A 144179-nucleotide genomic window follows, 5' to 3' on the forward strand; every position below is an offset into this window, starting at 1 on the left:
GGCAGAAATCAGGGTGTGTCACCACAGCCAAGGAATGCTGAGGGCCTCCGAGGCTGCCAGAGTCAAGGAAGGTGTGGAGGGGGTGTGACCCTGTGACACTTTTAGTTTGGACATCTAGAACTGAAGTAGAAGAAATTTCTCATTTTGTTTGTTTTGCCACCAAGTCTGAGATCTTTCGTTATGGCAGCCGCGGGGTGACATCCCGGGCTAAAGCCCCAGCTGAGTTTAAGATCCAGAGCAGGGGTGGGGGGGGGTTGATTTTGTGCACTCTGCGCCAAGCAAGAGACCCCTGGAGAGGTGGCCACCCATAGCGGGCTGACTGGATCCACCTGCGCTCCTAATTTAATCTGGGTTCAGAGCCTCTTTCGATGGTCTAATTTTACCGTAAGATGACTAAGAATCTTAGATAATAATGAAATATTGCCTTCTACTTTCTGGAACAAGGAAGAATTAAAAAAAAAAATCTCTAGCTGGTCTTTGAACTTGACACAAACAGGGCAACGGGGGGGGGTGGGGGTACACAGCTCTAAGATAGCGTGCAGGTGAGGTTTGAGAATATCTTGCAAGCTCATATTCCCCACTCTCTCCACAGCTCTGCAGTGGCTGCTGCGCAGAGGGCTTTAATTTTGTGTTTGTTTTTTTGGTGGTACTAGGGGTGGAACCCAGGGGTATTCTACCTCCGAGAGTGGAAGACACCGCAGGCGGGGGACCCAGAGACAGCAAGCGGGGCCCACTCCTGAAGTCCTGACTGTGTTGGGAAGGGGAAAGGCAGGCTGGTGGCAAGAACCTGAGGTGTACTTTGAGAGTCCGGAGGTGTGTGGGGGAATAGTCTAGGAGCAAGGATCCTCAGGACTGGGAGACAGAACACCCAAGGCCATTTATGCAGAGGCGGGGGGGTGGGGAGGGTCCACCTCCTCATTCTAGAATGGATAGGTAGACGTAGCCAGCTATTTTGCTTCCATTTCACAGATATTCTCAGTTACTTGCTGATAGTGACCCGGATGTCTTCCCAGCACACATCCATCTGTTAGGATCAGGCTGTCTTGGCAAATACGATGGCCAGTTAGGCACCACCAAATCATGTATGAGGAACCAGCGGAACGTTTAAATGCCGTCTACATTCCTTTCTAAGAACAAAAACCTATGGTTCATTGAGGCTCTGGTTGCATGTATCAGGCACTCCAGCCAGCTAAACAAGGAAGGGAAATTTATCAGATTATCCTGGTGTCCCGGGGGACCCAGGGGTCCAGGTGCAGCCATGGAGGGCTCAGGACAAGGGGGTTGTCAGCAGCCTGCAGCTGTGCCCTCAGCTTGCGCAGGCATCTGTGCTCTGCAGACTGGCGTCTCCATTGACGCAGCACCCTGAGAACAGCCCCACACAGGCGTGACTTTCTATCTTTTTTGTTCAAGGGAGCAGCCAGACTGAATGTATTAGGATTGTTTTTTCTTCTACAGGGATCAAAAAAAGCAGCTCGAAGGGATTAAGTTAATTAGGGAATTTAACAGCTCACATAACGGAAGACTCTAGGACAGCTGGATGGAGTTGGCCAAAGGGCACTGGCAGAGGCAGCTCTCCCCCACCAGACCTCCTGGGCTCATTCTCTGCTGATCCTGTCCTCTTGAGACCCCCTGACCATCAGGATCCCAGGCTTCTATCCTTCCCCAACAGCCTGGTTCTCTGAGTGTCTCAATAAATCTCAGAATGGGCTCTGGCCAAACCTAGTTTTGGTCACGTGTTCACTTCTGAACTACCTGGGCTGAGCTCAGCCCACCCCAAATACATAGCAGAAGCCGCAAATGTTATATAAAACTTACTGGTTGTTGGAAACAGCTCTAAGTAGATAAATTAACTCAGTTAAAACTCAAGTTATGCCGGGCGTGGTGGCGCACGCTTGTAATCCCCACGCTTGGGAGGCTGAGACAGGAGGATCGCGTAGGTTGGAAGCCAGCCTCAGCTACTTAGTGAGGCTCTCAGCAACTTAGACCCTGTTTCCAAAATTAAAAAAAAAAAAAAAAATATATATATATATATATATATATATATATATATATATATATATATATGAAGCCGGGCGTGGTGGTGCACGCTTGTAATCCCCGTGCTTGGGAGACAGAGACAGGAGGATCTCGCAGGTTCGAAGCCAGCCGTGCGCACTGGCTTAGGAGACCCTGTAAAAACAGGTCTGGGAGTGAGGTAGAAGGGCTTCCAGGAACCCCAGTACCACCAAAAAATAAAAAAATAAAAATAAAATAAAATAAAACTCAAGTTATAGCCAGGCATGGTGGCACATACCTGTAATCCCAGTACATGGGAGGCTGGGACAGGAGGATTGCAGATTTGAGGACAACTTTAGAAAGTAGCTAGACCCTGTTTCAAAAATAAAAATAAAATAGGGATGGGGTGTGCTCAGAGGTAAAATGCCCTTGGGATCAATCCTCGGTAACACACACACACACACACACACACACACACACACACACACACAAATAGATAAAGCCCCTGGGTATGGTGGTGCACACTTGTAATCCCAGCATTTGGGAGGCTGAGACAGGAGGATCGCTGTTTGAGCCCAGCCCCAGCTACTTAGTGAGGCCCTTTGCAACTCAATGAGACCCTGTTTCTAAATAAAGAATAAAAATAGGGCTGGGGGAGTAGCTCGGAGATAGAATGCCCCTGGGTTCCATCCCTAGTATCGCAAAAATAAAAAAAATAAAACTCAGATTATTATCTGGTTTACTCATTTAATCATGGTCCCATTCCTTGTGTGTGTGTGTGTGTGTGTGTGTGTGTGTGTGTGTGTGTGTGGTGGTGCTGGGGATTGAATGCAGAGGTGCACTACCACTGAGCTACACTCACCCACAGCCCATTTTGGCTTTATTTTTTATTTTTTTAATTTTTTTGTGGTACTGGGGGTGGAACCCAGGGGCTTTTCTACCTCTGGGTTATCCTCCCAGACCTATTTTACACTTTATTTGGAAACAGGGTCTCACTAAGTTGCTGAGAGCCTCACTAAGTAGCTGAGGCTGGCTTTGAACCTGTGCGATCCTCCTGTCTCAGCCTCCCAAGCGCTGGGATTACAAGCGTGCGCCACCACGCCCGGCTCCCATTTGGGTTTTTTATTTTTTAGGTCTTGGGGGATTGGACACAGGGTGCTCTATCTCTAGTCTACATCCCTAAACCTTTTTCATTTTTTTTTAAATTTATTTTGAAACAGGGTATTGCTGAATTGTTGAGGCTGGCTTTGAACCTGCCATCTTTCTGTCCCAGCCTCCCAAATACTGGGATTATAGCTGTGCACTACCACACTGGGGTTATTTTTTATTATTATTATTTTGAAACAGATTCTTCCTTAAATTGCCAGGGCTGGCCTTGGATTTAACATCCTCCCATTTCAGCCTCCCAAATACTGGGATTACAGCCATGCGTCGCCATGGCTGGCTTCATGTCATCTTTATTTTCTAGATGGGGAAGTTGAGACACAAGCCCTCACAGCTAGCAGTCACCAGGTGGCACTAGTTTGACATCACAATGGTGTAAAAATGATATGGACTCAGTGGAAACTGCACTTTGGATTTTGAGCTTGGGTCTTTTCTGGGGCCAATGATGATCCACGCTGGGTGGCTCTCTTTCTGATGCTAAGCAGGGAAGGCTGCCAGCTGCAGCTTTCTCAGCCCTGTGACCACCAGGGGACACTGACGCCTGCAGAATCCTGTGTTGCTAAGCTGCAGTACATTGCCCATCTATGGTGGATTTATCAGAATGTAGCCACTTAGTCAAGGAGCCTTTGGCCAGCGCAGCACTTATAAAGTAGCAAATGCCACTTCCAATGGGCAAGAGCGTCACATGGGAAGGGCTGACCTCCTCGAGGCAGGGAGACATCCTGCCCTCTGAGAGGGACACCAGACACAGGCCAGTAAGAGGTTATTTTAAATAATAGTCGATCACGCACCCATGCTTTTCAAGGATTAAAATTTTATCTTTAAGTATTCACAGGGAGCCACTGGCTGTTTTGGTTTATTTTGATAAAAACCGGGCTCTGTTTAACGTCTACTCTACTTATACAGCTTGCACATGTGCCTGATTTTTTTTTTTTCTTTCTTCCTGAGCCACTTGGCACCAGTTCCAACACAAGGAGGGGAAATGTCTTTCTTTTCTATTTATTACTTTTGAAAAAAGTGAACAACATATTTCTAGATAAACTGTAAGTGAATACCTGAGGCAAATGTCTTGTGTTGGCCTAGTACTGGGGATGATGGGAAGGTGTTTGAAAGTCATATACATAGTCAGGTGCAGTGGTTGAGATAGGAGGATCGCAGGTCTGAGGCCGGCTCCATCAATTTAAAATGACCCTCAGCAACTCAGTGAGACCTTGTTTCAAAACAAACAAAAAATAATAAAAAGGATAGGGGTGTAGTAGCCAGAGGTGGAATGTCTCTGGGTTCAATCCCCAGTACTAACAATTTTTTAAAAAACAAAAATAATAAAGTCATATGCATGATTTCAGTAGAAAAGATGGAGGACAGGGGGTAGGCACCACGCTGTGTGCCAGGCTTTTGCTAGGACGAGGAGCCTGAATTCTAGGGAGGTTTAAAAATCACTCGGGGTGATTAAATTGTCAGAGGCAGAATTTAAGTTTTTAAGGTTTCTCTGGCCCCAGAGCCCATATTTTTTCTTGTGTCCTAGTGCTGGCTCCCCAAAGAAAAAAATCAGGGGAAGAGGGAGTTTCTTCTTCTTTTGGTTAGCATGCAATAATTGTACACATTAATGGGGGTGCGGCGCGATATTTCAAATAGAAGCAGACAGCGTGCACCGATGATCAGATGATCAGAGGGTAATTTGCATTTCCCTCTCTTTGTGTAAAAGAAAAGGGGGTTTATAAAAAAAGAAAACGGAAGTTGAGGGGCCGATGGGGCGGCATAAAGCCTTTTAGGAGGCAAGAGAGAAAGACGATACCAGGAGTAAAAAGAACAGGGAGAGAAGACCAAGAAAAAACAGGGAAGGCTCCCACCCCAATCCGGGCGGCCCCTGGTCCCGGCGGGGCGGGGAGGCGGGCGCCCCCTGCCGGCTGGGGCGGGTGCCGAGGGGCTGAGAGCGGCCTGGAGGGACGGCGGCGGCGAGGGCAGGGACCCGGCACTCGCCAGGGTCCCGCGAGGCCGCCCGCATCGCCGCGCGGCGGGTGGGAAGCGCGGTGGGGCTTTTCCACGCCATGGCCACCGCGCGGCCACGCGCGGCTTGGGATCCCAGTTAGGGAGACGCGGGGAAGAACGGAGAGCACTTCTCCCGAGCCAACTTTTTCACTCGCGAACTGATCATCTTTACAATGAAAAAAACAAAAACAAAAACAGACAAAATGAGAGAGACAGGCACAAACAGACACAGAAGATACTAGAGGAGAAAGGAGAAAACCCAAACCACCAGCGCCCTCCGGCTGCTCGGCCCCTTTCCCGCCTCCACCCCAAGTCCGGTTCCCCGCGGGCCCTGGAAACCGACGGAGGCGGCCAACGACTTAGGGACCCCACCCAGCAGAGCACCTACGCCAGAGAGCACCAGCTCCAGAGGAGGGGGAGGAGCACCTGCCTGGGAGGAGCGTAGAAGGAGCATCTTCCCAGGAGGAGTGGGAGGAGGACCTGTCTGGGAGGAGCTCCCACCTTGGGAAGAGCATCTGCCTGGGAGGGATGTGGGAGGAGCACCTGCCTGGGAGGAGCGTGGGAGGAGCACCTGCTGGGGGAGGGAGCACCGGAAGCGCGTGTCTGGGCCACCGCCTCCTCCCGCCTCCGGGGCTGGTCAAGGCCGGGCTTCCGCCAGCGGTCTGGGTGCGGAGTGGGCGTCCGGGCGGCGTAAGTACCCGGGTAGCGGCGCCCGCCGGTGTCCCTCGGGCCCCTGCGCCGGGAGGCTTGGCTCAGCGGGGTGCGGCCGAGAGGCCCCCGCGCCAGCCCTGGCGCCTGTGCGCGGGGTCTACCCCAGCCTGGCCCGGTAGGTGTGGGGTCCCGTCCACCCCAGCCTGGCCCCGTAGGTGTGGGGTCCCGTCCACCCCAGCCTGGCCCCCCTGCTCCCCGTAGGTGTGGGGTCCTGTCCACCCCAGCCTGGCCCCGAAGGTGTGGGGTCGCGTTCACCCCAGCCTGGTCCTGTAGGTGTGGGGTCCCGTCCACCCCAGCCTGGCCCCGTAGGTGTGGGGTCCTGTCCACCCCAGCCTGGCCCCGTAGGTGTGGGGTCCCGTCCACCCCAGCCTGGCTCTGTAGGTGTGGGGTCCCGTCCACCCAAGCCTGGCCCCCTAGGTGTGGGGTCCCGTCCACCCCAGCCTGGCTCTGTAGGTGTGAGGTCCTATCCACCCCAGGCCTGGTCCTGTAGGTGTGGGGTCCTGTTCACCCCAGCCTGGCCCTGTAGGTGTGGGGTCCCGTTCACCCCAACCCAGGAGCGTTCCTTGTGAGGCCCGACTCCACGGGTATCGTCGACTCCCCGTCTCAGGAGATGGTACATCGTCCACCGTGTCGATCCGGCTGGTGTCATAAAGCAGGATAAACCGTTAACACCGGTCGGAGGGAGGTTCCATTCCATCGTGGTCACTATGCAAGGTAGCGGACCCCAGCCCTGACCAAGCCTGCTGGGCGGGGCTGAGGCTTGGCATCCCCCGCAGTGCCGACCGTGGAGACTGTGGGGCTTCCTACAGAACTCTGAACATTCTGGGTGTGTTTTTGCCCAAAGATAGCCGTTCAGAGCCAAATTTCACTTCCTCTAAGACTTGGAGCAAGACCCATGCTAAATGAATTAGACATCTCCCAACTCGGTTCGTTTTTTTTTTTTTAAGACAGCTTTAAAATGATGTGTAGCTACTTAAGAGAGAATGCAATTTCCCGCCAAAGTGTCACCCAGGCTTCTTTTGCATGGCAGGTCTCAGTAAAGGGCGGGGCTCAGACGAAATGGCCCTGGTGCCCTATGAAGGGACCGCTGAGATGGGGCTCCAGAAATTTCACAAGCCTCTTGCTGCCTTCTCCTTTGCAAACCACACGATCCAGATCCGACAGGACTGGAGGCAACTGGGAGTCGCAGCTGTGGTTTGGGATGCGGTAAGTAAGCCCCAGAGAGACTTTGAAAACATCCGCACTTAATCATAAGACTGGTTTTTATTTTATTTGTTTACTTCTATTTTATTATTATTATTATTATTTATTATTATTATTATTATTATTATTATTATTATTATTATTGTGGTACTGGGGATGGAACCCAGGGACATTCTACACCCCAGCCCTATTTTGTGTGTGTGTGTGTGTGTGTGTGTGTGTGTGTGTGTGTGTATGTGTGTGTGTGGCACTGGGGTTCCTGGAAACCCTTCTACCTCCGGGCTACACTCCCAGACCTATTTTATAGTTTTTAATTTGGAAACAGGGTCTCTTAAGCCAGCGAGGCTGGCTTCAAACCTGCGTGATCCTCCTGTCTCCGCCTCCCAAGCACTGGGATTACAAGCGTGCGCCACCACGCCTGGCCTCAGCCCTATTTTTTTACTATTTATTTTAAAACAGGGTCTCAGTTGCAAAGGGCCTCACTAAGTAGTAGCTTAGGCTGTCCACAAACCACGATCCTCCTGTGTCAGCCTCCCTGGTTTTATTTTAAAAAATAGCTTTACTGAAATATAATTCACGTACCATGCACCTCCCATATTAAAGTGTACAAATCCAGTGCACTGAATTTACTTTTTTAGTATATTCAGAGTGGTGTAGCCATCACCTCAATTTTGAAACATTTTAACATCCCCAAACCCTTCTCAGTCTTTCCCCAAACCCCTGCCCCATACATTTTATTTTCTTTTTTATTTTTTGTGGTATTGAGGGTGGAATCAGGGGCTTTTCTGTCTCCGGGTTATACTCCCAGACCTATTTTCTATTTTATTTGGAAACAGGGTCTCACTAATTTGCTGAGAGCCTCACTAAGTAGCTGAGGCTGGCTTCGAACCTGTGCGATCCTCCTGTCTCAGCCTCCCAATTGCTGGGATTACAATGGCTGGTCACTGAAAGCTGAGGAAGCAAAATGATTTGCTGGTAAGAGAGCAGGACCTGGTTGCTTTGGACTCTCCTTACGTCAGGCAGTCTAAAATACTGCACAGAAAATATGTGACGTGACAGAGCCCAAAATGAACATGGTGCTTTTCCTTTAAGTTTTCCATAGTTACAAAATGATGGCAAAAATGATAAATCCATGTTTTCCTCTTCCAGCACTGTTGTGCCTCTTGAGGATGGTGACATGTCCTATACCACCACACCTAGGACTCTTGCCAGGGAGGGAGCTCAATTGGTGCTGAATAAATGGTTGGCATAAATTATAGTGCTACGGACTTAATGTTGCATTCGAGATGTTAGAAAAACACGTCGGAATAAAAATACTAATGTGTTCTAACCCAGTAATGACAACCACTTCTAGGAATCCAGTCCCAAGTAACTATATGAAAATCCTTCCCATAATAAACAATAAAGACAAATAATAATAATGAGTGGGATGCCTCCTAAATTATGTTATTTGTATGTGGTTATGAAAACAAATCATGGTAAAGCATTATGTATGCCATTATGCAACTCTTTTTCTAGGATTTGGAAGCGCATGCTAATTATGAGTTCCAAAACTTCAGTCAAAACTTTGTTTCTGGTGCCCAAAACATATGGCGAAGGCCCCTGGCCTGAGCTTGCTTTAGGAACTGGACACCGCCTTAAACAAAATCATATTGCCAGGCCTGGTGGTGCACATTTATAATCTCAGGACTTGGGAGGCGGAGACAGGAAGGTCGTTGGTGTGCTGCCAGCCTCAGCTACTTACTGAGGTCCTCTGCAACTTATTGAGACCCCGTTTCAAATAAAAAGTAAACAGTAGGGTTGGAGGTGTAGTGCAGAGGTAAAATGCTCCTGGGTTCCATTAATGGTACTGGAAAAAAAATTACAGAGATTGTTGATAGCAATTTCTTCGGAATAGTTTTGTAAATCTCAGCGTAAAAGTACTACAACACAGGAAAAAAAAAAATTCAGCTTCCCAGATTCAGCAGGCCCCTAGCTGGCTTGTGGGCCCCTGTTGGGGACTTTGGGTCCACCTCATCTGTGCCTGCTCCGGGAGGCTACCCGGCAGCAGCGGCAGCAGCTGAGCCTGTGTTGTTGAACTGTGAAGTGCGCATCGTAGGGGAAAGGGGCCCGTATGTAGCTTCTTCCTGCCCGCGGGTTGCCCACCCAGACCCCCAGGGCTTCTGAAGCATCGCTGACTTTAATCACGCGCACACTGTGTTTTGACTCAGGCCGTTGTTCTTTCCACGTATCTGGAGATGGGCGCCGTGGAGCTCAGCGGCTGCTCGGTGGTGGAGCTGGGTGCTGGCACAGGGCTGGTGGGCATAGTGGCTGCCCTGCTGGGTGAGTGTGAGCGGCTCTCGTGGAGATGTGCATTTGTATTAACTCTGTTGTTCTGGGTTGACATCAGTGTTTGTCATTTCTTTTTGTTTGTTTGTTTTCTTAGCACAAACCCCATGGTTGGTTTTTCCCACTTCTGGGTTAATTTCTTTCCCTGTGCGTATGTGCTCTGGGCTAGCTGCTGGTACTCTTAGCTCCAGACACTAACAGGCTAATCTCTCCTCTCTCTATGCCTTGCCCCCTTTCGTCTACGATGATATGGTGATATGATCTTAAGGGGTTTTTTATTTCAGGGTGATTAGTCCAAGTATGTGGTTTTGAGTTTAAGGTGCTTAAACCTATCTACAGTAGGGCTTAACCCTGTGGGTTGGGCAGAACAGCAGTTTTCATTCCTTCTTTGCTGAAGAAACTGCTAGTTTTTCTCTTTCAGGGAGGACCAGCCCCTCTAGAGTTTGTACTGATATTTTAAGAAATTGTTTTAACTATACCATTGTGGATTGATAATCAGTGTCTGTCATTTTGTTGTTTTGGTTTGGCATACAGGCAAAATTTAGGCCTAGAGTATTTTTAACATTTATTATTATTTTTATTATTCACTGTGGACTTCTTTCTACAACTTCTGACTCATACAGTGCAGGCTCCCCAATGACAAGAATAGACCAGCTTCTAAGATACCGTATATAATACTCATTTTTTTTTTTCTGCTGAGTAGTTACTTTCCAAAATCTGCTGGGTAATTTATGCAGTGGTGGTGGTTAAAAGGAAATACCAAGCCAGGCGTGGTGGCGCATGCTTGTAATCCTAGCATTTGGGAGGTGGGGACCAGGGGATCGCCGTTCACGAACAGCCTCTGCTACTTAATAAGGCCCTTTGCAACTCAGTGAGACCCTGTTTCAAAAAATAAAAAAGACTAAAAAATAGGACTAGGGGTGTAGCTTAGAAGTAGAATGACCCTGGGTTCCATCCCCAGTGCCGCAAGAAAAAAAAAAAAAATAGGGCTAGGGGGTGTAACTCGGAGGTAGAATGCTCCTGGGTTTCACCTTCCAGTACCATACACACTACAACAAGTAGGTACCAATTAGCCAAGCATGGTGGACATGTCTGTATTCCCAGTACTTGGGAGGCTGAGAGAGGAGGATGGAAGGTTTGAAGACAGTGAGTGGTAACTTAGTGAGGCCTTGTTTAAAAAAAAAAAGGGGGGGCTGGGGTGTAACTGAGCAGTAGAATGCTCCTGGGTTTAAATCCCAGTAGAAAAGAAAAGAAAAGAAAAGCCGGGCATGGTGGCGCACGCTTGTAATCCTAGCGCTTGGGAGGCTGAGACAGGATGATGGAGGTAGAAAGCCTCTGGGTTCCACCCCAGTACCACCAAAAAAAAAAAAGAAAAAAAGAGAAAAAGAAAAGAAAAAGACCTCTTAAAATAGAAATAGCATTAATTAAACAGGTAGTGATTTTGAACCATTTTACAGGAATGGATTGTTCCCCTTTGGAAAGTATTTTTAGTGTAATCATGGTCTTTTATTTCCGAATTCCGAGAGGACCTACCGAGTACCTGGTGGATGAGTAGTAAACAGGCAGGCAGAGTGTCTCCTGAAGCCCATGTTCTGAGTCTAGGGAGAAGGGGAGAGTGAAATTACACCCAACAAAAGTGGACGTGCTCTGCAGAATATTAATCTAGGGTGATGAGACTTGTGTCCTGGGAGGAGGCCTGTGCTTTTAATCTCTGTTGTCCCAGTTGACTCTGCACGGTGTGGAGACGTGACTTAATGTCGTTCTCTTCCAGTGGTGAAGGGAAGAGCTCACAGAGGTCATTGGCCCAGGGGCACACAGCCAATGGATTGTGGTTAGAATCTCAATCCAGTTCTAGCTCTCAAACCTGGGAAAAGTTTATGGAAGAAATGTATCCCATCCTGAAGACAGGATTCTGTAGGTTGGTTTGGAGTCAGAGGATCTGGATTCTAAAAGCTTCTTATGTCATGTGATGGCTGACCAAGCTTAGGAACTACTGCCTTAAAATATAACACTCAGGAGGGAAATTGACTTTGACTTCTCCGTAATTCTAGTCTATTTCTCCACTGAACTTTTGACTTTTGTACTTTAACTGAAAGCTGGATAACTAACTGTTCCTGGCTAATTCTCACCACCTCAAATGACATGTTAAATCTTGAATGGTCTCCTCTGCCCAAACTCTTCTTCCTCCCTTGTTTTAAGTTGGCATCACTGGGCCAACCCCTTGACTCCCCTGCCCCCGGCTACCCTGAGCCCCACCCACTCTTTCAGCTATTTCTCCAGTCTTTTCCTTCCTCTCCATTCCCACCCCTGGTTTGGGCTCTCATCATCCTCCCATCTGACCGTCACATTTGTTCTTTGTCTTCTCAAATCCACTTGTTCAACAACTATCAGAGAGTCCGTCTCAAAGGTGAACCCAATGGGCAGGCACAGTGGCGCCCATTGCAGGCCTGTAATCTCAGTACATAGGAGGTTGAGATAGGAGGATTGCAGGTTCAAGGCCAGTCTCAGCAACTTAGCGAGACCCTATTTCAAAATAAAAAATAAAAATTTCTGAGACCTGGGCGTGGTGTCACATGCTTGTAATCCCAGCATTCAGGAGGCTGAGACCAGAGGATCACTTCGCGGACAGCCTCATCTACTTAGTGAGGCCCTTTGCAACTCAGTGAGACCCTGTTTCAAACTAAATAATAAAAAATAGGGCAGGGGGTATAGCTCAGAGGTCACATGCCCCTGGGTTCCATCCCCAGACCCTCAAAAAACAAGAAAATCTGGAGGCATAGCTTAGAGATAGATGTTCCTGGGTTCAATCCCCAGTACTGAGGAGTATGGTGGTGGGGGGGTGAACTTGATGGGATGGCATGCTTTTAAGCGATCCTGCGCCTTCTCGTGGCTGGGTCTTTGCAGTCCTGTCCCGCCTGACCCTCGGCGTCGCTAGTGCCTGGCTTGCACCTTGCTTTGCCCATCCTCCACCCCCTCCCTGGTTCATGCTGCATCCTTGCTGTAAGCACAGATCTCCCTTCCTTTGACCTCTGCTCCTCAGGGAGGGTTTCTCCTCTGACACTTGGTTTTCTGTGTACACCCGGATTCCTAGGAGTCTGCCTCCCAACTGCCCACAGGCATGTGTACGTGTCTCCCCACCCCGCCCCGACTCTGAGCTTTCTCACTAATCTTTGTGTCTCTAAGCATGTCACGTGTACTTGAATGTTTGAATAAATTAAAGTGTTACTTTTAAAACCTAAACTAAAAGTGATAACATGTTCATGCATCCTTTTCCCATAAAAGGATGTTTTATTGATTCCATCTTTACTGAGTTTTTTTTTTTTTTTTTTTTGGTGGTATTGGGGATGGAACTGGCTTTTCTACCTCCGGGCTATACTCCCAGACCTATTTTCTATTTTATTTGGAAACAGGGTCTCACTAAGTTGCTGAGAGCCTCACTCAGTAGCTGAGGCTGGCTTCGAACCTGTATGATCATCCTGTCTCAGCCTCCCAAGCGCTGGGATTACAAGCGTGCACTACCACGCCCAGCTTTTTTTTTTTACTGAGTTTTTTAAGAACTAAGTCCTGTTTCCCTTCCTCCTTGCCCAGGGTATTTATCACATCATCACACATCATCAGCACCACACCCTTCCTTGTGTCACCTCAATGAGTCCAGCTGGGTTCCATACCGTAGCCGTAGCCGCTGGCCCAGGCCTGCACTGGCCCCAGTCAGTGCGGCAGGAGGGAGCTCAGCCACTGGGTCTCACTCTAAATTCTTCTTTTTTTTTTTTTTTTTTCGGTACTAGGGATGGAACCCAGGGGCATTCTATCTCCGAGCTACACCCCCAGCCCTATTTTTTTTTTTTAATACTGTATGGTTTTTTTTTTTTTTTTTTTTTTTTTTTTTTCCTGTACTAGGGATGGAACCCAGGGACACTGTACCTTAGCTACACCACCAGTTCTATATTTTAGTCTTTTTTTTTTTTTTTTGGTGGTACTGGGGATGGAACCCTTCAACCTTCAGGCTACAGTCCCAGACCTATTTGGATATATTTTTTATTTGGAAACAGGGTCTCTTAAGCCAGTGAGGCTGGCTTTGAACCAGCGCGATCCTCCTGTCTCGGCCTCCCAAGCGTGGGGATTACAAGCATGCGCCATCACGCCTGGCAATCTTTTTTTATTTTTTGAAACGGTCTCACTGGTTCGCGAAGGTTCGCGAAGGGCCTCGCTAAGTAGCTGAGGCTGTCCAAGAACTGTGTTCCTCTGGTCTCAGCCTCCCGAGTGCTGCGATTACAAGTGTGCGCCACCATACCCAGCTTGCTCTCTATTTTGAAACAGGGCCTCACTGAATTGCAAAGAACCTCATTAAGTAGCTGAGGCTGTCCGCGAACTGCGGTCCTCCTGTCTCAGCCTCCCGAATACTGGGATTAGAAGCGTGGGCCACAGAACACTCAACGAGTTTCCTGATGCTGCCAGGCATTCCCTCTCTATGTGCTGTCTGACTCCACTGAGTGACAGTTTTACGTTCTTCCTCCCAAGCCCCATCTTTCTCTACTCTCTCAGCTAAGGACCAGTCTACTTTCACAGAAAAGACTGAAGCAAGCTGAGGAGAGCTTCTGCACCCACCCGCGCCTGGACTCACCGGCCCTGCCTTTCCTCTCATTGCTCCAATTGGGGTCTGCTGTCTGAGGCTCGTTCCCCGCCTGTGCCTCAGATCCTGTCACACCATCTGCGCGGCGAAGTTGCTCCTGTCTCCTCGATTCTGTTCTCCCTGTCTCCTCATTGGTCGCATCAGCAGCCCTGCTGTCACTTCTCCCATCTTAACGGAATAAGTAACGTAAACCTGTGTGGCTGCGTCTAGGTCTGTGGCAGGGAATGCAGAAGATGGCCCTGGAGTGGCTTGTTGTACAGGATGGTGAGGAAGCTTTCAGAGATGACTAGGGTTTGTCTCAGAGGCCGCTGGCAAAACAGTGGGGCAATTTGAGTCGCAACAATGGTAACTTTAGTGGATTCAAATACATCAAGTATGTTTACTCTGTGAGTTCACCGCAACAAAATAAACCTGATTGGTTATCACTGGAGGATGTTGAGAAAGCAGCTCTTTATTTTGAAATCTGGTTTATGAAAGGGGATAGAGAAGCAAAATCCTGCCTTTTCTATTCAAATATTACTATATAAAATGAGTAACCAACCGGGCGTGGTGGCGCAGGCTTGTAATCCTAGCACTTGGGAGGCTGAGACAGGAGGATCGCACAGGTTCGAAGCCAGCCTCAGTTATTTAATGAGACCCTGTTTCCAAATAAAGTATAAAATAGGTCCGGGAATATAGCTGGGAGATAGAAAGCCCCTGGGTTCCACCCTCAGTACCACAAAAATAAATAAAATAAAATGAGTAACCAAACTTCTTCTTTCTTTCTCTTTCTCACTGTGTGTGTATGTGTGTGTGGGGGGTACTGGAGATTGAACCTAGGGGTATTCTACCTCTGAGTTATACCATCATTCCTATTTTCTCTTTTTTTATTTTAAAACAGAGTCTCACTAAGTTGAACCTCAAATCCTCCTGTCTCAGCCTCCCACGTACTGAGATTATAGGCATGTGCCACCAGGCCTGGTTCACACTTCTCTTTATAGAAATTTCTCAACAAATGCAAAAAGATATAATAAACTAAGAATTTGGGCACTAGGCTCAATGGCTGCTCATGGCACAAAAATAGAGCCTATTAAATGTTACGTACCTCGTACCTCTTTTTTTTTTTTTTCCAGTACTGGGGATTGAACCCAGGGGTATTCTCCATCTGAGCTATACTCCAGCCCTTTTTTTTTTTTTTCAGTACTGGGATGCAACCCAGGGATATTATACCTCCGAGCTACACCCTCAGCCCTATTTTTTATTCTTCATTTTGAAACAGGGTCTCACTGAGTTGCAAAGGGCCTCACTAAGTAGCTGAGGCTGTCCGTGAACTGTGATCCTCCAGTCTCAGCCTCCCAAATGCTGGAATTACAAGCGTGCGCCACCACGCCCGGCTTCCCAGCCCTATTTTTTATTTTTTATTTAGAAACAGGGTCTCACTAAGTCAAGGAGGGCCTCACTAAGTAGCTGAGACTGGCTGTGTACCTGTGATTCTCCTGTCTCTGCTTCCCAAACACTGGGATTATAAGAGTGCACTACCATGCCTGGCTCGTTATGTACCTCTTGATAAAGAATTTACTACTACCTCTGAAATAGCCCCCAACTCAAAAGTCAAATTCAAACCACACAGTGTATAGGAGGTGCGAGGACGGAGGCACACACCAAACTCCACAAATGATGGAGTCAGCAAGACCCAGACTGCGGGAAGCTGTTGGATAAATGACCCGTTTCTTCCCTACCCTGCGGGGGGAAAGGGGTGTAAAGGAAACCCAGCAGGTTAAAAGACTGACTGAAGATGGCCTCCATACTTCCCACCCCAAGCAAGCAAAGAGAAAAACAAAGCCACGGATGGAGCTGTGTGTGCAGGGACGCACATGCGGGGAGTGGCCCCGGTGAGCAGTGAGGGAGGGATTCCACGGGCGTCAGGAGAGCGGAGGCTACAGAGCCTCCCTGGGCCATGGAGGGTTTCGTTGCAGAAGGTGCGAGCCACTGGGACCCTTCACCTGCCGCCCAGGGGCCGCCACTGCGTCTTTATTTCAGGCCTTGCCCACTGCTGGACGTTCTGTTAAAACCTACTTACACTTCTTTTTTTTGTGTGGTACTGGGGATTGAGCTCAGGGGCATTCTACCTTCGAGCTACACCTCCAGACCTATTTTATTTTTTATTTGAAAACAAGATCTCACTAAGTTGCAGAGGGCCTCACCTAAGTGGCTGAGGCAGACAGTGAACCTTCGAGCCTCCTGCCTCAGTCTCCCAAATACAGGGATTCCAAGCGTGTGCCACCGCGCCTGGCCAAACCCACGCGTACTGCTCAGCGCTTCTCAGTGCCTCTCCATCTCCGTGAAAACCAGCATCTTTTAAAACATGACTCTTGAGGCCCTCAATGATTGCCTTTCCTCCTCATGACTTCTCTGGCCTCAACTCCAAAGAAAAGGTTTTTTGTCTTCTTTCTTCTCTTTTCTTTCTTTCTTTCTTTCTTTCTTTCTTTCTTTCTTTCTTTCTTTCTTTCTTCTTTCTTGATACTGGTGATTGAACCCAGGGGCATTCTACCTCTGGGCAGCTGCACCCCAGCACTATGTCATTTTTTTGTGTTGAAACAGAGTCTTGCCAAGTTGCTGAGGCTGGTCTCCAACTTGCAACCCTCCTGTCTCAGCCTCCCAGGTTCTGGGATTGCAGGTGTGCACCCCACGCCTGGCTTGCCTTTGTTCATGGTTCACTGCTCCGGCCACACTGGCCTGCTTGCCTGCCCCCAAGCATTTGTACTTGCCAAGAATGCCCCCTGCCCTTTCTGTACATACTCAGATATCTACTCTCTCCCTCAAGTCCCCCAAGTCACCTTCCCAGTGAGGCCTTCTCTATCTCCCTAATCTAAAATCCTATACCCACTTACGTTACTTCTTGACATTTTAATACCTTGATTTCCTGCTTTACTTTTTTCCCCTTATCTCATACCAACAACTAACATACTGGATATTCTACTTTGAGGGGAAAAAAATCTTATTGCCTACCTCCTCATGTGAAGATAAGCTCCGCGAGGTTGTGGGTTTTTGTTCCCTGCCTGATGGCAGCCATTTAGATGTTGGTAGAAATGATGGGTGTACTGGGGGAATGGTTAACTGACATTAAGATCCTATTCAAACTTTGCCTGGAACACTTAACATGTGAGAAGTAGCCTCCAAAACTCCCGAGACAAGAATGAGAAAAGCTATTAAAATGAATGTGGAAGGGACGATCAGCCCAGTGCGGCCAGCAGAGTGCTCTTTGGAGCACTGTCAGAACATGCAGAGACAGCCAGGCACAGTGGCACGGCCCTGTAGTCCTCGCTACTCAGGAGGCCAAGGCAGGAGGATTGCTCGAGCCCAGGAGTTTGAGGCCAGCTTGGGCAACATAGCAAGACCTTGTCTCAAAATAAAAGAAAAAACTAAAGAGATAAAGAGATCTAAGTCAAACCAGAAAAAGGCCTCATATAATTTTATCAGAAAGGATGAAAATTATTATTGAATTCTGCTCACCGGTAGCACACTGTTTAGCAATGAATAACCAAAGTAGTAGATCCAGGCTGGTAAAAATCTAAGACTGGGAGCATTTTCATCTGTGTCCCTTTGGGGCTATCATTGTCAAATGTTACATGTCAAGATAAGAAACATGGTCGGATGTGGTGGTGCACACTTGTAACGCCAGTACTTGGGAGGCTGAGACAGAAGGATCACAGGTTCGAAGCCAGCCTCAGCAGCTTAGTGAGATTCTCAGCAACCTAGCGAGACTCTGTTTCCAAATAAGTAGGTCTGAGGGTGTAGCCTGGAGATAGAAGGCCACTGGGTTCCATCCCCAGTACTCCTCCCCCCCCCCAAAAAAAAAAAAGCACTGGGCAGAAGGTACCACTGGAATGATATTGACAACAGCTGGTCTGGAATTCTGTAGAAGATCAGACACTGAAAAAAGATGCAGATGAGAAGTTCTTTTATGAAAGAATGAAATGCAGTTTTAAATTTCAGAATTTCTGGGGCACAAACCACTTTTTGTAGCTGAGTCACATTGGGGCTGACCCATGGTTACTTCACCTCAAGGGGAACCACAGTTCAGTCTGTTCTCACATCAGTTAGAAAAAAACCCTAGACCTTACAGTTCACCTGACAACTCACAAGAAGCAGACTGATAAGTATTGCCGCCTTCCTAAATGTACACAATTTTCAACATGTTCCACATATAAATAAGTAAAAAAAAATATTGCTGCCTTCATTCTCCACACCACACGTAGAAAAGCACTTGACTCCGGCTTTTTTTTTTTTTTTTTTTGGTACTAGAGACTAGAGATGAAACCCAGGGCATTCTACCTCTGCGTTATACCCCCAGCCCTATTTTTTAGACTTTTTTTTTTTTAATTTTTGAAACAGGGTCTCACTGAGTTCCGAAGAGCCTCAGTAAGTAGCCAAGGCTGTCCGCCAACCACAATCTTCCAGTCTCAGCCTCCCGAATGCTGGGATTACAAGCGTGCACCACCACGCCTTGCTGACTCTGGCATTTTAACTTACTCTACTTTAGGACTATACAGTAATTAATTTTTAGTATCCCATGTTTTTAGTCATTGTATATGACTACGTAAACACATTCAGATTGGCTGCTTCCAAGCAGCTTGAAGAGAGATGGATAGGCTCCATCAGTAGCCAGTCTTTCTCTTCTATGGTTCTTTTTAAAACCATAACCCCAAGCCGGGCGTGGTGGCTCACGCTTGTAATCCCAGCATTTGGGAGGCTGAGACTGGAGGATCTCGGTTCGCGGACAGCCTCGCTACTTAGTGAGGCTCTTTGCAACTCAGTGAGACCCTGTTTAAAAATAAAGAATAAAAAATAGGGCAGGGGGTGTAGCTTGGAGGTAGAATGCCCCTGAGTTCCATTCCCAGACGAGCAAAAAAAGAAAAAAGAAAAAAAACCTTAACCCCACAAAACAGACTTTCCCTGTTTTGTGTATTGTGTTAATGTTCTGCTCCCAGAGTTTTTATTCTTAAATCCCATCTTACTCTGAGGCCTGCTGACATAAAGGTCATGACCTAATGAAGGACAGTGGTAGAAACTTGTGATGAGTGGCCCGGCTCCGTTTGCAGATTCCAGAAGCATCAGCCTGTGCCACTTGGTGCCTCTGCAATTTATAGGCATGGTTTCAGCAAACAGCAGGTGCAGGCATTGTTTTGATTCATTACAAGCGCCCATGAAGGCTGTTGCATCCTATCAGGTGAAATATTTAGGTCTGCTCGATGTTTAACTTGATCTCTCTCCACTACAGTTATACTGATGTGCACATCACTTTTTCCTTGTTCTATTTCATAGGTGCTCATGTGACTATCACGGATCGAAAAGTAGCATTAGAATTTCTCAAGTCCAATGTGCAAGCCAACTTACCTCCCCACATCCAACCCAAGGCTGTTGTTAAGGAGCTCACTTGGGGACAAAATTTGGGGAGTTTTTCACCTGGAGAATTTGACCTGATCCTCGGAGCTGATATCATATATTTAGAAGAAACATTCACAGATCTTCTTCGAACCCTGGAACATCTCTGTAGCAACCACTCTGTGATTCTTTTAGCTTGCCGCCTCCGCTATGAACGGGATAAGAACTTTTTAGCCATGTTGGAGAAGCAGTTTACGGTGAACAAGGTTCACTATGATCCTGAGAAAGATGTACATATTTACAAAGCACAGAAGAAGAGCCAGAGGGAGGACTTCTAGTCGGCTGCACTTCATAGAACGCGGCATTGAGAATGATGGTCGAGGTCTTGGACTCGCAATCTGGCACATTTATGCAAGGGCTTCCTGCACACTGCGCGGCTGTGTCTAGCCACAGGCTCACAAGGGACAAAGCACTTGTGTAGTTGGAAAAAGAGCAGTGCTCTGTCCCACTGCTGGGACTTCTGGTCACGTTTTACTCACTCACTCAGGAATTCATTTGACATTAAAGGAACGTGTGCGGCTTTGCTTTGCGTTGTTTCCGTGTCCTGTGCTCCTCCCTTGTAAACAGTCTTTACTGGTGATGTGACAAAGGGCTGATCCAGCGGTCTCTAGACTAGTGAGCTTGTTTTGGTGATGTTGAATGATGCAATTTATCATAAGCCCATTCTGACATTATATATATATGTATGGTTTATCTTAGCTTTCTAATCTGAATATAAAAACAAGAAGTTCAACAAGCATCCCGTGAGCTATCAGTGTTATTGAAATCTTTTGCCCCATTTAGATTTTTTTGCTTATTTGAGATTAGGATGTGAGTTTTTTGGGGGGAGATCTCATGTTATGCTTTTTGGCTTCATTTCATGGTTAGGATAGGAAAAGTAAAATTTTAGTTAATTTTTTGAAAGCACCTAATGTCTTAAACTGGAATAAGTTATCTTCTTCAAACCTCCTGCTTTGCCATTTCTCATGGATTTTTAGCTATTTCTTTGTGTTTTCGCCTAACAACACACTAAATGGCGCGCACACACACACAGAAAAGTTTTAGCTCATTCCTCCTCAAGAGGTCAGGCATGTTTCTGCTTGTTGCTTAGAATGAAAACAGTAACTAAAATTGTCCTTGTTGAACCAGAGCAGGGGCTGATTTGCTCCAGGTAGAAAGGCCGCCCCTCGCTTCCATTTGGTCCGACTTCAGGGACGCCCCGGCTGTACGGAATCAGCGGGGCCTCTCCTGGCTGCCTCTCTCGCTTGTCAGGCTGTGGATCTTGGAGCCTTCCTATTTAAACTTTCTGAACCCACATCTCCACCTCTCTCTTTCCCCAGGAAACCTGGCCTGTAGCACGTTCCAAAACCAAAGCCAAGAAAAATCACTTGATTTTTACTTACACAATTAACTATCCCTGATTTTTTTTCCCTTGCATGTTCTTTTTGTAGAACAGAGTAGGGAAGGGAGGACTCCATTGAGGGTACCTGGAGAGGGACGCAGCTGAGTCATTAGCCACCACCACTCCAGGAGCCAGGGAAGTGAGCACCTTAAGAGATGTGTGCAGGGGCGGGAGGAGGGAGAGCCCATATCTGAGTAGCACACCAGTGTCCACCATAAATACCAGCAAAGTCATGACGTACGGTTTCCTCATGTTAAAGGTATGAATTATGGGAAAAATGTTCATTTTAAGTGTGTGTGTGTGTTGTCCTCAAGTTAAGAAAGAGAAACCAAGGCCAAAACTTATAAGCCTTGGCTCTCACTGAATTGCTTGTTATCTTTAAACAGTGAGGCACTTAAGTGATCTAGTGTGTATCAGTAATTTTTCCCCTAATCAACAGGAGATACTGTTTCCAAGATGCTATGTTAAAATAGAGGCTTAGAACTCTACATGAAAGAATGCTCTTGTTTTCTAAGCAGATCTCTCTTAAGGTGGTTTGTTTTAGTTCACAGTAGTGCTACCTAAAGCCTTGCTACTATTGTTACCTGTGTCCAACAGAACATTAATTCTTTTGTAAGAAAGAATCAGAATTCTAATCCACCACAACACTGACTTTACCTAAATTAACTGAACACAAAATTATTTTAGGGCAAAATAACCATATTGTCTGGAACATAGTATTTTAGCAAATTATGCTCTAAGAACACCAGGATCATACCTTCTATTTTGTATTTCAAGTGTTAACATAATACCATGTTGGTAGCTGGGCGTGGTGGCGCACGCTTGTAATCCCCGCGCTTGGGAGGCTGAGACAGGAGGATTGCGCAGGTTCGAAGCCAGCCACGCGCGCTGGCTTAGGAGACCCTGTTTCCAAATAAAAATGTAAAAATAGGTCTGGGAGTGTAGCCTGGAGGTAGAAGGGCTTCCAGGAACCCCAGTACCACCCAAAACAAAAACAAAACAAAAAAAAACCATGTTGGTAAAGAGAGCGTAATAAACACCGACTCATGAAAAACAGGTTCCTTTACAGATGAGTTACCTTATTAAATTACCTAATTTCTCTGATTTGTTTCTCCTTGCCCAAGGTAAGGGAGAAATATATTGTCAGGGATATTGGAATAACAAAGCAAGCACCCCTGTGTAATCCCAGTAGGGAGGCTGAGATAGCAACAACAAAAAATACCCAAAGCGTACTCTCAATAACAAAATCACATACATTTATGTGTCTCCTCCATCAATTTATATCATTTAATTGCTATATTTTTAACTTTTTTTTATGTACTCAGAACTGAACCAGTTCAGAATAGTTAAGAATTGAACTATGCATGTTAGGCTCCTGTGCTACCAGTGAGCTATGCACCCACCCCTTAACTGCTATACTTTCAGTTTATGGGAAATACTTTTTACTAGTTCTTAACAAAACTTTAAAGTACTGGGTTTTTTTTTTTTTTTGTTTTTTTTTGTTTTGATAGTGCAGGGATTGAACCCAGGGGCTACCTCCAAGCTACACCCACAACCCTTTTTATTCTTTTTTGTTTTGAAACAAGGTCTTACTAGGTTGCTGAGAATCTTACTAAGTTGGTTAAGCTGGCTCCAACCTGTGACTCTCCTGTTTCAGCCTCCCAAGCAGTGGGATTATAGGCGTGTGCCACCATGCCTGGAATTTGAAAGTACTTTAAAAAATGACTCCATAGTGTACTCAGTATTACCAGTGGAGCGAGATATCGGGCCTGACTTAGGGGTTGGTGTGAAGACATTCAGTTAACTTTCGTGTTAGAGAAAGTTAATAATCGTATAGTTCCTACGAACTCCACCCAGAAAGAAGTAGCACTTTCAAATTCTTCAACAAGAATGAGTCAAGTCACTGCAAAGAGCCCTGCTCATAGAAGCTGGAGATTGGTTTTCTTAGAGCACATGTGAATAGAATGAAGTCTGGGTAGCCCTTAGCAATGTGTTATACTTTAAAATTAGAGGATTTTTATTTCTTTTCCACTTTAAAATCACAATACACTTTTCTTTCTATAAGTAGGAAAGGGTAACGTGGTGTGTGTGTGTGTGTGTGTGTGTGTGTGTGTGTGTTATGGGGATGAAACCCAAGGTTCCTTCTACCTCCCAGTTACACCCCCAGATCTCTTTTAATTTTTTATTTGGAAACAAGATCTCATTGAGTTGCCAACGGCTTCTCTAAATACCAGAGGCTGCCTGCGAATCTGTGATCCTCTTGACTCAGCCTCTCAAATACTGGGATTATGGGCTTGTGCCACCATGCTTGGCTTAAAATTTTAATAACATTAGAAAATATGGAAGAGCCGGGCGTGGTGGCGCACGCTTGTAATCCCCACACTTGGGAGGCTGAGACAGGAGGATCGCACAGGTTCAAAGCCAGCCTCAGCTATTTAGGCTCTCAGCAACTTAGTGAGACCCTGTTTCCAAATAAAATATAAAATAGGTCTGGGAGTATAGCCTTAAAGTAGAAAGCCCCTGGGTTCCATCCCCAGTACCAACCAACCAACAAACAAACAAGCAAAAGATGGAAGGCTAGGCGTGGTGGTAATCCCAGCATTAGGCCCTTTGCAACTCAGTGAGACCGTTACAAAATAAAGAATAAAAAGTCGGGCTGAGGGTGTAGCTCAGAGGTAGAATGCCCCTGGGTTTCATCCCCGGTCCTGAAAAAAAAAAAAAAGATGACATATTGATAAATGAATTACTGAGAATAGTTATTTCTGAGGGAGATTAAGAAAGAAAAATAGTGTAGCTGCTGAGAGAGAGACACCTATCTACTTTTTAATCTTGTATAAAACTTGTGCTACTTCTAATATTTCTTCTTTGAAAAATATGTGGATGGTGACATTTGTATAAAAATACACAAAACAATAGAAGTTAGTAAAAAAGAATGTAGCAGCCAGGTATCTGAAATCCCAGTATTTGGGTGGGAGGCTGAGACAGGAGGATCACAGGTCTGAAGCCAGTTTCACTAACTTAGACTGTTTCTATTTATTTATTTATTTATTTTGGTGGTACTAGGGGTAAAACCCAGGGGTTTTCTACCTCTGGGCTATACTTCCAGACCTTTTTTATATTTTATTTGCAAACAGGGTCTCACTAAGTTGCTGAGAGCCGCACTAAATAGCTGAGGCTGGCTTTGAACCTGTGCGAGCCTCCTGTCTCAGCCTCCCAAGTGTGGGGCCACTGAAACCCTGTTTTAAATAAGAAACAAAACAGGGCTGGGGGTATAGCTTGAAGGTAAAAAGAAAGCATCTGAGTTCAATCCCTAGTACTACAAGAAAAAAATGTAGCAGAGTCTTAACACAAAATATAATCACCAAGTATGAAAAAATAACACTACTCCAGAAATAATTTCTACTTCACATTACTTATCCTGAAGATATACTAACTTGTATATATACTAACTTGTATTCATCTATTAACTAACTTGTATATATGTGTAATATGTCAAAAGTTTCAAATAAACCAGGCATGGTGGTGCATGCTTGTAATCCCAGTACTTGGGAGGAGGTTAAGACAGGAGGACCACAGGTTTGCAGCCAGCCTCAGCTACTTAGTGAGACCCTGTTTCCAAATAAATAATACAAGCCGGGCATGGTTGTGCATGCTTGTAATCCCCGCGCTTGGGAGGCAGAGACAGGAGGATCGCGCAGGTTCGAAGCCAGCCGCGCGCTGGTTTAGGAGACCCTGTTTCCAAATAAAAATGTAAAAATAGGTCTGGGAGTATAGCCCGGAGGTAGAAGGGTTTCCAGGAACCCCAGTACCACCAAAAACAAAACAAAACAAACAAACAAAAAAACAAATAATACAAATAGGACTGGTAGTGTATCTCAGAGGTAGAATGCCCCTGGGTTCAATCCCCAGTATTCCCTCTCCCCCACTACACACACAGTTTCAAATAACCTAAATGTCTGCCTACAAAAGAGGATACTAATTACTGGGAACAGTGTATGATCCACCCTGTGTAAAGAAGGAGAAGAGGAACTGGGCGTGGTGGCACACATGCCTGTAATCCTGGCCCTTGGGAGGCTGAGGTCAGTGTGCAGGGTAGAGGCCAGCCTCAGGAATTTAGCAACACCCTCAGCAACTTAGTAACGCCTTGTTTCAAATAAAAAAATAAAAATAGGGCTAGGAGTGTAACTCAGAATGCTCCTGGGTCCACCCCCATATCAGAGAGAGAGAGAGAGAGAGAGAGAGAGAGAGAGAGAGAGAGAGAACTTGTGTATATATAATCACTAAATACATAAGAAACTGCGCTTTTTACTTTTGGTCCTTTGACACAGTTTTGTCTTTTGCAGTACTAGGGGACAAACTCAGGGCCTCACAAACTTTTGTTTGGTACTAGGTATTGAACTCCAGGGCATTCTACTTCTGAGCTACACTCCCATCCCTATTTTATTGGTTCTGGGGATTAAACCCAGAAGCATTCTACCTTAAAACTATACCCCCAGCGTGATTTTATTTCTTATTTTGGAAAAGGTCTCACTAAAATTGTGGAGGGCCTCACTGTTGCTGAGGCTGGCTTTGAACCTGCAATCCTCCTGTCTCAGCCTCCCAATTACTGGGATTGCAAGCACGTGCCACCATGCCCAGCTCTATTTTTATTAGGTACTGGGGGGGTGGATCACAGGGGCACTGTACCCCCAAGCTATACCCCCAACCCTATTTTGTTTAGTCTTTTTATTTTTGAAACAGGGTCTGAGTTTTGAAGGGCCTCGATAAATAGCTGAGACTGTCAGCAAACTGCGATACTCCGGTCTTGGCCTCTTAAATGCTGGGATTACAAGCATGCACCGCCACCCCTGGCTCTATTTTATTTATTTTGAAATAAATACACTACATTGTTGAGAGTCTCACTCAGTTGCTGAGGCTTGTTTTGAACCTGTGATCCTGTCTCAGCCTCCCAAGTACTGGGATTACAAGTGGTACCATCGCGCCTGGCTCCTCACAAGTGTTATACAAGCACTCTACCATTGAGCTACACCCTCCACCCTTTTATTTTTGAGACAGTCTTGCTAACTTGCTCAAGTTGGCCTTGAACTTGTGATCCTCCTACCCTCAGCCTCTCAAATAGCTAGTTACAGGGGCGCACCACATTTGGCATATGGTTTATCTTTTTACAAATCTTTGTACCTGGGTGGGGCGTGCCGGGGGCGGAGGGAGAGGCAGAGCCGCGGAGTCGCGGCCAGGTCAGCGGCCATGGGAGTGCAGGTGGAGATGGTGCACCTTCCCGAGGCGTGGCCAGACCTGCGTGGTGCACTACACGGGGATGCTCGGAGATGGAGACATTTGATTCCTCTCGGGACAGAAACGAGCCCTTTAAATGTATGCTAGGCAAACAGGAGGTGATGCGAGGCTGGGAAGAAGGGGTGGCCCAGATGAGTGTGGGCCAGAGAGCCAAGCTGACCATCTCCTCAGACTACGCCTCCCGCGCCACTGGCCACCCAGGCATCACCCACCATAGGCCACTCTCGTCTTTGACGTGGAGCTTCTAGAACTGGAATGACAAGAGTGGCTCCTCTCTCAGCCCCCTGTTCTTGGATCTGCCATGGAGGGATCTGGTGCCTCCAGACGCGTGCACAAGAATCCATTCGGCGCTTTCTCTGACTTCCCGTGACACTCTTTGTATAAACATGTACGGGACTGTGTGTCCGGCACTCTGCTTTGCTTCCGACACTCCCATTTCCTCTTCCCATTCTTGGATGTGTATTTTCCTAAACTATATGCCATAAACCTCAAATTAATCATTTTGTTTTTGTTTTGGGGTGAAGATTTGGTTTCAATCTTTTGGATATAGGTAGCCCATTAAGTATATTGTCAAGTGTTAACAGCACAGTGATGGGTTAACTTTAGAACAGGAATTGGTGTTGGGGTGGGGTTTGCAAGAATATATATATATATTTTTTTGGATGAAAAAATTTTTGTGTGTGTGTGTGTGGTACTGGGGCTCCTGGAAGCCCTTCTACCTCCGGGCTACACTCCCGGACCTATTTTATGCTTTTTTTTTTTTTTTTTTTTTTTTTTTGAAACAGGGTCTCTTAAGCCAGCATGGCTGGCTTCGAACCAGCACAATCCTCCTGTCCCTGCCTCCCAAGCTCTGGGATTACAAGCGTGCGCCACCACGCCCGGCACTGGATGAAATTTTCATCTACTATATATTGAACATTCTTGCTGCTATGCTGCAAAGCCATAGCAGATTTGAGATGCTGTTGAGGGCTGAATTATTCTCTAATATGAGAGATGTCTTAGGGTTAAATTAAAAGCCCTACCCAAAACTGAATTGGGAGAGGGGAGAGCCTTTGTCTCTGCTAGCCCCGACCACCCTCCCCTGAATCGCTCTGCCTTTTGAAAGCAGGATGCTTTCACTGCCATGTTAGACACTACAGGAATCTCCCTGGGCCAGCAGGGACCTCAGGCCTTCTTTGTGACCTGGCTTTTTCTTTTGCTTCTTTTTCCTTTCATCCTCTGGGTTTCCTAATGAGTGTTCAGGACTTTTGTAATATCATAACTATCCAAGCTCTACTTCCTAAGTTTTAAGAACTTTAATTGAAAGCTTCAATTGAAGGTGCTGTGTGTAGACTTACAGTGAAAGCCCAGCCATCTTGACACATCCTTGAGTGTGCTCTGAGAAGACGATGCTGGTCATCGCAGTGTCAGCATCCCGTTATGTGATGCTTGGCTCTCTGCTGATCTCAGTTTCCTGGCTTTTCCTCCCGCAGCCCCTTCTCACCCTCTGCTGTCCTGTGTAGTGATTTGGTGAGAGAAACAGAATGGGAGAAAGGGTCTAGGATCCAAGATATATAAGGAATTCGTGTGTGTGTGTGTGTGTGTGTGTGTGTGTGTGTGTGTGTGTGTTACTGGGGTTGGAACCCAGGGCATTCTACCTCTGAGCTCCAGCCCTATTTTTTATTCTTTATTTTGAAACAGGGTCTCACTAAGTTGCAAAGGTCCTAATAGCTAAGGCTGGCCGAGAACCTGCAATCCTCCTATGTCAGCCTCCCAAGTACTGGGATTACAAGTGTGCACCACCACATCCGGCTAAGGAATTCGTATAAATCAACAGCAACCCAATTAAGCAAGCAAAAGACTTAGACATTTCTCCAAAGATATGCAAATAATCAACCAATCAACCAACCAAAACATGCTGTTAGGCCACTTTCCTGCTGTGACCAAAACACCTGTCAGGGACAGCTTAGAGGAGGAAAGGTTTATGGGGGGCTCACAGATTCAGAAGTCAGTGCATGGCCAGCCAGCTCCAAGGAAGAAACGTCATGGAGGCAGGGTAGCCTTCAGGGACCCTCCGCACCTCCCTTGCATGGCCCAAAACCTGCAGTTTTGGGGCACCTTCCAAATCCAAGCCAACAACACATGCTGCATGCCACTCTTAATCATTAGGGACATGCAAGTCAAAAAGCACAGTAAGTCCACTTCACACCCCTGAGGGTGGCTATAATTTTAAAAATGGCAAAATAAGTGTTGGTAAGGATGTAGACAAATCAATCCTTGTGTGTCAATGCTGAAATATAAGATGTGCAGCTGCTGAGGGAAAGCTTGGTAGTACCTCAGAAAGTCAAACAAGAATTGAAATCAGGAACTAAGACAAATACTTGTACAAAAATGTTCGTAACAGCACTACTATTTACAGTAGCCAAATGGTGGAAATAACCTATTAGTGGAATGAATGGGTAAACAAACATACAGTGCATACATACGATTGAAAATTACTCAGCTACAAAAAGAATGACATGATGTGGATGAGAAAACATGTTTAAGGAAGCCAGACACAAAAGTCACACACATTTGTGTGACGAAAATGCCTGGGAACTAAACAGAAGGGTGCATACACAACATTGTGAATACAGTAAATATTACCACGGAATTGTTCACTTTAAAATGATTAATTTTATGTGAACTATACTTTCATTAAAAATAAATAAAATAGCATTCAAACTCCTGGAAATTACCCTCCCCTTTCATTAAAGGTTGGGCCCTCGCTGGAGTGTAGGAAGACGTGGGCACAGAGCACAGCGAGGAAGACTAGGATGTGCTCCTGGATCTGCTGCAGGCTATTCAGCAGCAGCACCATTTAGATGGAAAAAGCCACTGAAGGAGCATTTGGAGAGATGGCGAGTTCTGCTTGGATCTGTAGTTTGCAATGAGTGGAAGTGACAGATGAGACAACTGAGTGGCGAGAAAAGGGCTATCACTGTGTAAAAGTAGCATTTTATCGTTGGGCGTTCCTTAGAGCTTCTTGAGGAACAGCACTTTCCTGTGACTCCAGTGCCCAGAAGGGTGTCCTCAGTGGGTATTTGTCAAGCGACGGCAAAGATTTGAAGAGAAGACACGAACTCCCATTTACTGGAGGTCCAGGCCCCTGAACGTGGCTTACAAATAAAATGACCACAGGTTCTGAAAAGCTCAGCACAATCCTGGCTTATCCCTGTGGTCCCCATGAAAGTAACATCATCCTTTCATGTTCAAAAGTGCCTATCTACACAGTAAGTTATGTGGCCAATTATTGCAGAGACAAGAATTTCAGTAACAGGACAGCTGTGCCAGGCTTAATAAACATATCTCAGCAACTAGAAGAAAAAAAAACAACAACACAGTACTTGGGAATAAATGTAACTGTGTACATAGAAATTCTAGACATGCTATAGTATGGGAATTTTTTTTATCCCTCAAGCAAAAATTAACTACATCATCTTTCCCTTCCATTTTATGTGCTCATGGAATTTTATAATCCCAAGACAACCTAAGAAGTTATCCATTTTCACTGTTCTTTCAGCACAAATATGCATGATATTAAAGATAGGGGGTTATTTTTTATTTTTTGTTGGTACTGGGGATTGAATCCAGGGCACTCTAACACTGAGTTATATCCCCAGACCTTTTCATTTTGATTCAGTCTTGCTAAATTGCCCAGACTGATGTTTAACTTTAGATCCTCCTGCCTCTGTATTCTAAGAGTTGCAGGGATTATAGGCATATGCCACCATGCCCAACTTGCAGATCTTACTGGAAAGTCTTTTGCAGTAAAATTGAATCCTTACTTGAATTACAATTTTCAGTTGCTATGCAACAAAAGCTTGTGGTATTATTCTAATGTAATTTTTTGTTTTCTTTCATTCATATACATATATGTACATACACATACTTATGTATGTATATATGTACATATATATGTGGTACCGGGGCTCACTAGGTTGCTAAGGGTCTCCCTACATTGCTGAGACTGGTCTCAAACTTTCAATCTGTCTTAGCTTCCCAAGTACTGGGATTATAGGTGTGCACCACACCTATTTCTAATGTAATTTTGCTTAACAAAATAAACCTATATCCAAGGAAATATGGCTCTAGTACTACTAGCAAGTAAATATATATATGTATATATATGTGTATATATATATATATATACACACACTTTTGCATATATATAATTTTTTTTGCAGTATTGGGGATGAAACCCAGGGGAATCCTACCTCTGAGTGACACCCCCAGCCCTAATTTTTTATTCTTTATTTTTTGAAACAGGGTCTCACTGAGTTGCAAGGAGCCTCATTAAGTAGCTGAGGCTGTCCCAGGAACGTGATCCTATGGTCTCCGCCTTCCAAATGCTAGGATTACAAGCATGCGCCACCACGCCCAACAACAAGTAATAAAATATAGATATCCCATCCCCCAAAGAAGAGACTGAAAGAGTTTTTAAAAGCATGTTTATGTGTCTGCACATAAATGTTTGTGTAAAAAGGGCATTATGACAGTTGATACCACAAAGATACAGTAAGAAAAAGCACTTTATGACAATATCTCACAAATTCACAAGCTCACTTTAATATACAAAGCAATTACTATTCTTCTGAACACAAGCAGCTAGTATTTACATAGTGTTAATAAAATGCATCAAACTCAGTACAGTTTTTTCTTTACACATAAAGCACAAAAAATTTAGGTTAAAAAAAGTAAAACAGGGATGCTTTTAGAATGTAGGGAATTTTATTAGAAATGTATTTCCCTCATTAATTTTTTTTATTTAGCATTCAACTCCAATAGAAACATCAGAGTTAAAAATTGATACCCTGTTTTGCGCTGATAGTTTTGGGGAGGTAATCTTCACCCAAGTCTCTAGGATAAAACCAAAAAGTCAAACACCTTTCTAGGAACTTCCCTGGTTATTGTTTCTAAAAAGTTTCAAGTGACACATCTGAGTTAGAAATAATTCCTTTTGCTGGGGTGCGGAGGGGAGGATTACAACTGGCGTGTACAGATGAGTCAAGGACTTCTTTACGTGGAAAACTGCTAACTAGCACTCTTTGTTGCCACCCCTAATAAATCTATACTCACAAAAAAATGCTGACAAATTATTTCCCACTTTTAATATAAATAATTTTATTACATACACATCGGAGTGGCACCTGGATAAAAATACGCCTATAAAGCATTTACCATTTCAATTTTTAAAACATAAGAAAGTAAAGCCTCCGAAACACAATGCTAGATCGTTTCACGTGGCCAACTAACACGAGCTCTGCAGGGATTCTCATCTGTCCCTACGGAAGGAAGTTTCAACTACGCCACATTCACTCTCACATCTGAGATGCTCCGTGGATAGCTTAGAAATGTCATACTACTACAGGCAAGTTTAAAAAGGTAAAATGTGGATTTCCTATTCTTTAATCCTTTTCAAAGACATTTCTGGAGATTGTTCGTTTTCTTTTCACTTGCTAGTGAAAATAATTTAAAATGTATTGTTTTACCCAGCTGGGACCTGAACCCACAGTACCAGAATGCAGACAGGTCAATATTTTCTCTCTGTGCTAAACAACTCTGCCTGTTTATAATATCAACTTGCTTCCCAGGCTTTGTTCTATTTATTTTTTTAAATTTTTCTTTTTTTACAAAATAAATTTCAAGCTAAAACACCTGAAATATAATTCCTCCATTTAAATGTTATCTGGTCCCTCTTAAAGTCTGTCTGCCCCCCCTCCCAGGACCCATACAAAGGCTTAAGCTACATTCGCTCATCAGTAAGAACGTATCATAGTAAGCAGGTGAGACAGATGGAACTGCAGCACCCTGTTTGATTTGTTTGAAATTCTTCCATCCTGACTCACAGCTTGATGATATGTTCAACCCCTCGAGGATTACTGCCTCTCCTGGCCATTGATTCGAGAAAGTCAAGGAAACCAGTTCCTAGCACAGTGGCTGTGTAGTCAACTTAAAAAAGTCAACATTATTAACATGAAAAGTGTTAAAGATGTGTGTAAGCCACCCAACACAAGTTCCAGTTGTGCTTGTGCAACCCAGTGAACAATTTTGTCTCATGATTTTCACCTACAGGCTTACGAAAGCACACTTTCTTCCTCATTCGAAATCCACCAAATTTAGGTAGCATTTCTTTAATGTGAACAAAGGCAATTTATTTTAGCTTATTTTTTTAAAGGGTGTTTTGTTTGTTTGTTTGTTTTGGAACCAGGGATCGAACCCAGAGCACCACATCTGCAAAGCAGGCGCTTTGCCATTGAGCTACATCCCGGCCCCAAGCCAATTTATTTTAATATTTTAGGGGGTACTGGGGTGAACCCAGAGGCATTCTACCTCAGAGCTACACCCCCAGCCCTATTTTTTATTCTTTATTTTGAAACAGGGTCTCACTAAGTTGCAAAGGGCCTCACTAAGTAGCTGAGGCTGGCCGAGAAAATGTGATCCTCCTGTCTCAGCCTCCCAAATGCTGGGATTACAAGTGTGCACCACCACACCCGGCTAACGAAGCCAATTTAAAATGAAAATAATTTAGCAAAAATTATTACATATGGCCTCCAATACTGACAATAGTTAATTTATTTTAACATTCTGAAAAAAATAATTATTTTGGTATACTCTAGGAAGTATTAATGTTGGGGTAAAGATAAAAGTCTCATTTAAAATTCAAAATATTATTCATTTGAGTGATTTTTCCCTTCAATTTTTATCCATTATGAAAAGGCTTAAAATAAGGTTTAAGCCCATCTCTTAATTAACTGGGCTAGTCAAATCTAATTTGCGGATATTTTGATTTATAGCATTTTTAAGGCTGGCTTTTAGATGCTAAAATATTTTAACTAATGAAAAGCTTCCATTAAAAAGAAACATAATTTGAAGAGAGAAAAAAGACCAAAATATCAGTTGCAAATTAACTGATGGAAAACATTTCTTAAGTCACTAATACCCAAACTGGGTAATTTTTAAAAAGTGCAAGTTACACCAAACATTTACAAAGTATTAATGTAAATATAATCCAAATAAATATACAACTTTTGTATTCGGTCAATGGGAAATAATATCCTAACAGTTATCAGGGTTACAAAGGCAACAAAATAATGCCTCTTGGAAGTAACTGAAAAGTTCAGTATGTAGCCTGTTTCCAATATGGGTCCTATTTTAATCCTGCAAAATGAGGCAGCTTTTGATAAACAGAGACTATGTTAATAGATGGTATAGTTGATCACAGAATTAAAAATGTATTAAACACAAAAAGAAGAAATCTAGACTAAAGTCACTTCAAGTAAGTAAAAGCATCCTGTCTACACAACCTGTTTATTCCTAGGCCTTTGTATGTTCCCACGTCACCTGATGGTGCAGTCGACAGCAGGGATCAGTCCTGAGGGACAATACAGCCAGATGACTTCACATCGGACAGTCGCCTGACTGGTATCATGCTCTCAGATATTAGCATGGCCACTGACCTACTGTCAAAACATGCTTTCAGACAAAATCCCTGCTCAAATAAAACAGCAAAATTCCTCCCCCAGGAAGATTTTTGAACAATCAGTGGTTCCTTTTAAAAGCTATCTTCAAAAATGTTCTTACCACTGTTATAGCTGCCAGAAACAAAGCAGAAAAGCCAAATACTTTGGGGGAAGATTTCAAGTGACTAGTAACAGATTTAAAAGTATCAAGCCAAAGAAAACTAATAAAAAATAGAATACTTGAAATGAAACTGGAAGATTAATCAGAGTGCTGGAATAATGCAGTCTTAAGAAGCCATCAGAAGGATGCAATAGAGCACACAACAATGTAAAGTTTCATCTGACCTCAATATACTAGAATACTCAGCATTCCTGACTTAAGAGCTCTCAGAGCTTTAGATTATATACTGTGTGTATATATATATATATATGTACACATATATTATACAAATGCCATTTCCTCACCCCCCAATATCTAAATGAACAGAGCACCTATGACAATGTTATGGTTGCCAACATGGTACTTGAGTTTGAAAAAGAATGAACTTATAATTGTATAGCGTATCAACTTTTTTTTAATAATGTGAACAACATATTGGATCTAGCCCTTTCTAAAACCACTTTTCAGTTAAACACTATCAAAGCTTGAAAACTCATAAGAGTAATATATCAAAAATAAACCCCTCCCCACTTCATTTTTATTAGAGTTAATCTGTCCTATAGATAAAAGTGCCACATGGCCCTATATTTATATTTGCAAAGTGAGCAATACCAAACTTGCTATTTTCTAAGCAAATCAGTAGCATATGTACATATTCCTATGGTATTTTCATTCCCTTTTGGCCAAAATGAAGAGAAAAACATTTATTACTGGTAATGTGGCCATATAAGTTCCTGGCTACAGGATTTTTTTTTTTATTATGTTATTTTCTTAATAAAGATTCTCAGTTATAAGCTTAAAAACAAACTTTTTTTTTTTTTTTTTACTAATTCTCATATTTTAAAAAAGCCTGCACAAAAGATGCTTGATTTATATCTGTATAAACTGAAATCTTCAATAAGTCTCTCCAAGGGTCTAAAACAGATTCAGCAACACGTTATCTCTCACTTACTATTAAGTAACTGACTTCAAACTAGTGCAATCATCCTCAAGGTAAAAGGATCAGGTCTTTTTAACTTAGAATTTGCTCAAATCCTATGAATGAGTTGCCTTGATTTATCAGGGACCAAGAGGACCACCAACTTCTTAATTAAGAAGAAAGCCTCAATTTTTGGAAAAAAGTAAACTTTAGAGATTATCACTATACACCAGGAAATTTTTCACTTACAATGCTAATGACATTCAAAATATTCGATTTGACATTCTGACTAAATACAAAATAATTCCAGTTTGTGAACAGATTTGTGATTTTTGTCTGGTTTCTGTTAAACCAAGTTTAGAAAATGATATATCTGTGCTGGTATGCAAACAATTTTTATGCTATTACTTTCCCCATTAGCTCAGCAGGACAAACATCAAGCTTTACAGTCGTCTGAAAGCCTTCTTGAGAATCTGGTGAACTGTCCAAACATAAAGACTACATCACTCAACTCTTAGAATGATGCTCCTTCATAAACTCTGTTCATCCTTGAAAAAAGACAATGGTTTGTTACAAATAAAAATATAACACTTACATATATTAAAAATCTTTAAAAATGGACCCAACAACTAATACTCGTATCTGCACATTTTACCATTTTAAACAAATTAAACTTTCTTAAACACCCTATGATTAAATATGAAACATTTTCCAAGTGTAACTTTTTAAAAAGGAATTTCCTTCTCAAATGAACAATTATCTAACATTATGTCAGTCTCCAATTTTAAAAATCTATTTTTCCTTTAAAAGGTAACTTAGATTTATCAGGTTTAGGGAATATAATTAAGTAATTACTAATTGAAAGTATTACTAGAAATAATGTATGATACATAAAATGTAGACTGTCATAGTCAGGAATTAAAATAGCTCCTTAATGACAGAGCCTATAACATATTGGAAAGCTAAAGCTACCTTTTTAGAAGAAATAAAAAATGGTTGCAAGAATGATACCCAAATATTGCAGTAGACATTCAATTATGTCTGAAGAAAACACTTTCCCTGTACACATCTAACACTGTACTTTTTAAAGAACCATACTTTCAAACTTTTCATGTAAAATTTTGGTAGAGATCCTCTGATACAGTATGTGAATAATGGAAAAGATTTAAAATCAGCGCTTTTCTATAAGATAAAAAAAATCACTTTGTTTTGGTTAACATCTTGCAGGCTTTTTCTGTTGGTGGTATAACTGCAACGGGTAAAAGTAGTGAATTAGAAGTACCTTTTTGAGCAAATGAGTGACAATATAAGTATTTTTGAAGGTGAGGACAAAATCTTTTATTTAAAAACTATTATATAACTCAAGGGGATGGTTTTCTAGTTAGCACCTTTTTACTAAAATTTAGTACTAACTTAAAAAAAAACTTTGTACTTTTATTTACTTCAACTTAATTTAAAACTGAAATATTTCTCATGCTTAAAAAAAAAGCTTTGTACTTTTATTTACTCCAACTTAATTTAAAACTGAAATACTACGCTTAAAAGTTCAGTTGGTTACTTCTTTTAATGTATTCAAAAAAGTTGAACACATACAGAACTGAATTAAGAAGCAACAACTGTCCTGTGGAAGAGCTGTAGTCAATACAGATGCTTTTTAAGAACTAAGGACAAGTTCCCAGTACTGAAGAACATACATAAAAACCACTCAGATTTCATTCCTAATTCCTTCAACACCACACTAAAATTCTCTTTTGGAGGGTGTTTCTTTAAGCAATTTTACATAATTTGCAATGAAAATGTAAAATGTCATTTTGGCAATCAATACTTCCTCATTGCACCTTACTTACTTTATGCATGCGGCCCACACATTACTTCAGCTCAAGAGGCTGGGGAAATTCTGTCCCTAAGGCAATCAAGGAGCTCAGCACAAACCTTGAAATCACTTTAAAAAAAAAGATTTCATTTCCTCATTTTCCCCATCAATTTACAAGTAAACAAATTATTACTTCTTGAAGAGGGTGGGAGTTGAAAAGCAGAAGTTTCTTCATGATCCTGGGGCTGAAAGTTTCTTGAAGGGAGAAGTGGAGGCAGGTGTTGGAACATTCACAGTTTAATGCAAAAGCACAAATGAATGAATTTCTGTAGTTGCTTTCAGGCAGTTTTGCGCATAGAAAAAAAGAAATGTTTAGAAAATAAAATGTTTATTTTGTCTTTCTGGTTGTAGCCAATCCAGTCCATTTTCCACCTTAACAGGTGAAAATTTAAATCCCAAATTAATCTGACTTGTGGCAGTAAAGGTCCTTAAGTGCTTTTAGCTCCTCAATCAGTGTCTTGTTTTGGTTTTCAAGCACTGCCACTCTGTTTTCTAAACACTTCACATATTCTTTCTTCTTTCTACGACACTCTCGTGCTGCTTCCCTAAGGAAAAGGACAGAAAAATTACACAAATGAGTAGTATGTCACATTTATTAGACTGGAGTACTTTGTACCTTTTTTTAGTTTTTATTTTTTAGCACCGGGAATTGGACCCAGGGGTGTTCTACCTCTGAGTTATATCCCCAGTGCCTTTTATTTTGAACAGACCTCAATAATTGCTGAGAGTCTTACTAAATTGCTAAGGCTGGCTTCAAATATGTGATCCTCCTGTCTCAGCCTCCCAACTACTGGGATTAGAGCCCTGAGCCACTGCACCTACTGAATACTTTGTATTTTTATATAAACAGCTCAAAGGAACAAATATTAAAATGTTTGTGAAATTTGTATGAGGTATATGAAAAGACATACAAAATGACTTTGAAATTGTCTCGTATCAACCCTCCCCCTCAGTACTGAAGATAGACCCAGGGGCATTGTACCTCCAAGCTACACCCTCAGGCCCCCCACTTTTTAAAAACTCTTTGGTTTGAAACAGGATCTCACTGAGTGGCAAAGGATCTCACTAAGTAGCTGAGGCTGTCTGCAAATTGAGATCCTCCTGTCTCAGCCTCCCAAATGCTGTGATTAAAAGCATGTGCTACCACGCCCAGCTTTGTTTCAAAATTTAATATGCCACATGAAACTTGATTAATATCACATGAAAACTTCATAAACAAGAGTTAAATGATCACTTTAAAGTCCCATCTCAAGCCAGGGATAGTCACACATTCTTTTAATCCCAGTACTTGGGACGCTGAGACAAAAAATTGTAGGTTCTTGGCCAGCAAACGTTACTTAGTGAGGACACCTGCAACTTAGTGAGAACCTGTTTCAAAATAAAGAATAAAATAAAATAGGGCTGGGGTGTAGCTTAAGAGATAGAATGCCTCTGGGTTCAATTCTTAATACCATCATAAAAGTCTCATCTCTCACTACTTATTAAAATATTCCATCATATCTACAAAGATTTGAAATTTTGTCCATCTCAATAATTAAAAAAAAGTAAAGCTAAATTTCAGTGTGAAAACATTTCTTAAATAGAAAATCTTACAAACATCATTTTAGAGCGTTTTAAAAATTCATTATTAACACAAGAGTCTCTTCAATAAATGATGTTGGAAAGCTGGGTGTGGTGGTACACACTTGTAATCCCAGTACTTGAGAGGCTGAAACAGTAGGATCAAGTTTGCTGCCAGCCTTAACTTAGTGATACCCTGTTTGTGTGTGTGTGTGTGTGTGTGTGTGTGTGTGTGTGTGTGTGTGTTACTGGGGTGGAACCCAGAGACTTTCTACCTCCGAGCTATCCTCCCAGACCTATTTTCTATTTTATTTGGAAACAGGGTCTCACTAAGTTGCTGAGAACCTCACTCAGTAGCTGAGGCTGGCTTTGAACCTGTGCGATCTTCCTGTCTTAGCCTCCCAAGCGCGGGCATTATAAGTGTGCACCACCATGCCCAGCTACTCTATTAAAAAAAAAAAAACAAAAAAACAGGTTGGAGGTGTAGCTCAGAGGTAGAATGCCCTTTTCTTCAATTTCCAGTAAACACATGTACACACACACACACACACACACACACACACACACACGCACACACTAGGAAAAGCTGGCTATCGCAAGCAAAAGAATGAAGTTATTCCCTACCTTATAACATATATAAAAATTAATTAATTAAGAAAATTTTTTTGTGGTCCCAGACCTATTTTTTATTTGGGAACAGGGTCTCTTAAGCTAGTGCGGCTGGCTTCGAACCTGTGCGATCCTCCTGTCTCCACCTCCCAAGCGGGGGGTGGGGAGGGGGGCGATGATTACAAGCATGTGCCACCATGCCTGGCTACAAAAATTAAAGTGGAACAAAGACCTAAATTTTAAGAAATAAAACTTCTAGAAGGAAACTTACAAGAAGAGCTTCCTGAAAATGGATTTGGCAGTGATTTCTTAGCTATGTCACTGAAAAAAATAAGCAACAAAAACAGGCAAATAGGACTGTATCAAACTCAAAAACTCTGTATCTAAGGAGACAATAAGCAAGGAAAGGGCAACCTATGGAATGAAAGAAAATATTTACAAATCATGTCTTATAAAAGCTTAAACTCCAGAATACATATACAACTGTTAAAATTAAAAATCTTGAAGAGATATTTCTCTAATGCTGTTCTGAATCATGTAATCACTAGGTGGTAAGGCTGCTATGATGAAGGTTCCTCTAAAAATTACAAATAGAATTTACCCTATGATCCAGCAATACCCTATTTTACTACATATCTAAAAGGACTGAAAGCAAGATCTCAAAGACAGATGTGCACACCTGCACTCACAACATTGTTTACAAGGTTGTTCATGAATTAAAAGCTGAAAGCTAGCAAGTGCCCATTGATGGATAACAACAGTGTGTGTGTGTGTGTGTGTGTGTGTGTGTGTGTGTGTGTGTGTGTGTTAAAAAGCCTCAAAAAGGAAGGAAATCCTTACATGTTATAATATGGTAAATCTTGATGACACTGCTAAGTAAAATGAGCCACAAAGAAACAAAGTGTATAATTCCACTTATATGAGCTATTTCAAGTAATCAAATTCACAGAAATAGAACTGTGGCTGTCATGGCCTGGGAAAATAGGGAGTTTTTGTTGTTTTGTTTTTGTGGCATTGGGGATTGAACCCAGAGGCATTCTACTTTTGAGCTATACCCACAGCTCTATTTTTTATTTTTATTTATTTATTTAAAAAAATTTTTTTTGGTGATACTGGGATGAAACCCTTCTACCTTTGGGCTATACCCACACCTATTTTTTATATTTTATTTGGAAACAGGGTTTCTTAAGCCAGCGAGGCTGGCTTCAAACCTGGGCGATCCTCCTGACTTTGCCTCCCAAGCATGGGATTACAAGCATGTGGCACAACGCCCCGCTTATTTTTTGTTTTGAAACAGGGTATCACTAAGTTGCTGAGGGCCTCACCAAGTTATTAAGGCTATCCTTGAACCTAGAAATCCCCCTGTTTTAGCCTTCCAAGTACTGGGATTACAGGTATGTGCAACCTCAGAGGTTTTTTGTTTTTGTTTTTTAAAAGCATACAGAGCTTCAGTTTTGCAATTAAAGTTCTAGAGATCTGTTACATCAAGATGTAAATATACTTAACACTATCAAAGTGTCTACTTAAAAAACATCATGTTAAGTTCTAGGTTGTCTGTCTTACCAAAATAAAAATTATAATTAAAAAAAGCACAGACTAAAAATAATAAAAATTCTTTAGCAAGCTCTAACTATAAAATAGTAAACTCTTTTTTAGCTCTATGTGGTCAAAGGCCACATGTTATTTTTTATATGCTGTCTTAAGAGACAAGTAACCATGGTTCACACTTGTAATCCCAGCATTTGGGAGGCTGAGACAGGAGGATTGTGGTTCACAGACAGTCTCAGCTACCACTTAGTAAGGCCCTTTGCAATTCAGTGAGACCCTGTTTCAAAATAAAGAATAAGAAACAGGGCTGGGGGTGCAACTCAAAGGTAGAATGCCCCTGGGCTCCATCCCCAATACTGCAAAAAAAGAAAAAAAGAAAAAAAAGGAAAAAAGAAAAAGACAAGTACAAGGTACTCATTATTCAATGAAAGTAAGAGTTGAAAGCAGAAAAGATTCGAAGTCTTTAAAACACAAAACCCCCAACAATTTACAACCTATCATTTCAAGCACAAGGTATAAGTAGTTCTATCCCTTACCAATTACGTGAGGCAGAGGCAAATTATTTAACCATTCCTAACTATAAAAAAAGAAGAGAATATTATCCATCTCAAAAGGCTTGTGGGAAATACATATGTTAATATATGTAAAGCATTTTAAATATTGCCTGCTAAAATGTTAGCTATTATTATTTCTAGGTAACTCAAACAGTAGTGTTAATTAGTTTTAGTACTAGTTTTCATTAATAATTTTATCCCTATATAACCTGTAAGTTCAAAAAAAGGGGAGTATTTGCTCTAATATAAACTGATTCTTTTTTTTGGAAAAGACAAACTGCATGTAGTATCATATTTTCCATGATAGAGATACATGTTCAATATACAATTTACTATGTCATTTCACCATTGGAGAAAAGCTCCTTGGATATGGGTTAAAATGCCTTGTAATTCCACTATACAGTATTTTTGAAGAAGCCGAAGCAAGTCCATAGGTGTGTTGGGGCCTAGAGGAAAATGATGATTTTATTTTTTAAATTTTTTATTTTTGGTGGTACTGGGGTTCCTGGAAGCCCTTCTACCTCCGGGTTACACTCCCAGACCTATTTTTATATTTTTATTTGGAAACAGGGTCTCTTAAGCCAGAGCAAGCGGCTGGCTTCGAACCTGCACGATCCTTCTGTCTCCGCCTCCCAAACACGGGGATTACAAGCGTGCGCCACCACGCCCAGCGAAAATGGTGATTTAAAAAGGCCAATGACCAGGTTAAGATCCTGCCGAGGGGTTAGGACGGTGCTGGGGCCAGCGAGGCTGGCATCGGAGCCTGCCGTGAGGCAAGGCCAGTACTGGGGCCTCTGAGGCCAGGATAACAACCTGCCGAAGGGCTAGACCGGTGCTGGGGCCAGCAAGGCCGGCATCGGAGCCTGCCATGAGACATGGCCAGTGCTGGGGCCTCCTAGGCCGGGAACGGAACCTGCCGAGGGATTAGGCCAGTGCTGGGGCCTCCGAGGCCGGGATTGGAATCCTGCCAAGGGGTTAGGCCGGTGCAGGGGCCAATGGCCAGCATCGGAGTCTGGTGTGAGGCAAGTTCACTCCTGCGGCCTCCAAGGCCGGGACCAAAGCCAGCTTAGGGGTTAGACTGGTGCAGGGGCCAGCGAGACCAGAACTGGGGCCTCCCATGAGGCAAGGCCGCTGCTTGAGCCAGCAAGGTCTGGATCAGTCCACTGAGTAGCCAGGCCACTACTGGGACCATCAAGAGTGGGATTGGTACTTGCAACGCAGCATGCACAGAGAAATATTGCAGAAAATATAAATCAGACGCTTCTCTTAATCAGCAATAACTAGGAGGAAAAGGGCAACAGGAAGAGGTTGAGCTATAGAAAGGGCCCTATAGTGAAGCAACTAATGTGACCAATCAGAGGGTATGTAATACTGGAGGACGGAGCCTCTTTAAAACACAGGAGGTACATAAACAAATGTTATCAAAGTAAATCACCAAAGAAGTGTGCAATGGAGGGAGGGGGAGGGAATGGGATGGGGGCTGGAGGAGGGCTAATTGGATGATGTGTGCTTGTATATCCTCTCAAGTCTTGTACTCCAATGTGATTGATATATGACTACAATGCACCAATTTAAAAAATAAATTAATAAAAAAATAAAAAGGCCAATGAGAATGATTCAGAGGTCCATTTGGATGTTCTGTATTTGGCGAGTTCTAATATAGAGAACATGTAGAATGTATGAGCATTTACAAGTCTGCTTTCAGCCAAAGCAGCCCCCGCAAACAAACAAACAAAAAACCCCACAAAACCTGAAGCTTGATAGCCCCTCTCCATTACCTGAGAATCTATGGTCCACAAGTAGGACTGCCCATATGCATGCTCAATCTACATGCTAGTTTCTGAAGTCAAACTAATATCCTGTAGTTAGTACACCCAAACTTGATCCACCACAATCACATACTATAGTATTAAAACATGTGTTCCTCAAAAGTTAACATAACAAAAGACAACCAAAGACTAGGCTAAGAAAATTAACTTCCTTCTTTAATGTCAGACCTCTAGGATCTTTTTAATGTACTAATATAAATTGAAGACCTTTCAGAGGAATTCTACATAGCACGCCCTAACTTGACTTCATCATATAAATACTTTTTTGGGGTGGGGGGAAAGAAATGCTTACACACTTGATCTTAGCCAAAAGGCCAAGAAGTGACGAAAAGGGGAATGCTTAATATATTTCAGATAAAACTGTCTTGTGAAATGATGCTCAAGTTAGCCACAGCTTAAAAAAAAAAATTCTAGCAAGAATTCTAAACTGGGATCAGAAAATTTGTGTTCAGATCTTGGCTTTTGCATCAATTAGTTGTGTAGTCTCTAGCAAGTTCCTTCCCATTCAAGGACTGCTTCTTCAACTGTTTAAAAAAAGGACTCATCAACCTGATCCAAACCAAAGTATAGATAAGCTTTGTACTGAGGTATATGCAATGTCTGGGAGTAAATATGGTGTGAAATACTAAAACATCAATTTTAACTCATGAGGTATAGGTATTTTAATATTAAAATAAGTGCTATATTTTAGAATAGAACACAAAATTCAAATAAACTTCAATTTGTTTTTGTTTGCTGGTACTAGGGATTGAATTCAGAGACAATTCTGAGATTAAAAGATTATCCTGAATTTTCCAGGTGGGAAATTTTATACACAATCAAATAATTATAGGGAAATTTTACTACACAATCAAAAAATTTTATTACATAATAAAAAAACTTGCTTTGAATATGGAAGGAGTCATGAACAAGGAAAGTTAAGAAATGGTTGTAGCAGAGGCCCACATGTATAACTTGAACTACTCAGAAGGTTAAGGCAGGATGATCAAAAGTTCAAGGCTGGTCTTGGCAATGTAGTGAGACCCTGTTTAAAAACAGGGGGGACCACTAAGGATATACCTGAGGCAGAATGCCTCTGGGTTCAATCTGAAGTAACATCTCAACACACACACACACACACACACACACACACACACACACACACACACACACACACACACGGGCTAGACGTGAGCTCAGAGTTTAATCCCCAGTACCACCCACATATAAAAGAAATGCAAGAAATAAAATTTTAGGTGCTGGAAAAGGTCACATTCTCCCCTAGAGCGAGCTTCCTTAGGAAGTACAATCCTCTCTATATCTTGGTTTCACTCTCACTGAAACTCATTTGAGATTTATGACTTGCAAAACTCTGAGTTAAAACACCAGTTATATTTTATTTTGAAATAGGGTCTTACTCTAAGTTGCAGGGAGCCTCAGTAGAGTTGCTGAGGCTAACCTTGACCTGTGGTCCTCTTGTTTTAGCTTTCCAAGTACTAGGATTACAGGCATTTTGCCACCATGTCTGGCTGTTTTACAGACTTTAAAAAAAAAAATGTTGTTACATTATGTTTCAACAACTTCCTCCTACAGTTATAGAAGCAATTCCTTGTGTCTATAAAATATTCTTCATTTTACTTAATCCTTTTTTTAAGCATTTTCAATTCTACTATGCTATCTACTTTTTCTTTTTGCCTTTTCATTTGTATAAGTTGTACTGGGGTTCCTGGAAACCCTTCTACCTTGGGCTACACTCCCAGACACCAATTTTTAAAAATTTTTATTTGTAAACAGGGTCTCTTAAGCCAGCAAGGCTGGCTTCGAACCAGTGCAATCCTCCTGTCTCTGCCTCCCAAGCACGAAGATTACAAGCGTGCACCACCACGCCCTGCTTGATTCTGGCTTTTGCCATAGGATATAGAGAAATAAAAAGAATATTACCCCTACCTTTATCATGGAAAAAGATTAACTTCAAATTTGTATGTGTTTTTAAACCAATTAGAGATCTAAGGTTCTACAACAAAATGATCCAAAATCTAAGGAGAAAATGCTATAGCTGGGGGAAATGTGTGAAGCCCTACTCTTAACGAGGGTATGAGACCAAGAGAGATGCATTGCATGCTTAAGACTGGGTCTTAATCAGATTAAGATTCCCTTGCACCTTGGAAAAATAGCTCCATGTAACAACAGAATACTAACAGGAGAGGTAAAGGAGAGAAGAGCTGGCAAATAGACCCTCTGTAATGACAGGAAAATCAGTATTAAATAGTACCACCAAAACCAAAACAAATTAAAAAAATAGATACTTTTCTGGAAACTACTCCCCACCTTAGAAACAAGGTAGTTTTTTTTGCCAGGCGTGATGGAGCATGCTTGGGAGGCTGAGACAGTAGGATCATGCAGGTTTGAAGCCAGCCTCAGCTTGCTTAAGAGACCCTGTTTCCAAATAAAATATAAAATAGGTCTGAGAGTGTAGCCCGGAGGTAGAAGGCCCCTGGGTTCCACCCCCAATACCACCCCCCCCAAAAAAAGAAACAAGGTAGTTTTTGAAATTTATGGTACAGCCCAGTAACTTGCCCAGATCTCAGCAATCTCCCTCCTTCATTATAGAGGAAACATGTGCCACTTCTAGGCATAAAAACCATTCTAGGCATAAAAACCGTTCGCTTAGCTGGGCGTGGTGACACACACGTGTAATCCCCGTGGCATGGGAGGTGGAGACTGGAGGATCGCACAGGTTCAAAGCCAGCCGCGCTGGCTTAAGAGACCCTCTTTCCAAATAAAATATATATAAAAAAAATAGGTCTGGGAGTGTAGCCTGGAGGTAGATGAAGTTCCATACCCAGTATCACCAAAAACAAAAACAAAATAAAAAAACTGTTTACCTTACCTCAGTACCTATTGTCCAATGAAACATGCCTGGTCTTAAATAGTACAAATCACACGAACAGGCAAGAGAATTCCAAGTTCCAGAAGGCATAGCAGTCATGAGAACTGGACTCAATTATGACACAAATGTTAGAAATATTTAATAGAAAACTTTAGATAATGATGACTAATATGCTAAAGCCTCTAATAGAAAAGGCAGATATCATGCAAAACCAGATGAATATTTCAGCAGTAAAGCCAACAGGAAATGGAGATAATGAATGCTTTTAACCTAATCATGAGTAGAGTTGACATAGCTGAGGAAAGACTAATTGAACTTGAAGAAAGGACAATAGAAATCACCTAAACAAAACCAAAGGGGGGGATAACAGGGGCAAAAACAACAGAACAACCAAGAGCTGTGGAATTGTCTCAAACATTCAAACACATGTTTAACAGAATCTGAAGAGAGGATAGGGCAGAAAATACTTGGAAGTATAACTGAGAATCTTAAAAAAAATTAATCATAACGCAAGAACACTAAGTATAATAAATACGGTCGGGTGAGAAGAGCATATCAAACTGGAATTGCTAAAAATCACTGGCAGAGAAAACCCTGAAGGCAGTCAGCAAAAAGGGAAGTATTCTGTATATACAGATTTTTTGTTAGAACTTATGCAGATCATAAGATAATTGAGTGACAGAAAAATAATTATCAATATGCAGGCATGGTGCCCCACACTAGTAATCCCAAGTATTGGGAGGCTGAGACAGGACGATCACAGGTTCATGGCTAACCTCAGATACTTAAGATCTTCACAACATAAGTGAAACCCTGTTCTGAAATCAAGAGTCAAAAATAGGGTGTAGCTCAGAGGTAGAATGCCCCTGGGTTCAATCGCCAGTAACACACACACACACACACACACACACACACACACACACACACACACACACACACACACACACACTCACTCTCTCTCTCTCTCTCCCTCTCTCTCTCTCTCCCCCGCAAAAATATCTTTCAAATACAATGATGAAATAAAGACTTTCTCAAACAAAAATGGAAGAAATTAACTGCCAGTACATCTACTGTTTAAGAAATGTAAGAGAAGTGTTTTTGAGTAGAAATAATATACTCGACTAAAATGCTGATAGGCATGAGAAAATGAAGACTGACCTGAAAATTGAACATATTACAATAAAAAATTTCCATTTTTTCCTATTGCTCTAAAAGATAACTAATCATCTAAAGCAGAGGTAGGTAGGATTTTTTTCCTATTAAGTACCAGATAATAAGCCGGGCGTGGTGGCGCACGCTTGTAATTCCCGCACTTGGGAGGCGGAGACAGGAGGATCGCGCTGGTTCGGAGCCAGCCTTGCTGGCTTAAGAGACCCTGTTTCCAAATAAAAAAAATATAAAATAGGTCTGGGAGTGTAGCCCGGAGGTAGAAGGGCTTCCAGAATCCCAATACCACCACCATCACCACACACACACACACACACACACACATACACACACACACACACAAAAGTACCAGATAATAAACATTTTGGGTTCTGATGGCCTAAAATAGTTTCTATTGCATATATTAGAAACTATACAAATAAAATAGCTTCTGATAGATTTGACCCATGGTAAATAGTTTACTCCTACTTTAAACAAAACCTAACTATATGCTATCTACAGGAATACCATTTCAAATATAAAACCACAGATAGGTGAGAAGCAACAGGATGGAGAAAGATATAGTACTAACCAAAAGAAACCTGGGAATTTTTTAAAAAATAGCATTGAAAGCAGACATTATTATCAGGGATATGAAAGAATATTATATAATGATAAAGGGATTGATTCTCTAAGACATAATATTTCTAAGCATGTGTGTTCTTAACAGACTTTACATGAGGCTAAAGCTTATAAAACTAAAAGAAGAAATGAAATAATTTGTAAATATAATTGAAAATGTTAACATTCTTTTCTCAGGGAAGAAAGAATAAGAAAATAAGAAAGGATATCGAACACTTGATACAACCACCTACATCTTTTGGCATGTATATGACACTTGCTAATTTAAGAGACCAGAAATAATACAAAAGAATGTTCTTTTAAGTCCTAACTATTTGGAAATTATACAAATATTAAACATTTCTGAATAACTTCAAAAAGGAAGTTTGAAAGAAAAATATTTTGAACTGAATGCAAAGAAAATTAAAAAAAAATCAAAATTTGTGAGATGCAGCTAAATCAATATTTGGATGAAAGTTTTTAAACTAAAATGCTTAGGTTAGAAGAGGTCTTATATAGCTGGGCGTTTGTAATCCCAGTACTTGGGAGGCTGAGACAGAAGAACTGCAGTTTGGGGACAGACAGTCTCAGCAACTTAATGAGACCTTATTTCAAAATAAATAAAAAAAAAAAAAAAGGATTGAGTGTATATATAGCTCAAAGGCAGAATGCCCCTGGGTGGTTTCACCCCTACTAACTCAAAGGAAAAAAAAAAAGAGGTCTTATGTCATTCATTTATGTCAGGGGTGGCCAAACTGTGCCTTGCTGTTTTTTTTTTTTTTTTTTTTTTTTTTTTGCGGTACTGGGGATGGAACCCAGGGGCATTCTATCTCCAGACCTAATTTTTATTCTTTATTTTTAAACAGGGTCTCACTGAGTTGCAAAGGGCCTCACTAAACAGCTGAGGCTGTGAGGCTGTCCATGAACCACGATCCTCCTGTTTCAGCCTCCCAAATGCTGGGATTACAAGCGTGTAACCATGCCCAGCTGCTACCTGTTTCTATAAATTTTTACTACTACAATAAAACTATAATTTACTAGTAACATAATCATGCTCATTTGTTTTATGTATCATGCATGGTTACTTTCCTATTAAAATAGCAGATCTAGCCAGGTGTGGTGGCACACGCTGTAATCTCAGCATTTGTGAGGCTGAGACAGGAGAATTGTGGTTTGTGGACAGCCTCAGCTACTTACTGAGGCCGTCTGCAACTCAGTGAGACTCTGTTTCAAAAATAAAGAAGCCGGGCGTGGTGGCGCACGCTTGTAATCCCCGCGCTTGGGAGGCAGAGACAGGAGGATCGCGCAGGTTCGAAGCCAGCCATGCTGGCTTAGGAGACCCTGTTTCCAAAAATAAAATAGGTCTGGGAGTGTAGTCCGGAGATAGATGGGCTTCCAGGAACCCCAGTACCACCAAAAAAAAAAAAAAAAAAAAAAAAAGAACAAAAAATAGGGCTGAGGGTGTAGCTTGAAGGTAGAATGCCTCTGGGGTCTATCCCCAGTACTGCAAAATAAAAACAAATAACTTCCGGGAAGATGGCGACCGAGAAAAGCGGGGCTTAAGAGCCCCGCTAACAACCAATCTCCATTACCACAAAATCAGCGCCTTTCATAGCCAGAAAACACCATCACCAGAGAAACAAAAAAATCACCAGGCTCCAGAGAGAAAGCGGACTGAGAACAGAGCTCAGAATCACAGAGGAGAGAACCGGCCTCACGCCTGAGGACGCGGCAGCAGCGCCATACTGCTGGCGGCAGCGACGACTTCACCGGACGGCTACAGCAAGCCGAGGTGAGCCGCTGCGGAACAGCCGGGCGGGATTTCTTGCCGCAGGTAAAATCTAAAGCTCCCAGTGGCTGAGCTCAGCACACGCCGCAGATATTCAGAGTGGAAATCAAAACCAAGAAGAAATAAGCCAGCCTCACGGCCGAGGGCGTGGCAGCGGCGCCATATTGCCACCGGCGGCAGCAGCAGAGAATTCACCGAATCCAGTATAGCTACATCTGCGTACTCGAGAACAGTGAGTCAAATTGCGGGCCACAGAGGAGAAATCCCAGTACTGTACTCCCTGGGACTTGACCCAGTGGGGGAGGGGCGGTGGCAGAGATATCACACCATAGGAGAACGTGCAACCTGGCACCCCCCACAGTCTAAAGCAGCCTCTATCGACTCTCTGGGTCAGAGACTCTGTGATACAACCCAGAAAAGGAGTAGTGGGGTCTGAGATACTACTGACTCAAGATCCAGCACACCTTAAGTGAAGTCATAGTGACCCAAGGGAAGAACCCAGAGAAGGCACAAACTTCCGAAATCATGGGAAAGAGGAAGAATACTGGAGCAATGAATGCCCACAACCCCACAACATCAGAACCCGATAAAACACAAAATCAGAGATTTCTAGAAGATCAAATCAGGAAAATAACTATAGAAATAATAGAGGTGCTTCGAAAAGAACTCAGAGAGAGCCAAAAAGAGATAAAGGATGCAATTAATGAAGTAAAGGCCTCAATTCAAAGCATGAACAACCGATTAGACCACATGGAGAACAGAATCTCGCTCTTAGAAGATGATCATTCCAAAAATGAACGCATAGTTTCTAATCTAGGAAAAAATATCCGACAGCAGGAATCTGACATTGAAGAAATATGGGCCCATTTTAAGAGAGCTAACCTAAGAATAATTGGAATAGAGGAGGGAAAAGAAAGTGAAACCAAAGGGATCAACAATCTCTTCAAGGAAGTAATAGCAGAAAATTTTCCAAACATAGAGCAAGAGGTTGATACACAGGTCCAGGAAACTTACAGAACTCCCTTTAGACAGGATCGGAGAAGAGGATACCCACACCACATAATTGTCAAAATGACCAATGTGGAAGCCAAGCAGAAAATCTTAAAGGCAACAAAAACAAAGGGCCAAGTGACATTCAGAGGCAAGCCAATTAGAATCACTCCAGACTTCCCAAACCAAGTCATGAGAGCCATAAGGGCTTGGAGTAACATATTCCAAACTCTGAAAGAAAACAACTTCCAGCCAAAAATTTCCTACCCAGAAAAACTTTCTATCAAATTAGATGGAGAAATAAGAAGCTTCCATGACAAACAGAAACTGAAGGAATTTTTGTCTTCAAAACCAGCACTAGAGGCCGGGCGTGGTGGCGCACATTTGTAATCCCCGCGCTTGGGAGGCAGAGACAGGAGGATCGCGCAGGTTCGAAGCCAGCCGCGCGCGCTGGCTTAGGAGACCCTGTTTCTAAATATAAAATGTAAAAAGAGGTCTGGGAGTGTAGCCCGGAGGTAGAAGGGCTTCCAGGAACCCCAGTACCACCAAAAAAAAAAAAAAAAAAAAAAAACCAGCACTAGAGAAAATACTCAAAGAGATTAACTACAAAGAAGAAATAGGTAACACACACCAGAACCAGAGAAACAAGAGTTTCCATCCAACAGTCAACTAAGATTGGTTATCTGTGGAGATTCATTACTTATGTTAGTCTTTTACCTATCTCTAAATGGTATTGTTTGCCTTTATTGTTGTTAATTTTTAGGATTTCTAGTTGGAATATTAATATACCTTCAGATATAGCATTTGGAAATATTTTATCCCATTCCATTAGTAACTGTTAACTCTGTTTACATTGTCTTTGGATATACAATATTTTTTTTTTTTTTTAGGGAGTTTGTATACTCTTCTGTTGCCTGTGCCATTGAAATCATATCCAAGAAATCACTGCCAATTTCAGTGTTGTGAGGTTTTATGACCCAGATTTTCTCCTAAAAGTTTATAGTCTTAAGATTTATATTTAGGTCTTTTATCTATTTTGAGTTAATATTTGTATATGGGATTAGGTAAGGGTCCAACTTTATTCTTTTCCATGTAATTATTATGTTTCAACAATATTTAGTTAAAATATTATTATTTCTACCACCAAATGTTCGTGGAAACCTTGTCAAAAATAACTTGACAATATAGGGAAGAATTTAGCTCTAGGCTTTTATTTAGCTCCAATGGTTTATATATCTGCCTGTAGAATAATAGTACTACACTGTTTCAATTATTGTAGTTTTATATGGTTTGAAATCAGAAAATATATATCTTCTAGCTTTGTTCTTTTTCAAGATCGTTTTGGGTATCTAGAGTCCATATTCCATATTAGGATAGATTTTTTTCTGAAAAATAAATATATAAATATATGATAGTTTCACCTAAAAAAATAGAAAAAAAATATTCTCTGGTAAGAAAGTAAAAAGAAATATTGAAATGTTATCTTTAAGTCATCAAAAGCTTGGTATCAGACAAATGAAACTGTTATGTGAGATTATCATTTTTAATTTTGGATAAATTGCTATAATACTAGATGTCAACCACTAAGCCAAGCATGGGAGGGAGGGATGGGGAGAGAATGGGGTGGGGATCGGGTGGGGGCTGACTGGGCGATGTGTGCATGTATGTCTACAAAAGTTTGTATCCCACTATGATGTATGAATACAGTGCACCAATAAAAAAAAAACAAATAAATAAATAAATAAAATAAAAAAGCAGACTTTAGTCTTCTCAGAGACCAAACCTTCAAATATTTACCATATGGTCCTTTATAAAAGTTTGTGAATCCATAATCTACTTTCAATCTTAAAAAAAAAAAAACTAGAATAAAAACTTTAAAAACTAGTAGAAGGAAATAATAAATTTTAGAATACAAATAAAAATAAAACTTGTAAAGTTAAGTTAGCCTTTGCAACTCAGCGAGACCCTGTTTCAAAATAAAAGAATAAAACTATGGCTGGAGCTTGGAGGTAGAATGCCCCTGGGTTCCATTCCCAGTACTGGGGGGTGGGGTGGGGTGTAAAAACCAATGAAATTAAAAAACTGCTTACTTTAAAAACAGAGGAGTTAGGAGGTAGGAAAAGAGAAAAAAAATGAAATTATCAATATTAGTAACAAAAAAAGAAATATTTCTATAGACCACACAAACATTAAAAGAGTACACAGCCGGGTGTGGTGGCGCACACTTGTAATCCCCGCGCTTGGGAGGCAGAGACAGAAGGATCGCGTGGGTTCAAAGCCAGCCACGTGCACTGGCTTAAGAGACCCTGTTTCCAAATAAAAATGTAAAAGAGTACATAAATATACAAACAAGTCTACATCCATGAATTTGACAATTTAGAAGAAATGCGTCAATTCTTTAAAAAAATAGACTTCCCAAAGTCACTGAAGTAATGTGAAATGCTCTATATCTATTAAAGAAACTCATTTTATACTTTAAAAGGCTCCTTCTCCTCAACAGAAAACCACCTTCACACCTAGGTGATTTCACTGGCACACCCTACCTAACACGAAGGAATAAAAAGTACCATGACTGCCCGGCGTGGTGGCGCACGCTTGTAATCCCCGCGCTTGGCAGGCAGAAACAGGAGGATCATGCAGGTTCGAAGCCAGCCGTGCTGGCTTAAGAGACCCTGTTTCCCAAAATAAAAAAGTATAAAATAGGTCTGCGAGCGTAGCCCGGAGGTAGAAGAGCTTCCAGGAACCCCAGTACCACCAGGAAAAAAAAAAAAAAAAAAAAAAAAAAAAAAAAAAAAAAAGTACCATGATTACACAGCCTCTTCTAAATATTAAAAGAGAAGAAAACATGGGCCAGGATGTAGCTCAGTGGTGCTCTGGGTTCAATTTCTGGTTCCAAAAAGACAAAATAAAAAAAAAAAAAAAAGAGAGGAGGAAAGACTTCCAACTCATTTTACAAGGCAGGTAACACACTAATAAATAAACCTATGATAATAAAACTAAAATTCTTATTGGTCACAAAACATTAGAAAGTTAGTTGAGTTCAATAATATGTAAAAATAAAAATACTTTATGATCATGTGGTCATATTCATCCCAGTAATAATTCGTGTCTCAACATTAGAACATCAATACACACTATAAATAGACTAAGAAAACCTAAATGATCATTTCAGTACATTCAGCAAAAACATCCTGACAACATTCCAACAACTTATAATAAAAAGAATAGAAAGAGAAGAGAGCTTTCTTAACCTCATAAAGAGCATTTTACTAAGAACCTACAGCTGAGCTGGGTGTGGTGGAGTACCCTTGTAATCCCAGCATTTGGGAGGCTGAGATAGGAGGATCACAGTTCGAGGATAGCCTCAGCTATTACTTAGTGAGGCCCTTTGCAACTCAGTGAGACCAAAGAATAAAAAATAGGGCTGGGAGTGTAGCTCAGAGGTAGAATGCACCTGGAATTCCATTCCATACCACAAACAACAACAACAACAACAACAACAACAACAACACCACCACCACAAACCTACAGATGTCAGAATATTTATGGCCCACCAAAGATGTCTGTGTCCTAAATTCTGTAAATTTATCTAATGTGGCTAATAGTAATTAAGTTGCTAGTCAGCTGACTTTCAAATAGGAAAATTATCGTGGATTGCTTGGGTAGGCCCAGTATAATAATAAGGGTTCTTAAAAGTGGAAGTAGGAGGCGGAAGGAAGACACAGAGATGTAACACTGCCAACTTTAAAGATTGAGAAAGGAGGTCATTAGCCAAAGAATGCTGTGTGGCACCTTGATAACAGAAAGGGAGAGAAAGCAGATTTTCTCCTAGAACCTTCAGAAAAGAATGCAGCCGCCCCTTGGTGGCGCACGCTTGTAATCCCCGCGCTTGGGAGGCTGAGACAGGAGGATTGCACAGGTTTGAAGCCAGCCTCAGCTACTTAGTGAGGCTCTCAGCAACTTAGTGAGACCCTGTTTCCAAATAAAATATTTTTTAAAAAAAAGGTCTGGGAGTATAGCCCGGAGGTAGAAAGCCTCTGGGTTCTCCCCCCAGTACCGCCAAAAAAAAAAAAAAAAAAAAAAGATGATCTCTGATCTTATAAAACTGGAGGATAACAAAGTCTCTGTTGTTTAAGACAGGAATTTGTGATAAGGGGAAACAGGACAAGAATGTCCTTTCTAACCATTTTCTTTTCCTTTTTTTTTTATTGAGGGATGGAACCCCCCAGCCCTATTTTTTGGTGGTACTGTGGGTGGAACCCAGAGGCTTTCTACCTCCGGGCTATACTCCCAGACCTTTTTTTTAAAAAATATTTTATTTGGAAACAGGGTCTCACTAAGTTGCTGAAAGCCTCACTAAGTAGCTGAGGCTGGCTTCGAACCCATGCGATCCTCCTGTCTCAGCCTCCCAAGCACGGGGATTACAAGCATGTGCCACCACGCCCGGCCCCCCAGCCCTATTTTTTATAATTTGGAAACAGGGTCTAAGTTGCTGAGAGCCTCACTAAGTAGCTGAGGCTGGCTTCGAACCTGTGTGATCCTCCTGTCTCAGCCTCCCAAAGTGCTGGGATTACAAGCGTGTGCCACCATGCCCAGCTTCACCTTGCTTATTCATTATCATCCCAAAAGTCTTAGACTCTGAAATAAGGGGGGCAGGAGGTAAATAGATTAGAATGAAAGAATTTATAGAGCACACTTGTAATCTCAGTACTTGAGAGGCTGAGATAGGAGGATTGCTAGGCAGGTTCACAGCAGCCTCAGCAGCTTAAGTGAGGCCTTCTGCAACTTAGTGAGATCCTGTTTCAAAATAAAAGTGTAGCTCAGAGGTAGACTATTCCTGGCTTCCATCCCCAGTACCCCCCCCCCCAAATTAATTTGTAGTTGACATGATTATGTAGAAAATCCTACAGCATCTACAAAAATCCAAATCCCCCAAACAACAACAAAAACCTCCTAGAACAAATTAAAATTTAGGTAATACAGTAAAAGGCTAATATGAATATTTGGTCTTCCTTTTAGCATACAATTTCTAAAATACTTGGAATCTCAAATAGAAAAAAAAAAAAGTATATTTGTATGCTAAAGACCTCATGGCTGGCAGTACATAGGGCAATTCCAGATGAGAGATGTCCACCAGAAAGAACAAGGCAGGTTAGAGGGTTGAGATTTATTTTTGTGTGTGTGTGTGTGTGTGTGTGTGTGTGTGTGTGTGTGTGTGTGTTGGGGAGGGGTACTAGAGACTGAACCCAGAGGCATTCTATCTCTGAGCAACATCCTAAACCCTATTTTATTTTTTAGTTTGAAACAGGGTCTTGCTAGGCTGCTGACAGTCTCACTAAATTGCTGAGGCTGGCTTTGAACCTGTAATCTTCCCTGTCTCAGTCTCCCAAGTACTTGGATTATAGGCACCACCACGCCCTAAAACGGTTGGGCCTTTCGACCTACTGCTGTATCTCAGGGGACAAAGAAAGGCTAAAGATTGAACTGATCGCCCACGGACAAAGATTTACTGAATGTTACCTAAGTGTTGAAGTGCTCATAAAACCCCCAAGATGGGTTTTGAAGAGCTTCCAGGAGGATGAACAAGAACACAACCAAGAGTACGGAGAACAGTTATCCCAACTCCGCAGACACAGGACCTTCCCAGACCCTGCCCCTTGCCGGTGGACTTCTTCATCTATTTACTTGTATCCTGTAAAGCATCCTTTGTAATAAACAGTAAACACAGTGGTTTAGCTGTGTTTTGAGAGCTGCGCTAGCAAATAATCCAATCCAACAAGAGAGCCATTGAAATTATGAATAGCAGCAGGTTAGTCAAAGTACAGAAAAAATTACCTGGAGCTTAGGATCAGCATGTGAAATAAAGGGGTGGTTTAGTGGGAATGAGCCCTCAATCTGTGGGGTCAGAGGCTATCTCCCTCAAAATTCTTTTTGAAGTAGAGGATACCCAGCTGCCCCATCCCCTGAAGAATTAACTGCTTGCTGAACTTTTCCCCCAACACATTTGGTGACAGAGGTCTCCTGTGTTCATTGCTGAGTGAATGGATAGGGGAAACTGAGTTTTTTTCCTAAGAGAAGCCAATTTTATTTCTACTATACAGCAGAATTGTACCCACCCCAAAAACAAAAATAAAACCCCAGAAGTATTTAGATATAAATCTAACAAAATATGAGCAGGATCTTCATGAGGCAAAATAAATGAACAGTTACTACACTGAGGCAGTGGAAGGCTTAATATTTTTAAGATGTCAACTCTCCTCAATTTGACCTGTTTAACCCAATGCAATCCTTATAAAAATTCCAGCAAGCTTTCTGTAGACACTAACACACTGATTCTTAAATCTATATCAACATGCAAAGAAGAATGCAAAACAAGTTTGGACAAGAGGAACAAAGTTTACATACAAGACGTCTTGCACACTATATAATTCTACACTTAGTATGATGCTAGAGTAATCAAGATAGTGTGAGAATGATGAAAGGACACTGATCACTTAAAAAGCAACCTCAGAAACAGATCCACACAAATAAGTCAATTCATTTCTGACAAGATAAAATGAGAATGCAATAGGGAATGGAATCTTTAACCAATGATATTGAAACAAATGTCTTTTATATATAAATAACAAATCTTTTCTTTTTCTCTTTTTGGTATGGTACTGAGGATGGAATACAAGAGCGTTCTACCTCTGAGCTCAACTCCCATACCTATTTTTTTGTGTGTGTGGTACTGGGGATCGAACCCAGGGGCATTCTACCTCCAAGCTACACCCCCAGCCCTATTTTTTTATTCTTTATTTTGAAACAGGTCTCACTAAGTTGTGGAGGCCTCACTAAGTAGCTGAGGCTGGCTGCATACCTGCAATCCTCCTGTTTCAGCCTCCCAAGTACTGGGATTACAAGTGTGCGCCACCACGCCCAGCTATAAATAAGGAATCTTGATGTATCCCTTACACCTATCTAAGTTAACTCAAAAGGGATCATCGACCTAAGTATAAAACAAAACTGAAACATTTTCAGAGAAAAACATAAAAGAAAATTTTCTGTGACTGGGTCAGGCAAAGAATCTCAGATGCCACAAGCATGCTCTATAAAAGAATGAAGTTGCTAAATTGGATCTTAATAAAAATGGAAACCTTTTACTTCGCAAAAGACAATGTTAAAAAAATATATAAGAGATAAGCCGGGCATGGTGGTGCTCACTTGTAATCCCAGCATTTGGGAGGCTGAGACTGGAGGATCATGGTTCGTAGACAGCCTCAGCTATTTAGTGAGGCCCTCCACAACTTACTGAGACCCTGTTTCAAAATAAAGAATAAGCCGGGCGTGGTGGCGCACGCTTGTAATCCCCGCGCTTGGGAGGCTGAGACAGGAGGATCGCGCAGGTTCGAAGCCAGTCGCGCGCGCTGGCTTAGGAGACCCTGTTTCCAAATAAAAATGTAAAAATAGGTCTGGGAGTGTAGCCCAGAAGTAGAAGGGCTTCCAGGAACCCCAGTACCACCAAAAAAATAAAAAATAAAAAAAAAATAAAAAATACTACAGGCGGTGTGTGGCTTAGTATTCAAATGCCCCTGGGTTCCATCCACAGACCACCCCCCTAAAAAGAGAGGGGAGGAGGGAGGGAGGGAGAAGCTGGGTGTGGTGGTGCTCTTGTAATCCCAGTACTTGGGAGACTGAGACAGCAGGATCCCTTCATGGACAGCCTCAGTTATTTAGTGAGGCCCTCTGCAACTTAGTGAGACCCTGTTTCACAATAAAGAATAAAAATATCAGGCTAGGAGTGTAGCTCAGAGATAGAATGTCCCTGGGTTCAATCCCCAGCAACACACACACACACACACACACACACTCTCTCTCTCTCTCTCTCTCTCTGAAAAAAATACAAATCACATAAACAACAAAGGGGTTGTATCCAGAATAAAGATCTCTGAAAAAATGCAACTCAAAAAAAAAAAAAAAAAAAACCCACCAAAAAAACTGGGCAAAAGATCTAAATAGATTTTACCTATTAAAATATACAGATGGCAAATAAGCACAGAAAAAAAAATGCTCAATACTATTAGTTATTAGAAAAAAAACAAATTCAATCACAATAAGATATCCTTTACATAACTTACAGTGGAAAGAATGAATCTGACAATGCCAAATTCTGGTGAGGAAGCAGAGTTCACTATTATAACATTGATAAAGAAAATGCAAAATGGTATAGCAATTTGGGAAAACAAATGGGTATTTTACTATCAAAGTTAGGTTTATACTTACATTCTACCCCATCAATCACCACTTAGATATTTACCAAGTAAGTTGAAAGTTCATATAAGAACATTTATGTAAATACTTATAGTAATTTTATTCCTCCCAAACTGGGAATGTGCAAGATCAAGGTGAATGGATAAACAAACCACAGTACGTCTGTACAATGAAATATTTAGGTATGCCAACTACTGATTTATGCAACAATATCTGTCAATCTTAAATGTATTCTCCTATATGAAAAAAAAAAAAAAGGATCTGAAAGGCTACATACTCTTTACATAAGATTCTAAGAAAGGCAAAATGATAAGAATGAAAAACATTCAGTGGTTTCCAGGGACTAAGGAAAAGCGTAGAGGCTCACTACAAAAGGGTATCATAAGGGAGTATTTTTAAGGTAATGTAACTGTTCTATATGACACTGTGGTTGTAGATATGTGGCATCATATACTTATCAAAATCCTTATAACTATACAGCACAGAAGTGAACTTAGCTCTATACAAATTTAAAAAGGATACACAATGTTGGGGAACCCCAGAACTGAATAAAGATGGTGACAAACCTAATCACATTAAAAATCTATAATTTCATGAAAGGGCCAGTAAAGAAAAAAGCAGTTCTAAGTTCCTTTGAAAAATAATGTTTTCCTTAAATGCTATAGGGCTGAAAACAAAGAAATATACATAAAACACTGCACTGTAATGAGGTAAATTTGTTTCTCATAGAGGTACTCAATACCAACTCTGAACCTATTTTATATGTACACTAGAATTAAATAAGTAAGCTGAGTCTCTTAGAGAGAAGTTACAAATAAGCAAAGAAGGGAAGGCTAAAATGAACCCTGTTGGTATAGATTAGTCGGATGTCAGTGTGAATTCATATTTATGTAGTGTACATACACAGATACAGAAATAAAGATGTATATATCCATGTATTTCTTAGTCCAGTCTCTCTGTGGGCCTTTAAGTGAAGTCCTAGTAGCAAAGACTGTGCCTAGTGCTCTTTGCTTTTAAATTCCATTTTCCAATAGAAAGGAACTAAGGCTATTGGAAAAGTGGCTTATTTGAAGGGTCAGAAAAGGAAACCATTAGATGGGAAGTTGAATCTAGATAATAGTGCTAGAAAGAATTTTTTTTTTTTTTTTTTTTTTTTTTTTTTTTTTTTGGCAGTACTGGGGATGGAACCCAGGGGCATTCTATCTCTGAGCTATGCCCTAAGTAGCTGAGGCTGTCAACCTCGATCCTCCTGTCTCCACCCCCAAATGTTGGGATTACAAGCCTGTGCCACCATGCCTAGCTGAATATTAACATTTTGAATGGTACACTTAGAGGTGATTATATTTTTAGCTTATGCTTTCTAAACTTACTTACATAATGAACATATTTTACTTGTGTAATAGTTTTCAAAAGTGATTATAGTATACAAACTTTTTGGTAACCTTTTTTTTTTTTTTTTTTTGTGGTACTAGGGGTGGAATCCAAGGGCTTTCTACCTCCGGGCTATACTCCCAGACCTATTTTATTTAGAAACAGGATCTAAGTTGCTGAGAGCCTCACTAAGTAGCTGAGGCTGGCTTCAAACCTATGCGATCCTCCTGTCTCAGCCTCCCAAGCGCAGGGATTACAAGCATGTGTCACCATGCTCGGCTCTCAAATATTTATTTTCATTTTTAAAGGAAAACTGTATATAAATAGGTACCTAAATTTACATCAAATACATTTTATTTAAAATTAGTATTTTTATTCTATTTTCTGTACGTTTGCATATTTGTATAATTCATTAGTCTAATGTTATTTGTTAAAGTTTTTCCAGCTTATTGTTTGCTTTGCTACTCTTTTTCTTTGATTAACAAGTTTTCTACTTTTATATGGTCAAATGTAAACTTTTCCTTTATTACTTCTGTCCTTAAAAAATCTGCCATTAGTCACTCTACACACATACTCTAAAATTCTATAATGTCAAGAGTGGTAAACTATATTTGATAATTTTTCCCTCTCTCTTCCCTGTGAAGAGAGTTCCCATGTACACTGCGTTGACTTTGGGCTTGTCCTTGTCTGTGCTGTAGCTAATGGGACATGAGTGGACATGATTTCACCACAGCCAAGCAGATGCTTTAAAAAGCATTGCCCTTTTCCGCTGTCATGAGAATGGCATGTCTCAGAGGTGTTGGTGCTCCTTTGGCTGGGATCTATGAACCAGATGGCATGTGAAGGAGAGCCACTGACTTGCAAATGCCAAAAAGTAATTTATAAGTTGAGGAAGAAATTGTACATTCTAAGACATAGAGATTCTGTGACTGTTACTGTAACAAATTAATGTAACAATCACTGGTAATTTCTTTTAGGATGTTTATTATTTACCTGCATTTTGGAATATATGGCCAATTTGGATACTGCAAAATTTTGGGGCCAATCTTTCCGTCACCAAATTTAACTCAAGTATTCACTATTACAGAGGAAAGTAAAACTGGTAATTTTGGGAACAACTACTGCAGAATGAATTTCTTTTGAGTCTCTTATTTTTACCTTAACAATGTTGAATTTTTCTAATCACTGAATAAATGAAACACCAGAGGAGAGCATCCCACATTCACTTAGTAGTGTTGCACATCCTCAACACTGCTGTGAGCTTTGAAGTAGCATTTTTTTTTTTTTGGGTGGTACTGGGGTTCCTGGAAGCCCTTCTACCTCCGGGTTACACTCCCAGACCTATTTTATATATTTTTATTTGGAAACAGGGTCTCTTAAGCCAGCAAAGCTGGCTCCAAACCAGCATGATCCTCTTGTCTCTGTCTCCTAAGCGCAGGTTTTACAAGTGTGTGCCACCATGCCCAGCCCCTACCAGTTTCTCAAAAGGCATAACCTAGTGGGGCATGGTGGATTGTAATCCTAGTAACTTGGGAGGCTGAGACAAGATAATCTCAGGTTCATAGCCTGCCTCAGCTACTTAGTGCGACTCTGTTTAAAAATAAAGAATAAAAAAATAGGGCTGGGGGCAGAGCTCAGAGGTAGAATGCACCAGGGTTCAATCTCTAGTACTGCCCCCCCCTCCAAAAAAAAAAAAGAAAAAATTAACCCTTAGCAACATCTTTGCTTTTAGTGGCACTGAGGATTGAACCCAGGGGCATTCTACCTCCAAGCTTTACCCCCAGTCCTAACTTTTTTTATTTTTTATTTTGAAATAGGGTCTCACTGAGTTGCAAAGGGCCTCATTAAGTAGCCGAGGCTGTCTGTGAACCTGGATCTTCCTGTCTCAGCCTTCCAAATGCGGGGATTACAAGCATGCGCCACCATGTCCGGCTCTAATATTGAAATAAAGTCTTGCTAAGTTGCTGAGGCTGGTCTGAAACCAGCAATTCTCATATTTTAGTCTTTCAAGTACTAGGATTACAGGTGTGTGCCATAGTGCCCAGCTATTTGGCAACATATTAAACTTTATTTACTATCTCCTTTGTAGAGTAGAAATAAGATTTGATACCTCACTATAGGCAAAATAAGTAATATCTGTGAAGAACCTAAATATATTGCCCTGTATATACGAGGACTTATTATATATATAGAATTAGGAACTATTAGCATATATCTAATACTTGAAATATATGTAAATGGATAAAAGTTCCCAGGAAAAATTTGAAAAGCAGCCAGAAAACCAGGTGAGCAAACCAAAGAAGAGCTTAGGGAAATATGCAGTCAAAAGTGTTGAATACTAAACAGAAGTGAAATTAAAAGGGAATACGAGACTTGCCAATACTACACTTGTATGTGTGGGATCCATACCTTTTTATAGACAAATGTGTGGTATGGTGCTCATAACAGCAAGGCTACATTGAATGGAAGTTGAAAAGTAAAAGCAGTAGTAATCTAGTAATGCAAAGAGAAGGGAATTATAGCATAATTTATGAAGTTTTTTTGTTTGTTTTTTGTGGGTCTAGTGATGGAACCCAGGGGCATTCGACCTCTGAGCTACACTCCTTGCCCTATTTTTTTTTTTTTTTTTTGTATTCTTTATTTTGAAACAGGGTCTTACTAAGTTGTGGAAGGCTTCACTAAGTAGCTGAAGCTATCTGTGAACCACAATCCTCCTGTCTCAGCCTCCTGATATTGCTGAAATTACTGAGATTGCTAAGATTACAAGCGTGCGCCACCACACCCAGCTGAAAGTTTTTTTTTTTTTTCTGAGTAGTATAACTAAAGCCAAGCAAAGAAATTTTATTATAGTCCATGTTTAAGTTAGGTACTTTCTTTAAGAGGATGTTGGAAACTGTAGTCCTATCCTTAATATGGTGTGTACTGGGGGGGGGTGTTGAAAGAGGACAGTGGGGGCAGGGGATTATAAACTGGAAGAAAAAATGAAAAGAGAGAGAGAAAAAAAAATTGGTCTGTCAATTAACAAACAGGCAGTGCTCCAGGCTGTAGCACTCTACAGAGCAGGTAAGGAGCGGGCAGTATTGCTTCCTCATGTACTACAATTGCAGCACCTCTGTAGCCTTTTCTGTATTAGAGGAAAACATTTTTATTATTTTCTTTTTTTCTCCTCAGTACTGGAGATTGAACCCAGGGGCATTCTACCTCTGAGTTCCACCCCAGCCCCATTTTCTATTCCTGAGCAGCAAAGGGCCTAAGTAGCTGAGGCTGGCCATGAACCTGTGATCCTCCTGTCTCAGCATCCCAAGTACTGGGATTATAAATGTGCGCCACCACACCCAGGTAACATTTTTATTCTAAAAAGCCAAACCACATAAACATAATCTGAAATCTTCCTATTGTTTTTTTTAATAACCAAAAGGATCTATTTTCTGATTGTTATGTCTGCCTAGAACTGTTTTCTTTAATTCATGTGCTTTGTTTTAAATTTTACAACCAGACTTTTCCTTCAGATGACGTTTTTTTTGCAGAACTAGGGAATTGAACCCAGGGGCTTTCCACTTCCAAGCTACACCCCAGCCTTATTTTTTTATTCTCTATTTTGAAACAGGGTCTCAGCTTCACTAAGTAGCTGAGGCTAGCCACAAACCTGCCCTCCTCCTGTGTCAGCCTCTCAAGTATTGAGATTATAAATTAAATAGCTTTACTGCCAATTCCCCCCCCCCCCCCCATACTGGGAGATGGAACCCAGGAGCATTCTACCTATGAGAGACAATCTCAGCCCTAATTATTATTATTATTTTTTCCCCCTGGTGGTACTGGGTTTTCTGGAAGCCCTGCTACCTCCAAGTTATACAAGCATGCGCCACCACGCCTGGCAGCCCTAATTTTTTCTTCTTCTTCTTCTTTTTTTGCGGGTCTGGGGTTGGAACCCAGGGGCATTCGACCTCTGAGCTACAGCCCCTGCCTTATTTTTTATTATTTATTTGAAACCGGGTCTCAATGAGTTGCAGAGGGCCTCACTAAGTAGCTGAGGCTATCCGCGAACCGCGATCCTCCCGTCTCAGCCTCCTGAATGCTGGGATTACAAGCATGTGCCACCATGGCCAGCTCTTTATTCTTCATTTTTGAAACAGGGTCTCACTGAGTTGCAAGAGGCCTCACTAAGTAGCTAAGGCTGTCCATGAACTGCGATCCTCTAATTTCAGCCTCCCGAATGCTGTGATTACAAGTAAGTGCCACCACGCCAGGCCCTTACTGCTAATTTTAAAAAGGATAAACATTTCCTTACAAATACTTTAAAACCAAAAATATTTAATTGTACAGCTTAATTTGTATTTGAAAATACATTTAAATATAAATGGGGCTTTTATATTTTCCCCCAGTATTGCAACTTAAAATACTGAAATAAAAATAAGATTGAAGAATAAAACTCATTCAGCATTTTTTCAACTTTTCCCCTAGTTTCCTAGAATAATTTTGTCATTTCTCATAGTATTTAGTTTAGCTATAATTTACTAACACTATGGTAGTAGGAATATTTTAGGAACAAAGAAGTTAATCTGCTGAAACATTAAATTGTTTAAAAAAAATCCAAGAGAGAACTATAGTTACAAAATTCTTTCAGAGGAATAATCTTATTGACACTTAAAACAACACTTTGGTGGTGGTATTCTGTTTTACAAAAGAGAAACAGATTTAGAAGAGTAATAGGTTCTATTCAAAGTCACAACTAAGTGGTATAATTAAGACTTGAAGATCTTTCACATTTAATCTGCTCCTTTCACTTTATCATAGTATTTAAAAGATCTTGGGGTAAAAAGTAGAAAATTATCACTAATTTCAAGCTTTATGTAACTTTATACAACTTTATTTTTCTTAGTTCCATACTAAAATCCTAGAGTAAATATTTAGTGGTTTATTTTTATTGTTTTTACAAAACAATTTGTGGCAACAAAGTTACTATATGAGAATGACTTTGTCAACATTTCATACATTTTGGAATATGTTTTAATTGTTGAAGACTATGTATTTTGAGATTTTGCCATTATCATGGTAGTCTTAGAATCAATCTATTTTCAGAGTCTTTAGGTGTCAAACTGTTGTGATTATAGTATGTGTTTGTGTGGGTGTGGGGGGGGAATACAGGGGATTGAGCCCAGGGGCATTCTACCTCTGAGTTACATCCTGGCCCTACTTTATTTTTTATTTTGAAACAGGGTCTCAGTAGGTTGCTGGGAACATCGCTAAGTAGAGCTTATTAAATTAGCTGTTTTAAGCCAGGCATGGTGGCACATGCTTGTAATCCCTGCACTTGGGAGGCTGAGACAGGAGGATTGCACAGGTTCAAAGGCAGCCTCAGATACTTAGTGAGGCTCTCAGTAACTTAGTGAGACCCTGTTTCCAAATAAAATACAAAAAATAGGTCTGGGAGTATATCTGGAGGTAGAAAAGCCTCTGGGTTCCACCCCCAGTACCACCAAAAAAGAAAAAAAAGAAAAAAAAGATGTTTTAGCAAGATCAATCATTGTATCAGGAAAAAAAAAAAAAAAAGATTGCAAAGATCCTGTAGGATGTGAAGACATTTTTGGTGGAATTTGTGGATGAAATCCCGACCCACAGCAATCAAAGTAAATGGCATCTATGTACCTGTTCTTCATTAGCCGAACCTCTCGCTTTCGCGCTGCTTCTTCAGCGGGTTGTGTCGGAAGTGCTGGGGACGATGCCATGACAACTCCAGGGGCAATGGTGCTAGTGGGTGCTGTGCGAATCTGGTATGTCTGAACATCTCCAGAGGCAGCTGAAAAGAAGAAGAGAGTAAGGTTTAAGACATAGTAAAACTGTGATTTGACTCAACTATGTGTCAATCATCAGTTTAAACATACTTTTTGGATGACAAGGGAAACAATAAGGAACAGATGATTCTGGCTAAAACACTGGAAAAAAAAATCTGCACTCTTTGGGTCATTACTGAGAAGTAAATCCCAGTTTAATGTACTTATTAGCATAGGCACTTGGTGAAAGATGTCTTAACCTATATCTGCTGGGTCTTTTACATTTATCTTTCATTGGAATGCAGTTCTTTTCTGTTAACATGCTTACCAACCTTAAGTCTAAAAGGGAAGGAGGGCACAGCTTGGATGATCTTCCTAGATACAGTATAGTCCTCAATGTCTAGTCCTCAATGTCTTCCTTTGATATTGGTAAATTCATATTAAAAAATTTCAAGTAGACTCTTGCCACGACATAAAAACGACCATGATTTTTCATAAAATAGCAAAATGGAAAAGAAAATAAAGCATTATGGTCAACTATTGTAAATTTCTAGTTTAAACAAAATTGATAGTATGAAAAAGTGTATTACTTGATGCCAATTTTATTACCTGGAAACATACTGGTTTAATGTAAATAATAATGGCTGTTATTTTCCTAACTAAATAATCCACCATTTGTGAAAAGAAACACAATTATTGTCAAGCTGCTTCTAAAAATAGCTTAATCTGAATAAGAAACCTAACATTATTTGAGAAAATGTGAAGGTCTTTATAAAATAATCCACATTAGATAGCAATACCAATTAAAATGCATAGTTTGAGTGGAAAAAATTTATATACTAAACATGTTACCATCTTCAAACTGATGTTCAGAATTCAATTTCACTGACATCCTGCTTTACAATTTTTGAGTACCTGCGTGTAAAGTGAAAACGTGTTTTACTCCCATTCATAAGCAAAATATGATTTTCTTTTTATATTATTAAGAACAGAATATATTCTGTAAATACATTAGAGCCCTTTAAATAAATAAATGATTCTCTAACTCATGTTTTAGGCTTATGTAATTATCCATGGTAAAGGGATGTACTGTCACTATGTAACATAGGCAAAATGTATTATTAATGAAAATATTTTTAGAAACAAACTGTAATTTCCCCAATCTATAAACTTCCAATCTAGCATAAGTTATATTCTTAAAGTATTCAAATAAATTCAATGAAAACTTCAACTCCTATCCAGATTCCTAAAATAAATAAAACGAGCAAAAAAAAAATTAAATTAAATTAAAAAATAAAATAAAAATAAATAAATAAAAAAACCCACAACATGCTGAGCGTGGTGGCGCACGCTCAGCATGGGAGGCGGAGACAGGAAGATCAGCTTGGGAGGCGGAGACAGGAAGATCGCGCAGGTTCAAAGCCAGCCGCGCGCGCTGGCTTAAAAGACCCTGTTTCCAAATAAAAATATAAAAATAGGCCTGGGAGTATAGCCCGGAGGTAAAAGGGTTTCCAGGAACCCCAGTACCACACACACACAAAACAAACAAACAAACAAACAAACAAACAAACAGAAAAAGGGTATTTCTATGATTGATCAAAGATTTAACTATTACTTTTTCTCTAAAAACCAGTAGACTTTATATACTTTGTATATTGGTGTATGGAATATTTTCACTTAAAAGAAAAATTGATCATCTTGGAAAAGAGGACCTAAATTTCTTTTGAATAAAATTAGAGAAACAAAATTCTAGACTTCCAAAATTCTTATCAGTGGCTTAGCACAACTTTCATGTGACACATGAAAAACAAGAGTGAGAAAGGCCAGGTCCTGCGCACAGTCTCATAGCAGATCTGTACAGAATTACAGCTAGAATCCATCTCTCCTAAGTCCTGATCTCACAGTCACTCCTTCTAGCCTACCTTGTTCCTCCTAGCCCCAAATACTGGAGGCTTAAGACCAATATTATATTTTAAAATACTCAAAATAGTTGTTTTTATGCCATGACATTTTGGTCCAACTGGAATAATAGAAGAATTCATCGAAAACATTAGCTACATTGAAGAAAAATAAGCTACATTTTAATAGTGCTTTTTAACATGTTACTTACTTTTTCTGAGCTTATAAAATTTTTATATTTCAAAGAATTTACCACACCTGTGAATTCGCAATTCCCTTACCTTGAACAACAACTTGATTGCTGGGCACTAAGATCTGTTGTCCATCAGTGGTCTGTGCATACTGTAGAATGGTAGTGCCCGGCTGAGTGGCGGTTGCATTGGTCATGGTTAATGTTTGCAGGCCCTGTACCCCATCGGTCCCATTGTTAGCCAGTTGTATTGCTCCTCCCTGGGTAATGGCAACTAAAACCCAATGGATTTTATTGTTACAAGTTTAATTAATATCATGTAAGACCTTTAAAACACACTAAATTCACTGCAGAATAATTTGTAAGGCCTAATCTTGGAGAAATTATTATAGCAAATAATACCACCAAGAAGGATTTGGTATACTCAAGTAACTTTATGCTCAGAAAACCCACATCCAATTTCTAAAAAAAAATGTACTCTTATAATTTATAATGATGTGTGCAAATAATTAATGAAAAATAGGTAAGTGGGAAAATATCAAATTCCTTTTGAAATTATTTGATTCTTCCTGCAGTAGGAGGACATACTGAAAAGGTCCATACTTTCCTTTATTTGCATAATGTAATAACTACTTAATATTTGTGACTAAATTACTCAAGGATGGGAAATGTGATTCTTACTCTTTTTTCATGCCTCATCACAGTGGTGAGCATGTAATAAGCATCCATTAAATTGTTGTTTTAAAATATAATAAAGAAGCTCATTAGTGCATTCTATTTCTTAATTCTTCTAGGAATTCATCAACTATGTAAAAGTTCTACTTAAATAGTCAGGTATGGTGGTATATGCCTATAGTACCAGCACTTGGAAAGTTAACGTGGCAACATTGAGACTCCCATTTTCAGAAGAAGTGGAGGTGAGGGGAGAAGAGAGGAGAAGGTCTACTCAATGGAACAACTGAAATACCCTATGGAACTTAGTTATCACAAGAGTCTCATCAAGTCTAAAATTAGAGCTCAAGATAACCATTTAGAAAAAATATTTTATTGTAATTTCCGGTACATATTTTAGCATTCCTACATAGAATAATTGATTTACAACTAATTAATCATACCTGCCATGCATCTATTAGAAAGGAAATCAGTCAATTCTCTTATCAATAAACATTTTACTTTGTAAAAAAACTGAAAATAACCTTTATGCTATAGGGCATAGAAAGCTTAATCAAAAGACTGGTTATAGCTGGGCATAATATAGCTATGCACCTGTAATCCCAGTACTTCAGAGGCCAAGACAGATCCTTTTTCAAAATAAATATAAATAGTTTTGGAGAGTAGTTCAGAGGCAGAATGCCCCAGGGTTCATTCTCTAGTATATAAAAAATAAGTTATTTTTTTATTTGAAAGACACAATCCTATGGCTACAAGCATTGAAAATATGGTCAAGCCAGGCATGGTGGCGCACGCTTGTAATCCCTGCGCTTGGGAGGTGGAGACAGAAGGATTGCGCAGGTTCCAAGCCAGCCTTTCTGGCTTAAGAGACCGTTTCCAAATAAAAATATAAAATAGGCCTGGGAATGTAGCCCGGAGGTAGAAGGCTTTCCAGGAACCCCAGTACCACCAAAAAAAAAAAAAAAAAAAGGAAGAAAAAAAAAAAGTATGGTCGAATCCTCCCTAGACAAATAACCCTGCTAAGTAAAGTTTTCCAAAAAGAACATAAGAAAAATCACAGAGAATTATTATGTATAATCCTACATAATGGGCTTAATTAAAGAAGAAAAGTAAACAATGTGAGATCAAGATGTCTACCTTCAGTATGTCACTGTACATGAGAAGGGAAAATTTGTTTGGGATCAACTGTCATGAAACTCTGGGAAACTATAATATCCTGAGTCGTCAGTACATAGAAAATTGACTATCTACTGCTTAAACAAGAAATAAAAAAAGTTAATAGTTATTACAAAATGATGTGTGTGAAAAGTCAAGGCTCTGGTATATGCAATCTACCCACTTTAGTTAATCCCAGACAAGGAGGGAAAATGGAATGAATAAGACTCAAATTCTAAGATTAGTTTTACATGGTTTCATGAAAGAACCAGAATTTTAACAGAATCAATCCATATTTCTTTATATAAAGTTAGTAAATTCCACTGCATTTAAACACAGCACTTTCTTCTTGGTTACATAGTAATGAACTCAAGGTGAGAGAGAGGAAGAAAACTACACATAAACATATTAGGCTCTTGCCTGAGTTCTACCAATAGATTATTTGATTCTGTTATCTCTTCCATAAAAATAAAAATATCTGGTTTTAGCCACCACGTGTAATTGCCATAAACTTACTTGAAACTGCCATTAACTTACATGAAATTACTTTGAAAACTGGTCCTATCAAACATGTTTTTTCTCTGTAACATTTATGTATATACTTGATTACTCCAAATAAATTTCTGATAGTTTCAATAAAACAAAAATGAAAAGATGAAAGTAAAAATCTATACCTTATGAAATACAATTAAGTATAAACTTATTAAGATTTTGTACAACATGTATACATGTACAGGACAACATATTTATGTAAAAAACAATGACAAAAGATGGAGGATTATATACCACCCTCACTACTGAGGAGGAACAAAAAGTTTTATGTTTTATTAATATCAAAACCCTCTAGCACTTGAATTCTGACAATCATATGTTCGTTTTTTAAGTAGAGACATATATAAATGCTGTTGTACATTTTTGTGTGTGTGTGTGGTACTGGGGATTGAAACGAGGGGCATTCTACCTCGGAGTTATTCCCCAGCCCTATTCTATTTTTTATTTTGAGATAGGGTCTCACTAAGTTGGGGGAGGCTTCGCTAGTTTGCTGAGGTTGGCTATGGACCTGCAATCCTATCTCAGCCTCCCAAGTTCTGGGATTTACAGCCATGTGCAACCATGCCTGTTCATTACATCATTTCTGAATGAAAATCAAGAATAAAATGTTAAATCAGTTCCATCAAAGCCAGGTATACATATACAAAGGATAAAGGATAAAGATAATGAAGCCAGTGTGGTGGTTCTTAGGAAGCTAAAATAGGAGGATTAGAAGTTCAAGGCCAGCCGCAGCAATTTATCAAAACCCTGTTTCAAAATAAAAGGGTTAGAGTTGTAGCCTAAAGGTAGAATGCCTGTGGGTTCAATCTTCAGTATCAGAAAAAAAAAAAAAAGATGATGAACAAAGTTTTAAAAACTCTAAGTATTAATCTCTAAAAACTAGTAATTTCCAATTGATAGAGAGGGGTATACAACTTAAAACATTTAAAGAGATGGTAGTGGTAGTGGTACTTCCCTAAACTTCACTTCCCTCTTTTAAATTTTGATGTCTTTTTTTTCTACAGATCATGCTTTCTATAGTTAATTAAGACTCTCTAGCTGGGCGTGGTGGCACATGCTTGTAATCCCAGCATCGGAGGCTGAGACTGGAGGATTGTGGTTCGCGGACAGCCTCTGCTACTTAGTGAGGCCTTCCACAACTCAGTGAAACCCTGTTTCAAAATAAAGAATAAAACATAGGGAAGAGGGTGTAGCTAGGAATCAAATGCCCCTGGTTTCCATCCCCAGATCTGCAAAAAAAAAAAAAAAAAAAAAAAAAAAAAATCTCTACAGTACTGCATCCCTATTATATGCCTGAGGCATGATGAAGTAAGAAAATTAAGGTCATGTATCAGGTTATAAAGATACTTCTTGTATAACTACAATTATTTGGATATATAATTATCTTACGTTAAACTATCTCATATATAGATAGAGGTACTTCTATCTGCAAAAAAATTTAATAAAAAGAATGACTAAGCTTATTAATCTTAGTCAAGAAGTAGCTTTGTCTGACTATCCAAAGTTTCAGCTCTGGGAGAGCTAAAAATTTTGCAACTTGGAAATCTATTTTTAAAATAGTTGGAATATAAGCCGGGCGTGGTGGCGCACGCTTGTAATTCCCACACTTGGGAGGCTGAGACAGCAGGATCACACAGGTTCGAAGCCAGCCTCAGCTACTTAGTGAGGCTCTCAGTAACTTAGTGAGACCCTGTTTCCAAAAATAGGTCTGGGAGTATAGTCCGGAGGTAGAAAGCCTCTGGGTTCCACCCCCAGTACCACAAAAAAATAAAATAAAATAAAATAGTTGGAATATAAATTATTGTTAGAAAAACCAATGTTGGGCTAAAAATAAAAAAATTAGCAATTTGGGTCTCATGTATAAAACACCTTCAGAGGCAAAGACAGAGAGAAAAGAAAGAAGTATCATTCAAATAAATGTCATTGAACAAAGTAGAATTTAAAAGTACTTCATGACAGACTTGGGTAAAAGATAATAAAAAGCATTAAGAAGAGAGATCTAAGCAGGGCATGGTAGTGCATGCTTGTAATCCCAGTACCTGGGAGGCTGAGACAGTAGGATCATGTAGGTTCGAAGCCAGCCTAAACTACTTAGTGAGGCTCTCAGAAGCTTAGTGAAAACCTGTTTCCAAATAAAATATTAAAAATAGGTCTGGGAATGTAGCCCAGAGGGAGAAGACCCCTGGGTTCCATTCCCAGTTCCACAAAGGAAAAAAAAGAGAGAGAGAGAGAGGGGGGGGGGGTAGGTATCGAGGTGTCAAATAGAAACATCACAAAATGGAAGCATTAATAATTTTGTAAAAAAAAACTTTGCTTTCAGTGAGTCAAGAAGCCAGTGTCCAATTAACTTTCGTAATCCCTGTGTTTATATTATCTTATTTCACTACACTACCTTCAATATAAGAAGGAATAATCATTAAACATGCTGGCCGACTGCAACCAAGCCAACACACTTCAAACATTATTAAAGATTTTTAAATACTACTTTTCGAAGGTAAGGCAAATTATTAAGATAGGTGAGTAATGAGACCAGTTTTGGCCTTAAACACAGTCAAAGAATAATTTTTTTTCCTAGTTAGGCTTATTGTCCCACACTTATAATACCAGTACTTGGGAGGCTGAGACAGGAGGATTGCAGGCTCAAGGGCAATCTCAGCAATGTAGCAAGATGCCATTTCAAAATAAAAAAATAAAAAGGGCTGGCATGTAGCTTAGAGTTAAAATGCTCCTGGGTTTTTCCCAATACCAAAAATAAAAATAAAAAAATAAAAATTTCTTTTTGTCCGAAAAAACAAACAAACACATGTTCTCTCTTAACAGCATGTGAAGACAAATTTATTTTATTTTTCAGGTATTAGGGATTGAACACAGGGTCTTATGCATACTAGGCAAGTACTCTAAAACTGACCTACATCCCCAGTCTGAAGACTAAAATTCAGAGTTCAATTTAATAGTTCTAAAACCTTCAGATTGTGCAGCTGCACAAAACAAAGGAGTATGTAAACAACTCACATACTTGAATAATCCTAACTAAAACTCTGAATAGTTCCACTCAGACCTGTGCATACAGAACAGTAAAGGAATTAATATAATTGCAACAAGGCTGAGCAAAGACTTGGAACTTATATGATTCCTTTAAAAAGAGTATAAAACCATTACGATTTTCTTCTCACTTTTCAAAACAGAAGTATCTATTACTCACTATACTGTCCACTGCTAGTCTGGTAAATGGGAGTTGGCACCGTCACAGTGGTGATGGCAGGGGCAGACGTCTCCTCCTCAGACTTTTCTTCTTCAATCCTTGGCACTCCTGGTGCATCAGAAGATAAGTCATTCAAAATTTTCCTAGAAAAAAAGTAGAGAACTATATTAATTAAAGTAAAATTTACTAAATATACATAATAGTTAAATGTTAGAAAACTGGCAGAAAGCTGCTAGTGCTTAGGACAGAAGTTTAAAATATATGAATTATAAGAACAATCTTCAAACGAATCAGGAATTCAAATATAAGATATATAAAAAACAAAATAAAAACCTTATGTGTATGTGTGTTTGTACATATATATAATGAAAACTATAATATGATGATATTTCATTTTTGTGTGTACTGGGGATGGAACCCAGGGACAGTCTATGTCTGAGGCACACCCTCATCTGTTTTTATTTATTTACTCTCAGTCAGGTTGCTGAGTCCCGCTGTGTTGCTGAGACTGTCCTCAAACCTGCAATCTTTCTATCTTAGCTTTCCAATTACTGGGAGACCTGCAAATTACTCTAGTTCTCTTTTGCATGACAATACAAACATGGGAAACAAGTTATCATTCTTAGTCTTCTCTTTCCAGCTTTTTCAAATTATTGTTCTAGGCCATTCTGGTCATCCTCCTTAGATACAGTTCACATTATTATTAAGGTATATCCCAGATGTGGTCTGAGTAGCAGGATGAATTCTATTCCTTAACTAAGTTTTTCACTACTGTAACCTTAAAGTATACTGACTTTTTTTTTTTGTAACCATTTTACATCAATGATAAAGGGTTTTTTTCTTTTTGGACTATGGATTGAAACCAGGGGCTTTCTATCTCTGAACTGCACTCCAGGACCTATTTTATTTTTGAAACAGGATCTTACATGTTATTGAGGCTGGGCATGATCATCCTGTTTCAGCCTCCCAAATACTGGGCTTAAAAGCATCTGCCATCATGCCCAGCAAGAGTTAAGAATCTTTTTATAATAAATTCTTAATCTAAAATTATATTTAAATAACTGGTTTTATTTTTTACACATGTTCACAAATTTTACAATTATCACTACCATTTTATTCTGTTTCAGCCTATTTCCCTTGGCTACTCTGATTTTTCAAAGTCCTTAGTCTTTATTGTTAAGATTCTGCCATTTGTACCGTACCTCTAATTAGTATTATTTCTATGCTTATCAGCTAAACTGCTGGTAACAGTACCAAGTTATATGAGATCAAAAGGAACACCTTTCAAATACATCTTCTGGATATAAATTAATCACTATAAAGGTAGACTGTTCCAATAAAAGCCCATCTTATATTATCATTTAATCCTTATTTCTTTAACCATGGAAATCTATCATGATACCTTTGGTAAGTACCTTCCTATAATCAAGTCAATGTTTCAGAAATCACAAACTTAAAATAATGGTACTACAGTGTGGAATTTTGATTGTAAGAGAAGACACCATTATCTTTCACAAGCCTTTCTCTAAATATGTCTGGTCTTGTGGCCTCTCTCATTTGATTATGAAGGTGTTATTATTCATATGATTTTTGCTAGGTGTTAGATTACAAGCAAATTAAGACAAAAAGGATTGTTTTTCCATATAAAGCTCATGTAAGGCCTACTGTTAAGATTTGCCAAGAACGCATACAGAGAAGCTATGTGACTTATTTCTTAATACATGGCTGGATTGCTTCAGGAGCAAAGGTGCTATATACTAACCTAAGATATACTTCAAAGTTAAAATCTAACACTTGCTATATTTAAAACAAAAATTATTATTATAAATGCATACAACAATACCTAGTAACGTATCTTCAGAACTCAAACTCAATTTGTTGATACTCACTTAGGATCTTTAATTTGTGAAGAAAAGGGTTAGCACAGTAGCTAAATAAGTGGGAGCAGAGGGATAAACACCTCTTTAAGAAATAGGAACATATGTAAATAGAAACAATTTAGACTAACAAGAGAGATCACTGTAAGTCTGAAATTTATTAAACTCCCAAGTAAGCTTATCAAAATTTGTGGAATTGCCCTTTCTAGAGATATTTCTATATATAAGAAATGTTTTTGGTCTACCTTGGAAGGAAGACTTAGAGTGAGCTATGTGCATAGCTGAACAAAAACAACTACAATAAGGTAAGGATAGCAAAGCATCACTGAAAAAAAAACCCATTAAATTAATAATAGTTATTTGCTAAGTACTGTGGTATAAAAAAATGGTTTGTAAATGTGCAGCTACACAGATAACAGCACAGCCTCCAAACTGACAAATAACCAGAAAATGCTTATCAAATGTACTGAAAACTTTTTTTTTCTAGTACTAGAGATTGAACCTAGGGGAATTCTACCTCTGAGCTATGTCTCAACCTTTTTTATTTCAAAATGGTATCTCTTAAGTTTGTGCACACAGGCCCCAAACCTGCAATTCTCCTGTCTCACCCCTCAAGTGCAGGGATAACAGGCATGTGCTACTATAACTGACTGTATTATAATTTTTTTTTTACAGGAAAATAGCAGCCAGCATAGTCTACAAATATGGAACCAGAAAAAAAATCAGTGTTTATCCAGGACTGTTCAGAGTAAGGAATAAGTCAACTTATCCTGTACAAAAAGCTTTAACTTATTTATGCAAGAAATAAGATGGAAAGAAGTAAGCTAAAAGCTATTGGTTTGAGCAGCGAACTGGTTTTTCTGATACCTCTTTATCTGAAACTGTCTAAGACTTGTCTAAATTCTAGCTATTAAATTCCATACCTGTAAGAAGGCCTCCTTGAAAGAATCTCTCTTCGTTTTTGAGAATCAGTTACACTATCCACGGACTCCTGTGAATCCTCACTTTCTGCAATAGTTGAAATCTAAAAACAAAAAAGAACTTGATATTGATAATCGATTTAGTTTCCATAAAATTTTATGAACTTTAAGGAAAAGTCAAATACAAAAGAACTTATATAAACCTTACTCAAGCATCAGCTTTTAGTGAGAGATAATTGTATCATTCACTTTTCCTTTTCCTTTACTTGCCCTATAGAATACTTAAGACGAAGTCAGAGAAACTAAAACATTTGTCCATTTCTTTCAGGTCTCTATATAATCAATCGCAAATATATCTACACTATCTGTAGGCTGTTTTTTTTTTTTTGTGTGTGTGTGTGTGTGGTGGTACTGGGGTTCCTGGAAGCCCTTCTACCTCCGGGCTACACTCCCAGACCTATTTTATATTTTTTTATTTGGAAACAGGGTCTCTTAAGCCAGCGGGGCTGGCTCCAAACCAGCCCAATCTTCCTGTCTCCGCCTCCCAAGCGCTGGGATTACAAGTGTGTACCACCACGCCCGGCTAGTTTTTTGTTTTTTTTTTTAAACAGTTGTTAGAAGAAAACTACCAACTAAAATAAAGTTATTGAGGGAAAGAATAATTAAATATTTGGTCCTAAGTCTATATAGTGGCTATATAAACATTTCCCTTTATTATGAAAACACTTAAAATATATTTACAGTTGTACAAATTAGATCAGTAATTCCTTGCTATACAACTGTTTCTAGCAAGTTAGTAAAATGTTTTCTACTTTGTATAGACATGTTTAAAAGTTGGCATTTTAAGCCAGGTGTGGTAGTGCATACTTATAATCCCTGTGCTTGGGAGGCTGAGACAGGAGGATCGCACAGGTTTGAAGCCAGCCTCAGCTACTTAGTGAGGCTCTCAACAACTTAGTGAGACCCTGTTGCCAAATAAAATATAAAATAGTCTGAGAGTATAGCCCAAAGGTAGAAAGCTTCTGGGTTCCTCCGCCCCAGTACTACCAAAAAAAAAAAAAAAAAAAAAAAAAAAAAAAAAAAAAAAATTGGCATTCTATAGTTATTTTAAGCAAAAATTCAAAGTAAGTAACTGCATTTGGGTAAGTTCTTGTAGACTGAAAGTAATAACAAAAGATAAGTGAATAAAGATTTCACATGAGATAATACAAACTACAATTTATTAATACTAACTAATGCCAGGTGTTATACTAAAGCATATATATATAAATACAGCTGAACAGTAACATAAGACACCAGATAGACACTAGTATTATACTCACTGTATAGATGGAAGAACTAAGGCACAAAGAGATAAATCACCCAGTCATACAAAGCTACAAAGTCGTGGAACCCATGTTAATACTTAGCATCTCCACTACACATATCTTTACTAGCATCAAAATCCTGGTAGCTTTAGTCTCAAACCACACTGTCAAAGAGTTTGAAGCCAGGGTTGTCAGAAGCAACAACCCAATATTATTTTTAGACCTTTTTTTTTTTTGGGTGGTGTTGGGGATGGAACCCAGGGACTTCCTACCTCTGGGCTACACTCCCAGACCTATTTTATATTTTATTTGGAAATAGGGTCTAAGTTGCTGAGAGCCTAAGTAGCTAAGCCTGGCTTTGAACCTGCATAATACTCCTGTCTCAGCCTCCCAAGTATTGGGATTACAAGCATGAGCCACCACACCCGGCCTAGACCATTTTTGAACTACAGAAGTTTACTCACCTAAGTATGCTTGCCTGCCAAATTTATTCTGACAGGTTTTCTAGTCTAAACTGCAGAAGCCTTATTATGCTCTTTCCTGAACTAGGGGCATAGAATGATGTCAGAATAAGAATTAGATATAGCCAAGACAAAAGAGCCTATGTGGGTTAGCTCCACATCTAAATATATGGCAAGAGCAAAAAGAAAAATCATATTCAAAGGTAATAAAGGAATACCAAAGATACTATGTACATAGTCTCAGTGTATAGGTTCTAGAGAGTGGGCACTCACTTTAACAGTGCTTTGTGACATGCATGCTTACTTTAAAAAGAAATCAGGGACATCTAGTAATGCTATGGAAAACATTATAATAAAGTAAGGTGCCATCCAACTTTAAAATGTAAGTACTCTCAAAGACCTAAAATTCAAAAGACAACAAATAATTGACCCAGAAATGATAACGAGATGGGTATGGTGGAATTTAGTCTATGATTCTTAGCAGAATAATGACGCTCTACAGGTTACTGCCAAAGGAACATGAAGACAAATTTCTCACTGATTAGTAGCAGCTGATGTAATTAGCTCACACAATGTAATCTCTACACAAATTTCCTCACATACATAGAGCAAATCAGAACTGTGAAGAGGCCTTAGTAGAACAACAGAAATTGAAGGAACAAGACAGTTCAGTGGACAATACTGTGACAAGTGGTATCTACCTGTACTAACCCTCTCCCAGAACCTTAGCTCCTCTGTGGCTTCCTTCTTTCCTGTTTGACTCATGCCTCATCCTTTCAACCACCTCTTAAGGACACACAGTGACTTAAGAACATTTCCTTCCAAGTTGCAACTCTATAATCAACTACAGGATAGTTCAGATGAAATAAATGTTGTTTTTCTATTTGTGGCCTTTGATTCTGTGTGTGTGTGGGGGTACTGGGGATGGAACCCAGGAACCTCTACCCCTGTGCTACACCCCTGACCTGTTTTATATTTTATTTGGAAACAAGGTCTCACTAAGTTGCTGAGAGCCTCACTAAGTAGCTGAGGCTGGCTTCGAACCTGTGAAATCCTCTTGTCTCAGCCTCCCAAGTGCTGGGATTACAAGCATGTGCCACCACACCTGGCTTCAGCCTTTGATTTTTTTTCTTCCAAACTCAGCAGGTCTATGGTCCTTAGTAGAAAAAAGGTTACCCTTCTTTTATATAGAAGACTTTGTTAATTTAGATAGAAGGAATTAACTAATCATTATTTAGTAATTATACTTTTTAGCATAAAGGAAATTCAGATTGTTATATCTCTAACGAACTTAAAACTTCTCCTTTGAAAATACTACTGAGGGAGAACCCTAAAGAGAAATTTCTATGGACTCTAGCAAAAACAAAGTCATACAGTCATGGAGTGAAGCTGTATGTAAACTATGGACTTTGGGGGATGTGTCAATGAAAAACCAATTTTAATAAATATACCAATTCTACCAATGAGGGGAGAATGTTAACATGGGGAAAGCAATGCATGTGTGGGATTATGGGATAAGTGGGAAATCCCTGTATTTCCCACTCAAATTTCCTATGAATCTAAAACTGCTCTAAAAAAAACTTAACCTTATATTCTCTCCTGGTGAAACTGCTTAAAAAAAAAAACTTAATTTTATAAAACAAAAATCATACTAGACCCACACTTTTAAGACTAGTATAATTATGTTAAAAACTCATTTATAATTACATAATTGTAATTCAGCATATATTTAACGATTAGGAATAACTATACATCCAGCCAGGTGCAGTGGTACATTCCTATAATCTCAGTACTTGGGAGGCTATGGAAAAGTGAAGGTTTGAGGCCAGCAGAGAGTAACTTAGACCCTGTTTCAAAATAAAATTAAAATAGAGCTTGGGGATGTAGCTCAGAGTTAGAATGCCCTTAGTATAATCTCCAGTTTGTACCCCCCCTCCTTCTGTCTCCCCCCCCCTCTATATATATAAAACCAAGCAACAAGCAAACAAACTAAATAACCCAAAACAAAAATAAAACAACAAAAACCTAAACCAGAAACCATATATCCCAATGATAAGTGTCACAGATGGTCACATTTCAATGACAGAACCCTTCTCTGGTCCTCAACTCTTGCCATCTCTCTTATTAGCCTCTTCCCAAGATCCTTAAATAAGTCTTTAATTTTGGCCTTCTGTGACAGTCTAGAAATTTTCAGAAAGTCAAACTACTACTTAGAGATATAAAGCTTTATGTCTCTATTTCTCAGCTTTGGTTTGTTTAAAACTCATACCCTTAGCCGGGCATGGTGGCATACACTTGTAATCCCAGCATTTGGGAGGCTGAGACCAGACTCTGATCATGGTTTGCGGACAGCCTCAGCTACTTAGTGAGTCCCTCCACAACTCAATAAGACCCTGTTTCAAAATAAAGAATAAAAAATAGGGCAGGGAGTGTAGCTTGGAGGTTGAATGTCCCTGGGTTCCATCCCCAGAACCTCAAACAAACAAACAAACAAACAAACAAACAAACAACTCATACCTTCTGTTTATGAGAAAAACTCATATAAACTCCTTGTTTTTATCATATGAAATTTTGAAATAAACTATATGTTGACAAGAAATAAATTAAAGCAAGAGTAGAACGTTATTAGATGTTTTCTAAAACTCTGCCCAGTGCCTTTGAAACTTAAATGCTTTCCCTGAGTAGGATTGAGATTCATGATTTAGGTAAGTTTTTTATTTGCTGGCTCAAGAAGCTTAGTAAGTCTGGAACACTGATCTTCAAATTCTTATTTATTTATTTATTTATTGCAGCACTGGGGATGGACTCAGGTGCATTAGCCTTTCCCCAAGATCCTTCTACCTCTGAGCTACACAGCAAGCCCTATTTTTTGGTCTTTAATTTGAAACAGTCTCACTAAGTTGCAGAGGGCCAAGTAGCTAAGGCTGGCTGTGGACCCAGATCCTCCGGTCTCAGCCTCCCAAATGCTGAGATTACAAGTGTGCGCCACCACACCCAGCTCTTCTAATTCTTTTGATCTGCAAATTTCCCTTACATATAAGAAAATAACACAGGCATATATAATCCTTACTTCTACACTTTGTGTTACTGCTAGGTTTGAAAAAGGGAACTCACAATTCACAATATGGAGATAAAATAAGAGTGCATTTTAAGGCTGTGCTTACAAAATAAAAGTCATTTTTGCCGAGCGTGGTGGCGCATGCTTGTAATCCCTGCTCTTGGAAGGCTCAGACAGGAGGATAGCACAGGTTCCAAGCCAGCCTCAGCTACTTAGTGAGGCTCTCAGCAACTTAGCGAGACCCTGTTTCCAAATAAAATATAAAATAGGTCTGGGAGTATATCCTGGTGGTAGAAAGCTTCTGGGTTCCACCCCCAGTACCACCAATAAATAAATAAATAAATAGTCATTTTTCATTTTCACCTACCAGTTATACAAGTTATTGATGAAATTTGTCTAGTTTGTTTTTACTTGCTGGCACTGTTATTGAATGCTGATTGAAGATGTTACAATTTCATCGTTGATAAAGAAGTTTAACACCTACTAAACTTCTTATAGGACTTCTGAAGTTTCCAAAATTCTTTCTCTGAAGTTTTTAAAAGCATATATACTTGAGTTTTTAGACAAGCGAAACTTACATTTTGTAAGTAAGTTTCTTAAATCTTCAGCCAGGCATGGTGGCACATGCCTATAATCATGGTACTTGGGAGGCTGAGACAGGAGGATGGCAGATTCAAGGATAGCCTCAGCAAGTAGTGAGACTCCCATCAGCCTAGCAGACCCTGTTTCTAAATAAAATAACAGGGCTGGGGTATAGCTCAGAGGTAGAATGCCCTAGGACTCAACCCCCAATTCTCCTTCCCACACAATTGCTATATCCATAGTATAAGTTACTTTAAAATGCCATTACTCGTCTCATTCATGGTTAGAATACCACTTCCAGCTGAGTGTGGTGGTACTCGCTTGTAATCCCAGTACATGGCAGGCTGAGACAGGAGGATCACAGGTCCATGGCCAGCCTACACAACTTAGTGAGTCCCTGTTTCAAAATAAGATTAAAATAGGGCCAGGCATGGTGGCGCACACTTGTAATCTCAGCATCTGGGAGGCCGAGACAGGACGATTATGGTTACTAATATTCTCTCCTCTGGAGGTTTGAGAGGTAATTTCTCTCCTTGTCTAATCACCTCTTCTGATGTAAATTATTTCCTAATAATATTAATCACTGTTAACCTGCTGAAGTGATAATTAAAGTTTGGTATATTCTTTTGGCCCTTTAAATAAGTAGATTTATGTTTCTACTTGTAAAAGCTAGGCTTCAAGATGTCCAACTGCTCTTTTACAAATACATTTTTTTTTTTTTTTTTGTGGTACTGGGGTTCCTGGAAACCCGTCTACGTCAGGGCTACACTCCCAGACCTATTTTATACTTTTTATTTATTTGGAAACAGGGTCTCCTAAGCCAGCATGGCTGGCTGGCTTCGAACCTGCACGATCCTCCTGTCTCCGCCTCCCAAGAGCGGGAATTACAAGCGTGCACCACCACGCCCGGCTACAAATACATTTTAAAATATAAACCTAGCTAAAAAATAGGTTCATAAAAAGATATATACTTCTATGTAGGTAATGACAATATAAACCCAGGGTCAAATTATTTTGCCCCCAAATAAATATTAAGAATATTATCAACAATTAAATATCACTTATTATAACCAAAACTGTAATCTTTATAAACTTGGCAGTTCTAATTTTATTAATTTTCTAAATACAAAGATTTTATTCTTTATGTAAAAGAGAGAAAGTAAAGGTTGACAGGCTCAGGGTCATCTGACTTAAAAATATCCACACTGGGCCTGGAATCTAGGTCTACTGATCATCAGGTCCAGTTCTTTCCACTATCAAGAGGAAGATATGGGCGGGGAATAAGTAATGGGACAATATGGAAAATGGTAAGGTAGCATTTAATGAAATAACTAAGGGTACTACTCAGCCATGATGATTCAATAGAAATATCAACTATTAGGTCTTTATTTGGATTATCTCCTACTTGTTAAAAAAGTGCATTTCCAAGTATCTTAAGGGAAAATCATACAACTTTATTTGAAAACATTATCCCACCCTCCCCACACCCACAGTTAAGTAATGTGTTGAAGCAAACCAAAAGCACAAAGATAGTTTCAAGAAAGCAGAGGAGAAAATAGTGGCTATGGGAAAGTATAGAATGGCTGGCAAAATCCAGTATGTCCTTTGGTGACATTAACAGAACGCTTCCAGGACAAACAGAGCATCTCTCCCTTCTACACATACCAATCAATTCTGGCTATCATATTCAAGGCAATCACATTCTCACCTAGAAAAAAACAACCAAGATGGTGAAGAGGAATCAAAATAAAAGGCTGAAGAAAAATAGGAAGTTTGTTGAGTCTAAAAATTTTCTTATAAATAGGAAGGGTGTGGAGATAGATGAGGAAACAGTCTCACAGAAAAGGAATTAGACTTGTTAATCTAGTTTCTGAGGATAGAAGTGGAACCACCAAGTGAAAAATTTACAAAGATATACTTTGGCTCACCAGAGGAAAAAATTTGTTAGCAATGACCTCTAAGTGTAAATCAGGAGAAAGACCTTCCTTTCTCTCTAAGTGTTCATGTAATGCTGGACTACAATTTGAAGGGGAAATGTTATAAAAAGTAAAAGACAAAGGGCTGGGTAGGTTAACAAGTTTGGCGTAGACCCCTCTAAGGCTTTTACTCGTACCTTGAAATTCCATGTTTATAGAAAAGGACAAAGACATAAAGAATAATTTCTCACCTTCCTTTCTAATAATAGTTTTCTTCAAATCTAGGACCTAGGACTCACCTGTGTTCCGGAGAAAAGTCTTTTTAAGTCCTTACAGGAAGACTGTGAAGCAAAAAATATGAAATGGGAGGCTGGGGTTATGGCCTACTTGAATGCACGTTCAGTCTTTTTTTTCCCCCTCTCTTTCAATAAGCTCAAATGCAAGTATTTTTCTTGGTAAACAGAGTATTCCCCTTCAGAGGTCTAGGGTATCTTTGGATTCAAACCAAAGGAACAAACTCTTCAAAGTATAAGATAACATACGTAGTATAATCAATAACCCTTAAGAAGTACTTTCTGAACATATCATTTCAAAGTTATATATTCTAATAGAAAGCTCTAACTATAGCCAATATTACAAATGTATTATGTGACATCTAAGTCCAAATAATGTATCAGGTAGTTATTAATTTTTAGTCTAGGTTTTTATCCACCCAAATGCAGGGTTAGAAAGTAAATGCAAAGTTACCATTTTGAAACTTAATATTCCTTACTGAGTATATCAACTCTACAGTCTCTCCCAAACATTTCCATTTTATTCCATGTACTTATTTCTTTGCCCAATCAATTATTTTTCTTCTGTAGTTTAAGAAGTCATATTCTTTATGTCTCTTTTTGTGTATATATGTTCCTATATATAAGGTGACTATACAGACGCAACATATTCCTTTACCATAAACTAGATGTGTACTTATTTTCATAACTAATGAAAAGGAGACAGAAATGGCTATAAACAACAGTTATAAAAGTATACTCAGAATTTTTTATACACATACCTGAACTGTTTGGACTTGTGGAGACTGAATAACTGATGGTTGGGCCGCCTGAATAACTCCATGAACTTGAACTGTTTGCCCATTGGGCAGCTGTACTAAAGTTACGGTGGGAGCAGATGATGTTGCGTGAGCTGCTGGCATAGATACCTACGGTGTTGAACATGGAAAAAATTACCATGCAGGTAACTCCTTGGGACTAGTCAAGCTCAATATGAAGTTAACGTTTTAGAAGCAAAAACATGACCTTTCTTCTAGGTAAGTATTTTATTGATGTGAAAGAAACCAGTAATTAAATTTAATGTTTCTAAAAAAAAAAAAAACCCAAAAAAACCCAAACAACCATTTCAAGTCCCCCCAATGACAAGTTATTAATGTAATATAAAAATATGTAATATATCTGTACATTAAATATCACTTTATTTGTATGGTGCTTTACACTGCATATCCAATGTACCACTTTGTCCTTTGGAAAAACTGAAGACTGGGTATTAAGGATAAGTATTGTTATTAAGTAACAACTGCTTTAAAAGACTGATTTACCCAAGGTCAACAGATATGCTGGCTTTCAAGAAACATAAGCTTTCAGAACATTATGTGTTAAATAAGCTATGCTACAAAATCCTAATTGCTCTCCAATTTGGGCTTAACTGATTTACTATCTAGAACAAACATGTATTATAATATACAACTTATTTTTCTCTTTTCAACTAACCACAAGCATATTCTTTTATTAATAAGAAAGTATTAATGGGCATAATTTTGATTCTTCCCCTCCTCAAAAGTCACCAAACTGGTATTATCTGATATTTCAAGAACTTGTCTTCACTTTGAATGAATAAAGGTCCCAACCTGAAAGAATATAAAAGAAACCAATTTTCTCCTGAGGCACAAATAGGGAAAACTTAATGAGTCAATATCCAAGTTAAAAAGACATCTAAAATCACACATGTCTATTAGATGGTATTATTCCTATGTTCCAACATATTCAGGGTAGAAATTTTATTTGCTCAATTGGTAAACAATTACTGGAACCCATGTGCTAGTACTTCAGTTGAGAGTGTGTGCCTAAGTCTGAATTGAGACAACAAAAATTAAAAAGATATGAGTCTCTGACCTCAAAAAACTACTGGCATGTATGTAAAGGTATGGTGAAGACACTAGTAGGTACAATTCAGTGGAGTAATGAGGTTTGCTAAGAGAAAAAACAGACATGTCTAGTAGAACTACCCAACCAAACAGGAGTGAAGGCTACCAGGGAGAGTATGGATTTGAAAGAATATAAATTAGACATGCTACTATTAGACTTGTAGTAGGGAAAGGCCCCAAATTTCAGGCAGAGTAGTACAGACAAAAAGCAATGAGTAACAGCATGACCTACACATGGTAGAGTTATGGATAAGCAGCAGTTCAATACTTCTGGAGTATAACACATGAAGTCAGGAGAGAAGCTAACTGAGCTAGTCCTAAAAACCCCAGTATATGTCACATTAAAGGGTTTGTATTTATACTGGGGAAACCACTTATGGACTTTTGAATTCCTGAGTATCATGGTGAAATTTGCAGTTAAGAGAGAGAACAGTGGTAGCATGACAGATGTGTATCTGAGGGGGAGAAAAAACTGGAGGTGGAGAATCCAAATCATAAAGTCTATTTAATAGTTAAAATGAAATGATGAAGGCCAGAAATGATTATGGTGATGGTAGAGATGGAAATGATCCAAATGAAAATTTGGAGGTAGAACAAGTATGAAAGGGTAAGAGAAGAATCAAATATGACCCACACGATTTATATGAGAGGGAATTGAGGAATTGAAATGCTCTTCTAATATTTAAAACAATTGTTGCTGGATGCGGTGGCGAATGCTTGTAATCCCCGCGCTTGGGAGGCTGAGACAGGAGGATCGCGCAGGTTTGAAGACAACCTTAGCTGGTTTAAAAAGACCGTTTCCAAATAAAATATAAAATAGGTGTGGGAGTGTAGCCCAGAGGTAGAAGGCCCCTGGGTTCCATCCCCAGTATCACACACACACAAAAAAGCAGTTGTTATGCCCTCTGCCATGAGTCCTTTAGGGTAAACATAAATAAATAATCCCTTTTCTTTTTTCTTGTGCTACTGGGGATGAAGCCCAGGGGCATTCTACCTCTGAGCTCCACCTCCAGCCCTATTTTTTATTCTTTATTTTGAAACAGGGTCTCATTGAGTTGCAAAGGGCCTCACTAAGTAGCTGAGGCTGGCTGCAAACCACAATCCTCCTGTCTCAGCCTCCCAAATGTTGGGATTAAAAGCATGTGCCCCACTCCTGGCTTGAATAAATCCCCTTTCTTTCTGTGTGTGTCTTTTTTTTTTTTTCCCCCTGTATTGGAGATGGAACCCAGGGGCATTCTACCTCTGAGCTACACCCCCAGCCCTATTTATTTCCTTTATTTTGAAACAGGGTCTCACTGAGTTGTAAAGGGCCTTACTAAGTAGCTGAGGCTGTCCGAGAACCCTCATCCACCTATCTTGACCTCCTATCTTGATCGTTCTTCATAATGATGCCTCTCATTTTAAGTTTATAAAATACAAATACATATGTACAAAATTCAAATCCATTATGTTTCTACCACCTAGAGCTAATCATTTAGTATTTCTGCCACAAATTGTCTAGATATTTTTTAAAGAATTATAAGAAAATTTAATTTTTACAATACATTATCATAGTTACATTTTTTCCATACTATTAGTAACCTTTAATGGATTTTTGTTTGTGGTACTGGAGATGGAAGGAACCCATAGGGGCTTTCTACCTCCAGGCTAAACTCCCAGACCTGTTTTATATTTTATTTGGAAACAGGGTCTCACTAAGTTGCTGAGAGCCTCCCTAAGTAGCTGAAGCTGGCTTTGAACCTGCATGATCCTCCTGTCTCAGCCTCCCAAGTACTGGGATCACAAGCGTGTGCCACCATGCCTGGCTATCTTAAATGGTTTTAAAAGCCACATAATAGAAAAAGTATATAACTCTTTGATAAACTCCTTATTGTTACTTATGTTTTAAAATTTGCCTATTACAAGAAAGCAGTAAGAATCATTTTTAATCTAACTTCTACTTAAAGCCTTACTATAAAAATTTATAATCTTTTTTTTTATTGGGGGGTCCTGAGGTCAGAACACAGGGCCTCCTACAAACTAGGCAAGTGCTCTACCACTAAGCTCCATCTCCACCATTCCTTAGAGAGACTGGGTCTAAGTACCAAGGCTGGCCATGAACTTGTTATACTTCTGTTTAAGCAAGCCTCTTGGCTAACTTGAATTACAGGTATGTGCCACCAAATTTACATATTCTCGTAGTTGTAACCTAAGGTTTTTTTTCCCTCTATTTTAAGTTCTAAAAATAAAGTAAGGTATCTTATTGCTTTAGAGTGACTTTTTCCCCCTTAATCATATAGGTTGCATGTACCATTCACGACCAAATTACAACTGACTTGGATTACATTCATTATATGTTAAAAGTAAAAAAAAAAACCTCTTAAGTGGGAATAAAAACTGAAAATACATAAATGCAGATACTCAAATATGATCATGTCACTCCATTTTAAGTTAGTGTTAGAGGCCTGCCTGATAATAAAACATGTGGATAAACTTTACTCACTCTGGAATATCCAATTAAATCTCACAAAACTGAGTTCATTTTATAGGATATTGACACAAAGTATAGGAGACTGGGAATGTAGAGTTAAAAGTAACAACGTTTTAAGAAATAAAGTTTAAAGTTAAAAGTAATTGAGGTTTAAAGCCGGGCATGGTGGCCCATGCTTGTAATCCCAGTACTTGGAAGGCTGAGACAAGAGGAAGGCTGAGACAAGAGGATTGCCAAATTTACTGCCCGACTCAGCTACTTACTGAGGCCCTTTGCAACTTAGTGAAACCCTGTTTCAAAAATAAAGAATAAGCTGGGTGTGGTGGCATGTCAAATGCTTGTAATCCCAGCATTTGGGAGGCTGAGACAGGAAAATCCTGGTTCATTGACAGCCTCAACTACTTAGTAGGCTCTTTGCAACTCAGGGACTGAGTTTGAGACCCTGTTTCAAAATAAAGACTAAAAAATAGGGCTGGGAGTGTAGCTCGAAGGTAGAATCCTCCTGGATTCCATCCCCAGTACACACACACACACACACACACACACACACACACACACACACAGAATAAAAACTAGGGCTGGGGGTGTAGCTTGGAAGTGGAATGCCCCTGGGTTCCATCCTCAGTTCTGCAAAAATAAATAAATAAAACATACATACATACATACATACATACATATATAAATATATAAAAGAAGTATAGAGTTTTAGAGGCTGGAGGGCAGAAGCATAAATGGTAATGAATTGAGACCTCAGATGACCAACTCATGAACTTGAAATGAAGAAAGCCTCAACTGCAGCACAAAACCCACAAGCCCTCAGGTACTTTAGCACCCTAGAAAGTAAGAGTAAAAATAGGCTGAAAATAAAGAAGGCTGGTTGAAGGATTTCAGGGAAGCAACTGGATCCCTTTCCCATTAGCAATGGCAAAATAATCTTACTTTGAAAGAAAAACACAAATTTATTCTCTGGATAAAGGGTTTCTTTACTGCCTAACATCAGGCATTGCTGAAGGTAGCTACTAAGTCCTACCTTTCTCTTAATGGATCCCAGGCTTCTAGGGAATGAGGACTCTGGGGCATGTGATCAATGCCAAGAAGACCTGGGCAATCACCCTACCACAATCACCCTACAGTGAAGATCATGGCTTTAAAGATTGTAGGCCCCAAATACATTCACAAACCTTCCAATACAGCTTCTTAGTCCCCTAATTTCATTCCAGGGCATTAGGCATGCTAAGCACATGTCCTACTGCTAAGCTACATCTCACCTCCTCCACTGTTTTCCCCCACCCAGCTTTAAACCTAGCAGATAACTACAAAGTATCAAACACTTGTAGACAGTTTCTAATACAAAAGATGGAGATCAAAGTAAATGAAGGTAGGAGCTATATGAAGGAAAATCTACTTCAGGAGAAAAAAATTTGAAACAACAAAAAATTAATATTCTCAAAGATAAAATATTGCCTTCATGAAATATGAGGCTAGTACAAAACACAAAAGAACTATCAGCAAATGGGGAACTCCTGAAAATATAATAGCAGAAATAAAATTTGGGTTGTAATATACTGAGGAAAACTCTCAGAAAAAAGAGTTAAAAGCTGGAAAACAGAAAAAAGCAAAAAATTGAGAAAAATAATGGTAAAGAATAATAAAGATCCTAGAGAGAAATAAGAAGAGAGGAGGAAAAAAATCACCAACTAAATTTAAATAAGTTGGGTTACACACTTATAATCCTAGTACTTGGACATGGGAGGATAGCAGGTTTGAGGACAGCCTCAGCAAATAGTGAGACTCTCAACCTAACAAGACCTTATTTCAAAATAAAAATAAAAAAATTGGGCTGGGGGGTGTAGCTTGGAGGTAAAATGCTTCTGGGTTCAATCCTCATTACTATTAATAATAATAATAATAATAATAATAATAATAATAATAATAATAAAACAACAACAACAATTTAAAAGAGTTTCCTAGAAAAAAATACATGAATTCTCACTATACAAGGGCCCACTGAATTAACAAAGGATAAGAACTGATCCAATTTATCAATGGCCACTCTAATGAAATTTTGAAGTACTCTCATCAAAGACGTTTCATAAGATATGAGATAAGAAATGAATGAACTTAAGTATTTACAAATAACCTGTGAATCAATGCCTTCTTTTTCTTTTTCTTTTTTTTTTTTTTGCGGGTCTGGGGATGGAACCCAGGGGCATTTGACCTCCGGGCTACACCCCCTGCCCTATTTTTTATTCTTTATTTTGAAACTGGGTCTCACTGAGTTGCAGAGGGCCTCACTAAGTAGCTGAGGCTGTCCGCGAACCGCGATCCTCCAGGTCTCAGCCTCCCGAATGCTGGGATTACAAGCGTGCGCCACCACGCCTGGCTCTCAATGCTTTCAAAAAAAAAATTTTTAAGTTTTTTCATTCACAAAGAAATTTTTGCCCAGTTAAAACCATCTTTCTTGAGATACTGGTTACTACATGCTCTACTGGATCACACATATCCCACAAGAAAGAAAAATACAATCAGTAGGGTGAAAAGAATTCCCAGGAAGGCAGTGTATAGCACTCAGAGGACAACCAGGCCAGAGTAGTGTGTTTGAAAAGACAGATAATATGCAAACTGTTATTACCAAGATGCCTGAGGGCATTATATCATCCATTTACTAAAGGCAGATTCTCACCTGTACTTGGTACCTTGACCCTATATTAAGTCCTGCCTCATCAGAGTACATCCACTTTTATCTCCAAATATATTTGGTTTTATTCCTAAGGTTGGAGGTGAGCCTGGTGATCTCAGAAGAAACCAGGGAGTAGCCCACTCCTTCTTACTGTATTCTGCTAGAGTTCCAGTATCTGGCCCACATTTTAGTTCAGCAAGATATCCACAACCTCTGCCCCAATTGTGGTAAGGCCTCTATTTTCTAAGACAAATTCATGCTCTGTGACTTCTCTAGGAACTTTTAAATTCTTGGGTGAAACTAAAGCTAGACATCCCAGGGTTTCTGCCGGGACTATCTTTTCCTGGGAGCCATCATCTTCCCCCATTCCTTCCCTTCCCAGGAATCACCATCTTAAAAATAAGTAAAATCACCTTTGTACCTAGGTTTTTATTTCCTACTTGGTTTGTATATTAACCTCCTTTCTCACTCATATCCAGGTAGAATTGCAAATAAAATATTTAAGGAAATGCCAGGTGTGGTGGCACACACCTGTAATCCCAGTGCTTGGGAGGCTGAGACAAGAGGATCACACAGGTTCTAAGCCAGCCTCAGCTACTTAGTGAGGCTCTCAGCAACTTAGTGAGACCCTGTTTTCAAATAAAGTATAAAATAGGTCTGGGAGCACAGCCTGGAGGTAGAAAAGCCCTGGATTTCACACCTAGTACCACACTACCTGACAACAAAAACTAAGTACAAGAGCTGGGCGTGGTGCCACACGCTTGTAATCTCAGCATTGGGGAGGCTGAGACTGGAGAATAGTTTGCTGACAGCCTCAGCTACTTAGTGAGGCCCTCTGTAACTTAGAGAGACCCTGTTTCAAAATACAGAATAAGCCGGGCGTGGTGGCACACACCTGTAATCCCCACGTTTGGGAGGCTGAAACAGGAGGATCATACAGGTTCGAAGCCAGCCTCAGCTAGTTAGTGAGGCTCTCACCAACTTAGTGAGACCCTGTTTCCAAATAAAGTATAAAATAGGTCTGGGAGTATAGCCTGGAGGTGGAAAGCTCCTGGGTTCCACCCCCAGTATCACCAAAACATAAACAAACCCCCCCCCCAAAAAAAAATAGGGCAGGGGTTGTAGCTCAGAGGTCAAATGCTCCTGGGTTGTTCCAGACCCAGACCCACCAAAAAAAAAAAAAAAAAAAGAGTAAGCACAAGAGAATATATCCTTAAAGACAGAAAAAAAAAAAAAAAAAAAAAAAGAAGGAATTATATTTAAAATACACAGGAAGCCAGGTGTGGTAGCACAGGCTTGTAATCCCAGTGCTTGGGAGGAGGAGACAGGAGAATCGCGCAGGTCCAAAGTCAGCCTCGCTGGCTTAAGAGACCCTGTTTCCAAATAAAAATATAAAATAGGTCTGGGAGTGTAGCCCGGAGGTAGAAGGGCTTCCAGGAACCCCAGTACCACCAACAAAATAAAACAAGCCACAGGAAACAAAAACTACTGCCATTTAAAAAATTTACTTTTGTGCCTTTTTTTTGGGTTTATCCTGTATTCTAAGTTAAGCACATATAAACTTAGGATTTCATTTTATCTGCACCTCTCTGCTCCCAGGCAAACTTGTGTGATATAGAAAAAAAAAAAAGCAGTTGTCATAGTGAAGGTTTTTTCCCCTTCTTCCAAAGAGCTAATTCATTTATATTTTAGTTAAAAATGTCATTATTTCTGGATCATGTCACTACAAATAATACATTAGTGTTTAATGATATACTTTACTGTTATGTTACTGAATATTACCATTTCTAAATATAGGCTAATACTAAGTGAAGAGGAATTGTGATATTCTAAGAATGTCTCTGCTCATTCTATGTATATCTCTGCAATGAAAATTGAATTATCTTGGAAACATTCCTCCTGGAAGAGACACACCTTAGAACCTCTCCATGTATTTTATACCTGGGCTAATGTGGCAATCTGTGGCTGGGCTTGAACTGTCATTTGTTGGTTTTCAGCTTCTGTTACAGCTGCATCTCCACTCTGCTGGTTCTCTGCTCCAGATTCCATGGTCATTTAGTTACCTACAATAATATGGAAGAGTGTTACAAGCACTACAGTGCTTTGTGCTTTCGTGACTCTAAAGGCAAATTTCAATTATACATATGTATATGTTGGTGGTTAGATTAACAAATGCACTTTAGAAACCTAGTTAAAATATAATGTAGTTGAATTATTAGCAACCTGTCCAAATTCACTAAGGTGTAAAAGTTCTTGCCCCTTCAAAAAAGAAAAATCAATCTTTTTCCCTTGACTGTTTCTTCTGAATGGGAAATTACTCTATGTAGAAATAAGGGATTCCTCTCTTTCATGAATCTCTCTCTATTAATAAGAGTAGATATGACAGGGGAAAAAAAGTAATTTAAAAAAACTGTATCAATGTAGTACAGAGGGAAGAGAACAGAAAAAAGCTAATGACAGAGCCTATGAAATACTGACCTCATGATACCACTTCTAAAGATATTTTCTACTGTAAGAGGGAAGAAGCAGAAAAACTATAAGCTACTTCCACAGATTACCAGTTATAGGACAAAACCAATGTCTTAATAGCCCAATTTGTAGAATATCAAAGTAGAAAGGGAAAATAATAACCAGTGAGCCAAAGTAAAGGACCCAAACACTAAGTTATGTTCTGACTCTTCATCCATGTATTATATGCAACATTATACTATGCACATACACAGAAATAAAATCGTAATGTTTAGTTGTAAAATTCTGAATAGATTAATCAAGACCGGTCTTTCTTTCTTTTTGGACCTTATTTTGCTAAAAGCTCAGATTATCTAAGGGTAAACTGGTACTGCATGGCAAAAGTGGTGGACAATAATTCCTCACAGTAGTAGTTGTAGTAGTGACATGGAGGTTAGAGAAACTGATAACTGGGGAAGCAATCTGCCTAAAAGATTTAAGATAAAAGGGATGTTTCTACTGTACCACTGTTATCATTCAGTGCCCACTATACTATCCAACAAAAATGAATGTATTGAGGAACTACCTAGTCATTCCACAAATAACACAAAAACCCCAATGCTTTTCCAAAATATAATACATTTATTTTATAACTGAAATGAATACTCACAATTGTCACCAATTCTTGTGATTATATATCACATTATATTACATACTTATACATCTTAGTATCATTCAGAGTTTTATAGAGTTTAACAGGTGACAGTTTAAAATATAAAGAATCTCTGTATAAATGAATATAAACAGATTAGAAAATCAGAATACACAAGACACAAATGACAAAGGCAAAGATAACAGACTTGACTACATTGTTATTTAAAGTATCCATAAAGCTCCCAAGACAAGTGCAGTGGGAGAAATATTTGCCACAAGTAATCAACACAATAAAATCCAATACAAAAACTACTCGTCAATTAAAAAATCCCATTATTGACTAGTTCAAGGGCATTCATTGTAAAAATTTTTAACACCAAATAAAAAACCCCCCAAAATGGAAACAAGCATCCATTACTAGGACCATTAAAAAAATTACAGCGGTAAAAAGAATAAAATCTATAATATTCTGACACACTATAAAAAGACATCATTTATATCAATGGAAAAAAAGCAAGTAAAACATGGTTGTAAGGCTAAGGTATGGGAAAAACACTTAATTTTAAGTGGTAGTTCTGTTGAAGAGAGTTTGTAGAACTTTACAGGTCAGTATTTTTCAAATTCTTTATATATTCTAGGATTTCAGTATTGAGGTTTTTTTTCCCTTCCTGTGAATATGAATTCAGGATTACTTGTACAATTTTAAAACTTTAATAATATTAGGAGTCATGAAGTCATACATAACATTTTTTAAACCATACATCAAAATACACTTCAATCATGATTTTGACAACCACTGACAAAATTTTCTCAAGTCCCTGATACTTTTTATCTGAACAGCTTTTCTACATATCCAAATAGTAAAAAGAAACCCATTTTTTAATAATTATCAAATCACTTGTTATCATAACTGACAATTCACTGCATTATAAATCTTAAAAAAACACAAATGTAACAGATGACATAAAAAACAGTTCATGTATACTAAAACTTATCTATACTTTTGGTCTGAAAGAAAATAGCATAGGAAAGCAAAATACTTTATTTCTATAACAACAAAATAAAATGAATTTGTTTGACAGTATTGACTAAATAAGAGTAGACATTTACAAAAATCTTCCCTAAATGATTGTTTTAGCCAGAATAAAAACAAATATAAATTTATCATCATATTAACTTTTTTTTTTCCTGGTACTGGGGATGGAACCCTGAGGCTCTTCTACTTCTGGGCTATACTCTCAGACCTATTTTATATTTTATTTTGAAACAGGGTCTCACTAAGTTGCTGAGAACCTCACTAAGTAACTGAGGCTGGCTTCGAACCTGTGTGATCCTCCTGTCTCAGCCTCCCAAGTGCTGGGATTAGAAGCGTGCGCCACCACATCTGGCTAATATTAACTTTTATATATACAACACCCACAACAATTTTAAGACTTTATTCTACGCCACAAATTTTTAGTTAATACTGTCATCCAAATGTAGTTTCAGTTTACCTTTTATTTAAAAGTAATCTTAAGACAGCTAAGGATGCTGAGACATGTCTGTAGTCCTAGTCCTTGGGAGGCTGATACAGGAGGATTGTAGGTTCAAGGTTAGCCTCAGCAACTTAGCAAGACTGTTTCAAAATAAAAAATAAAATAGGCCTGGGCGTAGAATGCCTCTGGGTTTGATCACTAGTACCAAAACAAAAAAAGCAATCTATGGCACAAACCAATCATAACCACATTTCTTTTGATTCTGTTTATCACATGTTGAAACTAATTCATTTTTTTAAATTTAAGGTATGGGTTTCTTTGTAACTTTTTGTTTCAAAAAATTAAAAATTTCATTACTGTATTATAATAATGGAATGAAAACAGGGCTGTGATTTTCATTTTCTTTCCTCTGTAACTGGATATTCTTTCTTTCTTTTCTTTTTTTTTTTTTTTTTTTTTTTGGTGGTACTGGGGTTCCTGGAAGCCCTTCTACCTCCGGGATACACTCCCAGACCTATTTTTACATTTTCATTTTTGGAAACAGGGTCTCCTAAGCCGCGCTGGCTGGCTTCGAACCTGCGCGATCCTCCTGTCTCCGCCTCCCAAGCGAGGGGATTACAAGCGTGCGCCACCACGCCCGGCTTATTCTTTCTTTTTAAAAGGTATAACCTTCCCAAGGGCTAGAACCCAAACTTAAACTCCTAATTAATTATTTTATCATTTCATTCATGTGGCTATCAATTCTCTTTTAGACAAAGGACAGCCTTAAATTTTTAACTTTTAGCTTGAGTAGATACCAACCATTAGAGAAATGATATAATTATAGTCTATTCTGTCATCAGAAAATTTAGAAAGACCAACTGTTTCAGATGAAAAATTCATGAACTCAACCAAAAGAGACACTCTGCTTTTGCTTTTCATCTTGAAGGTAGTGAAATAGCAGTCTCCTACTGGGCGTGGTGGTGCACGCTTGTAATCCCAGCATTTGGCAGGCTGAGACAGGAGGTTCCTGGCCAGCCTCAGCTACTTAGTGGGGCCCCTTGCAACTCAGCGAGAACATTTTCAAGATAAATAATAAAAAATAGGGCTTGGGGTGTAGCTTGGAGGTAGTATGGGAAAAAAAAAAAAAAAGAAATAGCAGTCTCCCAACTGGACTAAATGCACATTTTAAGTTGGTGCAGTGATGTTGGACTTTGAAAGCGTTTTGCCCTTTTTGTTTGCACCCTCAGGTGTGGGGAGAAGAGATTGCAGAGTATCACATATAGACTTTTCAGTTTTTCTATTAACCCAGTAGATATCAGTGCTGTAGCCAGACATGGTAGTAGTTATTAGAGAAAATAGATGAGTTCCTAAAGTTGTTTGAAGATTGTTAATTCACTAAAACAAATGCAAGCTTTTTGAAAATGTTGGGGGGGGGTTGAATAATACATTAAAATAAGGCACACATGAACTCAAAATGCAATACAAATACTGGACCTGGAAATTAGAAATAAAAATAGATCTTAGAAATCACTTAAAATATAATACTGGCTTGAAGTTTGCCATTTTTATTCTTCGATTCTTTGAACTTTAAAAAATTGGAAATGATGTCTAAAATTTGGGGTTCTTGATGACTTATCCTTAAAACTGAAGACTAATCCTTCACAAACTGTGAACTGATAATAAATTTCAAAACAATGCCATGACTAAAATAAACAATTTTTAAAACCAACTTAGGAAGTCACATACCATTTTGCTGTTACAATCTTCAGAATTTTATCTTAATATGGAATGCAAAAAATGATTATGTAATATTATTCACCAGTCTTGAAATAATGCTGTTGTAGGTAGTTGGGAAAGGGAACCTAACACATGTCAGGAAGCTGGATTTGTTACCAAGTAGTTGGACAAATTAAATTTTTTGTTTCAGTTCCCTCATCTGTGAAAACATGAGGATGGACACGGTGCAGTGGCACATGCATGTAATCTCAGTACTTGGGAGGCTGAGACAAGAGGGTTACAGGTACGAGGTCAGCCTCAGAAACTTTAGAAGAATCTGTTTTAAAAAATTTAATTTTTAAAAGCTAGATGGTAGATTAGAGTGGTGGTACACACTTCTAATTCTAGTACTTGGGAGGCTGAGAAAAGATCACAGGTTCAAGGATAGTCTCAGAATGTAATGGTATGCAGCAACCTAGACAAGACTTTAAAAATAAAATAGGGCCAGCGTGTAGCTTGGAGGTAGAATCCCTCTAGGTTTAATCCCCAGCACCACAAAAGAAAACAAACAAAAGACAGGATAGATTAAAGGTCTCTTTCAATTTTACATCCTCTGAATCCAGAAACTGAGACAATTTTAAAAAAAAGTATGCACATACATATAATTACATATGCCATACATAAAATAATATTCACACTAAAGAAAGGATCATAATAGGGAAATTACATCAAAAAGACAAATTCAGAAAAACAGGCCACTTGGCCTCTGATTTTGGACAAACATATTATGAAATACAGTATAATCTGAGACTTAATACTTCTTAAAAAAAAAAAACTACAAAGCCAGACCATTATTCAATGCAGAGTCTTTGTTTCACATGGTAGACAACACTCTCTTACTCATTTCACTGCTCTGGTCATAGCTACTATTATAACTATTAAATAAATAGTCCCTTTCCTCAATTTTCAAACACAGCAAAGCAGTTTTTCCTTTCTGTCTCAGAAAGCTTTATGAAATTTATCCAGCGAGGTTTCCCAACAGTAAAGAACTAGATCACTTTTGTACCCTTCCTCAGTAAAAATAATAGCAAATATTAAAACTTGTATTTTAGGTAAGCACTCAAGTGAAGTGTCAAATAAGTGTTTCCATGACATTTAAAAGAGTGTGTTCTGAAGTAGTCAGTATTAATAAATTTTAAAAGGAGGAAATTTTAGCCGGGTGTGGTGGAGCACTCTTGTAATCCCAGTACTTGGGAGGCTGAGACAGGATTGTGCAGGTTCAAAACCAGCCTCAACTACTTAGTGAGGTTCTCAGTAACTTAGTGAGACCCTGTTTCCAAATAAAATAGAAAATAGGTCTGGGAGTATAGCCTGAAGATAGAAAGCCTCTGGGTTCCATCCCCAGCAACACACACACACACACACACACACACACACACACACACACACACACAGAGTAAATTTTCTGATAAGAAATATGGTATATGCAAAGGCTTAAACCTAGAAAAATGTGTAAGTAACTGGCTGGTATCAGACTTTTTATAATAGGGGAAATTTAATGACCACTCCAAAGCAATAGGCAAAATAAGAATATGAGACTGATGCCTCTTAAAGTACATTATTGGTTCAGAACATTTATTTATTTATTTATTTGCAGTACTGGGGATGGAACCCACAGGAATTCTACTTTCAAGCTATACCCCCAGCCCTATTTTTTATTCTTTATTTTGAAAAAGGGTCTGAGTTGCAAAGGGCCTCCTCACTAAGTAGCTGAGGCTGTCCATGAACAGCAATCCTCTTGTCTCAGCCTCCCAACAAAACTTTTATAATGCAATAAATTTTGCTTCTAGTCTATATAGCAATACACAATGGGTGAAATCACCATAAGTGATTAACTCACTTTACTAAAACAGGTTAAAATTAATTCTTCTAGGTTTTTTTTTTTTTTTTTTTTTTTTTGCGGTTACTAAGGATGGAACCCAGGGGCATTCTACCTCCAAGCCACACCCCCTGCCCTATTTTTTATTCTTTATTTTGAAACAAGATCTCACTGAATTACAAAGGGCCTTACTAAGTAGCTGAGGCTGTCTGCGAATCATGATCTTCCTGTCTCAGCCTCCCAAATGATGGGATTACAAGCGTGTGCTACCATGCCCAGCTTAGGTTAAAATTTCATCACGTTACATTGTGTATGTTATATTAAAATATCATATCTGAATAGTTATTGTATATGTCAGGCACTGTTCAAATTATTGGAGATAAAGCAATGAATGAAATAAATTTTTTGAAAACTATGTCTTCATAAAGCTTATATCTGAATGTGTGAGAGCAGGGAAGGGAAAGAAAAACAAATTAAAATATACAAGTCAGATGGTAGGAAGTGTGTAAAAAATAAAGCTAGGAAAGATGTCAGAGGAACCTTCAATATTATAAAGGCTGACCACTGAAACCTTATTGATAAGGTGCACTTACACATATACTTAGCACTTACACAAGAAATATACTAAAAGGGGACATATTCTGGCAGTACTATTTCCCTATCTGCCTACAGCAAGTTAACACATATCTTCATCAAATTACACATCAAAGTACATCAAAGAAAGCCTCTAAACTGGGTGTGGTGGTTCAGGTTTGTAATCCCAGCATTGCTTATAATCCCAGCGTTTGGGAGGCTGAGACTGGAGGATCATGGTTTGTGGACAGCCTCACCTACTTAGTGAGGCTCTCTGCAACTTAGTGAGACCCTGTTTCAAAATAAAGAAAAAAAAATAGGGCAGGGGATGTAGCTCGGAGGTCAAATGCCTCTGGGTTCCATCCCCAGACCTGCAAAAAAAAAAAAGAGAGAGAGAGAAAAGAAAGCCTCTCTGTTGCCACTTTTACTAAGAAAAAGAATGCTGTTTATCTTCACTTTGCTTTTTTAATATATTATAACCTTTATGAAGTACCCCAGCCTTAGGGTCCTTAATATTCTAGACTCGTTTATAAAAAAAATAACCTTCCCCACAACCAAGTTAATTTTTTAAGCCTCTTTATTTCCAATTAGGAAAAAGAATTCAGAGAAATAAACTGTAATTTTGGTTAAAGATGTTATAATTAACAGAACATGTACTTTTTAAATTGGAAATGACTTCAATCAGAAATGAGGGAAAAAAACAAAAACAAAAGTCCCTGCATACATACCAGCAAGTAGACAGACAACTCCTGAACTTCACCCAGGAATTTAAGGATAAGCAGAACCTCAAAGACTCCAGGTTAACCAAAGCAAAAGACATAATTTGGCACATCACTTCAAAACTAAACTATTTTTGTTATAATTGCCAAATACATTAAAAATAAAACTATACTGCTAAAGTATATCTATAAACACTTCCATGTGATACATAATAGTTTATGCAGTTATTTTCTACTTGTATTTAATTTTTAGGATAATTGGTTGAAAATCCTGTTAATAAATCCTTATACCTTGGACATATAGATTAATTTTCTAAAGTGTTATGATTAATTTACTAAAGAAAGTGGCAAAATATTCAGGAACTACATAACACTTCAGCTTTCCAGGAATCAATATCCATGTTGTACTGCCTCTTTTCCTGTCGTCTACCCTCCTTCTGCCCCATACAATTCTTGGTTGTTAACCTTTACATACATACATACATACATACATACATACATACATACATACATATTATTTTTTGTGTGTGGTACTGGGGTTTCTGGAAGCCCTTCTACCTCCGGGCTACACTCCCAGACCTATTTTATGCTTTTTAAATTTGGAAACAGGGTCTCTTAAGCCAGTGCAGCTGGCTTCAAACCTGCGCGATCCTCCTGTCTCTGCCTCCCAAGAGCGGGGATTACAAGTGTGCGCCACCACGCCTGCCTAAATCTATTTTTTACTTATCTCTATGTCCAATCTAGCACAACTGAGATGTATACACTCAAAACTGGAAATGTAACAACGCTCCACATTTCTGATGCTAATATTAGTCTACTGGTATTAGGGTTAAGGCATACCTTGAGTAAAATCAGACAGAAAGGGTATATTCATTTCGAGCCACTCCCCCCCCATGCCATTTTGGCATGGGGCTGTATTTCTATTTTCTGTATTTCTATCTTTTAATAAACTTCTTTAAATCTTCAAAAAAAATCAGACAGGAAAAAAACATTTAACAGTTGTATATATCTATGTATATATGTATAAGCACAAACCTACACCCATATCAACCTCAACTAAAATTTCATCACATTAATTATACACGATACTTATATTAAGATATTTAAGAAATAATAATTAAATAAAAATTTATGTACAAAATATGACACCAAGGGCACAACCAAGAAAAGGAGAAATAGATAAACTGGAAGTTTAACTTTAGACTGATGACATTAAAACTATCTTTATCGAGCTAAGTAAATTCTGATATAATTTAAACTTTTTTTTCCCCTTTCTTTTGGTGTTCCTATCAAGGTCTTTCTTACTTTTCTAGAGAATAGAACCTCCCATATTTAAGGATCTAGTCTAGGTATTAGAAAGCAAGACAAGCCATAATATTAAGTTAACTGTTTTGATAAGATTATCTTAAATAATTTAAAAATAAAAGCAAACTGGGTGTGGTGGGAGGATGAGACAAGAGGAGCAGAGGTTCAGGGTTAGCCTTGGCAACTTAGCAAAGCCCTTACCCACTAAGTGGACTCTGTTTCAAAATAAAAAATAAAAGCTGGAGGTGGTGGTACATGCTTGTAATTCCAATATTTGGGAGGCTGAGACAGGAGGATCGTACAGGTTCAAAGCCAGCCTCAGCTACTTAGTGAGGCTCTCAGGAACTTGGTGAGACCCTGTTTCCTAATAAAATATAAAATAGGTCTTGGAGTGTAGCCCAGAAGTAGAAAACCCCTGGGTTCCATCCCAACACACACACACACACACACACACACACACACTCACACACTCTCTCTCTCTCTCTCTCTCTCTCTCTCTCTCTCTCACTCTCTCTCTCTCTCTCTCTCTCTCTCTCTCTCACACACACACACACACACACACACACATACTCTCTCTCAAAATAAAAAATAAAATGGGGCGCCGGGCGTGGTGGCGCACGCTTGTAATCCCCACGCTTGGGAGGCAGAGACAGGAGGATCGCGCAGGTTCGAAGCCAGCCGCGCGCGCGCTGGCTTAGGAGACCCTGTTTCCAAATAAAAATGTAAAAATAGGTCTGGGAATGTAGCCCGGAGGTAGAAGAACTTCCAGGAACCCCAGTACCACAAAAAAATAAAAAATAAAATAAAATAAAATAAAATAAAATGGGGCTGGAGAGGTAGCTCAAAGGCAGAATTTTCTTGGGTTCAGTCTCGTGTGTGTGTGTGTGTGTGTGTGTGTGTGTGTGTGTGTGTGTGTGTGTCTTTGTGTATGTAAATGACAGCAAGCTTGAAGATCTATCTGTTCATGTCATTGTGTTAATACTCATACAACCCAACCATCACCAAGAAGGGAAGGGTGCAGCACACAGAAAATCTTTGTGATGCTATTTAAAAATATAAATTCCTTGATCATTGGATTTAACCCAAATAAAGTTTAATTTAAATATTATATAACAGTGCAGTTTTGTGATTATCAGGCTACAAGATAAATTTATTTCTAAAACACACAGCATACCCTATGAAAAAAGACAGTGTCCTTGAAAGAGAAGTATTTAACAGAAGTGAAATAGAAAAATGTTATGTGATTTATGGAAACATTTTATGATTTATGACATTCATCCCTATAGTACCTTTCAATAAGAAAGTTTTAAACTTTCTTAAATCAAATCATGTTTGTTTTGGTTAAGTATGGGCAAAATTTACTAGCCTTGTTTTGCTTCAGGTAAGACTCAGGCTCTGAAACAAGCTTTCTTGTATCTGGTCACTAAGAGACAATGTTGCTTAGCAAAGCAGCAAGCATGACTATGCATTATTTTAGATAACATTTTTATCCCATCTTTTCTCATTCTTTCTTACCAGGCACCAACATAAAATTACTGCTTTTCATACTTTGAGCCTTTGAAACAAATGACCCTGTAAGAAATGTATATAATATGTGCTCCTAAGTGTTGTGAAGCTAATTTTTAAGGCAAAAAAGGATTATGCAACTCCTACATATGGTTACTTTTATACAAGCAGTATTTATGTTGGATAAGAATAAAGCTGTCTTCAAATTTTAAGTTGTTTCATAAACTAGCTCAATGCTGAAACCCTAAGGACCCACAAGTTATGCCCTAAATGTAAATATCTGTAGCCTGCTCTTCCATGTGAAAATCACTGTAATTCAAATGGGAAATGGATGTCTAAGCACTTCTTCCTGCCCCTAAATTTATGAAGTAACATTTAGTATTTTGATTTTTTTGTTTTGAACTATTTTGAAATGCTATTCTTGGTGAATTACTTATAAATTAGACATGAAAGAATGAAGACTCAGTTTTCTCAAAGTGAGACAGTACATGTTATGGTAAATAAAAACAAGAATTCTGGTTTTAGCTCTAACTTCACAGAGAACTACAGATGTTAAGAGATTAGAAAGGAATTTACAAGACTGTAGGGCTATACCACATAGCTACCACTATTATAAAAAGTGAAGAATTTTGTGTATATTTGGCAATAAAACTGTAGAGGCTATGAAACAACATGCTAATCATTTTAATTATGTTACTAGTCAAAAAGCAAAATAAAAAAAAAAACTCAGAAGTCAAAGATATACTGAACTATAGAAAGCTGATAAATGACATGTATGTAGACAGTATAGCTTCTACATCCAGTTTGTTGTTTGACAGGGTTCACTCTTGGTGTGGTATGTTTAATCTGCACAACTCTAACAGGATTGCTTTTATCCTTCTTTCAAATTTGTCACTTCCTAATAGGAATAAATGTTCTGTGCCTTCTTGAGTTAAGAGTATAATTTACATAAGAACCTTTCCCACAAAGAGTTTACAATCTAATGAGATAAAATATGTATTATATATAAAAGGGTTTAACAAGTATAAACTATTTGCAAAACAAGCTATTCGGAAATGATGCATATACAATCAATATGGAAAAAAGGAAAGCATAAGCTGATCACTTATCAGAATCTAATACCAAAGCTAATATTGCTTAGCTAAGTACAAAACTTTTAGTAGCCATTAATAAAGCAAGAACCTTGAAAACTTTCTTCACAAGGAGATAATACCACAAAAGAATAATGAGAACTTTGCCTCACTGTGAGGCTCTACATGGCATTTAAGTTACCTTGAATACTAGGGAATGAAGAATGAAGAAATTACTACTCCTTTTATGCATAAAAATTAATAACTGAGAATTTCCCAAAGATAGTAGTTTGAGTAATACATTATATCCACACTGAGACTAAATTCTCAAAATATAATTCACCCAATTAAAATGGTTCTTTAAAAATTGCCATTTCTTTTTTTTTTTTTCCTTTGCTTTTTAAAATATCACCACAAGAGCCATGCATAGTGGTGTATATTTGTAATCCCAGCATTTGGGAGGCTGAAAAAGGAGTATCATGTTTCACACACCACTTCAGCTACTACTTAGTGAGGCCCTCTGCAACTCAGTGAGACCCTGGTTCAAAATAAAGAATAAAAATTAGGGCTAGGAGTATAGCTCAGAGGTAGAATGCCCCGGGTTCCATCCCCAGAACCACACAAAAAAAGAAAAAGCTATATGGATACAGAATAAGGGGGAATATCAGAGGGAGGTAGAGTATAATTCCAATTACACATTCATGGCTTTAGTTATTTTTCATAAATAGTATCCTGCTTACTGGGCTTTTTGAGATATTTATAAAATATTTATAATAATTAAATAAGTTTATGATGTACAAAATGTGACACCAAGGGCATAAACAACTAAAGAAAAAATAGATGAACTGAAAATCATCAAAATTAAAATCTTTTGTGCCTCAAAGGATAAAATTAAGACAGCGAAATGACAACCCACAAAGTGTAAGAAAAATTCTGTAATTCATTTATCTCTTAAGGGGCTTTATCTATAATAAGATCTTAAAACAAAAAGATAACCCAATTTTTAAATGGGCAAAGTATCTGAAGAGACATTTCTCAGAAGTTACTCAGGGTCAGTAAGCACAGAAAAAAATACTTGACATCACTAAGGAAATGTGAGATACTTTTTTTGGTGGTACTGGGGGTGGAAACCAGGGGCTTTCTATTTCTGGGGTACACTCCCAAAGCTATTTTATACTTTATTTGGAAACAGGGTCTAAGTTTCTGAGAGCCTAACCAAGTAGTTGAGGCTGGCTACGAACCTGTGTGATCCTCCTGTCTCTGCCTCCCAAGTGCGGGGATTACAAGCGTGCGCCACCACACCCGGCTTTGCACTCACTATGATGGATATAATGGAACCCAGGGGCATTTTACCTTCGGGCTATTCCCCCAGTCCTAATTTTTACTCTTTATTTTGAAACAGGGTCTCACTGAATTGAAAAGGGTCTCACTAAATAGCTGAGGCTGTCCACGAACCCACATCATCCTGTCTCAGCCTCCTGAATGCTGGGATTATAAGTGTGCACAACCACGCCTGGCAGGCTTTATTATAATATGGATCTATAGCTAATCTTTCTTCACAAATCTGCATATATGAAGTTCATTATACTTCAGTGTCTTTTCTTGTCCATTTAATTGCTTAAAGATACATTCCCTTTTATTTCTACCTACCAAAGTTCTTTTGTATTCAGCATAAATTATATTTTTCCTACAAAGCTTTTCCTCATTAAGCCTGTTCACTTCTGAACTCTAGTGCCTCAAGACAGCAGTAAAAATTGCTATTATGCCATGTATAAAGCATTCCTCCTTATACTAGGTATTATTTTTATAAATATCTAAGTTTTCTTGTGATTATTTTACCAGCTATAAGTTGATGACCAACAAATGTTCAATAAATAAGTGATTGGATTAACTGGCAGTGCATCAAATCAATGCATTATTGTTCACAGCAAACATTAAAGCAGCTGCTGACACAAGAATATTATACCCTATTAGAAGCACAAATACTTTAAAATGAGCAATAATTGTTGTTTTGGTGATGAAAATTGAGATATTTCTGAGTTTCCTACTGCCAACCACTTATACAAACAGGGATAAAACCTTTAAAAATAATTGTTTACTCATCCCTGGTTGAATTGCACTTTTAGTTACATCTATACTACCATATAATTACAACCACAAACTTGCAAGCAGACAACCAGCTCATTAGGAATACACTTAAAACCGACTGAAGAAATCTTCGTTTCAGAGGAGATTCACTAAATCTTTGAGAAAGAAACTTTTGTCCCTACCTATATATGTCCACTTTCAGACTGCCCTCCACTTCTACACCAAGGTCATTATTTAGCTATTTTATCTTTCACTTGAACTCTCTACTCTCCTTTCAGGGGGGAAAAAAACACCCCAGTAGCAATCCCTTTTACTGCCTCCTCTCCAAACCTTGTCCCTTTTTAGGTTACTTAGAGATCCTAGATTACTAAAACAGCGGGAAGAAACTGATAAATGCTTTTCATCTTTGTTTACAGAGCTAACTCATTTATAGTAAACTGTTTTTATTATCTTACCTCAATCCTGAGGAAAGAAACTTAGGCACTTAAAAATTTATTATGGAGTACTACTTGGTTTATTTTTAAAATTTGTGTTTTTTTTTTTTTTTTTTTGGAGAGGGCTAAGGTCTCCCACATGATGGGTAAGCACCCTATTAATTGAGCTCCACCCCAGCTCCAAATACTGACTTTTTTTTTTTTAAGCTGAGAGGTGTAACTAGCCTCAAGAATTGATTAAGTACATAGTTTTAGATAAATTTTCAAGGTGGGATGTACAATGTCTGTATAAATTACAGATACTTATTCACTACAGGGGCTACTGTGTTCTACTTATCTGTAGGAACAAATATCAGATACTTTTTTTTCTTTTTGGTAACCTAACTGATAAGTGAACAAGTATCTGGGCAAAAAATAATACAACACATCTTTACAGAGACTTGTCTGACAGAACTAAGAAAATAAAGAAATGCAAAACAAAAAACAAGAATGCATATATTAAGGATAGAAATGCATTCTGAATGAGAAGAAAAACTAAATGGATACTTTTATCAAAGTTTCATCTCAAAAGTCTAAATTTATAGATTTAACAGCATGAAAGGAATTTACAAATGTATTTCTTACAAATTCAGTAAGTTGGCCAGGATTAGGCTCTTATATAATAACTGACCTAGTGGCTAAAGAATAATAATCAGCCATTTTCACATTATCAGTCCAGTTGCTTTAATTCAATGATCTTTACCTTTTATCTTTAGGCAATTCACTGATTCTATGACAAGGTAAAATCACTTAACTCTCTGGTAACCTACAAATATGTTCCAGAAGGGTTTTTTTTGTTTGTTTGTTTTTGCCTTTAAAGGGTTTTAATCAATTCCATTCCACCCCCAAATCTGTAAAGATAGGTGCTTTGTAAACACCCTAATCATTCAGCAGGTAAAAAAAAGCACCTTAATAGTTTGGAGCATTAGGAAAATCTGTGTTCTTGAACTTTAACATGCATGGTCACAACTATAACTGGCAACTTGGGCAAACAAACAAAAAAAAAGAAATAGAATGACAGTTTTATTTACTTTTTTTGAAAGATAAGTGGTGTGTGTTCATGCTGCTATACTGTTATCACTTAGAGTTTTAGTCAACTTAGAATACTTATAGCATACGTGTTCTGAAGATAAATATAAGCCGGGCATGGTGGCACAGGCCTGTAATCCCAGTACTTAGGAAGCTAAGACAGGAGTTTCACAGGTTCGAGGACAGTATTAGCCAAGTATGAGACTCTCTTCAACCTATAATTGCTCATTTCAAAATGAAAATAAAAAATAGGGCAGGCTATTTTTTATAGGAGTGGATAACTCAGAGGTAAAATGCCTTCTGGGTTCAGTTCAACCCTCAGTACCAAAAATAAATTATCTTACTGGGTAATAACATCCCAAGAGTTGCCTGCTTTTATTTTATTTATTTTGGTGGTACTGGGGATGGAGCCTTTCTACCTCCTCTGCTTTAAAACTGGGCTATGTAGGGGGGCGTGGTGGTACACACTTGTAATCCCCAAGCTTGTGAGGCGGAGACAGGAGGATCATGCAGGTTCAAAGCCAGCCGTGCGGGTATAAGAGATCCTGTTTCTAAATAAAAAAGTATAAAATAAGTCTGGGAGGGTAGCCCAGAGGTAGAAGGGCTTCCAGGAACCCCAGTACCACAAAACAAAAACAAAAACAAACAAACAAAAAAACAAACAATTGGGCTATGTTCAATGTTCTTTTTTATGTTCAATGTTCTTTTTTTCACTGAGAGAGAAAACTTTGGAACTTTTGGCCAAAATAACTGAACCAAGTATTGTTTGGGACTGTAAGAATCTTAATGGAAGTAAATTAAATTCAAACTAAATTCACTTTGTGAGTTAGATATTACTGGTTACTTGTCTATGTATCTTGACCATTTTACTAAAAAAAATTTTAAAAACTATTTAAAAAAAAAACAGTTCAAATAACAACTGGTCGCAAATTTCTATTTTTGGTTCAAATTAGCTATCTTTTAAGGAGTAAAGGCACAATGCTAATTCCCTCAATTTAATGTCACATAAGACCTCAAAATAAAATCAGCTCACTAACTGGTTAGTAGGTATTAGTATATATGTACAAATAACTTTTTCATAATTACAGGCATGGTAGCCAAGGCTTGTAATTCCAGTACTTGGAAGGCGGAGACCAGAAGACCACAGGTTCATAGTCAGCCTCAGCAACTTGTGAGATCCTCCCCAATTTAGTGAGACACTGTTTCAAAGTAAAGAATAAAGTTGGTATGGGGATCCATGCTTGTAATCCCAGCATTTGGAAGGCTGAGACAGGAGGATCTCAGTTCACAGACAGCCTCAGCTACTTAGTGGGGCCCTTTATAACTCAGTGAACATGTTTCAAAATAAAGAATAAAAAAATAGGGCTGGGAGTGTAGCTTGGAAGCAGAATGCCCCTGGGTTCCATCTCCATTACCGCAATGAATGAATGAATAAATGAATAAATAAACATCGGGCTGGTAGTGGAGCTCAGAGATAGAATACCCCTGGATTCAACCCCCAGTAAAACAAACACACACACACACACACACACACACACACACACACACATACACATACACACACACACACCATTAAGTTCTTCATGTGCTAATACTAAGTAATAGCTAAGGCCTGATAAATGGAGAAGGGATAATGGGAGAACAAAATTTAGGATAGTATATTAGCATGTTACTTTGTATATAAAGGGGGAAGCACATACAGGTTTGCTTGTAAATGAATAGACTATCTCTGACAAGACAAAAACTGGGCAACACTTGGGTGATAAGAGGATGTAGGGCATTTTGCTATTTTTTTTTATGTCTTGAATTACAGACCACCTCAATAAGTTACTTATTCTAAAAATAAAACAAAATAAAAGATATATACTGCTTTTTACTTCTTCACCAAGGGTGATCTTTTTCCTAATCACTTTCTTAGGGCAAATATTCTGCCTTATTTGTCACTGTGTTCTCAACAGTTCCTGGAGGGCAGAGGAAAGACAGTGTAATTAATTCATATTTGGATTTGCAGCAGCTTCTGGCCCAGAGTATTAAACATGATAAAGTATAGGTCCCACAGGTAGGAAGTTATAATAAAGGTCAGAATGAATAGCTATAATTAGTTGATTCTCTAAGGTACTGTATATCTCACAATCCTATAAAGTAGGAGCTATTATTCTAGACTTACAGATAAGGAAACTGAGACTCAAAAAGATTAAGAAATTTCCTCTAGGTCACAAAATGTCTTGAGAATAGGCTGCTCAGGACAGTAGTGGCAATGTTAGGATTCAAACTCAGGCCTGTGATTATTCCAAACCAGATGCTCTTTCAATTATCTTCTGTCACAGTGAAGTGCTAAATAAATATTTGAATGCCTATAAACTGTTGTCTTAGTTTATAGGCAAACTGTTGAATGCAGTAGGGATGAGTTCATGTATGGGTAAGAAAAAAAGAGTCCTGCATTTTTCCAGGCCCTGACATCTGCTACATTCTTAATTTCATATTTGAACTCTCAACTATTCAGAAGTCACTGAAGGCTACACCATAAAGACGTTTACAAAATTATGTCAAAGAATGGCTATAAGATTATATAGCTATGTCTTCTAAAATATGTATGGAATAATTGAAATTATAAATTTCAGTGATACACTGTAGCCATTAATAATGTTCTTTGCTGTGACAAAAGGAGAAAACATTTTAAAATGAAATGAGGTATAATAAAACATATTTGGTTTTCTATAACTATATTGTAGCCAAATAAAACCAAGTATCTTAGAATGACAGAGAAAATAAAGCTACTTCTCTAAGAAACCAAAGTTTTTACTAATCAGATCCAATCAAGAATGAGTTTCTGAAATCAGAAAATGGAATTTTATGAATCAGATTTCTAAGTTTTAAGCTTTTATATGGCTTTTTTTTTCAAAAAGGTCACACTAGAATTTAAATTCTAAAAGAATTTCAAAAGTTCTTCTTTAAACATCCTTTAGGCAAATTTTGTCATGAGCTTTCTAAACACATATCTAAAAAAAAGCCTTGACTATAAAAGTTCCACCTGAAACTGCTAAAAATTATAAATTATGCACCTATAAAATAAAAATATTCCTGGATAAAACTAAAGAAAGAACACATCAGAGTATGTATGTATGTATGTATGTATGTATGTATAATCACACAAGGAAAGTGTGTCTATGAGGGGAAAAGTTCTACCTGATACTGGCTGGCAGAAAATATTTAAAGAAAAAACTAGCTTATCATCAATATTATATACAATTTTTTTCAGTATTTGGACATAAAACAGTTTTCCCAATCCTTATGGAAAAACTCCCTTTATTATTTAATTTTCTTGGTAATAACAAATCGCTAAAGTTGTCTTGTAAAGATTAGCAACAGAGCAAAGTAGGTTTTGGGAAAGTGACTTGGATACCAAAAAAAAAAAAAAAAAAAAAAAAATCAGAAGGCAATGCTTCTATTACCAATCAATATTTATTTCTAACCAGAAGCCTATATCAGTCACAATTCAATCATACAGTGACAAGTATCTTTTTTAAAACAAACCGTCTAACTTTCAGGCCATATAAAATGACCGTTTGGGGGCCTTACTTTTAAATTAGGAAATGAGCAGTAAGTGTATGAGATTTCTGTGGATAGCAAGCAAAAGTATCTTATATTAAATCTTTAGAAGGTAGACTTGATGCAAGCTGTGGCTAGAATGAAATTTTAACTTCTTGAGTCGGTATAGGAAATATAAATAGGTCAGACTTCAGGTCCTTTAAAATTTTCTTTTAATCTTTAATATGTTAATGGCATTTTTGCGGTCCACTTTTCCCAAAAGACACGAAAAAAAAAAAAAAAGCCTTACAGCGTCAACTGTTGGTGAACCTCGGACTGGGATTACCTACTGTATTAAAAACAAATAATGGATACTTTTAATACCTACTTTTAGAAACAGTATTAAGTCAATTACCCATAAAAGTTTAGGCAAAAATATGTGAGAAACGTGGTAGGGGGTTATAAAGGGGAGAGGAGAGATCCAGATGACTCAAGACATCTTTGGCAAGATTGCCCCCCTCCTAAAGTGATGTGAACCAAGAGTAGTAACTTGGCTAATTTTCGCTCCGATGAGGGTTTCAGAATGAGATCTCAAGTGATTATTACCTTATTGAAAAAGGGTTAAAACCGAAACTGTTTTCAAACACCAGCTTCCCTTTTACAAGACCCCAACAGTTTCTTTAAAAAAGTTATTACAAGTATGTTTTTCCTTAGCACCCCTTCTCTCCCCAAAAGAATGCATTTCCACGAGTGACTTTTTTAAGCGGAGTGTGTGTGTGGGGGGGGAGAGGAATGGAGGTTGTTGAGGCAAAGAATCAAAAACCCCCTTAAAACGCACGAGCTCTCGTCGTCTCAAGCAGGCAACAAAACAAAACCAAAAAAAAAAAAAAAAAGAAGAAGAAGAAAAAAAATAAGAAAACAGCATTTGCCCGCAACGGTGTGGGAGCCCGGGGGGGGAAAGGACCAGGGAGAGAAAAAAACAACAGCACGAGAGAAAACCTTGGGTTTCGAACTTTATTGCACAAAGGGCGCCGAGCGGCGCGGGCCGGCCGGGCGCGGGCTCGCGGCGCCGGGAGGCAGCGGCACCTTCACCTCGGCGCCCTCGGCGGCCGCCTGCCTCCGCCGCCGCGGCCGGGCGGGCGGCCTCCCCCGGGGCGGCTCGGGCTCGGCCGGCTCCGGCTCCGCGCCCAGCCCGCCGGCCGCCCGCACCCCGCCCGCCCGCCGCCGCCCCCCGCCATGAGCGCCGCCGCTGGCTGCAGGCAGAGTCGCTGCCGCCCCGGCCGCCGCTGGCTCCAGTCCGCCGCCATTATTCTTTGTTCGCTGCGAGCGGCGGCGATGCTGTGGGCTCGGGCGGAGGCTCCATCTTTGCCGCGGCCCCTCCTGCGAGGGGAAGGCCCGCGCGCGGCTGTCCGGCGCCTCCCCGTCCCCCCGCCGTCCCCCCGGCTCTCTCCGGCTCCTGCCTCCTCCTCCTGCTCCTCTTACCGGTGGTACCAGCTCCTCCGTCACTGCTTTCGTTCGCGGCCCGGATCTCGCTGGAGTTTTATTCTCTCCCCCACGTAACACACCGCGTCAAACTACACCTCCGCCGCGTCACTCACCAACACTCCGCTTCTCCCAGCCGCCCGGGCCACAGGCAGCAGCAGCCGCCGCCGACTGAGGAGCCGCAGCCAGGGAGCCAGCCAGCGCCGCCCAGTGCCGAGTGCGCAGCGGCCGCGCACGGAAACGGCCGAGCGCGCCCGAGCCGCCGGCCCCGCCCCCGGTGGGCGGAGCCTGCCGAGGCCTTCGGGCCGCTCCGGCGCGGCGGGCTTCCGGCGAGAGGCCGCCGGGCGGCCGCGGAGGGCTGCGCCGGCGGAGGAGCGGCCCCGGCCCCGCGCGGCGCGGGGCGGCTTCAGCCCGGGGGCGGAAGTTTGGAGGGAGCGGGGCTGCTGTGCGGCCCGGCGGGGGGTTCCCGGCGGCTCGGTGGAAACCCCCACGCGGGCCGGCGCCGAGCGGCGGGCTCTAGGGCGCTCCCGGGCTCCCGAGCGCGACGGCCCGGGAACTTTGAAACGCGGCGGGCGGGGAGGAGGGGCGGCCCGGGGAGGAAGGGCCTGCGCCTGCAGAAAGTTCTCCCCGCCGGCCTCGGCCGCGCTGCCGCTCGAGCGCCTGCGGAGGAGCCGGCCGAGCTGCGGCTGCAGAAGTCGGGGCACCTCGCAGGGTGCCCCCGCCCCGCCGCCGGCGGACGGCCAAGGCCATGGGTGACAGCAGTCGCAGTGACCTCCCCTGACCGCGGCTGCTCTGCGACACTGGACATAGGTCCTCGCCCCACCTGCCGGCCTTTCTTCTACATCCTGGGTCGCTTTGTTTCTCGGCTGTTGGGTTTGCACCAGCTGCACCCTCTTCAGCCACCTCCACTACGAACCTGACAGCGAGGCTTCTGTGACCTCCAAGCTACTGCAGCCTTTTTTCGAGGTCGCCCAAGACCAAACTCTCCTTTTTTTTTTTTTTTCCTGTTTTCTTTTTTCTGACACGCAGTCTTCTCCCAGGACTTTTTTTTTTTCCCTCTGTCCCTTTTGGACTCCGCCCTTTTGTGACTTATGTTACAAAGAAAGAGTTGCCTTTCTTGTTTTCTTGGTTCTGCTCCTTCCTGCTCTCTCAGAGACTCTACACTGGAAAATGCCCTTTTCATTTTCAGGTTTTCCTTCGCCACCAACCATTTCTGACCAAACATGCTAATGTTTCTCGCATTTCTTTAAAAAGATTTCTCACCTCCCTAAGTCCCTGACAACTCCCAACACCCCACGACTTTCATCTCCCACCGCTCCACACTCTCCAGGCTAGCTTCTGTCCCTATCCAGAGGAGCTTCAAGTCTGTCAACCCAGCTGGCTCTCAGTTTTCACCTTACAAGACCTCATCCCAGCACTTGACACTGTTGACCACACTTTTCCAAGTATATTCTTTCTTCTGCTCTTAGTTTTCCTTTCAACCTCGGCTCCTCTTCCTTAATCTCTGCTGGAATTTGCTGAGCCGAGCTCAGCGCTTCTTTATGGGTCCCACCATATACACTTTCCTGAATGGTCTCATCCTCAGTAGTTTCAGATACCCTCTGTTAAAAGACACTCCAATCGGCCCGTCGTGGGGGCGCATGCTTGTAATCCCAGCATTCCGGAGGTAGAGACTGGAGGATCGCGGTTTGCGGAGAGCCTCGGCTACAACTCAGTAAGACCCTGTTTCAAAAAATAAAAATACTAAAAAATAGGACTGGGGGTGTAGCTCAGAAATAGAATGCCCCTGGGTTCCATCCTCAGTATCGAAAAAAAAAAAAAAGACTCTCCAATCCATAACTCGGGCCTCACCCTTGAACTTTAGGGTGGTATTTCCAGTGGCCGTTGCTGTATTCATTTCTGTGACTGACACTTGCCCAACTCAACATGCATTCCCTCCAAAACCCTCCTGTAGCCAGAGACTCGGTAACGTGCATCCTCACGGGCTCTACTCAGTGCTAATTAGATACCTAGTACACCTCCAGTACACATGAGGATCGCCTAGATACTGAATTTCTGACCTCCAGTTCCCACGCTATTTTGTCACTCCCACTCTAGTCTAAAATAAGTTCATCTTACACAAAGTAAAGAAGTCTTGCAGGAACCACCATCCTGTAAAACTGCTCTTGCCTTATGCCAATCCATTTGCTAGAGGAATCTTAAAAATAAAAACCTGAAGCCAGGCATGGTGGCACAAGCCTGTAATCCCACTATTTGAGAGGCTGAGACAGGGTCACAGGTTCAAGGCTGGCCTCTGCAACTAGCCAGACCCCATTATGTTTTTGTTTTTGTCATGGTACTGGGGATTGAACCCAGGGGTAATTCTACCTCTTGAACTTATGCCCCAGCCCTTTCTAGTTTTATTTTAAAATAGGGCCTCAATAGGGCATGGTGGCACAAGCCAGCAATCCTAGTACTTGGGAGGCTGAGACAGTAGGGTCACAGATTCCAGGCCAGCCTCAGTAGTTTAGCAAGTCCCTCAGCAAATTAGTAAGTCCTTGTTTCAAAATAAAAACAAAAATAGGGTGTAGCTCAGAGGTAGAATGCCCAGCATTCAATCCCCAGTACCAAAAAAGATCTCACTAAATTGCTGAGGCTGGTCTCTAACCTGTGATCCTCCTGAATCAGCCTCCCAGGTACTGAGATTACAGACATCAAAAAATGAAAAGGGCCAGGCGTGGTGGCGCACGCTTGTAATCCCCGCGCTTGGGAGGCAGAGGCAGGAGGATCGCGCAGGTTCGAAGCCAGCTGTGTGCACTGGCTTAAGAGACCCTGTTTCCAAATAAAAATGTAAAAATAGGTCTGGGAGTGTAGCCCAGAGGTAGCAGGGCTTCCAGGAACCCCAGTACCACCAAAAAAAAAAAAAAAAAAAAAAAAAAAAAAGGGCTGACCTGGGCATGGTGGTGGTATACCTATAATCTTAGTACTTGAGAGGCTGAGATAGGAGAATTACAGGTTCAAGTTTAGCCTTAGCAATTTAGTGAGGCCCTCAGCATCTTAAACCCTGTTTCAAAGTAAAGAATAAATTTAGGAGGCTGAGACAAGATGATGCAACTTTGAAGACCAGCTTTAGCAACTGAGACCCTGTTTCAACATAAAAAATAAAAAGGGTTGAGGTATGCCCAGAGGTAGAATGCCCCTGAGTTCAATTCCCAGTACCATAAAAATTTTAAAATAAAAATAGGCTGGGGTGTAGTTCAGAGCTAGAGGTCCCCAAGTTCAATCCCTAGTAATGCAAGAAAAAAAAAATGTCTGAACCCAAGCACTGTGGCACACACCTGTGATCCCAATACTTGGGAGGCTGAGACAGGAGGATCACAGGTTCAAGGTCAGCCTCAGCAATTTGACTGTTTCAAATAAAAATTAAATAGAACTGGGGTGTAGTTTGGAGATAGAATACTTCTGGGTACACACACACACACACACACACACACACACACACACACACACTACAAATGTGATCCAGTCACTCCCCTTGAATTCCTTCAGTGGCTTCCCTTTGTTTACTGAGCATTGACTGAGCTCGATTACCTGGATCTGTCTTTTCTTTGCCTTTGCAACTGGTCCCTGAACTCTCTGTGCTTTAGCCATATTAGTTAGCCTTTTTATTTTTCAGATTCTCTTCTCTTTTTTTTTCCCTCCTACTGCAATCTCTCACCTCAAGGCATCTACACATGCTATTTCCTTCCCCTGGAATTTTTTTCTCTCATGCCTGCTAAACTCTTAACTTATCAGCATTAAGATTCATCAAACTTGTAATTGTTTAGGGCCTATTTGGTGCCCGTGTATTGTTAGCGCAGGGGAGGGGCAAACAGGTGCCTGTGTCTTATCCACTACCTACTTTTCCTCTCTTCTCCCATCTGTAGCAGTAGTACAATGTCTAGAATATAGTAGTGCTCCTTAAATATTTATTGAATGAGCAGTGAATTCCTCTGTGGTCCCAGGCAAGGTTACTTAATCCTGGCTCTCTTAGTAAGTTTTGGGGGCGGGTATAATAAAGTACCGTGGACTGGGTGGCTTATCAATACTTTCCCCCGGGTTCTGGAGTCTGGAAGTCTGAGATCAGGCCAGCAGCATGGTCAGGTTCTCTTGAGGGCCTTCAGAGATGCTGAGTTTGCTCCCAATAGCTTAACAGTGGCAGAAGAGGGCAAGAGCCCTCTGAGCTTCCTTTCTTAAAGGCATGGATCCCATTCTTAAAGGCTCCACCCTCCTGGCCCAGTTACCTCCAAAGACCTCACCTATGACATCACACTGGGAGTGAGGATTTCAGCATATGAATTTGGAGGAAACACAAACACTCAGGTCATTGCCCCTGGCTCTGCCACTTATGGCTCGTGACTTTAGGGCAATTGCTTGCTCTTGTGCCTCAGTTTCCCCATCTTAAATATAGATGTAGTCATATCTACCTCATAGTGTTAGTTTTGATGATTAAATGAGATGATACATGCAAAGTCTACTTGGAACAATGTTTGGAATGTAATAAGTGTTAATACATTTTCAAAACTGAGTTCATCTTTCTACTTAAAAAAAAAATCTTTAAAGCCAGGCATATGCTTGTAATCCCAGTACTGGGGAGGCTGAGATAAGATTGCACAAGTTTGAAACGAGCCTCAGCTACTTAGGCCCTCCACAACTTAGTGAGACACTGTTTCCAAAAAAAAAAAAAGGTAAAATAGGTCTAGGAGTGTAGCCCAGAGGTAGAAAGCCCATGGGTTCCATCCCCAGTACCACCATTTTAAAACTTGTCTTTTTACTCTGGCCTTGTACATAATACCAAAGTCTTAGAATTATTTATCCAAACCTATATTTATCCACCAAATATGGTGATTTAAAAAAATCTTTTAATTTGGCATGTATCAGTGGTGCTTTTTTTTTCAGGTGCTGGAGATTGTATCCATGGGCATTCTACCGCCAAGCCACACCCCTAAGCCCCGTTTTATTTATTTATTTATTATTTTTTGTGGAGCTGGGGGTGGAACCTAGGGGCTTTTCTACCTCCAGGATATACTCTCAGACCTATTTTTAAATATTTCATTTGGAAACAGGGTCTCACTACATTTGCTGAGAGCCTCATTAAGTAGCTGAGGCTGGCTTCAAACCTGTGCAATCCTCCTGTCTCAGCTTCCCAAGTGCTGGGATTACAAATATGTGCCACCACGCCCTGTTCCCATTTTATTTTTTATTTTGAAACAAGGACTCACTAAGTTATAGAGAGCCTCGTTAAGTTGCTGAGGTTGTCCTTGAACCTGCAATCCTCCCATCTCAGCCTCCCATGTATTGGAATTATAGACATGCACCACCATGCCTGTCTCTACTGGTGCTTTCTAAATGCCAGGCTGCTTCCCCTATAACTTTGTTTATTCACTTACTCATTCAAGCGCAGTGTGTGTGTGTGTGTGTGTGTGTGTGTGTGTGTGTGTGTGTGTATGTGGTGTGTGTGTGTGTGTGTGTGTATGTGGTGTGTGTGTGTGTGTGTGTGTGTGTGTGTGTGTGTGGTGCTGGGGATTGAACTCAGGGGGCATTTTACCTCTGATCTACTACATTACCAGCCCATCATTTTATTTTTTATTTGGAAACAGGTCTCAACTAGTAGATTAGACTGGCTTCCCACCTATTATCATCCCAAATACTGGGATTACAGGTGTACACCACCACACTCAGGGAGTTCTTTTAAGCATTTTGGATATAATCTAGATTTGAAATCCAGTCTCTTAATTTCACAAATTCTGCTGCCACTTCTCCTTAAACCATAGACATGAACTAGAAATGTTAAACTTTCAGCATCCAATTTTTGTCTCTGGGACTTGGAAGCCACCTCTATTTTTTAAATTCAATTTCCCAGTTGGCAGTATGTTCAATACTGGGGAGAAGAGATAGATGAAAGTAAAGGGGGCACATGGCTACAACTTGACACAGCAAAAGATGAGCATTGTAAAAGAGGCCCAGAAAGGGGGAAGGTCCCATGAGATCATTAGAAGTCTATAAGTAGAAAGTCGTATATGAGAACTTTTCTTTAACCACGGCTTCCTTTTCCTGTTATTTTTCTCTCTCGTTTCCGCTGTTGAACCTAATTTTTGCCATCAAGTTCCAGGACTCCACCTACCCTAATTCATTACCCCTTGTGATTTGGTGTTCTTTCCTCCTTAACCCCAGGGCCATGATAACCGATTTCATTTATTCTAAAAATACCTATTGAGCACTGAACTTTGTGCCATGCACGTCTCTAGAAACTGGGGCTCTAGCAGAGAACACAGATCATTTCTGCTCTCAAAGGTAGAATCGTCTTCGTTCTCTCTACTTCTGGACATTTCTCCTTGCATTCTCATCTCGTCTCATGGCTGTACATACTATATCTACATTGACAGTGCTCAGAATTACATATTTTCACCAAACCACTCTCCCAAACTTCAGAGTCGTTTAAACTGCTACCGACTTTGGACTCATATGGATATTGTATTAGCTGTGTTTTCCTTGGAAGCAGAACCTGAGGCTAATACTTTGGTGCTACCATTTATTAGGGAGTTGAATCCCAGGGAAATAAGGGTGGGAAAAAGCAGTGACTCAGGGGAGGGGTCAAGAGTCAGTCAGAGCTGGTGTGGTGGCTCATTCTTGTAATCCCAGCATTCGGGAGGCTGAGACCGGAGGATCGCGGTTCGTGGACAGCCTCAGGTACTTAGTGAGGCCCTCTGCAACTCAGTGAGACCCTGTTTCAAAATAAAGAATGAAAAATAGGGCAGGGGGTGTAGCTTGGAGGTTGAATGCCCCTGGGTTCAATCCCCAGACCTGCAAAAAAAAAAAAAAAAAAAAAGTCAGTCAAAGGGATGCTGCCAACACTACTCACACCAGTAAACATGTACTTCCACTTTATGGGGGCACCGAGCTGACTCTGATGTGTTCCTGAGCATGAAGCAAGTGCTGACCATGACTATTGTCTGAGGTCAGTTGGTCAGTGGCAATGGGGCAGTGGCCAGAGGCCCCACAGGCAGGCAAAACCAGGAAGATCCGAGATGCATTGACGTCCACTAGACCTCAAAAGCAGTGTCCAGAATAGAACTAGGTTTCCCCCTCACTCCCGCACCTGTGGCCTTTCCCATCCTAATTGACGAGGTGAAAAATCTTAGCCAGGTATGGTAGTGCACACCTGTAATCTCAGTACGTGGACTGCCGAGACAGGAAGATCACAGGTTTGAGGCCAGCCTCAGCAACTTAGTGAGACCCTTACAAAAATAGCTAATGGAGCACACTTGGAATCCCAGTACATGGAAGGCTGGGACAGAAGAATTGTAGGTTGGAGGCCAGCCTCAGCAACTTTGGAGAAAACTTGTTTCAAAATAAATAAAATAGGGCTGGGTATAAAGCCTGGAGGTAGAACACACCTGGGTTGGATCCCAGTAGCATAAAAAATTCTTGACTCAGATTGCCTTCCTTTTCCCCACATCTATTGCATTAGGAAACTTTATTGGTACCTTCAAAATATATCCCTAAACTGACTTAATACCCCTACATGTGAGCGGGTCAACAGTACCTTCATCTTTTGCCTGATTTCTGCAAATGATGGTGTCTTAAGAAGCTCCCCTTCATCTTCCCATGCCACATGCCAACCTCACTTCTGCCTTAGCACCTTTGGCTGTTCCAGTGCTTAAAATGTTCCTTCTCCAAATAGCCAGAGTGCTAATGCCCTCACCCTCGAATCTTCCTATTGAGAAGATTTGAAATTCTGAGGCCTTGATCACAGGACTCAAAAGTTACAGCATAACACTCACCTCAGCCACCACCTGTACACACCCCAGTTTTCTAGGATCTCCTTACCATGTACCCTTGTTTTTCATGGAATTTAATATCTTAAACATACTCATTTTTTTTTTTTTTGTGGTGGTGGTGCTGGGGTTCCTGGAAGCCTTTCTACCTCTGGGCTACACTCCCAGACCTATTTTATATCCTTTATTTGGAAACAGGGTCTCCTAAGCCAGCGCGCGCGGCTGGCTCCGAACCTGCGCGATCCTCCTGTCTCTGCCTCCCAAGCGCGGGGATTACAAGCGTGCGTCACCACACCTGGCAAACATACTCATTTTTAACTTATTATGTTTAATATTGATTGTTTCCCTGCTAACATACAAGTTCTAAAGACCAGTGTCTTTGAGACTTTAGCTCTGGCCCGACATAATAAACGTTCAGTATGTATTGTTGAATGAATTTCCAACTTGCCTGTCTTCAGTCTAGGTTTATTTTCTTGGTTGCTCATACAGTCAAAATGAAGAGATGTACAATAGCTTTCCTCCCATTTGATAAAAATTTCTACAGTCTTAATATGGCTATCAAGTATTTCTGAATATGGAATAAAAATCTTTAATATCCCTCTATTTATAATGATAAAACCACAAATCCACGAATAGCCCAAATATTTCCATTTCTGAAGAGTAAGCCACTGAATTCCCTTTGCCCTTTATGTGTACAGTACCTCTTTAACACAACATTGCCATTATCCATTCACTTGTCCCATGCTTCACTGAGGCATGAGGTCTCTGAAGGAGCAGCTTGTTTGGCTGAACATGTATTGCTAGCAACTGGCACATAATAGGTGCTCAATAATGTTTCCTAAATGAAAGAACACGTGGCTGGATAGAGTTTCGCCAGCACTGGTCAAAGCCCATTCCCTGCCCAGCAGAGGCAAGCATCTGGCCTCTCAACATCTCCTTCCCTTATAAATAAATGTTTGAGACTCTTAATAGTTAAAATCAGTGCAGAGCCAGGTGGGGTGGTGCACGCTTGTAATCCCTGCTTGGGAGGCTGAGACAGGAGGGTCGCACAGGTTCGAAGCCAGCCTCAGCTACTTAGTGAGGCTCTCAGCAACTTAGTGAGACCCTGTTTCTAATAAAATATAAAATAGGTCTGGGAGTATAGCCCGGAGGTAGAAAGCCTCTGTGTTCCACCCCCAGTGCCACCAAAATAAAATAAAATAAATAAATCAGTGCAACATGGCTCCATTATCAATGCTTACTAAATAGTCTTTCTTAATTTCAGCTTTTTTGGGGGGGTACTGAAGATGGAACCCAGGGGCATTCTACATGAGCTATACTCCCAACCATATATTTTTATTCTTTATTTTGAAATAGGGTCTCACTGAGTTGCAGAAGGCCTCACGAAGTAGCTGAGGTTGTCTGTGAACCCAGATCCTCTTGTCTTAGCCTCCCAAATACTGGGATTACAAGTGTGTGCCATCACACCCAGCTTAATTTCAACTTTCTAAAACACCAATCTGCTCACACAATAATTCTCAGTCTACTTGCCAATGACATTTCCCCATAGAAATCAATATATTGTATCTTGAAATTAAATTATTCTAAAAAAAAACACAGAGAAACAAATACTCAACTTCAACTACCCTCTCTGGCTACCTTATATTTTCTTGGGGGGTTTCTTCATAGTAAACAACATTGAATAAGTTCTGTATTTCTTGTCCCAGTTCCTTTCTCCCATTTTCTGTTAAATCTACTCTGCCTAGCTCTGGCACCCAACATTCCACTGAGACTTCCCTCCATGTTACTGAACCCAGTGGCTTGGCCAATCAGCAGCCTTTGACACAGGTGATCATTGTCTCCTCCTGAACATTCTTCACTTAGCTTGCAGGATACTTTACTCTCCTGGTTTTGGTTCTATACTGCTCTTGATCTCCTTTGGTTACTGACCCCTTGATATCGGAGTATACTCTGTCCTTGGACTGCTTTCCTTCTGTTTCTGCAGTCTTTCCCCTATAGCGCTTTCCTTTCTTTTTGGTGGTCCTAGGAATTGAACCTAGGGGCACTTTACCTCCAAGGTATTACCCCCAGCCCTACTTTATTTTTATTTAGAAACCTAGTGAGTTTCTTCACTAAGTTGCTGGGGACCTCATTAAGTTGCTGAGACTGGCTTTGAACCTGTGATCCTCCTGTCTGCACTGCCTAAGTACTAGGATTACAGGCATGCACCAACACTCTCTTCCTTAGTGCTCTGGTTCAATCCAGTGGATTTAGGTTATGGTTTGTGTATAGAAACTCCTCTGGAAAAGCTCATGTATTGGCAAGCAAGTGTTCAGGGATCTGATCTTATCAGTGGATAGCCCCACTAAAGGATAGTTTGAGTGGATTCACTGGGTGGTAGCTTAGGCGGCTGAGACACGAATGAAGGAGGTAGATCACTGGTGTCCTTAGGGAATATATGTCTACCCCTGGTCATTTCCTGTCTCTCTTTGCTTCAGCTGCTGGGACGTGATAAAGGATCTCTCTCCCACATGCTCTGCCACAGAAGTTTCTGCCTTAGAGCCAGCTGACTATGGACCGAAACCTCTGAAATTGTAAGCCCCAATAAACCTTGCCTCCTCTAAGTTGTGCTTGTTAGTTATTTTGGTCAGAATGACAGAAAAGCTGACTCAAACACTTTAAAAATAAATATTCTCACAGCTCCCTAATTTTCAATCCATACTTGTATATTCAGATACTTCAGCATCTCTACTCAAATGTTCAATAGACCTCTCTTATCTTACCACATCCAAAACTAGATTTCTGAGCCCCCTTCCCCTTGAAAACCTTCTCTACTCACAGTTCTTTTAATGGAAACTGCATCGTTTGATTGCTGAAGCCAACTCAGCAACTCTATACCCCACATCCTACTTATCACAGAATCCCGCGGTTCTCCAAAGCCTATGATCATTTTCCCCACTTCCACTGATAGCCCTTGGCCCAAACCACTGTCACCTTTGTCTAGAATTTTTGTATTAGCCACTCTTAGCCTTCATTTTGTTCTCGACACAGCAGACAGGGGAATCCTTTTAAAATATGAAGCAGACCATACCATGACTCTGTTCAAGACTTTTCTGTAGCTCTCCATCTCACTGAGTAAAAGCCAAGATTCTTAGAATTCACCATACACGCCACACTACTTCTCTGCTCTCTTTCTGCTATTACTCCCCGGCCATTCCCTGTGCAGACCCGGTGGCCTCCTTGCTGACCCTCACACACTTTGGTCTAGTTTCTCCTAAGGGACTTTGTTCTCACTGCTTCCTTCTGCTCCAAGGTTCTGCTGACATTTCCATGTCTTCTTCACCTCCTTAGTTCTTTGCTCAAATGCCCCCATTTCTAAGGAGCCTTTCTTTACTATCCAAATTTAAAAAAAAAACAAAAACAACTATTCACCCTCTACCCATCTCTCTGCTCCTTTGTTTTCTCTATCTTCCTGTACTACATTCTTTCTGCTTGGCACTTAATCACTTTGTGGCATGCTAAGTTTTAATTCAGTGTGTTATTGTCTGCACCCTCCAGGATAGGAACCTTTATCTCTGTTTTTCACTGCAATATCCTTAACATCTAGAAGAATGCCTGATAAGTAATTGATACTCAAATATTTGCTGCATGAATGTAATCTAAATTCTAGATTTAGCTGGGTGTGGTGACTCATGCTTGTAATCTCAGCATTTGGGAGGCTGAGACAGGAGAGGATTGCGGTTCAGGAACATCTTCAGTTACCTAGTGAGGCTCTTTGCAACTCAGTGAGACCCTGTTTCAAAGTAAAGAATAAAAATTAGGGCTGGGGGTGTAGCTCAGAGGTAGAATTGCCCTGGATTTCATCCTCAGTACTGAAAAAAAAAAAAAAAGAGAGAGAGAGAGAAAGAAAAAAAAAAAGAAATCTAGATTTAATCTCGCAGGCATTTGGTTTGCACAAACAAGTCTTTCTAACACTGATCATGTCTGGCTGTGTCTATAAATATTGAGTTTGTGTATTGCAGCCTGAATCATGGTGGTTCCACCAAGGTGCTGCCTTCTTGTTGACATGATTTCTACTTGGCTACACTCTGCCATTTTTTTTTTTTTTTTTTTTTAATCTCGGTTCCATCCAACCTGAAAGAGATGAGGACCTCCTTGAAGCTTTCTGGTCCTCCTATATCCCAGAGTCAGCACTGAAAAACAGATCAGCAAGATTATCATGGATTTTAATTACTATTTCAAGGACCAAAGGGGAAAGTACTAGTGCTGGTGCAGGCTCCATTGTCTCTGCGACTAAACACAATCTCATACTAAAGTTAAAGGGCCTCTGTTTCTCCTGGAAAAAAAAAAACTCAGTGGTTGGAAATTAAAACAAATACAACAAGTAAAGATTATGGGATGCTTATTTTGGGCCAGGTATGTTCTAAATGCTTTATAATATATTAACTAGCTTAATCCTCATAATAACCTAATGAGGAAAATAAGAATATTAGGAACATTTAACGGTTCCGTAAACTGAAGCAAGAAAAGAAAATGTATCTGGTTCTTTCTTAGAGCTTATAAGTGGTGGCATCAGGATGTGAACCCAGGCTGGCTACAGAGTCTGTGCTTTTAACCACTGTGCTCCACTGCCTGTTACAGAATGGAAGGGGAGAGGGTTTTGCCTGGAGAGAAAGCCAGAGTAATTGTAACTCCATCAGTGTAATTCCAGCATGCTGAAGCACCATGGTAACCCAAGCACTTTCTTTGGGCATTAACCCTGTTGTTTTCATGCAGAACACCATGATCAGACTAACTGGTTTCTAAGATACCTTGTTATACTTTCTCAGCAAAGAAATAGTCTCTTTGAAACCCTTCTGCTCTATCTTTGCTACACTAGCTGCTGCTCTTGAGCTGAGCTCCCTACCTGAGCTCCCTACCTAATCCCAGTGCCAGCACTTTAGTTTGGTTCAAGTGCATAAACATTTTTATTTTTATCAAAACACCTATCACACTTGTTTTATTTTTGGTGATACTGGGGGTGGAACCCAGGGGCCTTCTACCTCTGGGCTACACTCCCAGACCTATTTTATACTTTATTTGGAAACAGGGTCTTGCTAAGTTGCTGAGAGCCTCTCTAAGTAGCTGAGGCTGGCTTCAAACCTGTGCGACCCTCCTGTCTCAGCCTCCCAAGTGCGGGGATTACAAGTGTGCGCCACCACACCTGGCTCACACTTGTCTTTTATTTGTCTAGTTTCTCACTCACTGTAATCACAATCAGGGTCAAGATTTTGCCTGCTTTATTCATTGCTATAGCATGGTGTTTGGCACATAGGAAAAGCTCAGTCATTCTTTTGAATGAATGTAAGTGGTACTTTTGTGGAATTTTTACAGTCATATTCATGTATTAAGGTGATTTCTTTTGTGACCAGGCTGACCCATCTTTTTAGAAACAGAAAGGAGTTTTAGTCTCTCAGCTGAGTTTTCATGTTATGGTATCATTGCCAATGCCATATGCCAGTTTGCAATTAGTGCCTCCTCTGCATCCAGTTCAACTGACATTTAGCTGCTCTATGGTGGATGTCTTGCTAGGCTCTCTTAAATCTATGTGCTAATTTAAATTAAGATAACTTCCCTGAATTTCAATTTCCTCAGCTATGTAGCTAAGATACCTAATTGACTTACACAATATAAGAGTGTAAGTTTGTAAGTTGGGAGTCTGAATTTAGAACTTCCAGTTCTAAGTTTAATTTTTATTTACAATATTGCCTTACTATTCTCATATCTGATCCTTGTCTGCTGGTCCACAGGTAGCACCCTAACTACTAAGTGACACATATTTCTTTTTTTTTATTTTTCTGGTGGTACTGGGGATGGAACCCTTCTACCTCCAGGCTAGAATCCTTCTACCTCCGGGCTACACTCTCAGACCTATTTTTACATTTTTTTTTTTAAATTTAGAAATAGGGTCTCTTAAGCCAGAGAGGCTGACTTTGAACCTGCACCCTCCTCCTGTCTCCACCTCCCAAGTGCAGGGATTACAAGCGTGCGCCACCTCGCCCGGACATATATTCATGATCTTCATATGCATATCTTTAAAAACACTTTCCCTGAGCCGGGCGTGGTGGCACACGCTTGTGATCCCAGCATTCGGGAGGCTGAGACTGGAGGATCGCAGTTCACTGACAGCCTCAGCTACTTAGTGAGGCCCTCCGCAGCTCAGTGAGACCCTGTTTCAAAATAAAGAATAAGCCGGGCATGGTGGCTCACGCTTGTAATCCCCGCATTTGGGAGGTGGAGACAGGAGGATCACGCTGGTTCGGAGCCAGCCTCACTGGTTTAAGAGACCCTGTTTCCAAATAAAAATATAAAAATAGGTCTGGGAGTGTAGCCCGAATGTAGAAGGGCTTCCAGGAACCCCAGTACCACCAAAAACAAAAACAAAAACAAACAAAAAAACAAAAAAACAAAATAAAGAATAAAAAATTGGGCAGGGGGTGTAGTTCAGAGGTCAAATGCCTCGGTTCCATTGCCAGATCTGCAAAAATAAAGTAAAATAAAATAAAAAATAAAAATACTTTCCCCTTCCATTTTATTTTTTTCTACATTTATTCATTTTCTTCTCATTTTTACTCTGCCAGCTTCTTTCCCAAACAGTCACAGTATTTATGAAAACACTTCCCAGGCTTTAGTGAGATTTGGTTATTTCTATTATCATTTTTATGCTCTTATTATATCTATAGCAGAAATAGATGTGAAAAGAGTCCCAGAGACTGGAACCATGACATAAGTATTTGGGCTTCTGATCAAAAAAAGTGATGAAACATATGCTTTTCACTCTACTCTTCCCTGACACTCTACAGCAAAGGAATAAGAAAAGTATAAGCCCATGTTAGACAAAATGATGGCCTCCCCAAAGACATCCATGTCCTAATTCTTAGAACCTCTGAAGATGCTCTCTTACTTGGAAGAGGGATTTAAATTGAAGAGTTTGAGATGGGGAGATTACTTAGGATTATTTGGATGGGCCTAGTGTAATCACAGAGATTCTTAGAAAGAAAGAGGGATGTAGGAGAGGAGAGGAAAGGAGAGGAAAAAGAGAGAGAGAGAGAGAGAGAGAGAGAGAGAGAGAGAGAGATAAGAAATCAGAATTTGTCTCCTTCTGGCATTGAGGATGGAGATTGAAGCCAAGGAATGCAGATAGCTGTACTAGAAAAGACACAGAAACAGATTCTCCCCTGGATTTTCCTCAAGGAACATACCCTGTCAACACCCAATTTTAGCCTACTGAGATAGAATTTGGATATCAGCCCTCCAGCCCTATAGGATAAGTTTGTGTTGTTTTAAACTATTGTTTGAACCAGACCTGGTGGCAGATTCTTGTAATCCCAGCATTTGGGAGGCTGAGACAGGAGGATCTGGGTTCATGGCCAGCCTAACTACTTAGTGAGGCCCTCTGCAACTTAGTGAGAACCTGTTTCAAAATAAAGAATAAAAAAATAGGGCTGGGGGAGTAGCTTGGAGGTAGAATGCTCCTGGGTTCAATCCCCAGCACCGTAAAACAAAACAAAGCAAAACAAAACAAAAAACCCCACACTGTTTTTGTAATATTTTTCTGGTGTTTTATTTTATTTTTATTCATTTTAAAAAAATTGTTATTGGTGCATTGTAGTCATACATCTTAGTGGAGTACAAAATGGTATAGGCATACCTGATTTTGCTAGTGTTGATAAGAAACAAAGACAGCCTCCAACCCTGACCCCCACCAAGGAAAAGGAACAGGAAAAGAAACAATAGCAATTGAAAGAATTTTCCACATGTTTAGATGTTGTGAAGTGGATGAAGGAGTGGTACTCACTTGGCAGAGGAGAGGAAGCAATTCCTAAGTGCTTGCCAAAGGACCTGGAGGCCACACTTTTCACATCCTACAGAACCCAACAGGAGTACAAAGGGAAGACCCCAGGACATGTAGCTAAATATTAAAGTTATAAATCCAGCCAATAACCTGCCAGCCACTAGGAGTATACACTCTCTCCTCCTATCCTGAGAAACACAGAGGAAGGACTTCTATGTGGGGGCACTTCACTGGAGACATGGGCTTATTGTGCAATTACCCAACAAAGGCTTCCAATTGCCGACTACCATGCATGCACACAGAGCTTCTGTTATTAGTGCCCTATTCTTAAATAGGGCTGAACAATCAGAGATTCGCTTACATATAAGGAAATTGTTCAGCATGAAAGAGAAAAACCAACAAAATATCCACCAACTAATCAACCAACCAGAGAATTTGACATGTATAAATGTTTTGAGATGAAACTTGAACACACAATGGAGAGTTTTGAATTAGTGATAAATGCTCAGAAAACTTAAGTAAAAAAAAAATACCATTAACTTTAGGAAAAACAAAAAGCTGGGCAAGAGAGGGAAAGTAGTCATAATTTATTATAAGGTTCAAATCTGACTAAATTTTAAGATTATTAAAATGCAAATACCAATTATTTAGGTAAAGTAATACAGAGAGTGAGGTACATGAGTGTGGTGGGCATTCATAGAGGGAAGAGGATATTCCTTTGTTCCTGTAATAAAAAGTCAATAAATAATACCTAAAAAAGAAATATTAAATTGCTACAATTAAAAATGTTGCTTTGGGATGATGATCAGGTTCCAAGGAATCAGCTGAAAGAATTCACAGTGACTGTCTCTGGGGAAAAGTAAATCTTGAGGGGGAAAATACAGGAGCTATTTTTTTCTGGATTTGAGCTGAGACAGGAGGATCACGCAGGTTCGAAGCCAGCCTCAGCTACTTAGGCTCTCAGCAACTTAAGTGAGACCCTGTTTCCAAATAAAATATAAAATGGGTCTGGGAGTATAGCCCAGAGGTAGAAAGCCTCTGGGTTCCACCTCCAGTACCACCAAAAAAAAAAAAAAAAAAAAAGCATGAGCTTGAAAAAGACCTATGTTAAAGCATGACTGTGAAATTTTAGAATATGTTATTAAAAATAAAGGCATGTAGGTGGAGGAGATTAAGTCATATGCGAAGGACTAGGAATGGCTCTGAACTTATGTCTCTCTTGGAGGTAGAAGACAATAGCCAGAGCATAGTCTGAGGGAAAAGGATTTTAAATCTAGGACTCTGTTATTTTCAGACAACTAGATCATCATAAGACTTTCTCAGGAAACCACTAAAAGATAAACCTTACCAAAATGAGGGAGTAAACAGAGAAGGAAGACTCAGGAAACAGTGTATCCATCAGCTTAGGCTTCCATGCAGTAACAACACCACCAATCTCTCCATAGTTTACAACATAGGTTTATTTCGTACCCTACGTGCCCATCACGTGTCCATAACAATTCTCCTCTTTTTCACTCTCAAAATGGGACCTGTTTTGTCTGGGAACTGATATAAAGTCCTTCCATGGGTAGGGCATCAAAAGCCATGACAAGCTTGGTGTCCATGGGATGAGAAAGTGTAATCCACCCCAGTGCAGGAACAGCACGTGTTTTGAACAATAATGCAATCGGCCTCAAAGACAACCAGGGGTGTTCCTCTGAGCTACACCTCCAGCCCTATTTTATTATTTTTTTTTTTATTTTGAAACAAGGTCTAAGTTGCTGAGGCTGGTGATCCTTCTGTCTCAGCCTCTCAAGTCCTGAGAGTATGCCAGAATGCCTGGCTGTCTGTTGCTTTTCTAACATTAGTTGTGAGATAGTGGGCTTTCTGGATAGGAAATAAAAGATAGGGAGAAGTGGAGTAGGAGACTGCTGTTTTCTCATAATATTTTTCTTGGTAGAAAGTGAATTTTTAAAATATATGTAATGTAAAGCCGGGCGTGGTGGTGCACGCTTGTAATCCCCGCGCTTGGGAGGCAGAGACAGGAACATCTTAGTCATGGACAGCCTCAGCTACTTAGTGAGGACCTTTGCAACTCAGCGAGATTCTGTTTCAGAATAAAGAATAAAAAATAGGGCTAGGAGTGTAGCTTGAAGGTAGAATGTCCCTGAGTTCCATCCCCAGTACTGCAATATATATATATATGTAATTTGTACAAATTTAAACTCTTTTTAAATGGATAGAAATTAGGTCTACTTTGATGTGTCTGTGCATGTGTGAGAAGAGGGCAGTGCTTTGACTACTGCAGGTAGGAAAGTGTGTTAATTTGCATTCAGACAAGCACAGAAATTTATACACTTGAATGACAATTTGACAATATTTTCTGTAAAAATTAATCATAAAAATGTGAGGTTTACACTTCAGAGTTTTGGTTTTTAAATTTCTGCTTTTCTGATAATTCATTTTCATTCCATTTTACAACAGTATTCATCTGCAATTGATTGAGAATATTAAAATTTTGGTTTCTTTGTGATAGTTTTAGAAATACTGGTTTAGGGAATGAAAGTAGGCTATTGGGTAAAAATATTTGAGGATTATTGTACTAGAACAGTCAGCAAATAACTTAAATAAAGCACCTGGAAAGGACTATGAGAAAACAATGGAATTTTTCAAGAAGCTGTTAAAAAGAATATTGTGGTTTCCAGGATGCACTGGTAACTCTGAGCGGGTGGAGACATTGAATCTTGCAAAGGTAACAAGCTTCATTTTATTTTTTTTAGTCCTATCCAGATTCTGCATTTCTGACTGTACTATTTTCATACTAATGTTCATAAACATCTAAAACAGTAATGATAATATAAATTATAAGAATGCTCTTGCTGGGCATGGTGGCACATGCTTGTAATCCCAGCATTCAGGAGGTGAAGACTGGAGAATCGGGGTTCCCAGACAGCCTCAGCTACTTAGCAGGCCCTTTGCAACTTGGTGAAACCTTGTCTCAAAAAATAAAAACACTAAAAAAAAAATAGGGCTGGGGGTGTAGCTTGGAGGTAGGATGCCCTGGGTTCCACCCTGTTCCCCCAAAACAAACAAACAAAAATACTCTTGCCTATTTTTCCTGTAGTACTGGGGATTGAACACCTCTGAGCTACACTCCCATCCCTTTTTACTTTTTGTTTGGAAATAAGGTCTCACTAGGTTGCTGAGAGTCTCACTAAATTGCTGAGTTTGGACTTGAATTTGCAATCCCCCTGTCTCAGCCTCTCAAGTACTGGGATCATAGATGTGAGCCACCATGCCTGGCATGCTCTTGGCTTATTACGTTTTTGCTCCTGTCCTCTCAGGCTTTATGCCCATGCTAAAAATCAGCGCTAATTAAAAGAAAGCAAAGCAAACACCAAATATCTTTTGGGGCTTAAAAACTTAGTACTTTATTGTGATAAAGGTAAAATATAATTTATCGTATGATGCATTTTAGATGAACCAAAGAACATTTCGTGTTAAGAATAGTAACATTTCAGCCAGGCATGGTGGTACATACCTGCAATTCCAGTACTGGGGAGGCTGAGACAGGAGGATCATAGGTTCAACCAGCCCTAGCAACTTAGCAAGGACCTCCACAACTCAGTGAGACCCTATTTAAAAATAAAAAAATAAACTAGGGCCGGAGATGTAGCTCAGAGTAGAAAACCCCTGAGTTCAATTCCTAGTACGATAATTAAAAATAAGAGAATAGAGCCGGGCATGGTGGCCCACGCTTGTAATCCCAGCACTCAGGAGGCTGAGACCAGAGGATCGCGGTTCATGGACAACCTCGGCTACTTAGTGAGGTACTTTGCAACTTTGTGAGACCCTGTTTCAAAATAAAGAATAAAAAATAGGGCAGGGGGTGTAGCTTGGAGGTCGAGTGCCCCTGGGTTCCATCCCCAGACCCGCAAAAAAAAAAAAAAAAAAAAAAAAAAAAAGAATAGTGACATTTCTTTGAATATATGAATTAAAAATATATATATATACACATATATACAGTTTTAATGTAAAAGTTCACAGGCATCTTGATAAAACTCTGTTCTCTGTGTTGGTTTTCGTTCAGTCATGAATGTTGTCTTGGTAACCCTGGAAAACAGAACACAGCAGACTCATGTCCTAACAGGAATTGCTATGACCTAAACTCAGACACAGGAAACAGTGGTTCAGACCATACAGGAAGCAGCATTCCATCTCTGCACAGTGAAAGGCTTCCTTCCCCTCCCTCCCACTTCTGCAAAGATTTAGGAAGGACTTTCTTGTTTTTGTGTATTTGAATAGTGGGGGAGGGGAGAATAATTTGTTTGTTGTTCTCATTTGTTTGTTGTCATTTTGTAATCCTAAACTTAATTAGCTTCCTTGGACAATAAAGCTATAAAGTGTTATATCTCTTTTCAGGACCCCCAACACAGTTTTATAAAGGCACAATTAATAAATAAAATTATATACATCCACGGTGTACAGTGTATGTTTTTATATGCATTCATTGTTTAATGATTCAATCAAGCTAATATTTTAGTCACCATACTCTTTTGTGTGTAGTGAGAATTTTTTTTTTTCAGTACTGGGGATTGAACTCAGGGGTATTCTACCTCTGAGCTATACCCCCAGTCCTATTTCTTTCCTTCCTCTCCTCTCCCTCTCTCTCTCCCTCTCCCTCTCCCTCTCCCTCTCCCTCTCCCTCTCCCTCTCCCTCTCCCTCTCCCTCTCCTCTCCTCTCCTTTCCCCTCTACCCCCCTCCTCTCCCCCCCTTCTCTTTTGCTGTACTGAGGATGGAAGCCAGAGGCATTCTACCTCAGAGCCATACACCCAGCCTTATTTTTTATTCTTTATTTTGAAACAGAGTATCACTAAGTTGCAAAAGGCCTAACTAGCTGAGGCTGCCTGTGAACCACCATCCTCCTGTCTCAGCCTCCCAAATGCTGGGATTACAAGCATGTGCCACCACACCCGGCTCTTATTCTTTATTTTCGAAACAGGGTCTCACTAAGTGGTGGAGGGCCTCACTAAGTAGTTGAGGCTGTCCACAAATCTGCGATCCTCCTGTTTCAGCCTCCCAAGAACCGGGATTACAAGTCTATGCCAACACACCTGGCATGGTAAAAATATTTAAGGTTTACTCTCTTAGTAATTTTTTTTTCTTCTACTTCTTCTATTCCTCCTAGTCTTCTTTTGTACTGGGTATTGAACTCAGGGGCACTTTACCTCCATGCTAAAACTCATTCATTTTTGTTCTGAAACATGGTTTTGCTAAATTGCCGAGGTTGGCAGGGAACCTGTGATCCTCCTGTTTCAGCCTCCCAAGGATTAGGATTACAGGCAGCAGCACCACCTGACCTGGCTTAATAATTTTCAAGTGTAGGATATTATCAGAACTAACTGTAGTCGCCATGCTATACAAATACATCTCCAGAACTGAGAACAAATATTTTCATCTGTACACATCCCTAGGCAACAAATGAAAATAAGAACCCTTAGAAAATTCAATGTTATGATTGCTAATAGTATCCCTTTTCTAGGTAAATTGTTCTTAGCAAGGAATCTAGCCTTGTTAACGGAATTCTTATATTCTACTATTTGATACAGGTTTTAAAAGCCTTTTCCAAAACAACATTGGTGCGGGGGGTGTATTTGTTCACTGCACTAACTATAGTGTTTGTCTCTTCCAGGGAATATCGTCTAGCTAATAGAACACATGCCCGCATGCCTCTGCACAAGCAGAAAGTGTAACATTAGGGGTTTGCATTTGTAGATCAGAAAAACAACTTTCCATCCTAATTCACTGGTCGGAGCAGATACATTTATAATTCTAAAATCATTTTAAGATGAGAGGTCCCTTAGTACATATATTCTTAAACTATGAATGAAGGTTATAAGTAGTGAAATGGAATTGACTTTTCTAGAATCTGATATGCTCACAGACCTGTCTTTTAATTGTACACTTCCTTTCTTCCTTTTTTTTTTTTTTTTGGTGGTGGTACTGGAGATTGAACCTAGGGACATTCTACCTCAGAGCTACATCCATCCCCTTTTTACATTTTTTGTTTTTGAAATGAGGTCTCACTAGGTTGCTGAGAGTTGCTAAATTGCTGAGGCTGGTCTCAAACCTGCAATCCTCCTGTCTCAGCCTCCTAACTATTGGGATTACAGGCATGTGCCACCACACCCAGTTTAATAGCAAATTTTCTTAAAGTTCAAAGTCTCTCCGTAACTAGACTGATCTTCCAGGATGGATTATCTTGTTTTTTTTTTTTTTCAGGTCTGGGGATGGAATCCAGGGTCATTTGACCTCCAAGCTACACCCCCTGCCCAATTTTTTTATTCTTTATTTTGAAACGGGTCTCAATGAGTTGCGGAGGGCCTCACTAAGTAGCTGAGGCTGTCTGCGAACTGTGACCCTCCGGTCTCAGCCTTCTGAATGCTGGGATTACAAGCGTGCACCACCACGCCCGGCTCAGGATGGATTATCTTTTTATTCCTTTTTTTCTTCAGTAGGAAGACTGCAAATGCTATTATCCATTAGTAAATGTGACTGTCTCCTATCTATTCTATGGCATAGTGTTGGGTAGTTTTTGCTACTGTGGTTTTGAACTGAGCCAGGAGAATACTTTTATAACTGTGTGTCTGAATGTCTTGTACTTTTTTCATGAAGTGGTAACTAAATCATTTTCAGAACTTTTATAGAACCCAGTCTATCATCTTTGGTGCAAGATTAAATAAGTACCATATGTTCTTGTGACCTTGTGAAAGGGTTATAATGGAAACACTCTCCAAGTGACTTGCTGCCTCCAGAAATGCTTATGGGAACTACCTATAATACAAGATGAAGTCAAGTTTTAAAACACCCTTACCTTCCCTGAGAGCTTGCACTAAAGTATTCCTTCCTTGTCAGAGCTTGCTGGACAGAGGCAGAGCACTGTTAACGGGTGGTGAATACTTTACTCACTCCTGAAACTGTCAAGCCCACTAGGTTACAATTGCCTCGGGGCTAGGAACCACATTTTACTCATCCCCCTAACTCTAATACCTTGTTTATGCCTAAGTATTGACTTAATAGAGGGAACAGAAAACACAGGACAGAAAAGACTGGAATAAGAGGTCTACACAGAGCAGAGAGAACAGCCACACCTTGGGATGACATACCAAGTAGGAATGGAAGGCCGGTGCCAAAGATGCTGTTGTCAGGATTCCTACAGGTGAGCAACTTACCACCCTGCTTCCAAATAAAAAACAAAATACGGTTGATGATGGAGCTCAGAGGTGGAGTGCCCCTGGGTTCAATCCTCAGCACCACAAAACTATGTGTGCGTATGTATGTGTATTATGTATGTGTATATATACATATATATGTATATATATGCATGTGTGTATACATATATTCTTACAGGTGAGGACTTATAGGCATACTTTATTGTGATTTTCAGAGATTGCTTTTTTAATTTTTACAAGTTGAAGGTTTGTGACAACCTTGTGTACCTGTATCAAACACATTTATTAGAGCCATTTTTTTCAACAGCTGTGTTCCCTTCACTTATCTGGGTTATATTTGGTAAACCTCACAATATCTCAAACTTCTTTATTATTATTCTATTTGTTACAGGGATCTGTGATCAGTGATCCTTGATGTTGCTATTGTCGGTGTTTTGGGGCACAACTAATCTCACTCATGTAGGAGGCCTACTGGCCCAGAGATGCTGTCTGTGTTCTGATGCTGCACTGACTAGTTGTTCCAACATCCTCTCTCTCTTTCCTTGGGCTCCCTGGTGCCTGAGACAAAACTCTATTGAAATAAGGCCAACTGATAACCTTACAGTGGCCTAGAAGTGTCAGAGTGAAAGGAAGAGTTGTGAGTCTCTCACTTCAAATTAAAAACTAGGAGTGATTAAGCTCAGCGAGGAAGGCATGTTATCATCTCAGATAGACTGAAAGGCAGACCTCCTGCGCCAGTTATTCAAGTTGTGAATGCAAAGGAAAAGTTCCTGAAGGAAATTAAAAGTGCTGCTCCAATGAACACAGCAGTGCTGAGATCATGAAATAGCTTGCTGCTGAGACAGAGGAGGTTTTATTGGGCTGGATAGACTGATCAGACCAAACACAACATTCCCTTGGGCCAAAGCCTAATGCAGAGCAAGGCCCTAACTGCAATTCTGTGAAGGCAGAGAAAAGGGAAGAAGTGACAGAAGGAACATGTGCAGACAGTGGAGGTTGGTTCCTGAGGCTTACAGAAAGAATCTATATCTGGAACATGGAAGTACAAGGTGAAGCAGTGGGTACTGATGGAGAAGCTGCAGGGAGTTACGTGGAGACTAGCTCAGATAACTGATGAAGGTGGCTGCATAAAAAAGATGTTCAAGACAGCCTTCTCTTGGAAGAAGCAGCCATCTAGGAATTTCAGAGCTACAGAAGAGAAGTCAATGCCTGACTTCAAAGCATCAAAGGATAGGCTGACTTTCTTGTTAGGGGCTAATGCAGCTGGTACTTTCAAGTTGAAGCCAATGTTCATCTGCTGTTCCTGAAATCCTAGACCCCTAAGATTTATAGGAAATCTTCTCTGCCTGTGCTCTACAAATGGAAAGACAAAGCCTAGGTGACAGAGCATCTGTTTGTACCATGGTTTACTGAATAATTTAAGCCCAACATTGAGGTTTCTTGCTCAGAAAAAACGTATTCTTTTCAAAATATTACTGTTCATTGATAATGCACTGGCTGCCCAAGAGCGCTGATGGAGATTTACAATATTAATGTTGTTTTCATGCCTGCTAACACAAAATCCAGTCTGTGGCTGTGTATTAAGGAATGGTTTTGACTTTCAAGTCTTATTACTTAAGAAATATACTTCCTAAGGTGATGGCTGCCACAGATAGTTCTCTGATGGATTTAGGCAAAGCAAAGCAAATATCTTCTGGAAGAAATTCACCACTATAGATGCCATTAGGAATATTTGTGATTTATGGAAGGAGGTCAAGATATGAACAGTAATAAGAGTTTGATTCCATTAACATGAGAGTAGCCTGCATGGATGACTTTGAGAGGTTTGAGACTTTAGTGGAGGACTGGTGGAAATAACAAGAGAACTAGAATTGGGTGTAAGTGGAGCTTTAAGACATAACTGACTTGCTACCAACTACTGACAAAACTTTGGTGGATGAGGAGTTCCTCCTTATGGATGAGCAAAAGAAAGTGATTTTTTGAGATGGAATCTACTTCTTGTGAAGATGCTATGAACATTGTTGAAATGACAACCAAGGATATAGAATAGTACCTAAACTTAGTTACTAAATAGTGGCAAGATTAAGATGATTGGCTTCAAGTTTGAAAGGAGTGCTGTATGAGTAAAGTACTATCAAACACCATTGCATGCTACAGAAAAATCTTCTGTGAAAGGGAGAGTCAATCAAAGTGGCAAACTTCACTGTTATCTTATTTAAGAAATTGCAACAGCCACCTCAAACCTCAGCCACCACCACCTAATCTGTCAGCAGCCATCAACATCAAGGCAAGATCATCCTCCATCAGCAAAAATACTACAACTCATAGAAGTTTCAGATAATCACTAACAACTTTTAGCAGTTAAGTATTTTTAAATTAAGGTGTATACACTGGTTTTTCCAACATAGCATTTTTGCGCACTTAATAAGCTGTAGTATTGTTTACATGTTTATAGTATATAATAACTATAACTTGTATGTGCACTGGGAAACCAAGAATGTGTGACTTGCTTTATTGTAATATTAGCTTTATTGTGGTAGTCTGGAACTGACGTTCTGATCTCTAAGATATACTTGTATTAAAAAATGATTGATGACTTTTTCCAAATAAAGTACAAAGGTTGTATGGGATATACAGAACTTTCAGGTGTATGTTTTCTTCACTGTTTTGAGATTTCTTTAAAAAGGGATAAACTGGTAACTACATTATGGGATGGTTCTGAGGGTGAAATGTAAAGATCTATATATGTGACTTAGCGCTGTCCCTGGCCAGTTGGAAGTGATTAGTGATACTGGATATTATTTTCATCATATTCCATTGCATCTAATTAAAATAGTTCTTTCTTAGCTAGGCATGGTGGCACATGCTTGTAATCCCCACGCTTGGGAGGCGGAGACAGGAGGATCGCGCTAGTTTGAAGCCAGCCTCACTGGCTTAAGAGACCCTGTGTCCAAATTAAAAAAAATATAAAATAGGTCTGGGAGTGTAGCCCGGAGGTAGAAGGGTTTCCAGGAACCCCAGTACCACTAAATAAATAAATAAATAAATACATAAATAGTTCTTTCTTGCCAATTAAACTATGACATGATGGTTTATAACCCAAATTACTTTATATTCATTGAAAAACTTTTAAACTTATTTAGACAGATTTTTAATATAATTCCATGCTGGGAATGGTAGTGCAACGCCTGTAATGTCAATACTTGAGAGGTTGAGTCAGGAAGATCACAGGCAAGACTAGCCTCAGCAACGTAGTGAGACTCTGAGCAACCTAACAAGATATGTTTCAAAGCAAAAATAATTTGAAAAGGACTAAGAGATAGAATGCCTGTGGATTCAATACCCAGGACCATGAAAACAAACCAAAAAAAATCATTTTTGTGCCATATGAAGACAAATAATTTCATATATTTTTAGAACTTTTGTTGTTCAGAGTATAATTCCTCTAAATCACTTTTCAATTTGGAGATATTAATTCTTGTTTGTGTGTGTGTGTGTGTGTGTGTGTGTGTGTGTGTGTGTGTGTGTGTGTTTGTGTGTGTGTTACTAGGAATGGAACCTAGGGGCACTGTACCTCCAAGCTATACTTCCAGCCCTAATTTTTAGTCTTTTTATTTTTTAATATTTATTTATTGCAGATCTGGGGATGGAACCTGGGGCATTCGACCTCCAAGCTACACCTCCTGCCCTATTTTTTCCCTTTATTTTGAAACAGGGTCTCGTTAAGTTGCAGAGGGCCTCCGGTGTCAGCCTCCTGAATGCTAGGATTACAAGTATGCGCCACCACACCTGGCTTGATTCTTGTTTTTTGTTTGTTTGTTTTTAATGCTGTTGTCTATAATAGTAGGAGTGCTGGAGAGAAAAAATGCAGCATTTCTAAAATATGCCCCTCTGCTAAATTGCAGAATTTCTTTCAAACCACACACCCACTCTCCTTGTGCTTGCTCCATCATGCCAAAAAGTGTCCATGGAAGATTTCAGATAACCAACACATTCATATCCTTTCCTGCACCTTTTCTCTTCACATACTAGCCTGTTTCTTCCTCTCCCCCACTCAGTTCATAATTCTGATGTAGTCGGTGCTCAGGACAGAATCCTTAAATTCTTTTGTCTCTTATACCCCAAAGCCAGTCCTTCAGGGCTATAAATCCAGAGTCTGCCCTCCTCCACTTCTGCTATCCTACCCCGTGGCATCATCATCTCACCTATAATTACCTCTTAACAAGTTTTTTGTTTTGTTTTGTTTTTGTTTTGTTTTTTTGTTTTTTTTTTTCCTTTTATCTTGGTCCCACTACATTCTATTCTTACCACAGTGGCCAGAGCAATCTAGCAACATGTAGTCAGATCATGAATCTCCTCTATCTGAAACCCCACTCTCAGTCAGGAGTGGCTGGGACAGTAGGATCACAGGTTCAAAGCCAACCTCGGCAATTTTGTGAGGCTCTCAGCATCTTGGTGAGACCCTGTTTCCAAATAAAAAATAAAATGGGCTGGAGGTGTAGCTCAGAAGTAGAATGCCCCTGGGTTCAATCCCCAGTACCCCCCCCCCAACACACACACAACAAAAACAAAACTAAGCAAACAAACAAAAGCCCACTCCCCATTTCACTCTGGAGAACAGTGTGGGCCTTCACAGTGGCCCACAGGCCCTAAGACATCCACGTCTCCTGCCTCTCCTCTCTCCCTTCCTCATTTCTGGCGCACTTTGCTCACACTCTCTGGCCTCTTGGCTCTCTCTCAGTCTTGCAAGGCATTTCCCTGCCAGAGGGTCTTTGCTCCAGCTTGTCCCTTCCTTGGAATCTTCCTGTATTACCGTCAAGCTCCCTCAGCTTCTTGTAGGCTTGGCTTGAAAAGTTCTCATGTCTTCACAGAAGCCCACGTTGGCCGCCGTATTTATGACTGCAATCTGAACTTCCTTCATGCCCCAGTCCATCTCATTCCTCCCTAACTTACTCCATATTTTCTTTTTCCAGGGCACTTATCAGTATAAAATACTCTCAAATTTATTTATGTGGATTATTGCTTGTGCTCTGTCTTTCCTCAGGATGGTGAGCATCTTTTACTTGTCCATGAATGTATTCTCCAGTGCTTGGAAGAGTGCCTCACAGGCATTTGTTCAGTTTTTCTTGTGTCATTCTGAATTTTGATAGGTCTGTGACCAAGGTCAGCACAAGTGCCATGAAGTGTATAGCGATGGCCACACAGAGCAGGTGAAGGGAGACAGAAGGCACTAATGCCCTGGCCGAACTTTTAAGGACAGAGTGAGGTGGGTGAAAGGACCATGAGAAGCAATGGAATTATAGATGCAAATACTCCTTTGGTGTTTCAATCAACTTGTGCTGCTATAACAAGATACTAAAGACTGGGTGACTGGAACAACAAACATTTACTTCTCACAGCCCTGAGGCTGTGGGAATTCTAAGACCAAGGTGCTCATGGCTCTGGTGTCTGGGAGTGAACACCTCTTCCTGGTTTGTTTTGGCTGTCTTATCTTCTGGGATCTTCACATGGCAGAAAGAGAGTCAGAGAGCTATCTAGAGTTTCTTCTGAGTCTATTTATTTCATCCATGAAGGTCCCACCTTCATGACTTAATTACTTTCATAGATCTTACCTTCAAATGCCATCACATTGGGAGGGGGCAGAATTTTAACATGAAAATTTGTGGGGGAGGACACAAGCTTTCTCTCCTTTGCACTTGAGTATTGTTTCAGGTGGGTATTTGGGTTGGTGTTACCTATTGACCACAGCTCAGAGCATGAAAGTCAAACTCAATTCTCTTTGTAGAGTATTTCTTCAACAAAGTTTATTTCTGTTTGAGTGCACCTCATTATCAGTGAACACTGGTAATGTTTCATGGTCAAATTGCATTGGCAGGAATTTCAGCTTGACCAGCCAATGTGACGGTTCTTTGTTTTAGTCAACAGGTTAGCCAGTAACAAAAACTAAGGTTCTTCTAGCCAGAATAGTAGTTAAGGAGTTCTACAGTGAATATCTTCAGAAGAAAAATTATGACAGAGATTTTTTTAATTGGAAGTGTTCTTGTAGCATGGACCAGAAATATCATTTAGAGATAAAAGCCTTCACTATATTGGTACAGACACAAACCCATTCTTGATCAGCTTTTTAACATATGTATGATTTATGTGGCTTAACAATGGCTGCCATCTGTTAGCTTCATATGTAAGTAATTATTCTTGATAATTAGATGCTAAACTCAGTTGTCTCTAGCTGTCAGAGGATTGTATGTGCTGTCAACATGCAAATATAACACTTTTAGAATTTTACATTCTTGAGAATGTTTGCTTGTAAGCCAGGTGTGGTGCCTCACGCTTGTCATTTAAGCATTTGAGAGGCTGAAACAGGAGGATTGCAGTTCGTGGATAGCCTCAGCTAATACTTAGTGATGCCCTTTGCAACTCAGGGAGACCCTGTTTCAAAATAAAGAATAAAAAATATAGGGCTGGGAGTGTAGCTTGGAGGTAGGATGCCCCTGGATTCCATCCCCAGTACTGCAAAAAAAGAAAAAAAAGAGAGAAAAAAAGAAAAAAGAAAATGTTTGCTTGTAACTTTTAAATTTCAGTAGGCAGGTGCAAAGCTTCTCCTTCCTCCGAAGTTTGATGATTCACAGAATCACCTACACTCAGTTCCTTAGGGGTACAGTAACCAATATACATTATTTAAATGGCTGAATAAAATAAATTTTGATACAGAAGAAACATATAATGTAAACCTCAAGGGTTTGAGTAAACAGAACTTAATATACTTTTTTGTATTTGTAAAATAGTGTTCATCATAATGCCTTTATCAGACCTTAGAATTAATGTATGTTCTGTGAGATATTTGTGTAATGGTCTTTGGCACATTTGTTATTTATTTATTTATTTATTTATTTACTTATTTATTGTGGTAGTAGGGATAGAGCCCAGGAGATTTCTACCACTTGGCTACACTCCAGACTTATTTTATATTTTATTTGGAAACAGGGTTTTACTGAGTTCCTGAGAGCCTCACTAGGTAGCTGAGGCTGGCTTCGAACTTGCGAAATCTTCCTATCTTAGCCTCCCAAGTACTGGGATTATAAGTGTGCACCACCACACCTGGCTACATTTTTTTTTATTCATAGGTGTGTGTGTGTGTGTGTGTGTGTGTGTGTGTGTGTACTTGTATGTGTGTGTGTGGTATTTGAGACCAAACCCAGGGGCTTTTGCCCAGCTATACACCCAGCTATACACCCAGCTCTTTTTATTTTATCTTTTTTTTTTTTGAAACAGGGTCTTGCTAGGTTGCTCAGAGTCTCACCATGTTACTGAGGCTGGTCTTGAAACTATGATCGTCCTATTTCAGCCTCCCAAATACTGGGATTACAGGTGGTTGCCACCTCACCTGGTTAATAGACTCTATTTTTAAGGACAGTTTTATACTTCCAGTAAAAGTAAGCAGTAGTACTGAGAGTCCTATATTCTTTCCCCACCCCACCTCATTCACAATTTGCCTACTATTAACACCTTACATTAATATGGGATGTTTTTAATAATAAATAGGTATTGATTGCATTATTATTGCCTGAAGTCCACAGTTTATTCAGAATGTTTCAGGGGTTGCTGGAGGTCATTCTGTGTTCCATGATCCTAATTAGGATACTTGGTGCATTTATTTGTCATAGTGCTGTAGTCTTCCAGGGCTATGACAGTTTCTTAAACTTTTATGTTTCTGATGAACTTGAGAGTTTGAGGAATACCAGACAGGTATAGTGTGGAAACCTCTCTATTGGAGTTTCGTTTTGGCATATTTTGTTACATCTAAACATGTTGGTTACTCTTAGTTACTAATGCTTTATGTTAAGATTAAAACATGGAATAGGAGTGTGATGTGGGTGGCAAAGAGTTTTGTTGAATGCTCAGTATTGTATGTTTATTTGTTTGTTACTGAGGATGGAACCTAGGAGCATTCTACCTCCAAGCTGTTCCTTCAGACCATTTTTTTTTAAATTTTTTGGTGGTACTGGGGTTCCTGGAAACCCTTCTACTTCCGGGCTACACTCCCAGACCTATTTTATACTTTTTAAAAAAATTTGGATACCTCCTGTCTCCGCCTCCCAAGTGCAGGGATTACAAGCGTGTGCCACCACAACCAGCTTCTGACCAATTATTTATTTATTTATTTATTTATTTATTTATTGTGGTACTGGGGGTGGAATCCAGGGGTTCTCCACCTCCAGGCTATACTCCCAGACCTATTTTATACTTTATTTGGAAACAGGGTCTCACTAAGTTGCTGAGTGCCTCACTCAGTAGCTGAGGCTGGCTTCGAACCTGTGCAATCCTCCTGTCTTAGCTTCCCAAGCACTGGGATTACAAGCGTGTGCCACCACGCCCAGCTTTTGAATCTCAGTATTGAAAAGAAAGACTAATTTATTTTGAAGCTTGATCTGTTTGTTTATCAGTGATGAAAAACTGTCTGGACAAAATTTGGTTCGTCTGTTTCCATCTTTTCTCTTATCCATTTGATTCAGTAAATATTCATCAAGTCCTTATTGTGAGGGTGGAAGTATGTTAGATGCTGAGTGTTCAGTGATAAACAGAACAAAACTGCCCTCATGAAGCTTTGGGTTAAGTAGGGTGACATCAAACAGCTAGAGAAATAAAACATCTAAATGATAACTGTGACAGAGAGTTAGTCCAGATATGACTGACAGCTCCAGTGTCAGCATCCCAGCCTCCTTCCATCTTGTTCCTCTGTTATGCGTGGATTCCTTTTCTAGGATCTTCCTGTGGTCTGAGACAGTTTCTAGGACACCAGTTATCACATCTGAATTCTGGCCAGTGAGAAAGT

General features: G+C 40.0%; 2 protein-coding genes across 3 annotated transcripts; one reads left to right on the forward strand and one right to left on the reverse strand.

The window, feature by feature from the left end:
- Positions 1-6918: 6918 nt before the first annotated feature.
- On the forward strand, positions 6919-19722 carry METTL21A (methyltransferase 21A, HSPA lysine; the record flags this gene model as incomplete). The annotated part of the gene is made up of 3 exons (XM_080689337.1): positions 6919-7065; positions 9273-9384; positions 19325-19722. 3 exons carry the CDS (start codon positions 6919-6921, stop codon positions 19720-19722), a joined length of 657 nt encoding a protein of 218 aa, XP_080545463.1.
- A 17228-nt stretch (positions 19723-36950) lies between these two features.
- Positions 36951-92653, reverse strand: CREB1 (cAMP responsive element binding protein 1; the record flags this gene model as incomplete). Of its 2 annotated transcripts, XM_080689072.1 has the most annotated exons (8): positions 36951-37095; positions 65333-65483; positions 67638-67820; positions 73128-73270; positions 75928-76028; positions 83548-83589; positions 84303-84449; positions 92540-92653. In XM_080689072.1, 8 exons carry the CDS (start codon positions 92651-92653, stop codon positions 36951-36953), a joined length of 1026 nt encoding a protein of 341 aa, XP_080545198.1. The 2 variants fall into 2 exon arrangements, with proteins under 2 accessions (XP_080545198.1, XP_080545199.1); XM_080689073.1 differs by lacking the exon at positions 83548-83589.
- Between the last annotated feature and the right edge of the window lie 51526 nt (positions 92654-144179).

This window comes from Muscardinus avellanarius (genome assembly GCF_963383645.1).
Source record: "Muscardinus avellanarius genome assembly, chromosome: 2".
Taxonomy (NCBI): domain Eukaryota; kingdom Metazoa; phylum Chordata; class Mammalia; order Rodentia; family Gliridae; genus Muscardinus; species Muscardinus avellanarius.